General features: G+C 40.4%; 2 protein-coding genes and 3 long non-coding RNA genes across 24 annotated transcripts in view; 1 reads left to right on the top strand and 4 right to left on the bottom strand.

Annotated features, from left to right (window-relative positions):
- The window catches only part of LOC141947262 (uncharacterized), a 5,494-nt gene extending 648 nt beyond the window's left edge, over positions 1 to 4,846 (bottom strand). Inside the window, exons 1-3 of the long non-coding RNA XR_012630061.1 lie at positions 4,646 to 4,846; positions 2,746 to 2,840; positions 1 to 169 (exon numbers count right to left, since the gene is read on the bottom strand). The exon at positions 1 to 169 is cut by the window's left edge and continues 648 nt beyond it. This is a non-coding gene — a long non-coding RNA (uncharacterized LOC141947262). The remainder of the gene's footprint in view (positions 170 to 2,745; positions 2,841 to 4,645) is intronic.
- A 4,491-nt stretch (positions 4,847 to 9,337) lies between these two features.
- Positions 9,338 to 13,164, bottom strand: LOC141947264 (uncharacterized). Its single transcript, XR_012630063.1, has 3 exons — positions 12,810 to 13,164; positions 11,168 to 11,276; positions 9,338 to 9,409 (listed from the first exon to the last, which is right to left on the bottom strand). It is a non-coding gene; the product is annotated as an uncharacterized LOC141947264 (long non-coding RNA).
- A 10,959-nt stretch (positions 13,165 to 24,123) lies between these two features.
- On the bottom strand, positions 24,124 to 34,453 carry LOC141947263 (uncharacterized). The gene is made up of 3 exons (XR_012630062.1): positions 34,026 to 34,453; positions 25,873 to 26,005; positions 24,124 to 24,664 (listed from the first exon to the last, which is right to left on the bottom strand). It is a non-coding gene; the product is annotated as an uncharacterized LOC141947263 (long non-coding RNA).
- A 4,980-nt stretch (positions 34,454 to 39,433) lies between these two features.
- OPA1 (OPA1 mitochondrial dynamin like GTPase) lies at positions 39,434 to 95,958 on the bottom strand. Of its 9 annotated transcripts, none has more exons than XM_074877461.1 (32): positions 95,788 to 95,958; positions 92,145 to 92,463; positions 91,735 to 91,831; positions 90,436 to 90,543; positions 89,178 to 89,231; positions 88,497 to 88,564; positions 84,094 to 84,204; positions 79,716 to 79,769; positions 76,901 to 77,005; positions 76,321 to 76,356; positions 75,822 to 75,908; positions 74,810 to 74,923; positions 74,403 to 74,483; positions 73,933 to 74,007; positions 73,532 to 73,603; positions 73,300 to 73,399; positions 72,650 to 72,780; positions 72,053 to 72,125; positions 71,889 to 71,961; positions 71,038 to 71,153; positions 70,383 to 70,447; positions 69,712 to 69,788; positions 66,689 to 66,854; positions 66,022 to 66,174; positions 65,281 to 65,389; positions 64,581 to 64,660; positions 63,282 to 63,422; positions 61,848 to 61,964; positions 60,470 to 60,563; positions 59,702 to 59,812; positions 41,921 to 41,998; positions 39,434 to 41,406 (listed from the first exon to the last, which is right to left on the bottom strand). In XM_074877461.1, exons 1-31 carry the CDS (start codon positions 95,814 to 95,816, stop codon positions 41,934 to 41,936), a joined length of 3,081 nt encoding a protein of 1,026 aa, XP_074733562.1. In that variant the 5' UTR covers positions 95,817 to 95,958; the 3' UTR covers positions 39,434 to 41,406; positions 41,921 to 41,933. The 9 variants fall into 9 exon arrangements, with proteins under 9 accessions (XP_074733562.1, XP_074733564.1, XP_074733567.1 ...); XM_074877462.1 differs by lacking the exon at positions 39,434 to 41,406 and adding an exon at positions 41,422 to 41,804; XM_074877463.1 differs by lacking the exon at positions 76,321 to 76,356.
- Positions 95,959 to 99,309: 3,351 nt separating this feature from the next.
- On the top strand, positions 99,310 to 143,424 carry LOC141946982 (putative cation-transporting ATPase 13A4). 12 transcript variants are annotated; one of them, XM_074877457.1, is made up of 32 exons: positions 99,555 to 99,570; positions 105,926 to 105,986; positions 107,328 to 107,501; positions 110,265 to 110,402; positions 112,618 to 112,688; positions 112,797 to 112,877; positions 113,744 to 113,813; positions 114,618 to 114,752; positions 115,167 to 115,239; positions 115,890 to 116,021; positions 117,252 to 117,422; positions 117,852 to 118,009; positions 121,060 to 121,248; positions 121,560 to 121,621; positions 122,348 to 122,498; positions 124,319 to 124,405; positions 125,087 to 125,240; positions 125,841 to 125,952; positions 127,799 to 127,923; positions 128,902 to 129,065; positions 130,109 to 130,231; positions 130,881 to 130,960; positions 132,333 to 132,375; positions 133,265 to 133,374; positions 134,173 to 134,269; positions 134,985 to 135,057; positions 136,276 to 136,450; positions 136,910 to 137,124; positions 138,623 to 138,711; positions 140,808 to 140,888; positions 141,386 to 141,438; positions 142,940 to 143,424. In XM_074877457.1, exons 4-32 carry the CDS (start codon positions 110,385 to 110,387, stop codon positions 143,247 to 143,249), a joined length of 3,402 nt encoding a protein of 1,133 aa, XP_074733558.1. In that variant the 5' UTR covers positions 99,555 to 99,570; positions 105,926 to 105,986; positions 107,328 to 107,501; positions 110,265 to 110,384; the 3' UTR covers positions 143,250 to 143,424. The 12 variants fall into 12 exon arrangements, 9 of the variants coding, with proteins under 9 accessions (XP_074733554.1, XP_074733552.1, XP_074733553.1 ...); XR_012629983.1 differs by lacking the exon at positions 105,926 to 105,986 and having other exon boundaries at positions 99,310 to 99,570; positions 138,623 to 138,728; positions 142,940 to 143,020; XM_074877453.1 differs by lacking the exon at positions 105,926 to 105,986 and having other exon boundaries at positions 99,310 to 99,570; positions 136,910 to 137,049.
- Positions 143,425 to 144,179: the final 755 nt, after the last annotated feature.

The following is a 144,179-nucleotide window of genomic DNA, read 5'->3' as shown; positions in this document are numbered from 1 at the left end:
CCAGAGCGGAGTTCCCTGGGAGACTGGTGGTGAGCAGGGACCTGATCCAGAACTGTAAATCCTTCACATCCACCAGTTGAACAGCTGTTCAGGTTAGGTCTCATTTATATGCAAAGCAGTTCAGACATCAGCAAGGATCTCTAATGATGCAAATCAGTCGTGTGTCATCCTAGCAATGAAAGTCAAGGGAGCTGTTACTTGCTTGAATCCAGCACATTTCAGCAAAAGTGCCATTTAGTAAAAGGAAGGGGATTTTTACAGTGGAGTATGGCCCACCACCCTCAGTCACTTTCCAGCTGAGATCACAGCTAAATCGCTTATCTTTACATTTTCATACAAATCTGATTATCCTTGAACAGCTAATTGTTTCATAAGTGTCACTTGGAAGCTATCCATTTCCAGCACAAGTAAAGAAATTGCACTATAAAACTGTCTACCTTCGCCATGAGTCACTTTAGCACATAGGATGAATATTTGGCACTCTTCGCTTTTTCAAATTAACTTGAATATTTATTTTGGAAGAAAAAAATGGACTGCTTTAATTTCTTCCCATCAGAATTCCTCATATTTGCTTAGCTTATTGAAACTTTTTTAATAGACCTTCCAGTATGTATGTTATATAGTGACTCCTGAAGAAGGAGACATTCACATCTCCTTTAATATAAAGAAGAAGCAGAAAAGTATCTATGAGAGAGTTAGATACTTTGTTAAGACTGTCAGTAAACCCTACAGATTATGTCACCTGCCATGAAGAAAGGTTTAATCTCTTTGACTGAGACCATGGAAACATCAAGAGAGGACTTAAATTCAGTGTTTCCTCGATAGAGCATGTGTTTCTCTTCCAAATTAAAATTCTAACATGTTGCAATTAAATTTCTCAAAGATCTGTTCTTAGCTAGGTTGGGAAAATTCCTGAGAAATAAAAGAAGGTTTTGGTTTTTAGAAAGCAAGTCAGTTTTCTAAGGACAGGAGTCAGTAATGAAATTCTTATAAACTATAATCAAATGATCATTTCCATATTACTGCAAGATGTTTTTCCCTGTATAAAATAGATATTTCCTCAGCTGTTCACTCAGTCTGATGAGAAAGGAGTTATACACCTTTGCAAAATTATATCACTTAGCCTGAGGAAAATACGTCTATGTATTCTCCCAAGCATGTGACCACATAGATTAGCTAAAGTTTAAAAAACCAACAGAGTTTAGCTCAGCATCAGTTAATTACACAGTTTGTTAACATCTTTGGAGTACTATCTAAAACAACAAAATAATGTTCTTCTAGGTGGGCCTGATCAAATGTCATATCCAGGAGCTGAAACCAAGAGCTCTGATTTCACGCTTGCTTTTTGCCAACTAAAATCCTGCTGGAAGAAGAAACAACAAAAGTCGTGGGCATCTCCAAAGTGCCACTGGAGATCCAGGACGAGGAACATGCCTTTTTCCTTCACGCTGTGTATGTTCGGCCAAGTCACTTACCCCAGTCTGCAAAATGTGGCATTAATTAATGAATGGCCAGTGAAGAAGTTGAAGAGCAATATAAGCAAGTGTTATATCATTATGAGAAAGGCTTGTATAAAAATCTAACGTTTTTGTAAATGTAGGTGAAATGGATCTATCCAGTGACCTAAGTGAGGACTTCAAAGCTATAGAAAATCAGAAGTACTTCATGCAGGCAGGATCCTTCAGTGCTAAAAGACTCTACCTCTGCAAGCAGCTACATGCCCTCCATTCCTATCAACTGAAATGAGGGCTGTGGGTGCTCCTCTCTCCTAGATCGAAGCCTAAAATTGTCAATTAGGAAAACAAATGTAAGTACTAGACATCTTTTTGTGAGTGTCAGTTCAGCAATCACTTTATTACAAGCAATTTTAGTATTGAATGTAGTGCAATTTCAGTAATTTAGCAAAGTACAATGATGGATTAAAGTGCCTGGTGATAGACATTTATTTCACCTCCTGAAACACAATTATTATGCACTTTACTCAATAATAGTGTCTTGTTCCAACTAAAATACACGTTGTGTAATTCTTTAAGCCGTAGAATCACAGCAATTAGAGAGGGAAATGGCTGATTAGGTCACTGATTCCAGCCTGTTGCCAGCCCACAATTGCTCCCTGCCCTGTACTGGCTAGAGTTTCACCCAAACTCCTTGTGTTTACATGTTTCAGTGATGGTGATATCGATCAAAAAAACTTAAAAAATAATGGAGGCTTCAACCGCAGGTGAAAGATTTAGCCTTTTACTGCAGAAAATCTTGCATATTCACAGTCTGAAGGGTCTGAAGGGTTTTCACCTCCTTCTTACAGCAGATGGCTAAAATACTTTCAACCAGAATATTCTTCAACAAGCTTTTTCCATGAAAGCGGTTTTGCTGAAAAAATTTCCCAGTTCCCCTTCTAAATGAAAAATATAAGTCCTGCTTTTCAGTCTGAAATTCCTCTTGCTACTTTTGCCTAATGCCAGCTCAATATTTAGCATTTTCTAAAACAGAAATGAAAATAAAATTAAGCCTGACTGAAATTTTACTCAAGAAAAGCCACAGTTCCTAATCTGTACTGGCAGAGGGGTGGCTGGGATGTGGTTTCAAGTGCTCTTTTTAGGGAGCTCAGCTGCCCAAGCTCTCTCACTGCTCTGGAGACCAGGGCCCTGTCCGCTATCAGAGGCTGGGTGCTCCTCGTCACATCCCAGAGCAGGGGAACAGAGCAGACAACAAGAGCCTAGTATTTTATTACATGTACAGATATACCTGCCTGCATTTCCCATGGAAGCTGCACTTGTGTTGCTGGCTTTGTGCCTTCTCCATGTTTACCCTTGGGTAGTATCCTTGAGAGCAGGTGCAACCTGTGGAAACAGCACATTTTAAACAAATAAAAGAGAATGTCTGGAGAAAGCAAGCTTTCATCATGAACTCCTGCAAACAGCAGGCCGGAAGAATCCGCGCTGTGGAGTTGCACTCATCCGAACATTGAAAAGGCAGACCAGCAGGGAGCTGCACGTGCAGTTGACGCCACAACGGTCTGGCCATCCCCTACAAGTGTTGCCCAGCTGTGGATGAACCAGCGAGGCATTGCCCAGGCTTGGCAATCCCAGCAGGGTGCTCAGGGTTTGCCATGCAGCCAGCACCAGCAGAGGATGTGATGTGCAGATGTAGACTATGACAAGCTCTCCCCTCACAGATAAGCTCAGTTAATGAGTTAAAAAAGAAAAAAACGTGTGATTCTTCCAGACAACTCAAACAAGCAAGCAAAACCACAGTGTATATCATCCATCCATAAGCCCAGTCCTCACTCCATTGTCCAGCTCAGGAAGCAGCTTATTACATGCTATTGGAGTCAACAGACTGCTCCTGGTGTAAAATACTCTTCTGTGCAAGCTGGTATTGAGCTCAGCCCTATGATGTGCTTTTCACCTGTATCTCACCAGCTCCCTGAGCCTTCCTGTCTGGTTATCCTCCATTAAGGCTGTCCTGGAACTGAGTTGCACACAGAAACACAAGTACAAAGATGCACTGGTACAGCTGATCCAAAATTAATCATCAGACTACTCCTGTTCAATTTCAGAGGTTCTGAGGCTTTAGCCATAGTGTGAACGCCTGTGAATCTGGAGACTGAGGGAAAAAAAATCCCCTGGTGCAACTATCGGGTGCCATTCAGCTCCAGCCATGAAATCACAACATTTACTTTGTAGGGCCGTGCCTGTGTCTTGTCAGACGCACAGCCTCTCACAGCACAGGAACAGGCTCTGTTCCCAGCTCTACCACAGACTTCCCGCATCTGTCTGGAAAAAAATCACCAAGAAGCACATCTGAAAAAATGTTACGTGCTCAGCTCCAGACATTTGATCTAACACCTGGCCTAGCTCTCAGCGGCACTGGACACTGCAAACACTGTTGGCTTCGACTGGGGCACTTTTAAAATCCAGACCTGATGGGCAACAGGGATGGAGGGAACATCTGCTCTTCACTGCACTACACAGACTTTACACTAAGGTACCTTTTCAACGGAGCTGTGTACAAGTCAAACCAGTTAAACCAGCGAACAGTTGCTCTTTGTTCTGCACACATGCCAGAACATTAAAAACTTTCACAGTTTGGCACCAAAAAGACAGAGACCCAAAGCTAGAAACTGCTTTTGGAAACAGGAGCCATAAACTGTTTTACTTCTGTTTTCCCACGTGTAAACAGGGGATGCCAATTCCTGCCCGCTACTTCGGACTCCCAGGCATTTGCAAAGCGCTGAGGACATCCCGCAGACAACATAAAAGCAGCTTGCAGCACTTTTTGCCTCATCTGTTTTTAAAAAGTTAGTAAGGTGCTGGCTGGACACTAGTAAAGTTTGCTATGTCAAGCACAAAATAAGACACTGTTGCACATGCTATAAAATAAATTACTGTTGACCATGCTGAACACAGTGACTGCTTTTTGACATTTCATCTAGTGCATTATATTCTATCCTAGACAAGGAGTAAGTCTGCGGAAATAGTTGAACACCGGAGATAGCTTTAAAAGAAGATAAATATAAAGTTTCAGAACTGCTTCTCTGCCTTGCCAGACTTTTTTGCACATAGCTCTCCCTGTAGAAGTTTTGAGGAGGAATTTGCCTGTGATAGTATTTGCATTTGACAGGTGCCTTGTTGGAGCACCATACCTGCATTGCATGCACTGCTACACCCAGCAGAGCCGAGCGTGCTGCTCTGCAGCGATGAGCTGTAAGAAATGAGCTCGGGACCTCAGACTCCAGCCAGTATCAGTGGTCTGGATGTGTCATCTCAGCTAAGCAGGCAGAAACATGCTGGTTATTCACCGCTGATCAGTCCTGACACCGTGATCTTGCCAGCGCCCAAGAAGCTGTATCTTCCACTGCAAGAGACATGGGAACAGGCTTGATGGGCGATGTCTGCTGCCGTGGGAAGAGCGATCTCAGAGATCCTCCTGCACGGGGGTGATTACAGGCAGCAAGGATGTGGCAAGCAAGCATGACTGTTGCTCCCCACCTCCCCAGGGGCGAGTCTGGCAGCACATGTCCCTTACTGTCACACTCCACCAAGTCTGCTGGGACATGTCATGGCCAGGGATCACTCCTCACTGGGGCTTTTTCAAATAAGCAAAAAAAAGTGAAATGTCAAATAACATAGAAGAAAAGAAAAGTGGCATCTTGTGTTCCTCTGGTCTCCTTCATTCCCAGGAGTCTCTGATGCCTTAAAAGAGTGGCGACATTTCTGAAAACAAACCTTTTTGATAAATGATGCGGTTATTTATTTTGCAGAAAGCCAAGATTTGTCACGATGCTGTTTTCAAAGTAACACAGCATCTAACAAAGAGAATCATAGGCAATTTACTGCATGACACTCCATTCGTCTCACAGGAAGAAAGACCTTGTTTGACCCTCTCAGGATTTGAACCTGTAATTCCACTGAACCAAGGGCTTTGAAACCTGAAGCTCAGCAGTTTTCTCCCTGAAGATAAGACTAGGTTTTCCTGTTCCCCATGAATCACCACAACCCTGCAGACTGCTGTGGAACATGAATTCCCCACTACACAGGAAACACCAGCATCTGTACATCCCATCAGCAAAGGTGACCAATGCAACTGTGCGGCCATCCATGACACCATCCGCTCCTGCCCCTGGTGCTCCCAGGTTGGATGCTGAGGATGAGGGAATGAGATCTTGCCCGTGGGACTCATGCTGTCTTCTCAGTGCTGCACACTTGCAAGCTGCTCCACTGTTTATGTCCACTTCAGTTTCCACTGAGGCATCTGACAGGCAAACAGAGGTTATTTCCTTTCCTAAAAAAACCCATCTTTTCCCCATGCTACCTGTGATAGGGTATGCATTATTGATTCACCAGGAGCAACGTGTGTGTATCCAGAAGCAAGTGCAGGGGTCACCAGTGCCATCCCAGATTTGCATGATTTTAAACAGATGACAAACTTAGAGCTGATCTAGGAGCCCTGCTTAGCCTAAATCCCCTCTGCCCACCCCAGGACCCTGGCACTTCTCCTCCAGCTGAAAATGCAAATGCAAACAGTGTGGATCAGCACTGTGCCTCCTCTGGGGAGCAGGACTTCATTGGTCTGACTGTTGATTCTGATCTAACAGCCACGCATTGCACCAGCAAGGACCTAAGAGACAAGCCCCAGGGCTGCACTATCATTATGAGATAAACACACCAAATTGCTCAACAAATCCTATGATGATCTGAAGGGGGAAGGACCTCACTTTGGTTGGCTGCTCTGCTGAATATCACACCCACGACCAGCAAACCCATGCTGATGTGAACGGGTTGCAGCCACTTGGGGCATGGCGGCCATCCTCGGAGGGAGCGACCCTGAGCTGGGCTGTGTGCAGGCATTCCCCGTGCTGCAAGGGAGGGCTGGCTCTGGAAACTCAGCTACTCCCTCAGCTGCTGGCAGTGCTGAATTGTGGCAGCGAGCTGAGCCCAGAAAAGCACTCTGGGGTTTCCAAGGAGAGAAGCATGCAGTTGTTGACAACATTTTCACCAAGTGTTACCCAAATCTGCAACAAGTCATAACAGGCTTGTCTTAAATTTGCCCTGTCAAACCCTCCCTGGAAGAGTCTTTCCTGACACCCAGGAGGGCAGAGCTCCTGCCCTTGAGAGGAGTGCAGGAGGAGGCTGAGGTGGGTAACCAGACACTTCTTCACTGTCTCTTCCCTCAGCCGTGTGTTCAAAGCAGCCTCCCATGGGCACGTCTTCGGAGGTCGGACACCTTGGGAGGATGGCTGCTAGCCAGGCAGGCTGTGGGAGCTGGGCTCTCTGCCCGAGACAAGGCTATGGGGAAGGAGAGGCTGTCTCCTGCCCTGGGTGTTAAACACCCCACTTTTTCCCAGCTGCCTTGGCCAGCGGCTTGGCCATACAACCCGTGCTGTGGTTCGCAGGCCCCCTCTGTAGGCCCAGAGGCAGAAAACCCATTTTCCATCCCCAGGGAGAAGCGCTGCCCTCACACACAATTAGGAGAGATCCTGCCTGCAGGCTGTTTTAAAGATCACACATTCACACCAAACAGCCTTGGAAGTGGGAAGGGTGACCAGGCAGGTTGGATCAGGCTTTACTCTGTAAGAGGAGAGGGCTGCGGTTAGAGCACGGGACTGGAAATCCGACATCCAGGATAGCAACTCTGCCGACAGACCAGGCAGCTCAGCAGGCATGGTGGCAACCCATATCTGTGTGAGCCTGATCCTGCCTGGCTCAAAGCCTCTCTGGCGAGGTCTCCTGTGCTGCATTGATGCGGTCACACTGGCGTAACGTGTCCATGGGGGATCTGCAAAGCAGTTCTGAGAAAGACTTATTTTCCCCACCAACTGCCCCACTTTTTACAGCCAAGAATTAAAACATTTCTTGATGTTCTAGTGTGGGGAAATGACATTCCCCTTCCCATTTTGGTGGTCAAAAGCACTGGAAATACCAAAGAAACACAGGTAACTCCCAGGAGCTTTTCAACTGGAGGAGAAGAAGTGGCAAGGTTCTGGGATGGGGAGGGGGGGATTCAGGCCAAGCAGGGCTCCCACATCAGCCCCATATGCTCCAGAGAAGAGCATACAAACCAGACCCAAACTACAGTGTGGAAGCAATTTGCAAAATGCCATCAGACCAACTAGCTCTACTTCATCATAGAGACAGCAGAGTACCCAAGCACACAACCTGCCAGGCAGGTGCCAGCAGCATCACCCCTCCTCTCCCCCTCTGCCCCCTCTGTTAGCACCATCTCCTGCCCAAGCAGGTGAGCAAGAGCAGGGTGAATGCCTGCATCTGCCGACCCCACGAACCTGGGGTCAGAGCAAGCTGCTGTGAGATACCTGTGCCTGCCCTGCCCAAGGCATCACGTACCACTGCCCACAACAGAGCCAAACCAGGGCATGCTGGTACTGACAGGGCTTTAGCAGCAGAAGAATTAGCAGAGAAGATTTTGTGGCCTTGGATCTTAATGAGATTAATTTCCAAAAAAAGCCCAGGGTCTCATTGCAGTTTCCAAGCAGAAAGGGATCACCTGAGGACTTTGAAAGGGAAAGAAGAGGTACTTCATTAGCACTACAAGAGCAGAGCTCGGCAGGAAGGGCGAGCAGAGAGTTGAGCCCAGGCCACGCACATGGCAGGGCAGCGTTTCACTCCATCTGTGGTACGGACGTTGGAGTATGCTGGATTCCAGGTTAAAGGAATACACACTTGTGCACATTCTTCTATAAGCAAGTGAGATGCCACTTAAAGGTCACACTGAAACTGGCCCCTCTGTGATTCCCTAGGAGTAAAATAGGATTTGTGGCTATAGTAGTTAAAAAAATATCAGAATTGCTGTTTAGGCTGCACATAGCCTGGGATCTGGTTTCAGGGGCTTTGCAGGGACATTCCGTGCCACTTCCAAGGACTTGTTAAAAAATACTTCATACCAGCAGAGTTCTGTGGTGTTTTTTTCCAGCTAGTCCTGCAGGCTACCATGGGGAAATTCACTAGCAGTATTTCTGTAGGACTCTGACTCACACAGGAACTTTTATTACTGCTTTTAAATATTTGACTGCCTTTTGGCTGCTGGCAGAAAAGTTATTAAATGTTTTACCAGACGTGGCCAGAAACTCTTTATAAAAACATCTTGGCCTGGCATAAAGCATATGTCTCTACTTATCTCCATAGCATGTGCTCAAAGCTTTCTCATGTCCCCTGGCAGTGGAAGAAACTTGGGACCTTTATGTTTCTAGGCTGTGGATAAACAGAGCATCCAATGTCCTGTGCTCGTGTGAGTAAATCTTCTGGTATGCAAATAGTCCTGCTGCAATAAGCAAGATATATCAAATTTGCAGGACTGAAGAGGCTGGGGCCCCAGTACAGACTCTAGATTATGGTTCCTATGCACAGCTCTGTGGCCTGATCCTGTGAAGATCCGTCTACTCAGCCACTCAACCCTTTCTCAAGGGATTAAACTGAGTGAGAAGCTTGTACTCTTGCAAGTAGTCCTTGTTAATGTCACTAGGTTGGGTGACAGTTTTAGTAGTGCATGGCATATTGTTTCTTTGCTCAAAGCCCTTTCCCCTCCATCATTGTTTTTTTCCCTTCATCTTCCTCACACAAATTAAGATGAAACAAAGAAAAAGCATCCCACAAACCAGAGCATAGATGAACTGTGTCCTAGTGCTTCATGGAAGAAAGCAGGAATAAAATCACTGCCTGTTTCTGCTTTCACAACAGCAGTAAATCAGGATGTTCTGTTAAAGGGGCTGTTCATCAGAAGTACTTGTGCCTGCATTTTGTTGCTCTACTCCCTGATTATTTTGGCGTGTGATATAGTGATCAGAAGCAGTGGGCTATCGCTGAAAGCGCCGGCTGCTTACGTGCTGAGATAGCTGTGCTTCAGGAAAGTAACCAATACAGCTTCAACTTCTCTGCATCCCTCCACAGGCATCCTGGGTAAGTGGAAGGAGAGAAGATCTGCATGTCAGGGTCAGAGCAGGCTGGAGGCACCCTCATTGCTACTGCATGGAGCAGGGGTATGCCCGGACTGCCCTCCGCTTCTAAAAGGGGTTACTTCTAGAAGGACCAACTCTGGTACTGCTAACTACCTAACCTCAGCAGCTCCGGTTTGCTGGAGATTTCATGCTCAAGCAGCCAGCCTGCTCTGGTCTCCTTCCTATTCTGGCACCAGTGCTGGAGTGGAGCAGCTTGGAGCTAGCTCAGGGCTGTCCCTGCAGGCTTTGCTGTAGGCAAATCTCACGTGTCACACAGCTGTCAGGGGGCTGAACTCTGATGTAATGCGGGGGAGATTCAGGCCTGTTGCAGATTAACCTCAAATTCCCACATTTCAGTGGCTTCTGCTTGGGTGCAGATGGCAGGATCGGGCCCCGCTGGCCTGGAGGTGCAGAATGACCATTTGAGGATTCAAAAAGGCTCCCAGGTGCCCTCCTGGGTGCGAGGCCTCCCTGCTCCCAGCCACACGTGTGCACTGCACCCACACGCACCTTCACCAGCTGCCTCCAAACCATCCCTCTTTGCACTCGCGGGTTATCACTAACTCCCACGCCGGCCCCGTGGGAGCGAGCCCCGCCGCATCCATCCACCGAAACCCGAGGAGCAGGATGGATTTGGTTTGCAGGCTGTTTCCTCCCACAGGTCCGAAGGTGCCCTGAGGAGCCCTGCGTGTCCCGGGGAGCCCGGCAGGGCAGAGCCCGGCATTAGCAAGGGCCGCTGGTGCCCTCTGTTGTCACAAAAAAATATAGGAGCTGCTGAGAGCACGAGTGGGACATGCCACCCAGGACAGGGTGCAGGGCACCCACCTCTTTGGGCTGCAGGTGCTGGGTCAGGGCTGAGCCCGGCAGCTCCGAGAGAACAGCCCGGACTGACTGCAGTAAGAGCGCAGTGGGTGTAGCTCTGGGTTTGGGTGCCATTGGCACCACATAGGGCAGGAATGGATGCTTCTCTCTCAACTCCTTCATCTCCCAAGGGATCTGTTGCGTCAGCCAGGAGATCTCAGAGCATCCCAGGATATTGTTTCTGCCCTCTTAATTAGTTACAGGGATGCATCTGAAACAGTCCATGGAAATCACTTCCAGGGTTCCCAACTAAATAGTATCTGCAAAAGAATCCACTTTTTCTTTAAGAAAGGAGTGCAGCACTGCGGTGGGTGAGGACTGATGACTCAATACATGCAGTGGCACCGAGTAATCTCTGCTGAGAACAGGGTTCAGCCCCTGCTGCCCAGCTCAGTGAAACCATCAGCTGAAGCTGGTCCCACCATCTGCTGGGTGAGGCCGTGGCAGGGAGAGGACTGACAGACAAATTGCGTTTGAGTTAGGGGCCAAGTCTGAGTCCACCTACTCAGAGAGCAGAGCCTCTTTTTGTCAAAGGTACTGGAATCTCCAAGGCTACAAGGGGGAGAATGTGCCTAGAAAACCCTATCCTAAGTATGTGGCTTATGATTTTCTTATGGTCCTGGCCCAGAGACCCACAGGTCTACAGCCTGTGTCCCCAAAAGATACATCCGACAATCCAGTTTATAGCACAACTTCCCTCCACCCTCTCGAGGCGCAGCATGCCTCGCACCAGCCTCCAAGCAACAGCAGAGCTCCAGGCATCACTCAAGCACAAGGTTTTGGGCTCCATGAAGCTGGGTTGCATCCTCCCACCCCATTCCCAGGTATGGCAGGGAGCTTGCATTCCCTACTCACCTACTAACAGGGGCCCAGCCCTGCTGAACAGGCATCTGTGTGTCTTGGAGAGTCCTCAGGCTCAGACACATTTCAAGGCTTGCAGATGATATGATGATACAGCCATCACCTTAAAATTTAATATATGAAAACAGGGTCTTAACTGGAGTAGACAGATTTGACTCTATTCAGAGCAAAACAGACATCAGTAAGAAGTGGCTGGTTTCTGCCTCCACAGAAACGGTCAGCTGTAATTTGTGTGCACATCACAAGGCAGCACCAGCTAGTTATTATTTTAATACTGATTTATTTAGCGCCTATCACAAAAAACCCCCCTATGGTCTATAAATATTAGTATAATTAAATCTTGACATTAATTGTTAATGAAGATGAAAGAAAAAATAATACCTGGTCAACTCAGTATAAATTTTACTCTTTGTGAGTTATCTCTGGAGAGATGCAATTTCTCTGTGTTTGTTATTAAAAATAGCTGCAACAATTGCAGTCTCTGATTGCTTGTTAACTTCTTGCTAATAACACAGCTCAGGAATTTCAGATGTAGCAATTATGTGCTGTATTTCTGCAGTATGGGAATGGTATTAATGACATACAGCAAATCTCTCCTAAAAATTGCATTGCTTCCTTCAAATTTCACAAACACTCCTGCCTCCAAAGACCTCATCCTGAATATCTGTAGGAATTACAGGCTAAGGAGCAACAGACACAGCTGGGGCAACTCACCAAGCCCTGAGAACAAGTATCAATCAAACACTGGGCAGTGCTGTGCTTTGCAGAGATGACCCTCCCTAGAAGTCAGAGTCTCATCTGAGAGGGCAACTGGACTCAGTTGTTCACCAAACGCATGTTTTTCACACAGGCTGTCTTAAATTCTGCATCATTGCTCGAGCATTCAGTCACAAAGCAGAAATGCAAGGTAATACAGTGATCTGGCCTGTTCTCTGGGTTCTCACCCGACTATCCAGAACAGAGCTTACACTTGCCATGCCAGTTGCTAGACTGGACCCCAGCCTGGCGAGGTGCTCCCTGCAGACGGAGCCTCTCCATGTGGGCAGCACTGCTCGCGGCGGAGGCAAGCGCTGTCAGACTGTACAGCCTACCTTAGGAACTCCTAGATCAGCAGAGTCTTATTTATTTAACAATCCCATTTCCTTTTCCTGAATTTCTGGAGCGAGCTTTGCATGGTTCCATGTTTTTCTCTCTAAAGTACAGCCTACACATGGAAATAAAAACGTTTAGAAAGGGATTGGCCATGCTAATTGGCTGAACACCTCCAGCAGCGCTAAGATGCTCAAGGAGAGGAAAGAGGTGTGGAGCTTCACACCTTCTCCTGTAACCGCAAAGGCAGCCGCTCTCCAGTGCGAGGTATGTTTGCTTGTGTGTTGTCTCCCATGGGTGCCTCTACCAGTCTGTCGATTCCCTGCGGGGCTGCAGGCAGGGGCTGCTTCAGCTCCCAGGCCAGACAGAGCTGCACACACGCAGAGGGATAACGAGGTTCAGGAAAGATCGGTTTCATGACAAACCCCATGTAGGAGCACAGCACGAGCAGTGCTCTGCCCACTGCAGACCACACAGATAAGGCAGAACTCCATGGAGCAGCCCCAATATCATTTAGACCAAGTAAATGCTAATAAATAACAAGTACCTTAATCACATTGTGGAAATGGGGGGCTTGATCTCATATCAAAATCCTTGTGGACACCCCCACACATCTGTGTACACCAGGTAGGACCAGGCAAACTACTACAAGGTTCCTGTTGTGGTGTTACAGTAACATCTTCAGGATGTTTGTGACTTCATCTGGATCCACATCCCCTGAAAGTGCAATGGAAATGTCCCCTCCGAAGGGCTCATCCATTGCAATAATTTACAGAGGGGAGACAACAGAGGAGAGCAAAATCCAGGTTAGACCAGTGCAAAGAAGGACCCAAAGTTGCTCTTTCATGGTCAAGGTTGCTCTTTGTGGTTTGTTTGAACTTTCAGAGTCTGAGGGAGCTGGGACTGTCCAGCCTGGAAAAGAGAAGGGTCAGGGGGTATAATTATCTGATGTGCAGGTGTAAAAATGACAGAGCCAGGCTTTTCTCAGTGATGCCCAGTGAAAGGACAAGAGGCAATTGCACAAATTGAAACACAGATAATATTTAAACATAAGAAAACACATTTTTACCATGAGGGTGGCCAGACACTGGAACAGGTTGCCCAGAGAGGTTGTGGAGTCTCCATCCTTGGAGATATTCAAAACCCAACTGGACACAGTACTGGGCAACTTGCTTTGAGCAGGGGATTGGAATAGACGATCTCTAGAAGTATCTCCAACCTCAACCATCCCATGATTCTATAAGTAGAGATTCAAATTAGAATTAATAGAAAATAAAAATATCATAAAAAAATTGGATGAAGCTGTTGAACGAAACGTGCCACACGTACTTCAATGGACGCTGAAGTGAAATGTTCTTGGCTTACAGATGTTACAAAATAACTGTGCTGTGCTTTTGTGTGTCCCAAAAGGCAAACATGGACCAAAGGGAGGACAAAACCAGAAGCCAGTAGTCATCAAGGAGAGTGTTTTCACCTCTCAGGTTACTTTCCTTCTGAATGGGACAGTCAGGCCAAGCCATTGCTAAACATAGGTTTTTAGGATGATGATCCTGAAAATTATATTTTTCAAAATAAAATTTAATTTTACCAGGAATATTTATCATGTGTTTCTTTCAAAGTAATATGCTAAATATAGCTTTTGGCTAGTGCCTGTTTGACCCTGTATTTCTCATGGAAAGTAGGATTTATACCCAAACTCAACGTTTTTGTGGGCTTTTAGAATCACAGGTTAAACAGAGTAAAACCAGATATCTCCCCATTGCAGGCAGGGAAAAGCACAGAATTCTTGGCATTTTAATCACCCCATGAAGATCAATGGATGATTTTATGCTTTTTTGTGGAGAAGGACAAGAGAGGGAAAAAAATCACATATATCGATTCCCAAGCATCAGTGAAATGAATAATAGGGTGAAATGGCCTACGTAAGTTCTTTGCAGGTCTTGTGAAAGCTGCCTGCCAAGAAAATGTAGCTGTGCATGTAGGCTGTGATTATGCTAAAGAGGTACTAAATTAGTACATTACATGCCCCATTTAGCACTACTGTGCAAAATCTGAGAGTGCTAATACATTTTGTTTCTAGGGTCAAGAATCATTAAAGAATGGATTCATGGTCATTCATTAGCCAGGAAATTAAAGTTTGACAGCTGCTTTTCAATTCTGATTTCTCTTAAATGGCAGTATTATATTAGAAGGTGCTTTTTTTTTTTTAAAAAAAAAAAAAAAACCCTTCCAGGCTGTAAAATGGTGAGTGTCATCCCTAAAGCACAGTATCCCCAAGTCATGCAGCCAGACTTACTTTGTAAGAGTGCTGTATGGCTTTGGGGATTATTTGCAGGGGCTGAAAATGTTACTGTGTGCTATTGAGAGCGGTTTCTTGCTTAGCTATATGGTTGTAAATGATCCGGGATCGGACTTGTAACTCTGCTTCTGCTAGGTTTGCATTACAAAGGAATCATACATTGTGCAAGCAGAAACAAGGCCCTGCAGTCCTCTGTGGGCCATCAGTCCCAGGAGAGCAAATGGAGGTTATGCATGTGTATTTAGAGAGAATGAACTCTTTCTATTAAAGCAAAAGGAGCAAGTAAACCAACAGTGCTCTCAGCTCTCAGCAGGGCTCAAGGTAGGAGAAACCCTGCCTGCTCACTAAGGTAGGCACGTAACATGGGGCTCAGGGAAAGTCCTTAGTAACCCCAACAAAATTCCTTGGATTAGGGTCTCCACTCTGCAAAAGCCTCTGCACGTGAGAAGCCTCCCTGAGCTCAATGGTACAACTCACGTGAATACGTGCCACGTCGCAGACACAAGTGTGTGCCAAACTGCCGTCCAGCTGACAAAATGCATAGTCCAAGGGAGAGATTAGCTGACACTTGAGATGGCTTTGTTTCCCCCTCTGTATCAGCAGCCACTGCAAATACATAAGCAGAAACATTCCCCTTTTCTGTTTTCCAGTTTGCTCCTACTAAATTTGTATCAACAACCAGAAGGGTCTTGCTTGCCTCACACAACAGCCATCCGAATTAGAGCCATGTTTTACACCTCCACAGCGCTGTTTTTCCTGACACACCTCAGCCAACATCTCAGCATCCTGTGGTACAGAGCTAACCCTGATTTCCTGTGTGAACATAACTAGTTACGTGCTGATCTCTCTGAAGAACTGGTACCTCTCTCTGTAAAAAAGCAGCACTGAAATGGCAGTTTTGCATGAGAGAAGAGCTTAAAGAGGAAGGGAAAAAAAGAACAAGAAAAAAAGAGAAAACCCAGCAGCCTGGAGCCTTCTATTGATCAGAGCCCAAGGGCTGCCTTTGATTAATAATCTCTGCATCAATACCACAACTGATGTAATACCCAAATACATTGCATTAAAAATGCCAACATCCAGTTGGATTGATCTGGTTATTTGTACTACAAGAGACACTCAGTCCCAGTCAGAAGAATAGTGATATGACTCACTGTATTGCTAAATAGCGAAACATAGAAAAAAGTTATTTCACATTCCACTCACCACAAAACACTGTCCCTCCCAGGCGGGCTAGCAAACAACCCCCCAAACTTACAAAGTACATCTGAAAAACTAGGACACTTACAGAGCAGAAACAGACTAAATCCAATAATTTATTCATTAGAAATTATTTCCTCTCTTATAAATTGGTAGAATTGAAAGGCCATATTTTATAATGATAAAGCATTGCTCAGTTCTAAAGATCCTGTGCTCTTTGATAAATTTATGCTGGATGCATTTCCCTTTTGCTGTAACGCTGCTGTCCCCAGAGAGCAGAGCAGCAGACATGGAGCACTACCAGCCTGACTTTGGGTTCAAGTGCTTTGTCCAGTCCTGTCTTGGAGGTCTTCTGCACCTGAACGAGCTGCCTCTACCCTCGAGGATTATTCAGCTGCCCTAATACACCTTGCTGTGACTGTGCTCCCAGCCCCAAGGGTGACCTGATGCAGAAGCTGGGCCTCAAGCATGGCCTAGTTAGAAGGAAGCTCAGTGGGGATCCTGCCTCTGCATGATGTGATCCCAGGGTAACTTCAGTGGGCACCTCAGAGCCTTCATGGTGGGCAATGTTCTTGGACCCAATGAATATATTTCCACAAAATGCAGCTGTCTATCATAGCCAAGTGACTCCAGGAGCTGCAGCCCTCCTGAGAACACACAAGTACCCTGAAAACACACAAATACCCAGATCCTCAAACAAAACCACAGAGAGTTGCTGACATGCAGCTTTGGTGCTGGCAGCCTAGACGCTGCTTTTTCAGTCCTAGCTCAACTCCCAGTTGTACTTGCTGGTACAATCACAACTGAGCAGAGGTGTGGACCCAGACAGCCCTGCTGTGCTGGGACCAGCCCATGCAGCCCCATGGTCGGGTACAGGCATGCTGTGCCCTCTCCTGTTGCTGCTTTCTGCCGCTAGCCCCATCACAGCCATCCCACTCTGACAGCATCTCTGGGCCATGTCTCACAGCGCGGGCAATTATTCTCTTGCCAAGCTGTGAAAAGCCAACTCTAATTAATGTCTTCTGGAGGAACACCCTCCCTGCCACCCTAGAAAAGATGCTGCAGGAGGCAGATGTGCAAGCCCAAGGCAGCAGGGCGGAGAGGAGGGTGCTTGAAAACGCTGGATGAGTCTCCTGGGCCAAGCGTTATCTCCCATTTCCTTTGAGAGCCCACAAGAGACGGCCTTCCCAAAGCAACCTCTGAGGTGGCCTATTCGGCTTTTGTCTCCCTCAGCAAAAAAATTTCTGCCCCAGCGGCTCCGAACAAGGCTTCCATTAACTCCGTCCCCGCGAGGGCAGCACGTGGGACAAAAAGCCCAACACTGCGTCCCAGCCCTCAGACAAGCCTGGAAACAAACGTTGCAGGAATTTGTCAGAATAAAATCACCCGCTCGGTGTCACCGCATACATTTACCTACCTCAGCGCCTATTCAGGGCCCTTCCAAAAGGGCAATATTAACAGAGAGAGATCGGACACCATCTCTATAGCAACACCACCCTGGAAAAATTACGGTTGCCCCAGCAAAGAGAAACCCTGTTTTAGGAGCCCCATCAAGTCTAGGGGTTAGTCCTGATTTTAAAAACAATTCCCTTTCAACTTACTTTTGTTCCTTGTGATAAAAACATTTAAGCAACAAGAGAGTGGCAACCTGAGCGGAAGGAGGGTGATCGGAGGATGCCTGGCGCAGAAGGGATGTAGCAGAACTGCGGCATGCAGTGTTGCAACACGCATGCCTGTCAACAAGTAAATCACCAGCATGCTGCTGTGGGGACCTTGCAGACAAGGAGAGCTTTTCTGATGCTATTGGACTTGCAGCAAATCTCAGGGCACAAAAGTTATCTGGACGCTGCACCTGAAAACTAGGATGAAAAGCATAAGAGTTCCAGTTTTCATTGAATCAATAATCACCTCTTTCCCCTCCAAAAAAGTACTTGAAATTAAATAAAGTGCCTTTAAATTGTGGGGAAAAGAAAGGTGAGAAGAGCAAAGCTACCTGTTAGAGAGCATGAACTGCAGGAGGAAAGTGGGACTCATTGAAATGAGAGCTTGATACTGCAGAGGATATTAAAGCCAACCTAGCCAAAGATCCTTTAACTCCTTAAATCAAGGGGGCAGATCCCCCCTTGTGGGGTAAAATGAATAAGAATTTAAGTATGCCCCAAACTAGATAAGCACAGTTTGTGCATAGAGAGATGTGAACCTGAGAGCAGTGACTGGGTGACGAATGGGAACAAGGATGAGAAACAGTGCGGTTCGGGGAAATCAGCCCATGCAGCTTCCACACGGGGTTTATACATTGCAGAGCTGGCAGCAACTCCCATATGCATGCTTTCTATGTCAGTGGCATGATCCAGCCTTTAGCCTCTGGTAATGCTTTCAGCGTTGGAAAGCATTCCAGATACTTGGAAGTTTGGGTCTCAGGTGATGGATTTCTAAATTCAGTATGCAAGAAGCAGTTCTGGAAGGCAGGTGGTCCAGCAGCCTCGCAGACACTTTCACTTCATGATTCTTGAAAATTTATGACATTGATCTGCATTAAAACCAAAGGAGAAAGCTTGAAATAGCCCCATAATTATGCTGCAGAGAAGCCTTAGATGACCTTCCATTAACACCTGCTCTGCACTAAATGCCAAGCATCAATTCACAGTAGGATGAAAACTGGGCTTGTAGCTCTGTTTAATATGACAGAGTGCTCAGCACCTCACTGCTACCCTGGCTGCAGATTTGTCCACCTGCACACCAATATCCTAGTGAAGGTATCCTGAATTATGGGAAAGGCTTAACGAGCTCTGCTAGAGGGGTGTTTGGGTGGACATCTGGAGGAAAGACCCTGAAGTGCACATCTGAGCTGTGGCTTCACACAATGACTTTCTCCCATTGAAGTAGAGACTTCCAGATCTGGAACTATCATAACCTACTTGGGGCTAATCTACCTGTCCAAGTTCCAGCTGGAAAGTAAACTTGTCCAGCTGAAATACTGCTGGAAAGTTTAATGCTTAGCAAATGCGTTTAAGCCCTGGGAAAGCAGGAGCTAAGCCGGTTCAGATAAGTAAGGGGAAGTTGACTTCTAAGATACATTTGTACAGTTACATTTCAAGTATGCTTACAAACAATATGCACTGTGGGATGGCTTCAACAAGCAGAAAAGATAAATTACAAAATATTTGCACCTCTTGGTTTCACTAGGAACAGCATACAGAGGTACCTTTCTCTTCTCCGTGGTTCCTTACTCTCACAGATACACCAGATTCCTCTCTCTGCTTGCTCCTCCACCCTTCCCAGGGCTCTGGGCTCCCCCAGCTCCACAGCAGTGGGCCCAGCATCAGCAGGGTCCTTACCTGGAGCTCTGAGATTCCCCCAGGAGAGAGTAGAACAGGTAGAAAAATGCTCCAGTAGAAAACCCCATTGCATGGCTCATATGACCTCATATCAATGCACAATCACAGTTCGTAACAGCAAACAGCCCCCTTCAGATACTTGCCAAAAGTTTTTACAGACCAGTACAGTCCAAAGACATGCTCCCTTCTTGGTCTCTGTTTCTGCCCTGTCAGATTTACTGGATAACCTTCTCTGCAAAGTGATTCTCTCAGTCTCAATGGAAAGAAATATTTAGAGGCTGATGCTGCATGTGATAAACAGCACAACCCTTGGCAGCAGTAAACGAGACCCTTCCCCTCAGCCTGTGACCACAGCTTCTCCTTATTAAACTCTTTATGTCATTAAGTGGCCCCGCTGGGAACAGCAGAAAGCACAACTGGGAACATTAATGAAGATCTACAGCATTACAAGAAAAAGCTCAATGAATCAATGCCTCGTGCCTTATTCCCATGGCTGTGACCTGTCCCCATTAGTAACAGGAGAGGGTTTGAAATGGGAGAGACCTCCCCTTCTCCTCTTTCTCCCTTGAGAGGTCTGTACCACTCAGCACCGAGAGCTGCTTGCAGGCAACAAAGGTGACTCTGGCTGACTTGTTGCCCTCATGTATCCCTTGTGTCAGTCCTCACCCAAATGGTGCAGACACCAGCAGCTGGGACCAACACTGGCTCTGCCACACATCTCTTCTGTCAGCTGGCGGCAGCTATGTTCACTACAAAAGCAAACACCCACCTTCTCCTGTGACAAAAATGAGCCATCAGTGGGCACTAGGGCTCAGGAGTGCAACCAGCAGGAAATATGAGGCAGAAAGGGAGGATTAGGAGATTTTTAGGCTACTTTAGGAAAACCCAAAAAGCATGCATAAGACACCAGCTTGCACAGATGAGAAGCAGCTCTTACCTCCCGAAATGAAGATCTGAGGCACATGTTCAAAGTGTACCACAGGAACGCAGGTGCATGGCCAGGGGATTAGGAAAGGGCTTTACACCTGCCCACATTCACTCACAGCTGGGTTCATGCACCGATCAAATAGCTTATGGCAGCGGGAGGGGTTGGGTGAAGGAAGGGGTCAGGGGGATGAAGCTTCGTGACCGTTGCAAAGTGATTAAGACAGACCCACATCAGACACAGACACGAGCATTCCCGTTCTGCAACTGCCACCAGCATCTCTCATCCAGGGCCCCTGTCCTGCTGCATAGCCCTGGGGAATGAGAACTGCTTGAGAGAGGTTCCTGCACCAGTACTCTGAGGGCAAGGACTGTCTGCAGGAGCAGACCTATGCTTTTCTGACTGGGCCACACCACAGGGACATATGGGTTTCTATCTGCAGGAATAAAGACTGGTGAAAAACTTGGAAACTTGATCACATTTTGCCCATATTTCACATACATGCTTGGCAAATAAACCAGGAAGCCTCAATTGCTCAATTATGTTAAATTCTGCACTTAGGGTCATTCAGCTGCAGGGTAGGGACGTATATGCATGTACCTATCCATGGCACATGTCTGCAGTCTGCAGGGAGTTATTTTGCTACACGAGCCCTGGTTTTCCCTTGTTCTTCTTAGTACCTAGGACTATATGAAATGATTTTGCATTTTTTTGCAAGGGATTTTTCTTTTTTTTTGTAGGGATGAGTCCTCTCTCCAGCAATGGTAATGTGAGAGCTCAATGTTCGTGTAGGACGGCACCGAGCAGACACAGCAGTAATAGGGCTTATATACAGAGGGCAGGTCAAAGGGGTTGTGGACCTTTAGAGCTTTCTAGCAGGCTTGGCAGGAACCTTTATGGCACACTTGACACAGGTCTCAGGACTTTGATAAAGATGTTCACACTGGTACCAGTCAATCCCATCTACCCTTCCCCGAGATCCTGCTTTCATGCAAAAAGGATTACCAATAACAGTTGCCCATGGCAAGGAAGAAACAAAAATTATAGATTTGTCTGAGCTATCTATGAATGTATGTCAGGCAGTCACAGCCATCCCCTCCTAGGCCTGCTATGCTTTTGATAGCAAAAGAAAAAGGGGTAGTTGGGCTGTGTGGCTCCCTTGTGAGCCTGCTTCTCCCCCCCCAGCAGGGTAACAGTATACCTGGGAAAACACTTAATTCCCCACCTTGTCTTTCCTTAGGCACAAACCAGAGCTCCTGCTCTCTCCAAACCATTCCCCTTCTCACAAGTCCATCAGTGCCCCTTAGTCCTCCAGGCTTCTCCTGGCACGCATGGGTGACCAGCACCATGGAGTCAGCCTTGATATGGGCAGGATGTGCTCCTGCTGCCTGGCCCAGTGTTACTGACATGAGGGCTATGCCTGTTCCTCACAAGAGAGCTTTCCCCAGGTAACCTGTCTGGTGGCTTGCACAGCCAGTATCAGGGAGCTGCAGCTAGGGACTGTCTGGTACCATGCAAACATTTATCCAGCTGTCTGTAATGGCCTTGTCCTGGCTCTGCCACCAGGTAATTTAACCTCAGGGATTTAAAACCTTAGAGAATGTCAGGCTGACAGTACCTTCCCAGAACAAGACTGTGCAAAGCAACCCCCTTCAGCAGCCAGCAGCTCCCAGTCCAGGAGGGCCACAAATCTCCCTAGAAGGAGAGGACATAGCAGGCACTTAATCTGTTCTGGCCTCTTTGCTGAAAAGCACAATGAAAGAGCCTGTTAGCAAGAGCTCACACCAAAATCTGCCTTTAACACCACTACAGTGACCAGTGCTGTTAGCAGTGGTGCCGCTGCCCTCACCTTCATAAAAACCTCGAGAACAAAGTGCAGCCCCGGGTCCAGGAGCCCAGCTCCAGTTCATGCTGCCTCATTATCTTCTCAGCCTTGTTTAGTCTTTGTCTCTAATGTAGATGGTAAACTCTCAGGGGTAGTGACCATGACTTACTTCACTGAGTGCCAGACAACTGCTGGAGCTCAATTAATGATGAGACAACTCCCACAGGCCCATTGTCTTAAGTGGGAGTTTTGGCTAAGTGAAGACTTGAGGGATTTGCCCAATAATGTCAGTAATTCAGGATGCACTTAAAGACAGTTCAATGTGCCTTTGCAGCAACATCCTTGGGAAGTGAGCATTTGTACTCCAGAGCACAACTGTGAGGAAGTCTAATATTAATTAGGAAGCAAACTCAAGAGTCCTAAATAGGCCCTTATAACAAAAGATCTTTTATTGAATAGCTGTAAAGGAGTGCAATGCCAAAGTTTTCATGCCAAAGTAACAATAAACAAACTGCAATTAATGCCTTTAAGACCAGTCTGTAAGTTCAATCTTACCTTAACAAAACAAGGAGCTTCTAAAAACATCTTTTAAAAACTGTAACAGGAAAAAAGAATGAATATAAACTTAAATAAAATATACAGGTTGATTCAACCTGTTTCAGCTGATAAACGGCGTGGTACTTGTTCTGTGCCAAAGTGACACTTGACCTCTATATATCTTCTTAATGAAGTCAGCAGAGAAAGACACCCAGTGAGCTTTTGTAACACTGCAAGCGAGTTGCAAGCTGGGCTTCACTAATGGGAGCTGTCACTTGGTTTTTTCCAGGTCACAAACTAAGAAGAGCAATTAAATCAAATTGGAGGCTGTACAGATTGGAGCAAGCCTCAATAGACCAGGTACCTAAATCATTAAAGACATAGTTCTTTTCCATGATAAATTGTTGAGGAGAGTGAAACATGCTGCTGGTCATTAATCTAGGCTAATCAGCTTGAAAGCTGGGTTGTTTTATTTAGTAATTAACTGGTTATTTGAAAAAAATGATACATGGCCTATAGAGCTGCCATCCAGCAGATAATAATGCAGAGCAGTGGGGAATCTCTTGAGGGCAATTCATGCCTTTTCAATTATAGCCATTGGCAAACTCTGAAAAATGGCTCTAGGTTTGTATTGACACATAGTAAAGAAACACACTCCAATGAACATAGCAGGCATCTTGTTGCATGCTGGTAATTGCTCTGGCCTGCCCCTTACACAAACTGCTCTAAAGCAAACCAAACACTTTGGAGGTGTCCTCCTTCTCATCCCTTGGGTTTAGTGTTTGTCAGACCCTTTGCTGGAATTGGGGGAAAAAAGCTGCTGTGTCTCAGTGGTCAGGTCTCCAATAACAGGGGCCCTAGCATGCTCTTTCACAGGTAGGAGCTGCATCTCCCTACATCAATGCATAGTGACCAGTCTGAACTTCTCCAGAAGTGCTCTGTGGGATCCCCAACTGGCTGTGACCGAATGCAGTCTAAGTAAAGAAGCCTACTTCCTGGGGAACCTGCTGAGCAGAGACACCAGTTGATCATTCCCTGCTGTCCCACATGTCTATTGATGTCCAAAATACACAGGACTGGCTGTCTATCTGTGTGCTGCAGCAAAACCAGAGTGAGAAAGTCCCTTTGCAAGAACATACCGTAGAACAGCGTGGTAATCCTCTAACTGGGAGGAACTAGCTGGTCCTATCTGCTACGTCAGTGAAAGGCCAGTGTCTCCCAAACCCCACCACAGGGTTTTTTTCACACTCAGCCCTTCCAGTCATTTTGCACAGGGGCACCTAACTCCTTTGCTCTAGACATGGATGTATAAACAAACAGCTTTTCCTTTGGTGACTGAGACAGGTCTTTTAGCCTCACCAACAATTGCTTCCAGGTGTCCACAAAAAGCCACTCAAATGCAGGGATCACATAAATGAACCACATGTCCTCAGAATGGATTTTTGTCCTTTGTTAAATACAAAGGACAGGAGAGAGGTTAAAATTCTGCTGGAAAAAAGCCTCTGGACATAGAAGAAAACTCCATTAAGTTATATTGAATACATAGACAACAGCTCTGGCTCATAAAGCTCCCAAAGCATGAGTTGCTGGCAGACCACACCGGAGTATCACGCACACTTGTCCTGTTTTTCACTCCACCCTAGGCATGTGCTGCTGGCAAATGTTGGAGACAGGATAGCAGGCTACTCGGACCAGTGGTCTGATGCAGCATGACGGCCCTTTTGTTAGGTGTGTTTTCTCTCTTAAGATTCAGAGGAAAAGAAATGTCAGGCTGACACAGCAGCGATAGGAATCCAGGCTGGACGGAAGGGCAGTACCATTAGCAGGTAGGTAAGCACTGTGCAGAGGGATGGGCTTGTTGCTCAGTCACTGTACTTCAAAAAATATTTCCTCTTGTGAGAGCCTTTGATGGAGATTTTGAAGGCAGGAGGAGAAAAGAAAGAACCTGTTCGATGGGGCAGGAAGCAGCATCCACCATGCAGAAGCAGCATCCACCACGCACACAAAGCTTGCAAATACAGGCCATGCAGGGTTATTAAACCTGGTTGCGGGGGTCAGGAGAGCCCCAGAGCCAGCAGCATCCCACAGAGCAAGCAAAGCAAGATCCAGCCAGCTTAAAAAAGCACCCGTTAATGAAAAACTTTACCAGGAAAGCAGATCACATCAAGGCCACACAGAAGCCTCAGATCCTTTAAGCTGCACTTTGAAGACCAGTGGTGACAGACCAACAGATAAAGGCAAGGTCACAGGCCATCAAGACCCCCTCCAACATACCGTGCAGCTGAGTTGGAAAAAAGAAGAAAAATCATTGTTGCTATTTGACTAAACATTATAAACTAAAAATAGCTGAATATCTCTGATTAGGAGAATTCCAAGGGCTTACAATCCTTGCCACTTGGGGTCCAATTTTTCTCTCTTTTATTATAGGCATTAGGTTTTGGACAATACCAGGGCTACAGAGGGCATATGTTAAGTTAGTCTAAGCCTGCACCACGCAAACCTTTGCACCCTGTAGGCTACTTCATTGAATATTTCTGTCTCCAAATGAGCTGTAAAGGTTGTAGTTTTTCTGGCAGCAGCCAGCACAGCTCCCATTAACACATGTTTCACGAGTATAATTTTCAACAGTATTAATAATTGTCCTCATAAAAGTCCATGAGAGGAACTTAATGGACTAGACTGTTTTTATTTCCATGAAATTCCTGCTCTTTTAAAAGCTCTCCATGCCTGGATTTAATATTTTCTACTTTCAGACCTCGACCAACTGTTTCCAGGCGTAAACTTTCTTCCTTCAACTGTGCTAATGCTAAACGAAAAGCGAAGTGATCTAAAGTTCTGCCAGACCCCGCAAGTTGGGTTGAAAAAGTCAAAGATGAAAAGGGTGCACCTGCCAGTCACCCTCAGATGACCAGGGTGGGACTCTGGGGAATCCTTAGCTCTAAACAAGGATTTTTTGACTGCACCAAAGACCTCATCAGCCTTTGGGAATGCCCACTGCACTGTCTATCCCACAAGGGATGGCAGCCAGCCAGATATGGCCACAATAGATGTAAACCCATGATCCAGTTCCAGACCAGGATCTTGGGCCTGGGGTCAGGTAGCGGAGGGGCAGCAGCCAGGATTGCTGAGCTCTATTTGCATGTTTGGTTCATTCAGCCACTCTTAGTTTCCATCAGCAAAGCAGGGTACCATCTCTGCGGGCACAGAATACTTGATCATTGAAAAGCAACAGCACAAAGTATTCTGGCTGAAGCTGGGAGAGTGCTCAGAAACCCAGCTTCAATACCTTTGCTTAGGCAAGGAGGGAACAGAATTACTAAGCTCCAAGTCATAATTAACACTCTGGAGGAACACATCCAATTCAAGACAGCTCCTAATTCAGCAGATAAAAGGCAGAATGAGATCTCCGTGCTGGAAGCGACAGCGCAAACTTAGTCAAAGTAGGGTGGTAGTATTTATCAATGACTTTAATAAGCTCAGCAAATTTACCTGGTGACAAGATCCATCACAGAGGATTGTTAAATCAGCCCTCAATGTTTCTTTACTGCAGGTCTCTTTTAGTCCAGCCAGAAGTTAGAAGTTTGGTGCAGATGATCACAGTGACCCATTCTGATCTTACCACCTAGAAATACCAAGCAGCAGGAATTGAAACCCTTGTAACAAACTGCTTACAAGCAGGTAATGGATTTTTATTTGTTCCCTGATGTCTCTAAATTGCACAAGACAATCTGTTGTAAGAAAATAAGGAAGAAATCTAAAATAAAAAAATACTTTATGAAGTATTTACCTTGCACTGGAAAATGGCCTTGTAAAAACAAACAATCAAACAAGAAAAAGCACAAAAACTTAATGCCAAGGATCACTGAACTCCCTTGATTTCCAGTATCAGTAGAAACAAACAGCAGGAAAACTTCACTTAAGTCAGAGGACCCCCACTCAAGCAATATCGAACAACCTTGAAAATCCAAGATTAATGTTGACAGAAAAAACCATGATGATCATCAGTGTGCATTATATCTCAGAATCTCTCTAATGCTGACCAAGCCAACACCTACCTCAGGAGCATCTTAGACCTAACAGGTCTGTTTCCAGCTTATTATAAATGAAACCGATGTGTGTTACCTTGAAAATGTTTGCTTGAAAAATTCACAGCTAGCTGGCCAACCCTCTTCTCTGTATTATCACCTAAACCCCTCAGTTTTGCATGCGGGTGTTTGACTGGGACAATCTTTTCAGAGTTAATTCTGCCCTTGTTCTTTATTAGAGTAATTGCTAGCAAACTTCACAACGCTGTGGAATCCCTGTGATGACCAAGCAAAACATAACAGGAATGACATTCTGGGGGACCTGAAAACCTGAATGGTGGCAAAATTACTGAAAAGAAGAGGAATTCCACAAACACTTGGGAATTTATGCCATAGTTCTCCCAAAAGGTTTTTGACTTAGACTTCGCACACCCCCTCTGTCTTCTGTCATCTAACGTGATGTGATTCCAAGGGGATCCTTTTGTCTTTTGACTCTAAATTAAGCCTTACATACAGGAAAGCTATTTCCAGAAGGACGCAGAGAAAGGGGATTTCAGACACAGAATACTTCAATGGTGAGGCATATCCAGAGAAAAAGGCCATACCAAAGCACTGGTTTTAGAATTTGAATAAGCAAAAAAGCCAGCCTTGTATTTCTCATCAGCCACGTGGGTTTGCACAATTAAACCACAATAGTTTCTTCCAGGGCTTTGTTGAGGTCCAGAATAGCCCTATGTGAGTGTGCAGTGTGGCATACCATGCCTATTCTCTTCTCTCTGCAGGTCTGTCTGCCCGAGGCAGCTCCTCTGCTCCATACAAACCTGTTTCTCCCTGGCTGTTGGAAAGGAGTTGTGGTTTTACTTTGCTGCGCTTGAGCAGTGTTTCTGATAACGTCTAGGATCAGATGTTGGGAACCTCTAGGAAATATTTAGTTCAGGTCACACTGAAGCCTTTGTTCAGTATTTCCTTAAAGAAGGCAATTTTCACATTAGCATTTATTGTAAATTTATCAGGCCCAAGGAACCTGACAAATTCTGGAAAAACCCTCCTGCCATACATTTTGGATGTCCATGAATGAATATTTTTGATAGAGAACAGGTCTTATTCAGGGATTTCTAGCTACTTCTCATCCTAAAATCAACTGTGCAGGTAACAACCAGTACAGCCAGCAGTTCCAAGTTGAAGCTTACAAGACACTCTGAATATGGCTTAATACACATTTCCACTTTCTCTGAGGTGGAGTTGATGGAGGCTACTTAGAGTAAAGACTGCTTGGTTCTTTCCCATTATAAATTCCTGATTATCAGTGGCTGAAAAAACATTACCAACATGTACCTGTTCATAATAAAATTTCTTATGCTAGTTGTCTGATCCCAAATGATTTCATTGTTGCTATTAAATACAGAAAATGCTAAGAATCTCTAGAGCTTCTTTGCTTAGGAAGTGGACTTCAGATTTATTAGGAGAAAGCCTAGTTCTCAAAATATTTTCTTAACAAAATATTGGCTTTTTTAGGGTTAAGATACAGTTCTGGATTATTTTGAAGAACACATTTGAAGCCAACAGTTTCTGAAGGACCAAAGATAATGAACTGTTGCTCATCGATACGGGTAGTCCCAGGTTGTCATATACATGTATGCAGCGGCCGAGCAGGCCACACACCAAACATTTTAAATAAATAGACAAAATAAATGGCAATATAAAATGTTCTTGACTTTGTTTTATAACAGCATCCAGAGGTCTGTCTGTACAGGAATGGTAGTTTGTTACCATCCAAAGTCCTACTCCAAAGCCTTAACAGGGTGGAGGGCTGACGCCAGCTGTATTTGGCCTGATGAGCTCCTGCTAGCAGACAAGCTGGACGGTGCTGCCTCACACAGAGTCCAACGTGTTCCTTCAGAGGCTGCCATTCCCTTGCCCCCAGGAACTACCATCTCCTACTGAAGCACCAGGCTGTGTCCCTGCCCTGCTCCCACCTCCTTCACCCTGAATAGCCCACGAGGTCTGGCTGAGCCTTTCTGGGAACTGCTTCCTTCAGAAGGGAAGCCAGAACCTGCAAGTTTACTTGCAAGCCTCATTCCTACCACAGAGTGCATAAGGATATATATCACCCAGAAGCAAAAATCACAAGAGCTGAGCTTATTGTTGAAAAAGGGATAGTATCACCTTTGAACATGTGAAAAACCCAACCCCCTGAACTGGGTAGTGGCTGGCAAATCAGCTTCTGCTGTACACAACTTTGGCTGGCTCAGCCAGAACAACAGCCACTTCTGCCATCCACATTTGCAGGTAGATGCAAAAAAACTGAAGCTTTATGGGATGCAGAGGCACAGGGCTGATGGCTGCTAACTGTCTTTGTCCACTTCACAGCTATTGCTGGGGGCATTGAGGGGGAGCCTGGAAAAGCTTGCTTTTGCGAAACCGAGAAACAGGTCTGACTTCCTCCTGGCTGGGATTTTAGTCAAGGCCGGCACAGTGAACGCCTTGTTCTCCCTTGGAAGTTCAAGACAGTTTTGTTTAGGGGAAATAGAGGCTTCAGCAGCTGCTTTTTGGTAAAAGGAACCTTATAGACAATAGGTGAATCATCCCCAAAAGCAGTCACTTGACATCAGCCACAAAAGCTTCCAGCCTCATGATCAACGAGCCCTTCTGAACTAATATAGGAAGAATTACAGTGGTATTTTCCTGAAGTATGGAGCTTTGCCTCTCCTTTTTTGCTGGGAACACAATTATAATCCAATCTTCCACTCCCTTCAGCTTTGAATTACCCAAAACAAGGCTACAACATGGCAAAATGTGAACAGTAGATCATAGGACTTGTCCCATCTCAGCACCCGATGGTGAAATCCATGCTGGCCTCTTCCTATTTCTTTGACCTTAGACTTTTTTAGCATGTGACTGCATTAACCTCAAAGGCAAAGCTGTTTTTTTCTGAGACACAAAGGAAAAGGAAGCAAGATTAGTTCAACCTAAAAAGGCAATAAAAAGCACACGCTATACCTATTTGTGTGTCTACTGAGAGTATAAAAAGCTGTGGATTAATTTTTTAATACATCTGTCGAGGGGTCCAATCCTGCAAGGTGGTGGGCACCAGTCTAGAGAAGCAGGGCCCAACTGTTTGCAAAGGCTCTCTTTCTTGCAGATTCACCTCCTAACAGTGTTTGAGTTAATGTTTCATATGTAATATCATAACTGCAGATGTGCAGCTGGACACTTTTCAAACAGATTCATTGTGATTTAGGTTCTCTACCATTTTAGCTTGCAAACTGGCCTAAATAAAGTTTTCATGCAGTTCACACGCAAAACAAACTGTAGGTGAAATTGGAGATGTGAAGCAAAGGAATCTTCATCCTTGACCTAAATATGAAATAAATAACAAAGCTGTAGTGAACAAAGACCAAAGGTAGCATGCAAAGAGATCTTTGTTAATGACACCATTCTTCTGGGGCATGTCCCCACTGAATCGCACACAGCTGAATTACTCCAGTCTGACCCAGAGGGATGACTCACATTAGCAAACAAATGAGCCAGAGGTGCTAGTGAAGCAGAAGGGAGAGACCATGAACTGAAACTATGGAGGCTGGAACTCAGGTGACACTGGACCTTCACAGAAGTCATGGGGAGGTTGGAGAGGACAAGGAAGAGCCAAGGAGCAGTGCTCTGCTCAAGTAACAGGATGTATGCGATGGAATTTGTCAGCTGCATTTTGGCTCATAACCATTTTGCCTCTTCTAACACGCTGTCATGGAAAAGAAAGAACTGATAGTAGTGGGCTTGCAACATAGCATTTCCTTTCCAGAGGGACTAACGTTAACTGTACTAATCCACAGTGGGTTTTTTCTGCCAAGTATTCTTCACTTTCAGACTCTTGAAGCCTAGTCTGGACTCCTCAACATAGACCTGCAGCATAATAAAGGAGGGTGGTACAGACAGCTTTCCAAAAGAGAAAAGAGCTCCCTGAACAGCAGCCATGCCATTGCCCTCCAGTGTTTTCAGGAAGAAAGTGGCTTGTTTCAGCATCAGTTTGAAGTAACCATGGCAGAGACAGGATGTTTGGTTTCAGAGAGCAGGCAGTAAGTTTATATTGTCAGAGCAAACACTTGGGCCTCCAGATCACAACATCCCTTGTTGTTTACAGAGTGTGTTATGCTAGAATCGGATGCGAAGATGCACTTCATGGTAACAAAAGAGGACAATGCCATTATCCTGCAATTGTCAACAGTGTTACAGTGCTGAAGACTTTAGTTCAATATTTGCCAAGCAGTAAAATGAGCAATGCCTGTCAGTTTGTTGACCTAGATGCATCAGTTATTAGAAAAACTATATTGAGCAGACAGCAGTTCAGTTTCAATTGTTTGGGACTAAATACCAGTCACAAAACTAAGTGCTATTGAGTTACATTCAGATTAACAAGAAAACTGTTGAAATCTCGTTCAGATGCTGTCGCCAGGATACAACAAACAAGCGTCCTTATGTTGAAACACTTTCAAACCAAGTGTAACAACAGTTTTGTCAGAGCCAGGCACTACTACTCTTGCAGACTGAAATTTCAAGGGGCATTTAAAATGCTGTAAACATCCTTTCCTGGAAAGGCTGAAAACCTCAAAAAAAAAGTTACCTTCCCCTTAATGCAGAATGATGGCTGTGGCTTCATCGACAGATGTTCTGCAAGCTTTAGGCTACAGCAAATGTTGGCACGGTGTACATGTCTACCAAACCATAATTTTGTTCAGTCACCTGTGTCACAGCACAGCCAGAAAGGCTTCAGCTGGCCATCCCTGCTGGGAAGGCAGCGGGACCTGGGAAGGCACCTGCCCTTGCCTTATACCAGGGCAGATGTAGGCAGGATTAGTACTCCAGTTGCATACAATTCTGGGTAAGTGGCACAGACTCTTGACAGCAGCCTAAGTGTCCTTCCCTTGCATTCTGTGTGACACCTCCCACTGCCAAATCACTTTATTACTGATCTGCAGCTGCAATCCATGTACAGGAGAACTACAAGCCTGTAGAATGGGCTTGTGCTAGATCACAGGACAGAACAAACAGTACTGACCCTAACACTTCTGCAGAAAAAAAAGGATGCAACAACATTGAGTTAAAGCAAAAATCAAGTGTGTTCTCCTCTGTTTCTTGCAGGCACTGTTTCAGGCCTCAAAGGGCTGACAATGCTCAGCCTTCAGCTAAAGAGCTGACAATCATCCCTACCCTACCACACTGAACAGGCAACTTCATGCCTGCAGGTAAAGTCTGTCAGAATCAGGAAAGGATCAGCATTCATGAGAATCCTTTGTCCATACTACAGTGAAACAGTTTTGCAAAAGCTTGATTGGTGAAGCCTACTGTAGACTGTGCCTTTGTGGTTTACTTGGGAAAAGCTGGCAAAATACTTCTCCCCATCTTGCCCAAGGAATCTACCTTCCACAGAGATCCGCTGCCACTCACTCTCCTGTAAGTGTCCTGCATCAATCACGTACTGCAACTGCTTCTAACTGCATGGACTCTACATATTGGGTGCTTACTAACTAGTAAGGATGCCAAAACAGGCATGACAAATACCTAGTATATTAAAGGCAGAAGCTCACCAGTTGGCTTCAACCCATGTTTTCCTAAGACAATGCACATATGTCACAGAGATTCCTCTCCAGCTTATCCAAGCTCTCAGAAAGGCTTTTCTTTACATTTTAAAAGAGGCCTCGGATGCTAAGATACCATTCTGCTTTCTTAAGTAATGTCACAAGACTTCTGGTTTGGCCACACAGTTACTCTTTAGAAATGAAAAGGAGAGTCCGTGCTTCTGCTTGGGACAAGTGGCAAAAACACTGCAATCTTTTTTATAAAGAATAGAGGGGAAAAAAGAGGAGAAAAAAAAAAAAAGATCAGGAACTGAGTTCAGTCACTCTGGGAACCCAGCCTTTATGTACTGTTTACCAAAAGGATGAGCTGGGGAAAGGGGTGAGGGGCAAATGCGTGCATTAGGTCTCACCTGCTGATTCTCAGGAGTCATGAATATTCTTATAATCCCCATCTCTTGGTCCAACAGGCTACAAGCCTTTTCATCACAAAGCTTAATTTCAACGAGGATCCGGGAGTTGCTCTAAGCTTCAGCAAGTGGTATAATATTCCCTTGTTTCCACATGAAAACAGCCTCTTGCCACAAACCACTCTCCAATGTTTCTTCTCTGTTACTCACCGACTAATAGCATTTGTCTTTCAGACTAGATTAGATACTTAAATAAATTCTGTTCTGGACTATGCAGAGACCAGTCAGCAAGTCACTATTTCCGAGGTAGTCAGCACATTTTTTTCATTGCATACATATGCATACATAGTATATACGCTGAGATACAGGTATATTTATAAAATGTGCTACACACTTGTAGTTAAAACCAAGACATCAGAAACAAAACTGAAAAGGGACGTGAGCAGTAGTGTGAACTACACCGTGTATTTTTCAAGCCAGACGGCACTATTGTAAGCTTCTAATCTGACCTTCAGCACATCACAGGCCAGAGAATGTCACCTGGTGTGGGCGTAATTTACATGCCAATAGGGCAGAAGAGGACAGGGAAGGAGATTGTGCAGGCAGGAAAAGCAAACAGGGTGTGTAAAAACATGTAACAAAGCAGATAAACCTTCACGAGATAACCTATGGCTTCCACAAGTCTTGCTGAATTCTAATTTTCAGGCATCAGGCAGTGGAAAATTATTTTCTTTTACTGAGAAGGGAAGTGTTATCTCCTCCAGATGAAGGGATGGACGATGCATAAACTGACAGGAGGGAAAAGGGCCTTTTTAAACGGGAAGCTCTTATTTTCCTTATGGCAATAGTATCCAGTCGCAACCGATCTTGGGCCATGAAACAAACATTTAATAGCCTAAAAAAAGGTTCCTTGCAAAAAGATCTAATTGATCAGAGCTGCTAGATAAAAGTCATGATAAAAATCAATGTTTCGTCCACTGGTTAGAGCAGAGGTGCTATGGTAACAACAAAAGGGATAGCATTGCCTTCCTGGTAATTGGTGGAAAATGTTTTAAATTTTTAGTTATTTATATAGTTTTTAAAAGGGTCTTATACAGTTACTATTCATGCTGATCTTGCTTGTGAGAAAGTAGGCAAGGCCTCACACGAAGTGATACATCATTAGTGCTGGAACCCTGTGAAAGCATGAAGTGTTTTAGCAAGAAATCTGGAGGGTGGAGCAGGGAAGCTCTTCTATTTGGATGAAGTATTTAGTTCATAATTAGACCTAAACAACAAAATAATTTGGACATGCAAATAGCTTTCAGGTTAGGTGGGTTTGAAATTACAACTGTTAGATTAACTCATCTTCCACCTGAGATATACAAACATACCACAGAGGAATCACAAATAAGCATGAGCAGTTTGTTTTGGGGGTGCCTTGAATCTGTGCGGTTTATGGAAGCTTGCTTTTCAAGCTTAATAGTATTTACTTCATAACATGTAATTATCATCTAGTTCTGTAAGTGCATGCAGAAAATACGTTAACATGCATAGGCATCAATATGATAGAAGATATCCCTTATGTCTGTACACTCAAGTTACAGTCCACAAACGTAATATTTTTAATATATCTACATTTAAGGCAACACCCTTACCTGGGGTATGATCATCCTCTTTCATTCCCTTTATGTCTGTGTCTTTCATACCAACTCTGAGGCCTGATGTTCTTGCAGATTTGTCCCAATGTCTGCTTTGGCTTGTGGAAGTCTTCTGTAAAGCATACACGCAACACAAAGGGATGAGCCCAAATGATAAACAGGCCTCTCACTAGATTTCTACTGGGCTAAGCAGATGCAGATTGTTGTGCATCTCCCATTTTCCTCCCAGATGCATGCTGCTGTGGCAGTTCAAGTTACCCAGAACATTTCTCTTAGAACACCTTCATGAATACTGACAGTGAAATAACATAGATTGGTTCCTGTTGTGGTTTACTTATGAGGGAGCAGCATTTTTGTGTTATGTTTGATACCTTGCAGCATCTGAAATGTAAAATCATACCTTAGGGGTCCATTACTCAAGAGGTAAGAACAACCCTCCAAACATCATGGCATTGACAGCAGAGGGCAAACTTACAACTATGCAGGATAGCTATGGTGGTGTTCCCACCTCACATTTTGCTACTGGTCACATTCCTCCAGTCTTCCTTCTACAAAAGTATCTTCAAGGATGCACAGCTCTGGCAACTCTAGTATGAAAGGCCTCATTGCTCCTAAGAGTCAGTCTTGGTATGTGGGAAACCACTGATTTCCTTCCCATCAGACACATGATCCAAGATCAATCCCTAAACAAAACCACATGACTCTCTTCAAACCTAAGCCGTGCTCTGCCAATTTCAGACATAGGACTGAAATACTCCTTTGCAATCCATTGTCATTCAGTGTATGCTGTACTCAGCTTTTGCCTCAGTCTCAACTTCTTCCCAACTAAACCACCTAACACTGGGCTGTTCAAAGGTTGTTCTTTGTTTGCTTCTTGTCTGCTCTTAAAACAGATGTTTCAAGGCATGAGAGAGGATATACACACATGCACACTGGAAAAAAAAAAAAAAAAAAAGGTGTCCAGGTGTTTAAGCGATGCCAAATGTGAAAGAATTCCAGTTCACTGCTTTCTCCTTTAATCTGGCAATTCCAAGGGACCAAGCGTGTCACGACTTGTACCCAGAACACTTTCCGCTCGGGTGAGTTCAGACAAGGTCTGCATTAACTCCCCAACCTGCAAGAAAATTATTTGAAACAAAAGGTTCAGATATGTCCATTTCCCTCCAACAAGCCTGGAAACAAATGGTACAGGAATGAGGTCAGAAAGGAATCATCCGCCTACCATACCGCTGAATTCATTTACCTACCTCAGAGCCCATTCAAGGAAAGGGGTGGGATGGGGAACAAGGGATGATATAAAGCAGAATGAAGCTCTGGGGTCGCTCGCTACATTACAAGATTTGACAGGCCTTTGCCAGCCTTCAGCTTCTTTGTGTCTTTCACATAATAGAGAAACACAAACTGAGCAGCCTGTGATCTGGGGGTTGCACTATTAGACGGAGCAAACCCTTTGCAAATGCTAATAGTATTGTAGCATCCTGTCAGGCAGCAACACAAAAAAGGATGTTGATTTTCACATGAACCAGAACAGACTCATTGTAAGGAAGGTTGCAATGAATGTTCCATCTCTAAACATCAAAAGCCATAGGCAACTGGCTTGGGGAGATGAGGCAACATACTGCTACAAATGTTCTTAAATATATGGGGTACACTGTTACCTTAACGCGTATTTCATGAGGCTAGCAAAGAGAGAACAGCTGCTTGAAGTGGAAGTGAAAATGATCTTTGGTTATGATTTCTGTAGTGAAATAATTTCTAGATCTAAAGAGGCTTTTGTTGTGCAATCTACTGTATTCTAGCAGTTTGGAAGAGATGCTCCTTTATGAAACATGAATGTGCAGATTCAGACACGGGTAGAGTTTATACCATTTCCAAATGGTAAGGTTGATAGTAATAGAGCCCAAACAAAATGTGCTTGTCCTTTTTGGTTCTAAGGATGTGGCAGCTGTCAGTCTTGTCCAGTGTTGCCCAGTTCTTTTCTGAAAAAAAGTCTCTAAAATGTTCAAGAGGATACAACACTTAAACTATTTCTGTTATAAAACTTATAAAATACCCTTTTAAGTCAAACTTCACATCTTCCCCTATATTAGAAATGGTATAATCCACGGTGTTAATAAATGCACGACTACAATTAACTTTCAAAAAGTTCATTATTGTCCTTTGGGTGAAAAACTTGAAGAAAGCTCATCTTGTTGGTTGTCACTACCAAGGATAGTTCAGAAATCCATTTTAAAGTCAGAATGTGAAATCACCACACAGGTTAGGATGCACTGCTCTGGAAGCCCTCTTAGATCCTACAGACTTTCAACAGTAGCAAATAAAGAGCCTTCTATCAGTGTTCTGCAACACAAACACACAACTATTTGCAGCTATGCACAGTAAATAGCTTTCACCAGAAATGGCTAGAAATACTTCTGGAATTGGCTCTAGAACAGCACCTAGAGCCAGTTCCAGAATCAGTCCCACAGGCAGCAGCTGGCTCATTTCTGGATTCATCTCCAGAACTATGTCTAGAACCCCACTAAGTGTCAATTTGAGAAACATTACAATAAGCTGCTAGACCCAACTCTCAGCCTTATCGCCACAATCACTTCTAGAGCCACTTCTGGAAACATTTCTCACCGACAGCACCAACCCAAGAAACTTATCTAGAGTCGATTTCAGAAATGTTTCTAGAAGAGTTTCTGAGGTTGGGTCTAGATTTGTTTCACAAGCCATTCCAGAACACTTTGAGAACTATTCCCTGAATCACTTCTACAGTAAAAACTAAAATCATGCCTGTGATTTTTAGCATTTCTGACAGAACAACAGCTTGGATAATTTCACCTTCTAATGTGCTACAGCACTGAGGTGATGGCAGATGGAAGCAAGATTTGTGTACACAGAAATCTGCATGGGTTTTCCATTCCAGCACCACAGCATAAACAATCATTACAATCTCTGTATCCTTTCAGCTTCTTCCCTTTGTTTCTGCTGTATAATATTTTATACTGAAAAATTCTTAATGACAGCCTTGTTCTGTAAAAGGTCTGTGATCACAGCCACACAACATACAGCACTTTTGACCAACTATGGCTTTAAGAGTTATCTGACTACACAGGACCCATCTTGCAATGGCTTTACAATGCATTTTATTTATCTTACTGAATAAAAACTAGCAAGTGATTGATCAAGGTGTATAAAGATTTCTGCAAGGGAAGATGGATTACTTTTTTTTCTTTAAGCCAATTATTAAGCCCTATAGAAAAACATATTTATTTCCATTACGCAGCTGATCAGAGAGTGTTCATAAAACATCTCCTAGCCTGCAAATCAAACATCAAGAACCATGTCTGTACACAAGACAGCAGTATCTGGAAATACAGTAGTTCAGGCCAGCATGGTAGTTTTTAATCAGAACTGTAGTCAAACCTCTTACTTTCTCTCCAGGCTTTGGAAATGGGCAGGTTTCTACTTCTCAGTCAATGGAATTCTCTAGTCAGATGCTTCCTGAGGAAATGAAAGTAAAATGAAAATATGGGAAGCTAGTTTATTAGCTGCTGTTTCTTCAGATAGCCATATATACTAAGTTCTTGTGAGCTACCCCAATATCTGAGTAATCTTCACCACTGTACATCCCATCCGTGTGAGAAAGTATGACTGGAACATTTCCTAAAGCACCTCAAGACCTAGAAACACATTCCAAATAGTCAAAGAAAACTCATGCTGCCACTCTGCAAAAACACAGAGGGATCATCACAGTCTGAGTTCATATGGCAACACCTTCACGGACATAAAAATATCCCACAGACATCTCCAGGATCAAATCCAAGATCACCAAGAACATGGAGTTCTAACTGACTCAAGAGGCCCTGGGTCTGACTTAAAGATCCCATATTTCAACATTTATCAACTGAAGTGATGAAATCTCTTCCATCTTTTTAAATACAACTGTTAAGAGCTCACAAGTTACATTTAAGATATATGAAAGTTAAATTCTCTCAACTTTAGCTTTGGAAATACATCGTAACTCAGTTTCGGGTCAAAATACACTCACTCAAAAAATTGATTAATGTATCCTTGATGGTGAAATAGAGCATACCAGTGCATTTAATAAGTAAGAACTTCACTTGACATTTTTACCCTCTAACTTAACTATGCTTGCTTTTGACACTTTTATAAATTTCCAAGTTTTTAATCTCTCTCGTGGTCTGATAACTTAGGATGAGGTTACTAGTAACCACGCAGAAGGAAGGAATAATTCTTGACATTTGAAAAAACACCATTTGTACCTTTTTCATGAAGAAGCAACAGAAAAACCCTCATCTCATGAAAAACTGAAGCATCTTACTATATGTACATGACAGTAAAGAACATGCTTTAGAAATGAAATATCCATTTATGTAATAATTACATTCACATTTGCTGATCCCCTCCCTAATCTCAAAAAGCCACAGAAATTACAGATTAGTTTTACAATAAATTGCTTTATGCAGAATCTGAAGGTAGTATATGTAATATAGAAAAGTATCCTGAACTTGGCAAAACAGGTCGGAATAACATACTTTTCAGTATCACGTGAATTTTAGCGACAGTTCAAATAATTACTATCTAAAAATTCTTGTAATAATCCACACATCCTTCTTATGCTGCTTAACATAACTACAGCTAACTATCTAGAAGATACTCCTTAAAACGAGCAATTTTGAAGTGGCCAACTAACAGCACTTAAATCCATTTTTACTAACTTACTAGTGAGATAAGCACAACTTGCCATAACTCTTCTTTCCTCTAAGCTTAACATAAAATCCTATAAAAAACAGCATAAAATTACCTGTTGCTTATTTGTCAAGACCATTTTGGTTAGTTTAATCATGAAATCAAGTTAATGTAGAGTTATACTCCTTCACTGATCCTAACATGCCCATGTCTGCAATTTAAGCTTTGTGGAGCAAATATGCAGCAGCTACAATACCACAGTTTCACAATGATTTTTTTTTTTTTTTTAAAACAGATTTAGTAAAATTTTTCTTCATCTAGAAGAAAGAAAAAAGAAAAAGATATATTCCTGAATTCGTGGATTGCTAAACTGACTGCCCTATAATTCTCAAACCCATTGTCCCAGAAAGCATGTTTATTTTAAGTGCACCTGGAAAATAACACTCCATAACCAGTCTTCATTTATACTTTGAACATCAGTTCATTATCTAAACTTCCAGAGACACAAGCTTTCAACATGATTTTTCATAAGATATCTTTGTCTGAATGTATTACATAAATGCTAATGTAACCATTAATTTATATAGTAAAAGATACCACAATTACCACTAACCTGGTGCTGACACAGCACTTCTGAATCAGACATTTTAATATCATTAACTGTATACTTTTTCACAATTTAACAAACGAGAAAAAGAAGGCCAAAGTGACTTCTGAATTAGGTGCAATAGCACCGTGTTCAAACCCCACATTTTATTATTCCTTCAGTTACATTTTTATTCAATAAATACCTAGTTTTCATGGAATACATCATGCTAAGTCTTAGATGAGCAGCACAGAGAAGTTGGAATTAAAACTACAGGAACATCACACTAAGAGATGAACTCTGGGCCACGGGATGCGATATTTTGCAACATTTACATTACACAGAAGTTTCAAACAGTGACCTCTAGGTAAATGCAAAAGTTGGTTGTTTTTTTTTTTTTTGTTGTTTGCTTGTTTTTTACAAAGAGGGATTTAACACAAGTACAGACTTACTTCACTTGCTATACAACCTAAGGACTCTGTCTTCAGAATTGTGCAAACTTACATTTCTGAAATTATCTTCAGACAATGATGATGACACAAGCCATTTTTTCATTTTTTTGTTCTCAAACACTCATTTTCAGGAAGTAATTTTAAACAGAAAATCCCAAAACATTTAGTTAGATTACATTGAAATATTCAACCTTTCAATGCCATTTTATGAATAGCTCTACATTAACTTTTTGTCCACTTAACTAAGTATTTTATGTTTAAACATTTGGGGAACATCCCACCAAATTTTGTATTGGTTCCTCTGAGAGCAAACAGAAACAGTATCTGTTGGAAAATATTCAGATTCCTCTCTTTGAATTGCCACACATCAAAATCAACAGCCTTTTCAAAAGGGAAAAATAAACCTAGGTCAATTTTTCAACATACATAATCAGACAGCTGCAAAACAAACTATTTTCAGGTCTTACATCTTCTTCCACAGAAATATTCAGAAGTGTTTCCAGATCATCTGTGAGAAAGTGGGCAGAAATATATGGTGGTGATTAATCACCAGGCACCTATGATACAGAGCCTATATCATGCTTAAATTTGTCAGAAGCAACATTTCTATGGCAAAACTGTAAGGCAGTAAAAGAAAGACTACTTACTATTTTTACTATACTGAATGATAGAAACCAAGTGGGTGTGGAAGGACCTTGTGCATAACATTCTTATAAAAGCGATTTTGGTCTACAGTAGCTATTAGAAAAAAGAAATTAATTATATTTTTCCTTTTTTAGTTAAGGAGGTTGGACAAGTTGGAATTGTACAGAGTATCTTTCTACATTTCACATGTACTTGATCAGGTTACTCTGTACCTATGGTGAAGGGAGAAGTTAGCAAGAAAATTAGAGTCTGTGCAATCCCAGAAATGAAATGTAATTGGCTGATTCAAGAGTAACAACATATATTAGGAAAGAATGGGTAAAAGGAGCAGCTGTTGACATTATTTCCTGAGCCAAACCTTTTAAGGTATCAGTGAATAGCAGTCTGTACTTTCACTTGAAAGCACTACACGAATTGCTTAGATGATGTCTCTCAAGAGTTTAGGAGTTCAACAAAATCCACAACTTCCTCTCAAGATCTCAATACTATGCTTTCAAATCTGTACCAGCGTGATCAGAGAATGCTTCAACACAGAGCTTAACAAATACAAATGGTATTACTTAGAAGGGCATTTTAATGTACATACAAATACTAAAAATTTATGTCAAACTCCCAGGATCATTTGCAGGCAAGAAAACAGATAAAATCATTTTATGAATCTGATCCAGCTCTACCATACAAGACAGATGCCAAAAATAAAAGCTTTTTTCCTTTCATGAAAAAAACCCATTAAATGTACAACTTCAGCAAGCTCTCAAGCTATCTCACTGACACACAAGTCAGATTCTTCTGTCATGTGCATGTAGCTTCAAAAATTAAAAGAACAGGTGGATTCTAACTGAATTTCTCAATTCCACAAGACACTATTTTCTTTCTCTTCCAACATTTCAGGACGCTTCCCAAAAGATAGGAAAGAGAATGGGACACAAAAGTCCTTTCTTTTCAGTCTTCTTTGTGCAAGGTATCCTGGAAAAAGCTGCATTCTTGTGTAAAGTTGCTGTTGAAACAAAGGAGATTATTTTAAAATGTGTGCAAATATATGACAGCACTTAGGCTTATGTTTTTGAGAATTAATATAGAAGAAAGAAATTTGGAAATTACCTGCATGCAAATATTTTTACTAACAATACACAGTGCCTTTAAGGAAAAAAAAGAATCAAAATGCTTTTATAGACAAGAAAAGTGTTCCCTTAATTTTGATTCCAGCTAGTTATGCCTTCTTTCTCTTAACACAGATAAAAATAACAAAGACTAATCAAATAGCCTACAGTGTTTCACAATATGTGAATAACTAGCCAGTAACTGTATTTCTACTAAGTTTCATATCTGCTTGTAGTGTAAAAGCTGAAAGTATAGTTCTGCAGATTAGAGGCAAGAAGCAGCAGCAGCCAGGCACTGGAATAAAACAAAAAGGAATTTTCACAAAGTCTGTATCTAAAAGAGATGGATAATAATTTTATATTGAACACTGAGAAATTGTAACAATTTTTTTACAATCTAAACATGATTACCTGCTTGAACAATCTACTTTTCTTGATGGAGGGCTTCTATGAAGGCTTCAAGTTTTTCCTGGATTTCCCGAACTTTTTCTGGAGGAAAGAAAAATTACTTCTTAATTGAGGACGTGCCCAGAAAGAAAAAAACAAAACCCAAACCCAAACCTTCAAACATGAACAAAAACTAATGCTGTCATCAATATTACCCTATGCACTTGGTTCTTAACTATGTAGATTTAGAACATTTTTCTACATCAGAAGAAATGAAACCCTGTCCCATGTGAAGAACTTCTACAAACATATTTTATGATTATCATGCTAATTTAATAATTCAAAAATTTACCAAAGCAATCCAGTACTGGAAATGTAGTTCAAAACCCTGAAATTTCTTTTAGATCATGCACAGCAGAACTACTGTACACCTGTTACATGTAGGGAGTTGTTATCTTTTAAATAATGCCCACCAATCCCTTTATCTTTTAACCAGATATCCTTATTCTCTACAGCAAGTGTCACAAACACTACTAATCATTCTAGAAAGAGTTGAAAGCTAGTGCCCTTTCAGCAGGGAGAATTTCAGGGAACCAAACGTCAGTATTCCAGACACCTATTCAAAAGGGCATGCACAATGTTAAGAATGTTTAAAACTTGCACTTTATTTCCTTGCATTTCAGTAGTAACCAGATGGATATGGGCAGAATCTTATTTTATATAAATACTAAAGCTGGAAGTTTATTTCTCTACAAAAACGTGACTAAAACACAACTACAAATAGTTACTAAGAATGAAAAGGCAACATTGATTGAGAAAAATTCAGGGTTCAGGCATTTTTCCACTCTTTTCTCAATTCCATACAACACTTGTCATCATATAACCTATTTGATTTATTAAATTGCTTATGAAGCAAGATTTAGAACATAGCTGGAATCCAAAGCCTGCAAGATTTCCTGCTTCTCTCTCACCACATCCTCATTTGAGGCTCCTTCTGTGTGTGATTATAGCCATGAAAAAACACACACTTCAGAATATGAAGGAACAGGGGGAGAGCAGTAGGACAGAGAAAAATAAGTTAGATGAGCATAAACATTTTTTTTTCAAGCTAAAAATACTATTGGATTAAAGCCGTATGTTCCCTTGTATAAGATACAAGGTTTGAGCTTTTTTTTTTTAAAAAAATCTTTTATTAATGTTTTCTTCTCTTTAGCAATACCATATGTTATAAACTGAGCTGAAATAACAGCAAAACAGAAAGAAAAATAAAACAATCAGCCTTAAATGGGATACATAAGAATGAGTGGGGAAAAGAAAAAAATGACCTCCAAAGAGAATGCTCTAAGAATGTAGCTAAGGGAACTAAATGTTTCATCCAGTAACAAAGTGACAATCCCACAGACAGTTATAAAATCTATTTTAGACTAATTATAATAATGATAGCAATAATAATACCTCAACAAATCCCTGTAGTTCTGTTCTAACAGAAGTAGAGAATTTTAGTTGGCATTTGAAATAAAATATGGAAAATAGTCTGCATGAGGATGAAGAAATCTCAGACTTGTATCTTTACTATGCAATTCTTAGGTGAAAAAAGGCAAGCCACTTCTATGTTCAACACTTCAGTGTCCCCTTCCCCAATGGTGCTTATCTACAAACACGATGTACAGTGAGGCTGAAACACATTCTGAGTCCTAAAGAAAACACGAAAGAACTTTCTTGAATTTCAGCTGATTTTGTTTTTTTCAAGTACTTTGATATTAAATGAAGATTACAGCCAGTGTGAGGGCAAAAGCTGCATCTTAGAAGTTAAGAAACAGCAGTAGCAGATTTTTACCAGGAAAAAAAAATTTAAAAAGAATAAAAATCCTTGATTCAGTTCAGCAGAATCTTTGAAAGCTGCCAATGGAAAAAAAAGTAGTCCCATGATCACCTCGCCTTACTAAGCACATTCAAAATGTTTTCATTACTATCTTTTTAAATAAAAAAAGAGTAAGTATTGTTTGAATGTCAGTATATAAACCTCTTGTGTAATGAAAACAGTAATTCTATGGCATTTATTTAGGCAACTACTTAGCTAGGTTTCCAATACTAATGCTCTATGTATGTTTACAAAATTAGCCTTTGAAATAATGTCCTATTATCTTGGACAGAGTTGACATATTTTTGGAAATTATTAATCCTGGACCTCACTCTCTAAAATGAGCAGCAGTTGCCACTGATAACTGGAGATTAGATCTCATGACCCAGAAGATCTCTTCATGTTGTGCTTTCAATAGCTTTATTTTTGATGTGGATTTTTTTTTTAATTGCTACCTGCTTTCCCCAAGTACGTTCTTTATATTGATCAAGCCGTTAGACTCAGTGAAAGCAGGCAGATTTAGCAGTATTAAATGCAAATATTTTTCCCTTCTCAACCTCTTGCTAATGAAATACTCCAGTCCTGAAAATTAATAGCATCAGCAAAAATCTATAATTATTATTTCACCCTTAAAAAAAAAAAAGGTTTGTGCCAACAAAATCTATTTTAATTTTCTGATTAGGGCATATTAAAGTAACAGGATAGCAAATATGTATTCTACCAGAATATACTGAATCAGCTGTGTTTGCTCAGAGAACAGACATACTAAAATTGGCTCCATATTAAGAGCACTTTATTGGTTTTTATACTTGGACTGAACTGAAATGATTGCTTAACTGTAATAATTATGAGGTCTTGAGGTAATTTAATACTTTGAAAACACATGCTGGCTATTCTTAAAAAAAGAACAGTTACAATGACTGCCAAATAGCTGCAATTATTCATGCTATGCCCTGTATTCTTAGCAGTAGTAAAGCCTTTTGCAGCAGCAGACCCCAGCCAACCTGTAACATTTTCCCACAAGTCCATTCTGTAGCACAGAGCAGCAGTCTGCTAAATTGGTTTACTTTTTAAATAGGCTAATGGCAGAGCTATGCATTTACACAATTACTAATCTTAATAAACCAGTAAATATAAAAGCTTGGGCAGAACTCTTCTAATGACTGCAAGTGCAGGGTCTGCAATTCCGGGATAACTGCCCACGGTTTCATCAGCACCATGTGACATTGCATTTGGAACAACAATTAATTGTTATAATTGTTACAATTCAAGAGTCAGATCTTTATTTAGGGCAATTCTCTCCTCTGTGTACCCACATTTGCAGGGTTTTGATTGACACCTAGATCAAAATATTAGTGACTTACACTTGTAAATTACTTGTAAATTATAGTACATTTTGTTTTGAGGAAGGTTTGTCAACATGTCAAATCTAGAACATCATTTGGGTTTCAGGTGAGAATACTTCTATAAGTAAATTAAGGGATAGACAAAGGTGACCTGTTGCTCTTTCTAGGTTTTGTGATACTGTGTTTTCCCATGTACAAGTGAGACACAGATTAAAAGCATTTAGCTTGCTAGCAAATTATTTTTGTAACAGGTTGAACTACCCCAGCACTGGTATACAAAGCTCCGGTACACAGAAGGCTGTTGAAGTACTACACTCTTATTATGCAGTGCTGTGGAAGTTTAAATATATACTATTGCTTACACTGGGTTCTAGAAAGACAACGTGGTCTTTGGTAGTTTTAATGCAGACCTGAAGTTACAAATATGTAATTCTTCCAGCACCTGTTAAACAGTGATCAAAAATCAAATTAAATCAATGAAGAATAACTGTAACTAAATCCTTGTTTCCATCTTTAGAACAGTAAAATTCACAGGCCTAGGGGCAATGAATGGCTATTCTACTTCCCATTTACCCCGTGTTTACCTAAAAGATAAGCTGGTTCATACATCAACTCATTATGCCTCTTGATCTGGTCATGAATATTCCCATAATCCTCCCTCCATATCCCATAAAACTTCACTGACAGAATGAGGAAATTCTTTATTCAGATGTCTTGAGATCCTCATTCATGCTCAGTCTCTCCTTATCTCCATATGAAATGATATTGCTACCCGTTCATTTTCTTTTCATTAATCCTGTGATCCTAAATCTAAAAGGCTCAAAACCAGACTAATTGATCTGTAATGAGGATTTGGATACACTCTGAACACAGAAAGATGCAGCCACAGATAAAGTTTGCTTTTCCTAAAATCATAAGATGGTCAAAAGGGAAACCCCTGAAATATTCAGTCTTACCAGGAGTGCTTGCTTACTGATTGCTGCCTTAGATAGCTGAGCTTACTTACTAATTAACAGTGCAGAAACTGGGGAATCACTGCTAAAATGAAACAGCTAAAGTAAGTTATCAATCAAGTCTCCCAAGGTAAATCCAAATAATCTCAAAATAATATTAAACACAAATTACAACAGCAAAGTACTTTACTGATTTATTTCAGCCATGCTTTAAGTAACAAGAAAGTTTTCTAGATATTTTCCAACTGCATTAATTGGTTTAATCGACGTGGCCTCTGCCGACAAAACCTGTCTTGCTTATACTTCTGAAGATAAATGAATTTTTAAGCATTCAAATCATACATACTTATCTGTAAAAAACCAATGGCTTTAGTGCAGGATTTAAGATGTTCACGTCTGTGCCAGAACAGGGAGAAAACTGAATGAGTATTTTAGGCAAATCAAAAAGCTTTCCCTTCCCCTGTTTACACGTTTTTCCATAGGACATCAAATTGCAGTTGCAGCATCAAGAAAATTGTAAAGTATTTCTGGACACAGATCCATCTTTATTTTGTGCTTTGATGAAACTTATAGCATGAAACAACCACAATAAAAATGTGTTAACATCTCATTATAAATCCTCCTGCTCTACATTAAAGTGATTTCTATCTCCAACTAATGTTTACATGGCTTTGATATCTGAAAGCTCATGGCTGTTATGCTTTTGCTCTGAATTGTGCTTAGACTTTAGTCCCCTGCCCCCCCCCCCTTTTTTTTTTTTTTAATCTTCCTTCCTTTCTTAATCCCTTCCTTGCCTATAAACATTCTCACTGCTGCTGTGCTACTTCTATGTTATGGTTAATTAACCATAGAGGCAGAAATGTTGAATTTACTGCTGTGAATGCATCATCTTTCCTCTAGTAAAAAGGAAAGCCCAGTCTGTAGACAGATTTCATCAGAATGGCCAGAAGCGCACCATTAAAAACTGGAAATGTGGACATGCAGTTTCCTATTGAAAGCTGAATTTTAGCTTAGGGCTACCTAAGATACAAACCTCATAGCTGTATACAACTCCCTGTGAACAGTCAGGTGGAGGAAGGGGGGGGGGAGCGTGATCCTATCTTCTGAGTTCACTTTTGTATCAAATTCCTGGATTTTCTAAGGGCTATGCAAAAGCTTTACTTCTTGTTGAAACAGTATGAGACAGCACGCTCACAGACACTCCAGATAATGCCCCAGAAAGCAGACTTTCCACCCACAGTTACAAGACCTGCATCAACATGCTTTCTCATGTCTCACACAACCACAGCCTAACAGCTGCTATAATTTACTGATCATTGCAAGGTCATGTCCTGCTGAATTTTAGAAAATCCTTTGAAACTACCCATCACATTTTTTGCCAGTTTCCTCTTGTCCACATACCATATTTTCCTCTGGATGAGGCCGAGAGGAAAGCTAAAGTTTTAACGCGAGGCGCGGGGGGGGGGGGGGGTGTGGTGGTGGTGGTGTAAAACCACCCAGGCTGCCCTTAAAGAGACAGAACATCATTTATCAGCTGCAAAGACAGATTTATAAGTAGAGGGCCCCCTCTGTTCCTTTAAGGCTGCAAAACAGATGGGAAGTGAATGGACAGTCAAAGGGTCAAGAAAACACATGGGAGGTGCTGCTTGTCTGCTGTATGTATGTTCCCAGCATAAGAAAGAGGTCAAGATTGTAACTGCATGGCTGGGTGCTGGAAAGGCCTTTTCTTTAAGCTGTTACAAAGACAAACGCTGTTCCTCATCCTGCTGTCAAACTGTTATAAATATTGGTTTGTCAAGAGTTTCAGTGGCTAAAAGTTTTTTAAAAAAGGGTGAACATGATGATGAATCATGTGAATTATTCTTAAACAATTAGCTCATTAGTGTAATAAAAGCACAGCAGAACCCTGAAAAGTTTAAATGGAATTTATAATAGTTCATGTAATAAATCCATGAATCATTAAAAATATACAGCCTTTAAAATGCAAGCTTGCAGAAAATATCTACCATGCTCTTTAGTTACTAGTAGTTACACTGAGTGAGGATGTTAACTGATGTTAGATCGCAGTAGCTTTCCTTTGTTACAAAATATTTCTTACATGTATTGCAATTTAATAAGACTTGAATTTGCAGCCAGTTTAATTGAATTATTTCTATAAATTCTGATTTCAAAGTATGCTCACTGGAATGGGATAATTATGATGCAAAAATGTTGCAAACACATTTATAAATCAGGGTTCCCCTCTCTAGACACATAAAGCTAGACATCCACCATTATATTCACCAGAGTTACTGACAACTCTTCTACTTGCCTAAAATCCTTCTGCAATCCTGAGATAAAAGCTATTTTAATCACAGCTACATCTAGAATTCCTGTTCTCCAGTTATCAGTTCCAGAAAGACACTAAGAAGGACAGAGACATGCTCTAACCATCCAAGTGCATCAGGTGAGATGCTTTCATTATTAAATAGACAAAGGTAGTATTTTAGTGTCCTCTCAGAAATATTTATTTTAAATCCTAGAACAAGACAAGGCACTAAACATATTATTTTAATATCACTATTAAAATCTCCAAGGATCAATCAACATATCAGTTTCATGGATATGATTTCATCAACAACTGCCCCTGGCTGAAAATCTTTTGCATGGCATCAACAGGAGAAAACATCAAGGAGCCCTTTTCCTACGAAGACATATATATAGCGTACAATTTCTTTTCCCTGTTGTAGGTGAATCCACCTCTAAACCAGGAAAAGATCACCTCCAGATTGTATATTTAGCCTGCTGTAGAAACATAATAAAATCTTAAGAAGTCATTTTCAGACAGGAAAAAAAAACCCCACAGCTGCCATCATTGAAGTGACTTTTGTTGCAAGTATTAATATCATATTAATTATTAAACCCTGCATATCATATCTGAGCAAAGCTATTAGCTGTCTCTACAAAACAGTACCACCTTTATTTCAGACTAAAGATAACCAGGCAGCAGAAGAGAGCTTGTCTGAAAACACTGCAGCTATTTTTACAAGATATTGAGCACTGGACCGTTATTTTAGGATTACTAATAATGCTTTTTAAGCACCAGAAACAGGAATCGTGCATTGTGCTGATGGAACTGTAGATTACTAATCGGTCAATGTCTTGATCTACAGCTGCCCCAGGATTCACAAGTGAGACCTCTGCAGCTTAATGAAATGGCTTTGGCAACACATTCCCCCTCCTCAGTTGAACAGAACAGAAGCTGACTATTTCTTGATGCAGTCCTCGGGGCTCCTCAGGTTGGCAAGCACGAAGTCTTTCTGTCTTTGACAGAGTGTATGAGAGCTGAGGTATGGGGCTGAAGCAAAACTTACAACTATGTAGAGTACTGACTTTATCAAAGATACATTTCTGCAGGTTATTACACATAAGTCCCGCTTGTCTACAGAAAAAAACCTAAATATACCAAATCATGATGTGAGGTCATAAACTAGTATGCATTTCTATATTGTCATTAAGGTTAGCTTAATATAGATTAATAATAATTTGTACATTAAGTTGCAAATCTAAGAGAGCCATGGTGTCTGCAATAGCAAGGTAGGACCTGGGCATCTTTCAATCCTCCGCCTCTATCTACATTAGATTTTTAATTAAAACTGTTCTAATAACTCAATCTTTCAACAGAATTTAGCTGTGCTGCTTATTGGACAGCTAGAAGGAGCTTAGTAGGAGAATGACAAGGCAATCTCATAAAACAGACTTGCATCTTGAATCAGACGGACATAGAAAGATTTAGTTTCAAAATCAAACCTGTTAAGCTAGAATGACTCAGTACATGATGATACTCATTATTTTGGGTGGAAATAGTGAAAGGTATAAAGGCAAACCAGAAATATTACCCAATGACTCATCCAGTGATGTAAAAACAAAAAATTTACTTTTTCTTATGCATAAAGGCCATATACAGCTATAAAGGCAAATTACTTATGTAAAGGCTACTGTAAACTTAAGGCTATAAAACTGTAAAGAGAGTTTAACAAAAGAAATAAATGATGTATGTTGATTCTCCACCCAAAATAAAGCATACTCCATAGTTAGCCAGATAACATAATATGCTATCAGGACTATTTATGTTAAAGTCTCTCTAAAATATGGTATCGGAAAATGAAGTGGTGATGAGATAATTTTTAAAATAATAACAACAACAACATAATAAACTTCATTTTTGATAGTCAGAAACTTAAGTCATGAAGCCCTGAAGAAAAACAGGTTGTTCTATTATTTTTTTCTTAGTTCACTATCATTCCCAGCTGAAAAGATTTCCTACCCTTCTGTTTTTATACAGACTTCCAAATCAGAAGCAAAGTGGAGTCTACTACAACATTAACAACATGCAACGTACACAACACGGACTTCCCCAGCTCTTGGAAACATGAATGTTACACCCCACAGTTCCATACTAGTTCAAAACAAATACACACAGCGGTCAGTTTAGAAGTTTGCATTTATACAAGTAGTAGTCTCTCCATAATAAGTACTTATTTACATTTTGCTTAATAGGTACACTCATAAGCAAGCAGTACTAAAAAGAAAATACCATCTAATTAGATGTTTTGATCTTTACATCATTAAGAAAATTTTAGGAAAAAAATTAATTTGGCAGATAACACCAGAAGAACCCTCAAGTACAAGAGACATGGGCCTAAGTTAAGATTAACAGGCATTAAATATGTCATTCCTCACGTAGCAGTTTATCATTATTTTTCAATGTCAACTTTAAGTGATAGGCTTCGCTTAGTCAGTGACAAACGTGATGAACTTTGTAAGGATCCGTTTTAGGACCTGGACATCAGTGCCTAACTCTTCATCAATAACTTTAAGAAATCACAGCAGACAGACTTTGGTCATCCGGGATTCTTAAGTTAAGTAAACCATCACTCCATCACAGGAGGTTTACAAGTGATGTATGTTCTCCCTTGAGGGTTACTTCCCTCTCTGAGAAGATGCAGCTTTTTAAAGCACTTTCTGCCATGACACAAAGCAGGAACTACCTTATCTGCACTTTGACACAGACCGTCCTACACATTCTTCTGGTTTTAATTCATTAGTTTCATGCAGCTGCCCCAAAACTCAAAGAAGAAAAATGAACTTAAACATTCAACCAGTGTCTTTCACGTCAAAGCACGCTTGCTTGCGTTGATTTCATAAGTTATCTACATGGAATTAAAAACATGATAATCATGCAAAAACAAGTAATTTCCATTCTAACAGAGTACTAGAAAGAGAGCAAATCTAAAAATAATGGGATGCATTGTTGCTGACTTGCTCATGTTCAAAAGGTAGGGGAAATTGAAGACACGACTGCATAGACTGATGCCAAGCATGTTGCTCCCTGACTTCCTGCACCACGGAGCACCAGGGCCTCTCCAGAGCTCAAAGGGAGACAGGAGTCACCCTGCCACCAGCACACTTGTGACACCAGCACAAGCTTGAACTCATTAGACACAAACGGCCCACATGAGCACTTTGACTGATTGAGATTTGTGCAGAAATGAATGTGCTCTAAATGACAACTGGCCTCTGGTGAGATGAAGGCCACATTAACATCCTGGGGGAAGCTGCTGGCAGGGGACAGGGAAGATAGCAGCTACCCTGAACATGCTTGTCAAGTTGGAGATTTCTTCAGTGACTCACAGCTCTGCTTCTGTCTGGTTAGAAGGCCACAATATCTTCTGGTGTCACCTTCTGCCAACTTTAGTGCTCCTCACTGCTACAACCAGGTAAAGAAGCAAAGCAAGACTGCTGCCACTTCTGTCAATTGTCTCACAACTATGAAGTGATCATATTTTTACACACATAGCTTCTAAAACTCCAGTATTTAGGCATCGTGGAAGAAATTAGAGCACAAATTAACCATAATTCTGCAGATTCTAATAAAATTACCCCTCCATTTGGACTTCCTAGGATGTTTTCTTCTTTCCCATGTCTGTCTTTGAGCAGTGGGGGCAACATCTGGGCTCTATGTCCAAATATCTTCAAAATCATACCTTTTTTTTCCTGTATCTTGTAAACCCTGGAAACCATGTTCGTTCTGAACAAGCACCTTAAGGATTGATTTAAGGACTACTAACCACTGCCTTTTGAGCTGTTTTGTCTGCCTCTGGTTTCTAGGGGAAAATTACCTAAGATCTGCTTATTTGAGAGAAGATCTTTCCCCCTACAGCTGAGCTTTGGCCCCTCTGAAACACTGTGACCTTTTAAAAAAGTTGAAGCTCATAATAGAAGAGAAAAATGGAAGCAAAGGCTTTAGAAAAGCCAAGTCAAAGCATGATTTTAAGGAACACATGTAATCAACAGTGTCACACAGGACAGAGGTCAAATCAAAATAGGGTTGACAGTCATCTCAAGGGATTGAAATTTAATTAAGCTACAGCAATGATCACAATATAGGATTAGTTTCACACAACATTTTTATTCCGCAGCTAACAGCAATGAAAGAGAAAAAAAATCCACCACAGTGCAAGTCATTATCTGCAAAGTACTGCTCACAGACTATTCCCAACTTTGCATAAATGCATAACAAAAAAGAGACTTGAATGGATTTAAATCAGTTTGCTACATACAACAGACATGACAGAGCCCACTCAGCTTAGCCAAATGCATCACAGGAATTCCAGATCCTGAGTCAGCAACTTCCATATGCAAGTACCAACTTTAGCTAACATTAGCTTTCTAACTCCATTAAACCAGCAAGTTTATTATATGCATATATGATATTAAATCATTCATGCTCAAAATTTGCAAAAGGTTTAGATTCAACACTAATGGATTCAACACATGAGAAAAAGTTAAGAATTTAATGCAGTGACTTTAAAGCAATGACTTTAGATATAAAACTTGAAAGTACTTTACTGTAACACCGGTTTATTTAGTTTTTATATGTTTTAGTCTTTACAAGAAAATAATTAAGTTCTGCAAACTGTTATATTTCATACCTTACAAATGTATGACAGAATTTAAACAAGTGGCCCTAAGCTATCTTTTCTTCATGTGAGGGCTTAGTCTCTCAAAAGTTTCAAAAAGCTTTTGTGCAGAACGAAGTCTCAGCTAGCCCATGACACCTGTACAGGTGTCAATATTACTGACAAATGAACTCAGAGGCTGACCCCTTCACATTCATACCTAGTAATTTCAGGATCAAGTTTCCACAGGCATTCCGCAAGTCCCTTCCCACCTCCTGGCAGTGACTCTCTCTGTGTAAATGCACATGGTTTTACTTATAATTTGGTGAAGTTCTGGGTTTTCGTTTTTTAATTTGTGAGGAAACAGGATATTGGATGAATAGTATGCTGACCTAGGAAAGATGCTTTGCATGTACCATTCTTATATATGTTTATCCTGTGCACATAAAAGATGCTTTTGCAACATTTATAGTTTAGCTGTTTAAAATGAATAAAGAGAACATGTAAGTGAAGATAGAGTATGTGTATTTCTTTGGGGTCTGTGAAATTTCATCTCTAGTGAAGTCAATGGCAAAGCTCCTGCTGACTACCTGAAGCTAGGATTCATCTTAAGTATCCCATGTATACGTGCACCACCTAGCATGTTTTAAATGCCACTGCAATATGAATGTATGTACCTTAGGTTTAGGATAAGGCACTGGAAGATCACATTTCCTTTCCAAAACGATTAAAGCATTCAGTTCATAACAGTTTTTTAGTAACAAAGCTTACTAAACTAATACTTTACATGCAGTTGCTAATGAGAAATGTGTAACTGAGGAAAAAATGACCACCCCTTACAATCTTCATAAATTTTATGTCATACAAACAAAAAAAAGCAGAGAGTGGAAAACAAGAGGAACAAGACTAGGCAAGTGCATCTTCCTCACACAGGAAAAAACTTAACATCCAAGAAACCAATGTCCACCACCTAAGCATGCCCATGCATCAAAAAGCAAGAACACAGTCACCAGAGACTTGGCACCAGCTCTGCTGCATCTCAGCCTCCCCACTCCTCCTATAAAGGCCATTCATTGCCATCTTGTGTTGGAAAGTTGTATGGCAACTTAATTACTGTACAAAGTTCACATTATTGAGGAAGTTTGCTTTGGCCCTTTATATAAAAAGAGCAAGTCCAGCAGAGTGGAATTCTGGAAACAATTAGGTAGTTCTGGGAAGCCTTCAACTGGGAGCTAAACATTAAAAAAAAAGCCATGTTAAAAAGTAGTCTACAGAAAGTTAAAATTTATCTGCATGCTATCAATTTTGCATAGAACTATTGAGTATTTCTGCTGAAATTACCACTCTATCATTTGTGTTAAAAATAAAGCAGCAGAAAAGATATTATTTATCTTTAAATCAAATTCTTTCACCTATGTATTCTTCTAGAAAAACAAAAGCATTACCCAATACTGAAAAACATAATAAAAAAGATATAGTTCTAGGGAAGGTGAGACTTCAAAGAATTGTCTTTTATAAATAATCAGCCCACTTTAGCATTGCCATCAAAAAAATTCTGAAACTCATCAGATGCCAGCAGTTTTGCAGTATTAACAAATTTTGCAGAAAAAGAAAACCATTTAAAAATAAATTTAAATTTTAAAAACTTTCAGTAAGTTCAGAGACAGCCTGAGTAAGTGTTCAATGTCAGTCACTCTGGAAAAGTTAAACACGAATACAGGAAAACGCAGTATGACCTAGTAAACACTATAAAAGATTACTGATAGAATTAAAGGATATATACTGACTGATCCATCTTCTGAGGTATTGTAGAAACAAGGGGTAATTAATATTTAAAAAAAAAAAAAAGAGAGTGGAAAATCTTTGTATACAGCTACACACATTTGTGCATAACACAGCCATAGGCATTTGAAGAGACTGACTTGCCACCATTAAATATTAGATTTTCCTTCCAGCCACAAGCAGTGCCTTAAAGACTGCAATACAGATTGGGCAGTCCTGACAAGAGGCATTTTCCTTTTAAATATTAATGTTTTAGCTCCCTCTACCTCATTTTGCTGCTTGCAGAACCTAACACATGGTATATTTAAGATACTGATTTAACTAAGCGTAGAGTAAAATACTAAGTTACATGGAATATAAGTTTCAAATCAAAATATTTTGTCCTTCAGCAATGAGCACAATCAAGATGCATGTGCCAACTGGAAAGTAAATGTAATTCTTCCTGTTGTTGATGAGACTATCCAAGGTAGGGTGAAAGACTTAGGTATGTTCTTCAACTGACAACTTTGGTGAAGAACTTTGATATAAATAATGCACCAGAGTTGTGAGGGAGGTTGTAAACAACTGCATTAGAACAGGTTCCTACCAATTGCTGAATATGCCTGAAGTACCGAGTTAGATATTTAAGAGACAGACAACAATTTCCTCTTGTTTCTGCACCCTCAGCAAAACAGTAAACATATCTCTACTGTATCTACAGTTTAAAAACATGGCATGGAAAATGACTAGACTGATGGGCTCTGAACTGGCTGTTAATCCTGTTGGAGGGGGCAGCCATCAGCTCACTGTTTAGCAGCAGGCAAAACAGGAAATGGTCTGCAAGAAGTTACTGTAAAATGACCTGATTAAAAACCAGAAAGCATCATAATATAATGCAACTGTATAAATCCATAATGCAGACACATTTTGAATATTGTGTGCAGTTCTGCTCTTTCATCTCAAAAAGGGTTCAGTATAATTAAAAAAGGGGAAAAGAGTGGTGAGGCTGCCTGCAGCTATGAAACAATGCCCATGCAAGGAGCAACTACACAGATGAGAACTTTTCAAGCCAGGAAAAAGAAGAGCAAGTGCGGGTAGCATAAACATCTATGAAGTCATGAGTGGCACAAAAAATGAATAGAGAAAGATTACTGAATGTTTTTCACAGTGCAAGAACTAAAGAGAACCAAATGAAACTGGCAGGTGGCTCAAAAACAAACAAAAGGAAGTACTTTTTCACACAATGTGTAGTTAAACTCTGGAACTAATTGCCACAGGATGTTGCAGATGCCAAAGTTTACATGAGTTCAAAAAGCAATTAGAGAAATTCACAGGAGGAAAAAAAAAAAATGAATCCATGAATGGCTATTAATCACAAAGATATTACCTCAGGATTAGGAAGTCCTGGAACTACAGATTGTTAGATGCTGAGAGAGCATACCAGGCAAGCACTACTGTATGCTTAACCTGTTCTTGCGCTGTTCCCTAAGTACCCGTGCCTGTTTATTGACTCTTTCAATACAGGTATTCTTATGGATTGATTGCATTTTAGGACATTTTTTAAAGTCACTTTTTCCAATTCAGCTGTTCATCTTCTGCTCTGCCCCTTTTTGTATCTTACGATCCTTTCTTCCAGATGGACTCTAGTCTAGGGCTTCTTTATTTCCACAAATTTAGTAATTGTTCACTGGTACAAGTGATACTTAGGATAAGGAGTACATTTACACTACATTTAAAGCCTTTTTAAAAAGAAAAAGTAACCTTCAGTACATTATACAAGTTGTAACTTGTTAGAAACTCTTCAAAAGATCTGTTTGTACTCTTTAAAATATCTAGAATAAAACCTGAGAAGTAAACACTGAGAAGCAGCAAGACTCAAGGCCTAAAGGTCATCAAGGAACATTCATATCTAGAGTTAAAATACCATTCAAGGCTGTAGAACACAGACAACAAAACCTGCTCAAATAAGTTTTGAGTCTTACATGAGCTCTCATTATGAAACTGGGTCACCCATGTTAGAAAGAGTTTGACATTAACCAGTATCCTGAGGAAACAACAAAACACTTCCAGTGCTTCAGCATTAAAAGACTGATGTAACAGAAGTGAGACAGTGTTGCTGTATCATCAGCATCAAGAGGAAGTGTCCCAACCTCAGGTATATAAATAATTTAGATTTCCAAGTACAGTTTCCAATCCCAGCCTCATATTTACAAATTTAGACTGGAAATTAAAAGACCGTTTGTAACCATCAGAGGAATGACATCCTGGAACATGTTTTCAGTATGAATACCGAGCCCCGAAAGTTAACTGATTTAAAGATGGAGCTCAGGATATGTGAATGAGCTGGGTTACATAAACACAGCTGCCTGGAACAGAGAGAGACTGGACTTCATGATTCAGGAGATCCCTTCCATTCCTAATTAAAATACAAATACTTTATGAATCTATAGTTGTAGGAGTCAGGATTTTTTTTTCCTTTAGCAGAGTCCTGATCATCACTAAATGCTCTAAGAAGGAAATTACTTGTATAGCCATCTGAGAGTGCAGTGCTCTATGCTATCAAAGTCTGTCTCAGGAGCATAAAAAACCCCTGCACCACAGAAGAGTACTGTATTCACTAAAGAAAATACAAATAAATCCTTTTTTACTGTCATTTGCTGATAAAAAATTAGAACCATCTAGCGTGCGGAAAGTGGACGGAACTGCTGATTTGACTACAAAGCTAAGCAGTGGTAGTTTTAAAATCTTCCTATAGGTACAATAAAGCAGAACATGTTATTCAGTATAAAACAATGCATGATGACAATTATTTCCTTAGAATAATGCACGTGGGATCCGTGACCTTCTAAAACTAAAGAAATACAGCACAGTGACAGTGTTTTTGCTACACAGTAATTTATGAAACGCACACTACAAACTTGAAGCATATATGCTAATACACAGATACCTATGATTATAAATACAGACGGGTTGCTCTTACAGGTCTAGTCTTAGTTCATAAAATAACAACCCCAGCTGTTACTGCTTTGAGATGTAAGGTTATTCCTGATGCTGGTGAGAAGCAAAACAGAAAATGCAAAAATTCCAAGTCAATTTCAGTGCAAAATAAAGACAGATTAACTTAAACATTACATATTTGGTAGTGCTCCTTTACTTTGTTTTGAAACATGGAATATTTAAGGATAAACCAAAATCACCAAGTTTCACTCTATACCAGTATTTGCTTAGGGAAAAAAAAATTAACATCCAGTATCAAAGCAAGAAAGCAAGCAGCACAGCTCACTAATAAAAGGAGGTAACTTCCTCATTAAGTATCTGTGTCCCACTCATACAGGCTACCACTACTTTTACCTCAACATATATACCAGAGAGAAGAAAAAGCCTTTTTTGTAAAACACATTCCACCTACTCTAAAAAGAAAGGCTACATGAAGGCTGATACAGGGTTTCAAAAACAACACAGTATGTTTGGAGAGAATTACGAACCTATCATATAAATTATATAGACACACCAGCTGTTTCAGAGACCTGTCAAGAAAACCAGTTTGCCCTAGATTCACCAAAACCCCTACTCACAATTCCAAATTATTATAGCAACACTTTCTAAAGGACAATACCACAACTGATTGGGATTTTAATAACAATACTTCCAATAATAAGGTAACACTTCCAATGTAACCAGACCAGCACTATCAAAAATAAATCCTCAGATTTTGAGTTTATTGCAAGCAAAACATCTGCTTTATAAGAAGTTGTGGATGTAAAAAATGGAAGACATAATTCATACTTAGGAAACCAACAGCAATTGAAGGCTTCTCTGTTCCGCTGAACCCTGGATATCAGAACATATCTAAATAAAAGAATCACTGACCACAGCATTAGTTTATTCTGAATTAAATACCCAAAGTCATATTTTAAGAGAAAATGAGTTTCTACAAACACAAAATAAAGATCTAAGAAGAAAGGTCACAGTGATGTCAACATGCAGATATTTATATATCTACATGAACTTTATTTATCACAAGCTTTTTTCCTTTTCCCTTTTGCACAGCATTGTTTTCTTCCCCTACCAGTCCAGGTGTGCAGCTGTGGAAGTCTCACAGAACAATAGCAGAATATTGCCAAAAACCCAATATATGTGCGCAAGAGCAAGCCCCATCAGCTAAAAGTCAGTCTAAACCTTATTGAATCTGCAGGTAGAACAGGAGTTACCACCTCAGCCTGGACTATCCCCTTAAAAACTCTGTTTAAAATCTTACTCTATTAACCACAAAACCCCTTAACACTTTGAGTGACTCAAAGCCTTGAACTACTGTAATCCTTCTGGAAGGCTAAATCTGCTAGATATTCCTCCTTGTTAAATCTCTTAAGAATGGTCATCTCATCTTAATAGGCACAACATATCAGATCTTCATGTCTGACAGGTTTTGTTTCTGTATACATAGCCTAAAATGAGCTGCCCAGTATGTCACGGGCATTTCCAGCTAATCTGTATTAAAAGTCTGTATTACCTGTGGGAAGGCTGTGTATTTTACCCGGTAATTAAAAAAAACAGATGGGATCAAACCCTCCTTACACAGTCAAGACCCAACCACCCAGAGACTGGTCTCTGAGGTGTGGATTACCCATGTTGTACTAGAAAAATAACAACTTCCCTTTACAATATTACTGTTTTAACTACATTTTTTCAATATACTGATGCAATATATTTATATCAGTGAATTTACATCTAGTGTAAATTATGCTGTTTTATCACACTATACTACCCATGTCCACCTTTGAATAAGGAAGATCTGACCATATTTAAGAAAAATTCCATTTGTGACATTAATTACATGCTAGCACATGAACAACCCATATCACATCGAATGTTCTCAAGAGCAGTGGTCAGAATTGTGTTTCATTCCAAGCTAGTTTCAAAACACTATAGGAGTAGGTACTTACTGAGATCCTCTGCGAGCTGGACCCTTTTGCCAGTTAGGAGCTTCACCTTTTTTTCACTGTCCTCAGCAAAATCTTCAAGCACTTCTTTTACATTCTTCTCCAAGCGCCTTACTGTAAAAAAAACAAACCAACAAATCAACAAAAAAAACAAGTGAGTGTTAACACTGTTGCACATGTAATGACCTAAGGACAAAATTTTGGAAAGGTCTGTGGGAGACATAGTATATGTTATCAGACTAACCTGGTTGGAAAAAAGGCAAACTTCTGAAAACGTAAGCCTAGCTTACTAGCTGATTCTTACATAAATGATGCTTTATAAGGAAACTGCTGTTGTATAAGCTTGTCTAGATATTACATGGCATATTTTGTACAGCTTTACAAAAATCAATTAGAACAGACTTTTTATAGCAAACATTTTAAAATTAAAATCTATAGCCAGACTGACTTAAGAAAAAAGAATATAGTCACTATTAATTGAAATTGTTTCCATTTGGAAAAAGATACAGACAACTGGCATCATGTAAACCGAAAATATTTTCAACTGGAGAGTGACTTAATTATTTGACGTTGTATTTACACTAAATCCTTTAATGTAAACAGAATGTCAAATTCTCTTTACTCTACATCTTTTAATTACCTAACCAGGATACGAAAATCAGCTAGCCATGCTAAACATGAAAGGAACACATGAACACATAAGCTAGAGGAACACTAGAAAAATTTCTGAACAATTTTGTTTCAAACACCTCAACTCACTCTGAGCCTTACCTTCAGTGTTAGTAAGCTGCTGCCTCAGGGTATTTGCTGTAATTGCCAGCATTCGCTGTATTCGCCAGAAGAGGACAATATCATTACATTCGAGCTGAAATGAGAGAAGCTGTAGTGTCGGACCTCAGATGTCCAGTGAACATCCTACACTTACAAGAATCTTTTGACACTTCTAGTAGCAACTGTAAACTCATGTATACATATCCTGATCTTGCACAAAAATCCCACAGAATAACTGCTGTAACAAGGAAACACACCAAAAATACTTTAAAAAAAACGTGTCAGCCATATTTAATACACTACATCACCTTTGCATCTACTATTTTCAACAGAAAGAGCAATATCAAGGGATATCACGGAAAAACAATTTGCAGGCTGGTGAGTATAACCTAATGCTCACTGAAACACCACACTTGTTTACAGCAAACACAATTAAAGACAGCAGCTGAACTGGATGTTGTGACTCCCTGTCTGACAAATGCTTCTAAAGACAGTGTTGGGCCAAGGGCTATATTTGTTAACAACAGAAAAGACAGTTTCCACAACTGCAAGGATGGCAGGAGGGAGCACTAACTTCACATTAGGAGACCTTAAAATGACAGTAACAGGAATAGGAGGTTAAGTGTCACAGAGACGCAGCTCTCTATGATGTCATTCTCTCTTATCTCTTACAGGCAAAGGTATTTTCTACAGCAGTAAAGATTTCTAGATCCATGGGGATCATTGTTTCCCATTAAAAAGAAAAACAAAACTCCATAGGAAGTGAGGAGTTCTACCTTTCCAGTAATTTCTTTTTGATTTAAAATATAGTGGTAAGAAAACTGTGTATTCTTTTCTTTGTGAGACTTCATGCATACTGTCATTTGTTATATAAGCTTGGGTTTAAAAAACTGTAAAGTCATTTAAAATATCTGTTTGAAAGCTCCACAGTGTTTTTTTGTTTGATTGGGTTTTTTTCCTTTGATCACATGTGGTTCCAAGCATTAACTTTAAACACTTTATCATATTTATCCCATAAAAACCCCCTTACTTAATGTTCTCTGAATTTTTCATATGAGTGAAGTAAATAAATATCAATGGGAAAGTAGGAGAAAGGGATACCAACAAGATACCAATAGTGCTTTTAACAGTGTATTTTCAATACACATTTTGATAAGTAACAGCTGTTTAGGTCATGGCTGATACCTAGTGGTCATTTTATATAATTACCACTAGGACTGCAATCTATCACTTACAAGCCTCATGTAAAACATATCTAAGATCACTGGCTATCACAAGGTAAAGGATATAAAAGAAAGGTTAGGCTAGATTTTTTTTTTTTCAACTGAGATAGAAATGTTAAGGCAAAACACCAGAGTATATTTGTTCTTCAGTTTACCTCCGAGTCCACAAAATGCCTCTGATAATAATAGAAGCCTCTTCGACATAAATTGCAGTGGTTCAAAGCAGTCTTCAGGAAATATCTTCTATAAATTTGGTGCCATGTGTCTTTAATCTAGGAAAACAGTACTTAAATTTGACTAAATAAATAAATACACTCACTATCGTGCATAGTTTAATGTTTGCATTTAATTTTAAAATATAACTCCGAATTCCACTGTCACATAATATATGTTTAAATATTTCTCATCAATTTGTCTGCAACTGGGGTATGACTGTGTGAGTTACATTTGGCAAACATTACAAATGATTGTCAATTAAAAAAAATCTACTCTTCTGTGCTTGTAACATAACTGAATGCTTAAAAATATTGTCTGCAGCCAAAATACATTTAAATAATATACTACAAAACAGGACAAGTTGTTCAGCTTTTGGCATGATACAATCTTCACATTAACACTAAGAATACATTTCTGAGTGGTACCCATTAATTTATCAGTTAAACCAGATTAAAGCATACAGAAGTATTTAATGGGTCTTATATAAACAAACATTTGCAAATTTTCTTGATTAGGCTTATTTATGTTCCAGTTCTTCAAAACTAAGATATGGCTCATCAAAAAAACCCCACATACAATAAAATTAAGAAAACCAGTTGCTTAGCTGGAAAGGAAACTCAATTTGCACTCAGTCTCTCATGTAAAGGATGTGAATTGCTACTCTGACCTTTACAAAAAGGTATGGTAAGTACTGTAAAGGAAAGGGCCAGCAGGTATTTCAATAAGTACATGTAAATGTTGAAAAGGTAGCCAAAGTTACTGCACTGTTAAAGGAAATCTACATTTATTAATGTTTGAAATCTCATTTATTTAAAATCTTACATTTAATTAAATAAAAGGTCTAATGATGGTTAAGAGCCTTACACTGCAATGAGATAAATCATTTTCCAGAACATTAAGTGTACAATACATTCCCTCAAGGCACTTTAAAAACCCTGCCTTTTTCCAAGTATTTTTACAAAATTTCCCTCTCTTCAACGTACCTATGAACTTCAAACTGTACATACAACCACCCTGAAAACTTTGGAATGCACAATACGTTTTTATCATATCTCACTCACAAAGGCCTTGATTCCACTATATAATGTCTGAATAATAATTTTCAACAGCCTTGTCATAATGCAGGCGAGAAAATCTGCTCAGCAGATTCTGCTTTCAGTCTAAACTGACAGATTCTAAAGCGTTGTACTGCATTTGTCTAACAGCCAACAGAAGTGTGTGAATTGCGTGCAAGCAGTCATTTAGTAATTCACTTGGAAACATCTGGATTACAAATTTAGTATTTAGATGGAGTCTTTTGTATGCTATCTAGAAAGAACATTCAAATGTTCACAGGGGGCTTCCATATGTTTTGTTACAATTCTGCATCTTACCAGACATGGGTCCACTGTTATTCCTCTTGCTTCAAGATTCTTTCTGACAGTCGTCACTTCATCATTTGCCAGATAAGCTGCATGTTCTTCATTGCATTTGATTAACTTCTCAAGTTCATTTTTTGTTTCATTACGAATATTCTAGGATAAGAATGATTAGTTAGAATTATTACAGACTCAGAGATCATCTGCACCTCCTCAATAAATAGTCTAACTGCTTAATAAATCAGAACAGAAAATACCTGACACTATTAAGTATTACATTTAAGTGATTCAAAAGGGTATTTGTGCAAAGACATCTCAAGTATAGTATTTTAAAATGGATAATTCACTGTCAATTTTTCATATTTTTTTTTCATTATGCACAGAAATGCAGAAGAGGTAGAGAAGGGTGGTAAAAAAATAAATCATATGTGTTAGCCTCCTTTCCCCTCCATGAACATCCACTAGTGGGGTTCACATTCACGTATCACCTGTGGCACTGATGAAAACTGTAACTTTTGCCTAATAGCTAGCAAGAGCTCTCCATGGATTCCTACCTTTAAGTTGCTGTTCATTAAATTCAAGTAAGATAGGTTGAAGTCACTGCCTTTCTCCCATACCTGGCTGCGTACAGTTGACTGTAAAACTCCTTCCTCTGAAACAATTACTTTCTACTGTATTCTTTTAAACTCTACTTACTTCTTTAAAGTATGATTCAGTTTGAGAAATCTCTAGAAAAAGTAACATAAAAAGCCCATCATCTCTGGGCATTGAACAGACGGTGCTATTTAAATTCAAAAGAAATTTCCAAAAACTATGAGCAAACGGGCAGAGAGGTTATGATGAAAACAGTCAATCAGAAGATACAACTGTGACTGGAATGCTAGTGATAATGCTATCACACAGTAATTAAATCCAAATGGAGCATGACAGGAAACTGCACACAACTTCTGCTTAAAAGGCACACTTGGAAACTGTAGAATAGAATAGCCCAGTTTCCACTCTCTTTTCATCAATTTCAGGAGAACTTTAATATTCAGGTCAATGGCATCATAGTAAAGATATAATTCAGCTGAAGAACGGAAACCAGTTTACAAACCACTATGTATCTGCAATATGAGAAAAGCATATGAATTCTCTGTGGTGTAATATTTAAAACAATGAATAGTAAAAGTAATTGTAAAGTATTTAAAAGTAGGTGGGGTCTTTTTGCAATAGTGTGAAGAGGGTTGGTATTTTTGAAAATTTACAGAGTAATAACCAAAGTTTTATAAATGTAGTGAACTACAAATCCTTTATATTTGTTTCCCCTTTTACCTGTTCTTTGGTGCGGCCTATCCAGTATAACCATCTTTTCTTCCAGTCTGGACCCACCATATCTTCAATAACAGACTCAGCTGAAAAATAGGATATTAAGTCTCACTCAAAAATACATGTAATCAGCCATATTTATAGTTCTAAAATTAGGTACAACATCAAGAATGGACATTTTATGTCCAAGAACGTAAGATACGGCATACTGAGTCAAGTCAGATGTCTTTTACTTAAAGCAACAGTTGATGTCTCTTAGTAAAACTTAAAAATGACTGCCAACCAGTAGATACTTCCAAGGAAATATATAAAACCCATAATATCCCTCCACTGAGACAGCCCTCCAGGTTCCAAGTCAGGTGTTCAAAAAAATTTTACCTTGTTGCAACTTGCATCAAAATTATGCTTGATAACCATAAATGGACCAAATACTTTCCCTAAATTTATTCTATTCTTCTACATGTGTGTTCGTACTATTTTTTGACTCTACAGATCTCTTACTTATCTTTCAGTTGCCTCATTGCAAGAACACCAGCTTTTGAGGCCATATTTTGCTAAACATTTCTATCAGTATTGGTACCATTTTAAAGTGTCACCACTATCTCAGCTGTGCTGATGTAAAAGCTTGCACTACAGTGTAGTGAACCAGATCCGCCAATTGGCCCAGATCAAAGAGCACACAAGAGTGGAATACATCACAACTCACTGTCTTTGAGACGACTTTGGAGCGTTTCTTCCATAAAATGAATAGCAGCATCCCACTGCTGTTTATCAGATATTGACCGATCTTCTAAGGCATTGTGCTGGATTACTCGCTGCAATAAAGAACATCATTTTAGCATACAATAAATCATTTAATTAGGATTTAGTAAAAAAAGATTTCTGACATTCTCTTTTTTCATGTCTATATTTTTTCATGTCTATAAAAACATCATGTATTGGGCACACAAGATTTATTCAAGAGGAACCTTTTCAAAGCACTACCAAAAAATATTTTCTTGTGCCTTTAATCTGACGCTCTTCTACAGCCTACCATAAATAATGTAAAAAATACAGCAAACAATGTGAAATCCCTCCACATTACAGGATCTATAAAGATGGTAATGAAATGCTGTTATTTTATGTGGCTATACTTAACAAATGAGCTGATGCTAAGCAGTTCTCACAAGACTGTCCTTGGGCAGCCAGTGGATTAGGGAGGACTTTTTCCTGAACCAGCCAAAACAACTTTATTAGAGATTATTCAGGGCAATAATTAACAAAAGGTAATAATAAAATTAATTGAGAACCACTGAAATAAATATATTATATAGAAAAGGAGAGATGGACATATCTCCCTATTATTTTATGCTTACATTAAAAATGCAAAAATACTGCATATGCAACTTTAGTAAAAAGATTTCAACAGCACTTAGTCAACAGTTCAAAAAACCCCACTACATTATACCAGACTATCCTCCGCTCTCTCATTCCATTTATGTCGTTTAATACTTTCTTCTTTGACTGCTTGTTTCAGTTTATCAAAGATATCATCATGTTCTTTTCCTTTTTGTTCTGTCATGAAACGTGAAAATTCTTCTTGCAAAGTCTCCCATGCCACCTAGAAAGCCAGCAAACAATACCTACTGAAATGGACCATTATACCATGCACCAGCTGGTAAAGGAACATTTATGACAATTCTTGCAAGTATGAAAATTTGCATTCTTTCTGAAAGCAACATACAAGCCTTGACTTCTTTGTTGCCTTAGCTATTACTAAAAGTCAACACTAAACTTTGCTTCGCTATGTTGTAGCAAGTGGAATTCTGTTAAACTTGCATAAATCTATTAAATATGAACATACCTAGCTTGAAGGGTTTGTTTAACCTTTTAAAAGAAGGGGGGTTTTGGCCTTTAACAAGGAAAATTCACCAGGAGAGCAAAATACAATGTTCCTGCTGTATATGCTTCTCAACAGCAAGACCTTGCTAGCCTTTTCTGACATGTAAGCTGTTCACAAGAACTGCAGTCAGCCCTTCAAATCATCACCTTACTTCTCCGGAGCTATGCTTTCATTTCAACAGGCTTTGCACAATTTTATTTTTAAAAATTTTTTTAAATAACTAAATTCTCACCTCTACTGCTTTATTGGGCAGTTGCTTGTCAGTCCACTGCTTCAGTTTGATGTCCACAGTGGTGTTAAATGTCCCTGAGTTCATAGTCTGTGCTGCTGGAAGGTATATATTCTCAATCACATGAGTAGATACCCTTTCCCATAAAGTTTTCTGAAGAATCTCCTCCCTAAAATGGAAGTTGTAATGCATATGATGGCTTCCAATACAAAAGTGAAAACAATACAAATTTCCAATACAAAAATGAAACACGTATGCATTCAATTTGTTAGAAACACTGAGAAAACAAGACTACAGAACACAGGAAATCCTCTTTAAGTAATCAGAGCACAACTTCAACCAAATCTGCTTGGAACTAAGGATACAAATACACAATGTTTTCAGCAAAGAAGCTGCTTCAGCTTCAGAAGTTGGCCTCTATGACTCTTACAGCTGCCACAGCACTGCACAACAGTTCATTGCAGCCTTTAATTATACCAGCATAACCAGACAGAGCTGTGCGTGCATATGCATGGCACGTGAGGTAATGACAAGGGGGCAGGCTGTAAAGTGTTAAAATGATTTGACTAAAAAGTCCATACTCCCAAAAAAACATGTGGGTTTTGTTTCTGTAGTATTCTGATTTGTTTGTTGAAACATGCTGTAGCTTTCCATCTGGGATTTTCATTGATTGTTCCCAGACTGCATAAACAATGAAGCAAGTTGAGAAGTCCAACCTTTAACCAAAATGTATATTGACATTCATTTACAAATGTGCCTCACGTCACTATAAAACTAAGCACCACTTTCCTATTTATGATGCGTTTCAAGAAATAACAATGGAAACAATCTAACTTTAACCTTTTTAAATGACAATAAACTTACTCAGGAAACTTTGCAGCTGCAGTGACACAACTCAGCTGAGCCAGTATAACATGCGGTCAGTACCCACAGAGGCAGTCGCACTCCCTCCTGCTCCCACCAGTCTCCAGTACAGGTTGTGGGTTTCTTGAAGGTTAATTTTATGCTAGCTCAGCATGCTAAATCAGCTTACCAACAGGTCATATGAATGCCAGATTTGATAGAATGGTGAGAGCTAAGAGCCAAAGAATAAAATCTACCTTGTTTTGGTGGTACAAGTCTATCAGATTCACCCAAGCCCTTTTCTTCCAAATGGGCTGAAGATCAGGACACAAGCCTCATCCCTGATAATGCCCCTACTCTAACTGGGCCATCTGTGGACAAAGACCGAAGAACTTCTCATAAATATCACTCCTCCCCCATTTCAACAACAGCATAATTGAAAATTTCTCTTTTGTGTTTAAACTGTCCTTGAGATTTAAAAATTTTGAAGCTGTCCTTCTCACATACCAGTATAAATGGGGACCAAAGCCACTAGTTTTTTACTGTTGGAACAGATCTTTTGCATATTTAGGGTAGAAGTACTTCTACAAAATCAAAAGGAACTCGAGCATTTAAATCTTGAAAGAATTCACTATAAGAATATTGCCACCAACAAAAAATGTTTTCCTTAAAACACTTTGTTCAAAATGGGATGGATTTGCATAGTGTTCAAACAAAGATCAATTATCGATCATTCTTGATCACCCTTAAAAGAACTGGGGACATGGCAAATTAATGTCACTTACAGGGTGTACTGGAAACCGTCTGTTATGGATTTTACCAGTTACAAATGCATTGCAAGAAAGGGCAGTCCTTCGATTAAGAACAAATGCAGTCTCATTCCTTCTTTACTGACATGGCAATAAAAATACATGTTTGCTTTGCCTAATCCAATCAAACTTAACTGGAAAGAATGGGAATTTTAACAGGATAGAAACATTTGCATTCCTCAAATGCACTGATGTTTTTAGGCTGCATATAATGGCTAACACAAGCATTTTTTTCATGACTTAGGTTTCTAGTTCTACTTTATAGCTCATTGTATTATAAAACTAGAATCACCACTACCTTTTAACTTTCAAAAGAAATGCCCAGAAACATTCATGTTATGCAGCCACCTGATCCACAACATAAAATGAAACAGACTAGACATGGGCCGGGTACTTCAGCATCTATTACACAGTGAACAGCAGCAAACACCAAAATGGCAAACCTGTATTACATTTGGACTAGAACATAACTTCAGACTAATACACTACCTACAACACTTTCTCTGAACACAGCCACACGCCCAGAATTATTGTAATGTCATTAAGAGTCTGACATTTTACCTTGGTTTTTAATCTATGACCAAGTAACAGTTCAATTCAGGTTGCTGAAGGCAAAGGCATTAAAGCAATCTTTTTTCTTGTGGTTCTCAGTTGTGGTACAGTCTGTCAAAGTAACCCTTTACATTGCCTATTCTCCTCTCAGTCTGCATCTACAGTGGCTTTACTATGAAGTGACACTACACTTAAAATACTTAGGTGAAGCTCACCCTCTCTCACATCTATGCCTGCCTCATGAAGAAGTAGGGCAGCATAGCATGGTGCTACTTCGTTGAGTCTACCAAGGAGATCCACATAGAGGATGAAATTCTCAAACATACAGATCAGCTCTTTTTACAACCAGGAATTACATAATCGTTCAACTTCCAAATCTCTGATTCACAGAGATACAAAACTTCTTTTTTCCAAGGTCATACATATTATTTTGATATGCACAATTATAATCCCAAAACATCAAGTTAAGAGGAATTACCGATTCATACTTCAAATGAACATCTGAATACATCTTTATTATGACTGTTTCTTTTCATTTTTGAGGAATATCTATTGTTCATTATCCTGTATAAAACCAGAACAAAACGCAAACTGACATCCTAAAATTTTTGTCAAGGGATTATACAAGTATTTGCTGATTCAGAATAATAAACAAACATAGACTACTTCTGCAGGGACAAAGGACATAATAATACATTGTCCTAAGAAAAACAGTTCCTTATTTATATTTGAGAATTTTGTTTACTAAAGCTCTGTATTTTAAAGGCAAACTTCTGCTAGTTAATGAAAAAAAAGAAAGGAAAAAAGAAAAAATTACCATACCAATGCTTTGGTGTGACCTGAGTCAAACTTATGACTTCATCAAGAATCTCATTCTTTGCTTTTTCAAACAGTTCATTCTATGCAAAAGGAAAAATATGAAATAAAAAGATTTTAAGTATAGTTTGATCATGTTTCCATACAGAAAGTAAACAAAACCATTTTCTTACGGCCTTTAAGCCTAAAATGACATCTTCTGGTCATGTTCTGGACAATGCATGTGCTTGTCATAAGCTACCCTGGTTTAACATGTATCTTCCCACCCATCTCTTGCATGCCTCTGGCCAGGCACGGCATTTGAATATTCAGGATCTCTATATAAGAATTAGAGAATGGGATCGTAATTGTTTTGTTACTCTGTCTGTCTGAAAGACCAGGGAATGTCATTTCTCTTTGCCAGTTCTGTCATGATCAGAAAGAAACACTGACCTATTCCTGTAGGCAAGTTAGGTGAGTTAACTGTGTACTAGAAGAGTGAAGGACTTGTTAACGTGTTCATAAAACAGAGCTCAGTATTTCCTTCCCCTAGAATAATTTACATTGTCCTCATATTTTAAAGTGTCAGTACTTTATTAACTTTAAAAAACCTTTACAAATGAGATTAAATGGCATAAATTTTAGTCTGCATCTTCAACATTTTCGAGCACACAAATTAAAGCAGTAGTGTAATTTACCCTGTCAAGCTCTCGCAAGCGGGGGTAATTGTTCTTCCATTCAGTCTCAAGATTGAAACGTGTGGCTGCAAAAATCAGAAACAAGGTCTTAATTTTTTTTGTCTATAAGCACTTCATGACCATCTTAAAAGTTTAGCCACAAATCTTACTTATGATAAACCCTCCGAGAACTTTAAGTGCCTCTGCAAATGAGCAAAGTTTTTTCTGTCTATGCTCAGATATTCTGTCTGCAAATTGCAGGATTCATGCACTGAAAAAAAATGTAGCGGAAAGAGAGCCAGTCAACTGCCAGCTCTGTACAAGTCAGTCCTGCCCTGGCTGATCAGATGGTATCTTTATACAGGAAGCCATCTTAAACATCTGAATCCAGTGGAAGAACTGGTTTTGCCCACAAAAAACCCTGAATTTTTTTCTTCATACTTATTTACTCCTTTGGCTTTTAGAGCAAGTGGGTCCTTCATACCATGTTTTTTTTTTTTTAATGTGTTTTTGTAAAGATTAACTGGGGCAATTACCAATTAATGAGAAATGGTGACCATATAAAACACGTAAAACACAACTGCCCAAGCATGCTGGCAAAACAGCATTATAAGTATGTGGAAGAACTGTTTAACTGCAAGTTGCTATTTCATTTGGGTTTTGTAAAGATTTTTACCTTTAAAAGCATCTGCTTGCTGCTCCACAGACTCTCTCACCATTTTCCAAAAGCAATCTGACACAGCAAGACTTAAGTTCTTTGTTGTTACCTGGTGTGCCTTCAGCATACATGTCCTGTAGAGAAAGGCAGCTAAAAGAAATTCTTCTATGCATACCCATGCTTCCTGGCCCCCATTTTCTCCTCTTAAGAATAAAGCTTTGCTTTTTATAGCAGAGAATAACATGTCAATGTGCACCTAACCCAAATTCCAGTCTCCCCCTCCAAAATACTCAATGCAGATAATCACCAAAGTGAGGGAAAAAACCAAACCAGACCAAAGCTACCACAAACTTTTATTCCAGAGGTTGCAGTGCAGGTACTGCAGTCCCAAAGACCATGCAGCTTACTTTCCTGAGAAATACAAGCCTGTGAAATCAAATCTCTGCCCAATGAACTTCCAGCAGAACACACAAGCTGAATACAACATTGTTGTGACACCAAGACGACTGATATTTAGAGGCACTGGTATTTGGTCTGGATTCACTCCTCCCAGCTGTATCAAGTGCCTAGACAAAGGCTGGGAACTTAGTAGTTTTAGAGCCAATGGAGAGACACAGAAAACTCTGGAGGGGCTCAGAACTGCAGTGGAATCAATTGCTGCTTGAAGATGCCTGTCTCTCTCCATTGACTTAGAGCAAGCATTAGGAAACCAGGCTAACTTGGGTCACCTCAGCAAGATACTTAAACAGATTAAATCTCAAATAGCGTTTCCATGTTGCCAATCCATTTTTGAAGTTCAACAAGAAAAACTGATGCTAGCATTTACCAACACAGGCTCATTTTAGGAAAAGGAATAAATAGCAACATACTTTAACAGCTTTGAATTTTGAAAAAATTCCTCTTCATATTCTTTAATAGAGTCAATGCTTTCACTGCTGTTTCCTGGAGAAAGAAGAGAGTGCTGCAACAGTTCCATTTAGACAGTTTTCTCTGCTAACAAGGACAAAATAAGCAGAGTCAGAGCTCTCTTTACCTTTTCCAGTAACAACTGCAAAATAACCCAAAGCTTTCATTGGGAAGAGTTTGCCTTCAATTATTTGCTGGATCTATGAAAAGAAAGGATTAAAAAAATACATGGTTAACTTTGCACAGAGACATTCTTCCCTTCAGCGCAGTTTTAAAGCCAGACCTAGTTGTATCCATGCATAGACTACTGTAAGTATTTTGTCATGAGACTATGAGTTCTACTGATATTTAAAAGAAAAAAAAGGCATAAAACAAATAAGGCATAACATATCAAAACACAAAATGAAGTGAAAAAGCCTATCCCAGAATATCCTAAAGCCTTCTCAGGAAATGGAACTTGCTCAGGTCACCTGCATGAGAGGAACCAGTATTACAGCAAGCTGTAGCCAAGCTGTGACTGCAGCCATGTAGCTGATCACTAAAAGCAAAGCCTGAAAGATTAAAACAACCACCCCACCCCCCAAAAAAGTCATACTGAATACAGAAATAAGGACTCAAAACCATCTAGAACAGGTAGGTGAGGTCCAGTATTTCTGACAGCATCAAGTATTTTTCCAAGTGTGACTTTAGCCATCACAGTATGAGAAAAATAGTTTCAACCCACCCTGCTTGGGCTAGCCACGTTTTTCTCAGCAAGATCAACTTTAGTCAACACAAAAATTGTCCTTTTTCCTTGGGGATCCATTTGGCTGACTAAGTCTGTGACAATACTGCGTTCTGCATCCACTGATCCATCTAAAATAAACAAAACCAAAAATTTATGTTTTAGGGACTATATAACCTGGCATGCAATACTGAAGATGCAGCAGGCATCAAATAACAACTTAAAACCAGTAAAATTACACTTATATTCAAATTTTGGGTACACACAGTGAATGTTTGCTTTGTTTCCAGTATCATAAAAAAATTAGTTTGTTGTAGTGTATAAGTTTTGAACAAGTATCCGCTTGCTCAAAATATTAAGCTCTATTATTGTCTGTTGTCTCCAAAAACACTTTTGAAGAAATCTGGAATTTTACTATCACCATTCTTTTTTAATACAAAACTCTTATCAAAAAGTTGCTTTTTGCCACAAATACAAAAGGTGCTTTAATTTATAAATAGACATTCCACAGCATGCTGTTTTGTACACTACACAAGTTATCACAAATGGAAAAAAAAATATAATCAGGAGAGTCTCCAGCGTAACATAAGAATCATAATTAAAAAATTAAAAAATCCTGTCAGTTGGATAACCATCTAGACTCTTATTACCTTGAATACAAAGGATGATGGCATTAGGATTCTGCATGTAGGCCTTGCTGATGCTAAAGATAGTCTCCTTCGTATCTGGAGCCATACCTGATGTCACAGTCTTTAATATGTATATGGATATATATATTTAAAGGAAAAAAGAAAACAGAAAGATGTAAAAAAAGAAAATCACTACCAATAACACCACTTCATGTCTTAAAAGATTTTTTTAAATTATTTATTGCATACTTACACTAATGACTCCAGGTAAATCAACCAATACCATTCTTTGCAAACCAGGACCTTTCACGCTTAAGGAGATGGTCTGTGAAGTAAAATTGAAATTAAAGGTTTATACACACATCTACTTTGTATGTAATTACATACATAAACACACATATATAAAATTATATAAACACATATTTACACATACATACGCTTTAAACCAGCAACAGCCTGTAATTTTAAACAGGAAGTCCAATTTTATATGCATGTAATTGTGATATAAAACTGATTTTATCAGTCCAAATACACTTTTTATAGCACAAAATATTAAGTATACACAAACTGGATTCACCAGCCTCTTAGCTGAAGAATACTTACAAAAGATATACATGTACAGATATTTGCCACCAAATATTTGACAAGTCTTACCTCAGTGCTAACAGTGCACCCTTCCTTCACGCTATTTCTCATTCTGATTTCTATTTCATTTCTCAAAGCTGCAAGCTGTTTTGAGAAAAGCAAAATATCAAAAACTCCTTATAATTGTGATAGAAGAAAAATCACCAACATAAGTAAAAGAGTTTACTTTGGGATTAAGATCTCCATTTATAAATACTATCTCAAATGCATGTTGAATAACTAAATCTGGTAAATGGGGTGCTAAATGACAGATTACCAGCAGACCCCTGCATACTCCCAAAAAATGTCTTGGCACAAGAGCTCCTCCTACATTTCATCCACTGCAGTCTCACATTAAGAGATAATAACTAATATAATACCTTGCGCCACTAAACTTATTTCACTCTAATTAAACAGGGGCTAACAGCTTATAAAGACACAAGTTTTTTCAGAGAATTAATATAAGTCATATTAACTTCCAGTCACTTTTTTATACTTACATCCTCTTCCTTGGTCAGATCAAACTCCCGAGAGCTGTCTTTGAATAAAGCCACATGGTGGGGACCTTCACTAAGGGTTACCTAGATGGTAAAAGCCTTGTATGAGAAAGCATGGTAAATCTAACAGAGAAACATGAGAAGTACGTAGCATATGAATGCTTCCCACTGCAGGCATACAACTATATGTAATGCTTATTTAGCACAGGACCACTTATAGTAAGAACTACTACTCCACTAATAGTACATATGGATCATATATAGGCCTGCAGAAGTTCTCATTGACTGCCACAACCCACTTGCTTAGAGGCCATTTTATAAACAAGTGTTCACGTATACTTCAACTAATGGCGTAATCAGAGAGAGAACAATACAGCAAATGCTGATTCAGAAATTATGATGTTTCTTACCTTAACAGGGGAACGCGTCATCATCTCCCCAGACCCTCGAGGGAATATGCGGGCTTGGGCGATCATTTCTAACACGCTGGTTTTTCCTGCACTTTGATCTCCAACCACCACCACCTTAAGTGAAAGTTTAAACAGCCATTGGCTTTCAGCAGGACATTTTGGAAGCTTAGACAAAAGCTGACCAAAAAGATGCTAATCTGTATCAACACTGGCTATATGATGTTTGACAATAAATGCATTGGTTTAAATATGGAATCCTTGAAGAAATACTAACTTTTAGTAATGCAAAAAATTGACTTGTGCTTAAGACAGCACAGCCCACAAAGTACTCTATGGGCCTAACCCCACCTAATGAAGAGAGGTAGGGCTTTTTTGTTCTCATGGCAGTTAGTTGTTCTCTCCTTGTACAAAATCCTTCAGAAGGCAAAACACTGAAGACTACTCCTCTGGTGGATGGTGCTTCTGCCTGGAGAAGGCTGAATTCTGATGTAGTTGCTGTCATCTCCCCATCATACTGGCTTCCTACAGAAGCCACTAGTGCTAGAGGTGGTTGTGCAAGCAGGAAGCATTCCTGGCTCTTCCCTACACCAGCAGTCAGGCTAGCCAAACCCCTTCTCATGCTCCCCCCTCCAACAGCAGCACTACTGTGGGGAGTTAGCCGGAGCATCTTACCTTCTCAGCTCCACTGGTACACACTGGGAAACAACAGTCATTTTACACTGCTGAGAAGGCTGGGGTGCTCTGACTGAAACAATTTAAAATGAAAGGCTGAGCACAGCAGCAGTATCTGTATCTAGATTGGGTTTTAACTATGAGCCAAGACAGACTTAACATAGTTACATTAGTTATTCTCAAAATGCTGTTGTTGCATTTAAAATGGAGAACATGTCTTAAGCAAAAACCCTGGAGTTACAAGAAAACAGCCTAGCACTAACTCTGGATTATTTTGCAATATAATTAAATTATAAGACTGGTGTTTCAGTAAAAAACCTTGAATTTTTAATCTACTTACCCGAGGTAGGTGATCTTGAGTGTTATAACTGGCATCATAATCAGACAGGATGTCGAGTACTTCAGAATACATATCAATCAAGGATTTCTACAAAAAAGTACACAGAAAAAACACAGCCAATCAACAGAACAACGATTGGGTTACAGATGAACTACTTAATGTGTATATTCTGTAAACTCATCTGTAAAAATGTGTTTATTCTCTCCTGATGGTTTGAAACCTAAACTGTCTATACTGGAGCACAGATCTCTGTTTTATGAAATAAAATACCAAATCAAGTCATCCTTTGCTTTCTGTGAAAACAGAAACTACAGCTGCAAAGGCATCTTGCTGAAGGAGCAAAATGAGAGCTCTTACTTAAAACGTAAGAGAACAACAGCACTCAGACTTCAGAGTTTCCAGGTTAAGAAGCTGAACTGAGTTTCTTCCATTAAACATCTAGACTTACATTTTGAGCTTGATGAACAGTAAGCATTAACAAAGGTATAGAGCTACCAACCTCACTCTGTACAAATAGGAACTCCTTATCTTCCAGCTCCCAGAGCAAAGAGGAAGATCCATGTTGGTCAGCAAGTGACACAGAGGCAGGCACAAAATGTCTGGTTTTAGAACGCTCAGGATGTTGGCAGACAAAAGCAAAAGCATACTTAGCTCAATCTCCCTGGATTTATACAGGGCTGTTAAAAGATGTTTCCTGACACCGTAACTATATTCCTACCAAACTCAGTAAGACCCATGACAAAGCACAAAGGTATCAGACTGTGTGTATAAGAAGAGTTGGAAGCATATTTATTAGTAAATACAGTGAAGCTACATCAAAAAACCCAGTCCACATTTCCCACTTAAATAGGTAAATTATTTAGTTAGAGCTGGTAATCCCTTTGTGCTCTTCAGCTGAAACCACTTCCAAAAGTTATATAGTTAAAAAAAAGCATGTATAAAAACCTTAAATGTCAAAAAATTAGCACAGATAACAAATGTTAAAAGTTCATATATGAATTAACAAATACAATTTAGAATAGCATCATGGAAAAAATGGCATAATTGTATTTCTATGCTGGTTTGTTACACATAAGTACCTTTAACTTCCTCTGATGAATGCCCTTGTCATCCCTTTGCAGTACCAATTTTCTTAATTCTTTGTTCTCCTTCTCTAATCGCTCAAGCATTCTTTGGTATTTGAGCTAAAAAACAGTGGCACAAATATACTGTTGTAATTATGGAAATAGTAGACTCATGTGAGCAAAGTTTTACCTATGAAAAATATACTATCTTTTAGGCAAGTCTTTCAAAAATAAAGAAACCTTTGTGATCACTACAGTTTATTAAAGATACAAGGCCATCAAGAGAAGACCGTTAGATTTTTTTTTTCAGCAACACACCACTTTTGTTACAAAAGTTTTAATAAAACCACAGTGTTCAAACCTGGGAATATATAAATCAATCTTTAAGCATCTTACACAAGAATCATTTTCAAAGGAGCTACACACATTCAGTCAGACAGAAATTAAGCGTCAGTGGGAGCTGGCTGTTCAATCACAAAGTGAAAAGCTTAAATGTGAGTTTGCAAGCCTAGTTTAGACCGTTTCTTCAGTATAGCATCTCAGTTCAAGAAACAACTGTACCAGCTCAGTCCTGTTTAGAAGGAGATTATGATAGTCCTCTACAGATGAGACATGACTATAATTTTGATACCTACTCTCAAAACTGTTTACTATGATGTGGAAATGTATTTGGCCTGTGTACTTTTAAGAACAAGCCAAATTTCAAGCTCTTATAAAAAAACCCCATAAGTAATAAATGCTTTCAAAACTAGCAAATACATAGAGGTTACAAAATGGCATATCAAAATATTGTGGTTGAGCCAAAGAGCTAATCAATTTAGAAGCCTACAGATACAACAAAAGATTAACTGTACATTGACTTAAGTAAGCAAGCAAACCAAAGTAATGACTAATATGACTAATATGCATCAACCCAGCAAAAAGTCTGTCTTAAAAATAACTAGTTCTGCCTTGCTAATGAAGGAGATTAAAACTTTGTTGGAAGGAGATTTGGTGAAGTTCAAGTCAATTAATGAGACAGGAAGGAGTCTCACCTTATACCACATTTGCACTGAAAAGCCCCATTAACATATAATATATGAAACCCTTTTAAGTTTGTTGTAAGGCAACACACCTAGGAGGAAAAAGTGATGCTGTCTAAACAAGAACTGTAAATCTTGCAGTTGAGGAATTATGGTTCATGCTCTGTAAGGACTGTCTAAGGGATGAAATACTTCTTTGTAAACCAGATCTACAGCCGCAAACTGTATTGCCTAGTACTATGAAAGACAAGCCCCAGAAGGGCTGGAAATGCTCCTCAGTTGAGCTGATACAGGGAATTCTTAAATTAGCTACTGAATGCAAGACCAAATTTCAGAGAACATGAAAACAAATTTATTTTTGTGACTTTGTTCTTAAGTAATATATGCTCATATATACTTGCATCCTTGATAGGAGATACTAGATTTATTACTGTTTCAACTTTAACAGGTTATAAGTGCAAGCTTCAAGTAAGGGGAACAAAGTAGCATGTACGTATTCACTATATACAGAAATTCATATTAAAAAACAGGCTTTCCAAACGTCTACTGTTGATCTCCTAGGTCCTCTGAAGTTGGGCCATGCACTTTTTAAAAGGTCAGTTTGAAAAGCAGTGATCCTAAAGCTGATCTTTGCAGATCTTTTCCTTTTCTGCCAGCTAATAAAGCAGGCTTCTCTTTTAACAGGAGTAACAAAGAAATACTGAAAACAGCATTTCACTTGCAAAAGCACATCTTCTCTCAGACTATATTAAATTACAACTGAACTAGATGGAAGACATTCAGAAATTGAAAATGGCTTGGGTTTTGTGAAGCAACGTTTTTTTAGAAACATTAAAAATCCTACTAGTACCTGTCATTACTATCCAAATTTTCACTTTTTAACGTTTTTAAAGGACATCTGAACAGCACCATCCTCTTCAGCTTCTTAAAGGGATTAAATGTTCTCTTAAATCCCAGAGGACAGAGAAAAAGCTTTTAATCTGCCCATAACAATTTTCATACCAAACAGTACAATCATAGAAACAATTTTAATTGAAAGAACTGCTTACTACTTCACAAAACAGATTTTGATTAACACTGCATGGCTTATACACAACTCTAGCATTGTAACTGCAATTATTTTTCCTAACGGAAGAAAACAGAAAAGATATTTTGGTTCTCCTTAATGCCACTGTGATATAATCTGAATGCCTCACCCCGCATATCCCATATGATGTCTATTTTTCCTCTTCGACCTGTGATGCTGGTCAGCAAATGCACTTAAAAGCTTCTTTACTAGAAATGATGTTTCCTAGATTAAGGGATTAAAGTGTAACTCCTTAATAAGTAAACTCCTTTCCTTTCTGCAACAAACGTGCCATTTAAACATACAAGATACAACAGATATTTTTAGTAGCGTTGAAGTTATAGAGAACTGTAGAATGTTAGGAATAAAGTTAGCATGCATAACAAGTTAAAAACTGGAACATCACCATTGTATTTATGCAACACTCCTGGGCTAACTTTACATTTCAGGAACATATAGCATTGAAGGCAAGGGAAGTATTTTGGGAAAGTATGATTACGCATCTACTGTATTCTTATATTTCCCTCTTGCGTTCTGTCAGTCACTGTCAGAGAAAGAACAGACTAGACTGATCTTTGGTCTGTGCCAACAGAGTCAACTCTGTATTGATAAACTCAAAGATTGAAAAAAAGCACTGCATTTTTTCCAAGTATCTTATACTTCAGGTGTGCCTTCATCTAGTAAATCTGAGTCTGCTGCACATAAGTCTCTACGTAAGACATCAGTAACTCAGAAAATTTACCTGAGTGCGTAAAAGTTCTTCTTGAAGTTGATCAATCTTCTCTTTGTCAGAAACCTACAAAGAAAAATAATCATGGCTACTAACACATTGCTGAGTTTCTCCACTGCAACTAACCAAACCACAAACTGAAAGCTTCATTCCATGAAAGAAAATTTACTTTACATGCATTTTAAAGCAAATAAAATCCTTCAATTAGCATCTGAGATTGACACTGATGGCAAGTTCCATCTGAAACAGGAGGCTCACATAAAAAAATATGTCTGAATTCCAGTACATGCAAATGCAAAAATTAACCCTTCAAGACTTAATACTAGGAAAGCGGGCTTAGGAAAAAGCAATCTCTCTATGGTGCTTAGAGTTTTCTGGCCACTGCCCTAAATGTAATTTTAGTGGTCACTCTCAGGATCTCATATGTTCATTTCCTGAATTAGCACAATCTTAATGTGATACAATCACTAAAACACCTGCTTGCTACAGAAACTACTTTCAGGTGAGTATTCACTATTTCTGAATCTTCAAGGGGATTCTTATTTCATATTTGTTTTTCAGAATTATAATCCTAAACATGCATGCATAACTTCATAAACTGTAGTTAGTTAGGACAGTCTTGGAGGGTTATTTTTTAAATTATTTAAATTACATTAAAAATGAGAATAATTAGGGTATTATAATAAAAAATATTTTGAAGTTCAAGGCATAAATGTAGTAAGATCAGGCAATTAGAGCCATTCTTAGTCAAATATTCTTAAAACAGGTTCATCAAGATGTAATAAAGAGTTGTTCACAACAATCCTTTTTTAATAACACAGACAAAAGCATAAATGATACAACACAAATTCATATGATGCAAATCTTTACAAACAAAATCTAATGGTTGACTGATGAAATACTAGATTTAGAAAAAATTATAATTGAAACAATTATTGAAAGAATAATATAGGTAAAAGCTTCAATATTTAAATAAAGGTCATGTAATAAAGCTCATGTGACATTTACAACTCAGCTTCATATCAGAAAGAGCATATTATCTAACACAAATCAATTTAGTTACTATAATTTCACACCAGTTGTTACAGATCAAACAAGAAAAAAAGCCACAGTTATTCATAGTGATTGATATTATTTAGCTATTAAACCTGCAATATACAGGATTGTGCCTGCATTTTATAGAAAGCAATCCAAGCTGACACTTTCATCTATATCCAATTATTTTATTATTCATAAACAGCAAAGAGGAAGTGCTGTAAATTGACATCCTTTTCATGTCTGTTAATTAGTTCAGTGATAGTAAAAGTGCATCAGAAACAGCGTTAGTTTAGCACACAGACCACTTGATGTGTGCAGCCACAAGGTGGGGTATGTAACAAAGCATTTACATATACACATACTTTAAGCACCTCAGGGACATAAGGGGAAAATAAAAAAGGAAGGGCAAAGAGAATGGTGTGGAGAGTCATAAGAAGCAAGAAATTAAAGGAAAGAAAAGGAAAACAAAGTGTTTCAATGTGCTGCAGATTTTCAAAGGAGTTAATGTTTGAGCATTTGATTCAGGTGTACTTTGTTAGTACACACAGTACTTTGAACATGTAATTCATAATATTGCTATAAATTTAAGTTGCCAATAAAAGCTAAAACTGTCATAACAGTCTGAAGTACTAACAGTCACATATGACTAATTTATGATCTATGATTTCTACTCACAAAAAAATAAACTAAAAAATGAACTATTAAAATATCTCTATATAGGCACATCTATTTGTTTAATACAGTTCAGTATGCTTTGTATGTCAAGATTCCTCCTTCTTTCCCCACTGCCACCATAAAGAGTTATAAGAGAAGAAAACTGTAGGGCCCTTTTTAATCAAGGGTTCCTGCACACAGAGATCCAGACAACTGTTTATTAAGATTACCAGAAGCTTCTTATAGTTACTCACTTTGTACAACAGTTGCTTTCTGTCCACCTTTGTCACACATTGTATAGAATACGTATGTGTCTCTGAAAATTCAGTACCTTTGAAACTACAGATACTGGTTTTGTATATTCTCTAACCAGACTACAAATAATTCTGAACTGGTAATCTACAGAAGAACTACAATGATTTCCAGCAATATAAATGAAAATATCAAGGCCCAGACAAAATGCATATAAGAAGCAGACATGCACAGTGCAGCTGTACAAGGCTAATCAATATACTGCTAAATATTTATCAAAAGGCTGACAAAAACAATCAACAGGAAACAATTACATTTTTGTTTTTAATACCCTCTCCTGATTGTGAGATGCTTCTCACTATTATTCAATTTACAACTGAAGTAGATTTAATATTGAGTAATTAAATGAAATTGAAAAACGTACAAGTAAATCGGGCATCAGAACTTCCAAGAATGGAAATGAAATGATCATGTTTTCTAGTAGACAGGCAAGCAAGCAACTCAGTTACAAAATAAACAAGGTTAGTTTCTGCCCTGTCAAAAGGGTACGCAATGACTTACTTCAATGACAGTAACAATTTCTTCTTCCAAAGAAGAATTTGGATCAATGATTGGAATCTTTAAGTTATATCCGCATACCAAGATATTAAAGAAAATAGTTTACCATCTCTTTCAATTTGTTTCAAGCAAAAAGATTAGTGTGACAAACAAGACACATTCCTTGTCATTAGGCATATATGCCAAAAGGCACACTTAAATGCTAAATTAAAAATTTTTATATGCACATGCAGTTAGACTTTCAACACTCAGAAAGCACAGAGTACCTGCCTTGAAGGACAGAATAACATTTACAAAGATAGCCCCTACAGCTATTTCACAGCTTGGGAACTATAGAATTAGTTGCAAGAAAGTACTAACAAGGTAGAATTTCAATCAGAAACAAATGTAATAACAAGCTCATTTTTTTCCTGATTGCATTTATAAGGCTGATACATTTTTTATATATCAAATACTGTATTGTCTTTCCAGTTATTTTTACATCTTCATACATTTTATTACAAACTTCAAGCTACTATTCCATACTCCAGCTCTCTCAACTGTATACAATCTGACAGAAGCTGAAGGAGTTACCTTTATTAAAAAAAGAGTAATTGAACAAATAGAGAATATTTAGACCACTGAAGGCATCTTTACTCTTCTACTTAAATACACACCTGAAAGGGAATGAATGCAAGGACATTTGTAGGACACCTACTGAGATAAATAATTGGGTTTCCATTTTATTTTGTTACACAATGCCTAGATTCATACCTGAGGACAGAATATATCAGCGTTATTTTAAAACCAGACAGAATATTAACTAAATAAATTTGAAGAATGAAATATGAGGAAAAATTGCCTTTCACAATCTTTTTTTTTTAATTAAAGGAAGATTAACAGTTTAGAGTGGCCAAGGGATGTAACTCAAACGCATAAAAAATATGGCAAGAAAGGAAAATATTTAAGTTTAAAATGCTACTATAGTTTCAGAGAACTGTGATGTCCTCTGTTGATGGACTAAAAAGCATGACAATTGCAGCGATGCAACTATGTCTAAAAGTTTAATTCACAATTACTGTGTTCCTCTTTCTGTGGGGGTTATCTTCAGATGTACAGAAGATTAAGTTCTGTATCCAGTGCTCAATTCCAAAGCTGTTGAAAAATAGCAGTAATCAGAAAGATTTTTTTGGGGCAGAGAAGCAGCCAACAAAGCAATGTGGTTAAGAATTATGGGTTGTAACTGATTAGACAACTAAAATATCCCAATTTAGGAAGCATTTCCAATTTATCTCAGCCATATAATAATGAATAAAATGATCAGAGCTTAAATTAAGTGATGTGCAGATGTTCAACAACCACAGCATAAACAGTGTAACCACAGTATAAACTGTGCTTTAAGAGGGAAAACAAAGGAATACCTTTGATGAATATACAGTAGACTGTTATTAACTGTCTGTGCAAGATTGTTTCTAAGGAGCTGCTGTCATTTTCATATTGGTAACAGTATAAAGCAGGAAAAAATGTTCCCAGAGATATACTGCCTGTGAATAGCTATATTCCTACAAGACAGAGCTACTGTAAGCAAGCAACAGTAGAAAAAACAGACGACATTTATTCACATACATTTAAAATGCATTTAAGGAAAGTATGAACTTTAAGTAACAGTTTTTATATAGGTAGAGAATACACAATTTCAAAGTGACACAAAGTACCTATTCTGCTTTTAACATCAGGCTTTAAATGCAACTTGGTTAAACTGAAACAGGAATATACATCTGTAGTGAAGTTGACTATAGTAATTATTTGGGCCCATGATTTAATTAGTTACATTTTTCTAGCTCAAATACAGAAGGCTGAAGGATTTGGTTAGTGTGAATACAGTACTTATTGTCCCTTAAGCCATCACCTTTCGCTTCTGCTGAGAAGAGCCCATGTTATATTGGCCAGCGGCTCTGCGTGCTTCCTCTTCGTGCTGCTGGATTTGTTGTTGTAACAGAATGAGTTCACCAAGCAGACCCTGCCGTGAGTTTATAATAAAAAGGAGAGGAAAAATTTGGGGTGTAAGGAGAACAAAGTTAAACCAAAGGGCATGACAAAGACAGATGAAAAACAGGTATGAATGGGTCAATTCAAACAAAAGTGAAATTTCATTAGCAAGATCTCTTGCTAGCTAACTGGGAGTGGATACAGCCAGCAAAACCATGCATTTTGCAAATCCAGGTAGAACAAAACAATAAACATTTAGATACAGTGTCTATTCAACTTTAAGCATCTAAATCTTAAAAAAATCCCAACAAAACAAAAACTATCCTGGCTTTAAAATATTCTCAAAGGTTTCAGGATGTAAGTTCAATTATTCATACCAGAAGTTCTTAAGTATCAGCAATTTTTCACAACTTAACCATGCATATATTTAAAGAGGGTGTTTTGGATATTCTAGACAAAATTGTGCACAACAGCTAATAGGCTCAACTTTGTCAGTAATGTAAAAGTTCTCAGTTTGTTCTTATTCCCAGCAATGCAGACAGTTTATAGAAAGATGATTTTGCCTGCTACCTAACTTTCTCAAACTAGGAGAAGCAAAATAGTTTCTAGAGCATAAAGAAACAAAAAGCACCCTCTCCATTTCTGTAACACACTGCAGTTTAAATTCATGGTGTCATAATCCTTCCTGATCACTTCAAAAATCCCTGCAACTCAATGCTTATTCCTTTACTTATTCAGCATTTCCATGAAGTTTAGTTCTCTTCTCCCTCCACACCAAATATTCTTGTAATGGTAAGGTGTCTTTCAAAATTAGTTTAGAGATACTATGGCCAGTAGCTACTGGAACTTCATGTACGATTTATTTCAGAGAATGTAGACAGAAGTATTAATGAACTATTTAAATAAAGCTCTTTAAAAAATACTACATCTTCTTCTAAGAAAATATTCAGTGAAATGAAAGGTTTCAAAAATGCACTTAGGAATCAAAACAAACTCTGAAATAGAACTTTGGTGTAAGAATTCAAGACATCTACCATCAGGTTATACATTTGTTGCATGAAATACACACACAGGCATGTACACATAAGGATAAACAACACAGGAGAGAATGGATAAAAGAAGAGAGACAATCAAACGACCAAATATAAATGTTTGTTAAATAGTGATTTGTACAACATTTCAAAAATAGAAAAATCTTCACATTTGTATTTTCCTGAAGCACTTTAAGATTTAATATATTTCTATATTGCCAGACTACCAAATGCATTAGAGTGGTGCCAAGAATTCAGTCAAAACAAAAGATTTCATTTCTATACAGCAGCAAGGAGAGATAGCCTCACAGCTACACTTAGTATTAGAAGAACAATAATAATATCTTGTCATTTTGCAAACAAGGAGACTGTCAATACAACCTGACACAGTCCCCTTAAACATTATGCTATGGGTCAAGAAAATACAAGAAAAAACACTGAAGAAACCCTGCCATGAAGGCCTTTTAGTATTTAAACAGGAACTGTAACAAATGTTTGAAGTCACCAAGTCTAGCTATTTAATGTGCAATTACTTTCTAAGACACCTGGACCATGTGACTCTTACTCCATAGTAAAGTATGGAAAGCAAGTCCTTGCAGGAAAAATAATGTAATCCTGGGGGATGTAAAGGGGTGAAAATGATGAGGAAGGTAAAGAGATCATTTTCTAAGAATTTGAATAAATGTCACAATTTTATACAGAGTACCTATAACATGAAACTGGGAATTAAGTTCGGAATATAACGGCGCTATGACTAGAAAAGAGAAAATTATGGAAACTTTATTGTATAACTTGCAAGAAAGAACAAAACAAATGAGAATGTTTAAAAAAGAAAAAGAGATCCAAGTCAAGTGGTATTTCTTACTAAAGCCTCTATTTCACTCTCCAGCAGTAGCTGTGGTGAAAAGCTGTAGAATTACTGTGCTGCTACTTACATCGACTAAAGGTGACCTGTGCTGGCTGAGCGAGGCAGTCTACACACTGCCAAATCCTCAACAGTGCATCAGGTTCTTCAAGGCATGAGGTTTTATCAAAGTACGAAAGGCAGGGAAAGGACTGTGTGGTTGGTTTTGTATTATTTACTTATCTGGCTTTTAAGCCCCAAATCAATACTTGAGTCACATTTTTCACACCCACTTCATCACAGCTGTAACCACTATAAATTTGCTTTAAAAGTTGGGCTAAGCTTTGGAATTTGTTTGTTTCAGCTTCCTAATAGGAAATTTTTTTGGAGACAGACAATAGTACAAGATAATTTTCTAAGAAGGTAACACTGCCATTTCAAGTGAAATAGTCCCACATGTACAATACAGCAAAATATTTTACTACACTATTGCTTTTGTAAGTATCTTCCCTCCTCCTTCTCCAAGAACAAAATTTCTTATTTAATCCAAGTAAACCAGATTTAAACTCCATTTAATCTCCAGTAATTTTAATTTAATTCTCTTTTAAAAAAATTGTACCTTTGTATTAAATGAGAGATTACGAGATAAACACATTAGCTGGCAAGAAGCAATACAGCCTGATTCAGTGTTCGGGACAATGTTCATTCTCTCAGTTATCTTGTAAACTAACTGGTTTCTCATTCATTCTACAGGAATTTTTTAGAGACCCGTCTGAGGACCATGCCCCTTAACAGTTCCACAGAACATTCCTCCAGATGAGGAATTCCTAGATTCCTTTACCAGTTACTCATCTTTTCACAATGAAACAAAGAAAACCAGCTCAGAAACATTTAATACCATGCTACAGCACTTTATGCATCCATACAATCACAATTCTTAAATCAGTATTGGTTGGCAGTGGAAAGCACTGAATGAAAAAAGGCCATCTAACCCATTGCCTTGAGAACAATAATTTTGCTTGCCAATAAACTAAGTGATTATGCTTTGTTCAGTATTCATATGTGCCCTGTTTGAAATTTTACAACCAAAATTTATCATATTAATTAGCAAACTAACAGTTTCTAAGTGTAACATATCAGATATAATGAGTAACAAAAATTAGTACACCAGCCTAAATTTTCTAAATCATACTGATTTAATATGGGCTGATATTTTCCATACCACAGCCAAAGTCTTGCTGGCAACATTAAAATGCAGTTCTCACTGCATCCGAAAACAGAATAATAACTATTAGTAATATTACTGGTATTCAGTAAAACTCTGTTAATTTAGTTATCAAGGACAATAAACTAAGATGGCCACTTCTTCACAAATCAATAGTATTCTTTATGTTTTTAAACAGTGAAACCTGTGCTCAGCAGTCACTCAAGAGAAAGTAAAACAATATATATAAACAGTTTACTGACAAACAAAACAAAATGCTAACTTAATTCTCATGTAGAAATCCATCACTCTTCTAAAGGGAAAAAACCAGTTATAAAAAGTGAGCTTTGTACAGGTTTCACTGCATAGTGCCATGCAGAATTAATGTAGAATAAATGTATACATGCCTGCATATACAGAAATGTCTTTTATGTAAAAGCCGCAGTTATAGTTCAGACACTTTTGGTTGCAAAAATAAACATATAATCATTTACAAATTCTCCAATATATATTGTTTTCCTTCCATTTTTTAAAAGAATTTTTTAAAATATACACAGGAAAAATGAAAAGCCTTTAAAGAATGAGCAACGTTACGATTTAGAAATTTAATAGAAATAAGGTCTACTATTCATGAAAACAAAAAAATTAAACTTCACCTTCTTTACTTCAATGAAAAAATGCTAAAACTTTTAGGTATCAAAATACAGTAACATTTTTTTCCAGAAGACAGTTAACAAAAATGTGATGTACGCTTTATCTAAATAAAGTAAAAAGACAGACTACTTTAAGAAATAGAAATTCTTTATTAAGGCAGAAATTCTTAAGTAAGAATCACAACTGTGACAATGTCAGTAGGAATGACATTGCAAGCAGAAATGCTTGAAAATAACTATAAGAGCCTAAACCAACTTCAGCAGTAAAAGCTATAAGCAAGTGTCATTGAGAATATGCCCTGAAAAACTGCAAATGTACGCAAAATACCTAAAATTACATTCTTATTACAAACCAATTTTCTTAAGAAATCCTAAAGATTTTATAAACTGCCTTATATTTTCTTTAGGCCAAAATGTTTATTATCATTGCACTGTTTGTATATTAAAAACAGCAATGCATACTCAAGTCATTTTCAATGATAAATTCTATTCAAGTTGCTTCAAATAAACATCTGCAACTATCTACAGAAGCACTTTAAAAAAAACCCACTTGTTGTCAAGACCTTTTTAGTTTTGCAAGAGAGAAATTACCTTCTTGTACTGCTTGTCATTGTCATACCCCTGGTCAGTAGCTCTGAATGCTGTTTCTCCTGGAGAACCTAGGACATAATTACAGTAACTCACTATAACACACAACAAGCACTTAAAAATTCTCAAATTACACCTACTATAAAATTAAAGTTTCAACCCCTATGAATTATTAATTCAATAATCTTTGAAGTTCCTATTTAAAAAAGTTCACCTTAAGAAACTGAAATTCAGTTTATAACTCATCTGAAAATTTTATATCTAGTTTGTGACTCAGATTAGTTACATCACAAGGGATGCTGCTTCAGTTAGACTATTAAAGCTCTGAAAATATTGTAAAATTAATTATTTCTGGTAAATATGAAAAGATAACACAAAACATTGGTATTATTGCAACAAGAAAAAAATATTCTTTCCTATTGTAATGACATAGGTTTTCAAAACAAGCTTCTGGAAAATGCATCTGCTAAGGACTGTGGCAGAGAAATAATAACTATTCATCTATTCATTCTCACAGGGGAGGATCTAAGTATTTTTAAAATAGTTGGAAGGTATTTATAGTTCAATATTAAATTGCTGTAAATAGTTGTGTTTACAACGATATTCACTCCTCTTGGTATATAGTGTTTTAACAGTTTGGTTTAAAGAGGCAGGTTAAGGGCAGTAAAAAGGGCTTTTACACACCTAACAACAGAAGTAGATCAGAAGCTCCTATGACTTCACTAACCAAATTGTAACCTGTGAAGAATCAGCAGAAGAGGGGAAATAAAAATTATAAATACAAAACAAAATGCAAAACAAAGATAAGGGATCTTTGTCTCATTTGGAGGACCACACAATCAGAAATGGCAACTATGCCCATGTGAGTATGATAACAAGTAATCAGTGACACCTCACAATACCAGTCACTAACACCACTATTTTAAATAGCCAAAATACATAGGAGATTGTAATCTACTTGTCACTCTGTTGATCATCCCTACTTATGTGCTCACTGTGTTTTTAAGATTAATAAACTAGTTCCACCATTGACAGTATTTTAAGAAAACAAAAATACACTTCCTATGCACAGATACAGAAATATTTTCAAACACACTTAGAGCAATGACTGTAACACCTCACAAATATAATCTTTCATGAATACAAATTTACGTGGTTTTACAATTATGAAGATATATAATAGGAATAATCTTGCACTTTATTACAAGAATGACTGGGCGAAATTTTAAACTGTGCTCATTAGCAAGTCAGATGTGATGATCAAATCAATCATTTTTAGTTTTAAAAAGCCCACTGATCAGAAACGTCTAAGTCTCCCAAAACCTGAAAACCATTAAGCCTAGTACTACCTGCACACTCTGAATCGACAAACCACCTCCTTGTTTTTTGTGAAGGATTTAGAACTCCTACCTACGCCTTTGAAACGCAGCCCCCACCTAAGCTGAATCTTCAAGCAAGTCCTTCTGGAGCTGTGGCCAGATGAAAAATATCCTTCAACCCAAAAGAACACCTTTGTTACAAATATCTTATTTCACACGCTTACAACATTAAGAACCACCATTCTTAATAAGCCAACTCTTTTCTCCTGTAACAGCTGTGGTATTGTTACTGCCCAATACCATTCTGACCTTCTCCAAATTCCAGCTGGACACATCCAGCTTCTACAACTCACTGAAGCAATCTACCTTTCAAGCTGTTGTTTAGAGTTCTACAAGGAGTCTAGCTTTCTATTCAATTTCACATTTTGGTTCTCTGTACTTGCTAATAGAATTCTTGCTTTTAAAAGTACATTACACTTACCTGTGTCCATAACACTTTCAGATGAGATATTCAATGAAATGGCATGCATTTTCAGGATCCACTTTCTTTTAGTGTCTAAGGACATATCTGTAACCTCATCTTGTAATAGCTTATTAAAACTAAGTGGAAAAATTGTTCTCACCAGGAGAAAAAAATCCTTTCAGTGAAGTGAAGCTCTCTCCAATCTTGTCAAAGTCAGGCAGAAGTTTGGCAAGGTCATCTGCATCAGGAAGGGCTTTCATAAGTTTTTCTAGGAAAACAGTACAACAGCTAATGAGTAGGTTTTTTCCCTATTATTTTTTGTGAACAAAAATGGCTTAGGCTGTAAAACCTAGCAACTGCTTCAGGACATGGCTTTTTTCATTTTTTTTTTAAAAATAAGAAATTAAAAAGTTTCTTTCCACATGCACCTCCCCCCATTAGTGTTGAGAAATATTATCAGATCTGAAAAACCAATTGCTTTTTTAGACTTTGAACCTCCTGATAAGTTGGTTGCCTCAGGTACTTTAAAACTGTCTAAAACTATTGCTGCATTTCACCACATTTCATACATTATTCTCTCGCATACTTCATAGAAGATGTTTTGAAATTACACAACACTAACTACGCTCATCTCTTGTAGATTTTAAGAAAATCTTATTTTTCAACTTCGTAAATAAGCCACTTCTGTGATCCTTTAAAAAAGCCGCACTTATTAGCTTTAAAGTACTACAAAAATGTAGCGTCCATTAGCAATAAAAATATTTGTCTCAATTATTCAATCTCTGCATTTATGAAGTGCTCATACATGTAGTAAAATCCTCATAAACTTTGTTTTAAAAAAAGAACACCACCCTATTACCCTGCACATATAAGAAGCAATTCAGTGCTTGTTTTTAGGATTTATCTTTCATCTGAAAATATGCAAAAAGCATACTGTAACAAGAAGGTTCAGGAAAACAATCTATATTTTTCATTTTCTTTTCTTCTGTATCTTCAAGATAATTTTGTCGATAGGTAGGTTAACTATGCTGCATTTTCAATCAGTCTTTTACTCATACATACATTACTTACCTATTTATACTTTTTACTTGTAAGTGTCATTCATATAGAAAGAACAAACTTTGCACATAATATTACCAAAACCCATGTAAGTCCCCTTGATCACGCTGCAACTCTCCTTTCAATAATGGGATTATATGGCCATATGAAAGGACCAAAAACATTCTCAAATGAAAGGATGAATTATGGATTATCAATGCTAAACAAAGCTTAATTTCTTCCTGCAAACACACTGATACAAATACCTTGGTAAAACACACACCAAACTAACAATACAAGTTCACTCAAATTACAGTTGTAAAGATACTACTGGAGAGAGGCACTGAGGACCTACACCCTTATGTTTATGTTTTACATATGCTAGTCTTTAGATAGAGCAACATTTTAGCTTTTGTGATACCGAAGTCAATATGTTCATCAAGCTCCCAAACGAAGTCAGGAACAATCCACTTATATTCATCGAGATCTGGCATCATGTCCTTCCACTGATCATATGTCTAATACAAAAAGGAAAAAAAAAATAGTAGAAATAGAAAAAGAAACATATGTAGAGAGGCATATGAGCAATCTATTGAAAAGTAATACCTACATATAAAACATACTAACCCACCATCTTTGATATGAATAACACTACTCGGCTCTTAAAATCTATACTAGTTCTCTAAACAATCCGTTTTCCATATTCATCTTTATTGTCATTAGTTAATCAAACAATGACATCTTGTATTTTTGTGGATATAACAAGAACTATTGTTCTGAAGTATATAATAACAACAAAGACAAAATGCATAAAATAGCTTCCATAAATACCTTCTTAGCTGTATAACCACCACCTACAGCAGATCCTAATATAAGATAGCGAAGTTTGAGAAGCCTCGATGCTAGTCTAGCTAGCCAAAAGTTCCTGTGGAACTGGTATCCATATTTTACATTTAAAAGTTTTGTTTTGTGTAAGGGGAGACGATTAAGAGAAGAGAACAGCTGAATGGATATCCTTAATGGAGGTCTTTGAAATTTTGAACTTGGATAGTAGGGATGATGTATACTTCGGGAAACAAGATGCAAGTTTTGAAGTGGTGATTTTCTTTTTATTCCATAGCTGCTATTTGCTAGACTCCGGCAGATGACACTAAAAGAAATAAATAAAAACTCTAAGTAACATATTTCCTCAACAGACCATTAACTCTATAACTTCTTTACAAGCAATTCACATTACATTTGAGCTAGTTACAGGAGCATCATTCTGAATGTACAATTTCCAGCTATCACTGGCATGCTACCAGGAAAATAAAAAGCTGAAAACATTGTTAATGGGTATAGCATTTCTAGTGATTACAGAAATAAAACCTTAAATACCACATATGAAGCCTGTTATGAATTAAATTTAACTTTCACATCAGATTAAGGCAAGTAACATGTCTGTGGTAAAACACAGTTTGGGCAAGCAGGAGCTACGAGTCCACAGAAGACTATGATCAACTTGCAACATAAAACTTGTCAGTTCGGCTATCTTGTTATTCAAAATTAACTTTTAGAGAACATTAAGCTTGTAGAAGATTTTCAAACTTCAAAAAAGCAATACATTTGTCCTTTTTTGGCAAAGCAGACCCTCCTTTGGAGTTCAAGCATGTACTTAATGACATCTTTCAGTACCTTTCACTCTTAATATTCTGCAGTTCTAGGATTACAGCATTATTGTTTTGTCTTAGGTCATGCATAGACAAGATTATTTCTGGAGATGGCTGCACCATGTTTGCTGAAGACTTCAGTGCAGTAATTCAGATTTATGCAAGAGGGAAAACTTCAGTCTGAAAGACTGACTCTGAAAAGCATATGTTAAAACACAGGAACCTTATCAGTCTTGCCTATGTTAAAACAAATGCATAGGTTGAAATAAAGCTCCTGGTATACTTTCAATTACACAGAATAAAGCTCCTTGTATACTTTCAATTACACTATCTGCATTCTTCAACATTTTGAGGTAGCTTTGCTAGTTTAGGGAAAAGACAACTGCTCTGGAAAAAGCAATTTCTTCTGTAACTTTTTAGTCTCACCATCGTATCAGAATGGTTAATATTAAATAATTTACTGGATACAAAATATGAGTGAAGTTACAGTTCTTGAACATAATGCTTGTCCCTTGATGCTTTTTTCAGAGTTTTCAATATTCTCAAGCACATTTGCCAAAGTGGACAAATACAAAAGAAAGTGCTTTACAACATTGAGAAGGCAAATTATTCATCCCATTATCCTAAATCATTTAAAATTAACAGATCTTAAAGAGAGTAAGTGAATAATGTAAAATGGAAAATATTACAGCATTTTCTAATAACATGCTCTATAATCTATATAGTTCTTCGCCTTGAAATTTTGCACGTACTAGAGATGACATTGTCTATGACAGGCGTATTCTTAATGTCCAAAGTGTAAGATTTTGTTATAAAAGCACTTTTGACCCAGAAAATTGAGCTTTTGGAAGATAAGTTAAAAATTAGAATTATGTGAATTGATACATTTTCCTCTCTTAAAAGACCAATTCTCCCGATGATCTATGCTTAGAAATTTCCTTTAGTGTAATGGAAAGCTTAAAAAAAGGGAACTCCGCTGACTGTTATGAAAGTCCTTGTTCACAAAAGTCACTGTGATTTTGCAGGGTATCCTCTTGCTGCTATACTAAACTGTCTAGAAGGCTGTACCTTTGCAGTAACAAACTTCGTGTCTAGAAAGATGATAATAATAATATAATAGGATAATAAGCAGGAGCAGAATAATCCCTAAAGTAGCAATAAGTTTCTCCTCTTTGACATAGAATCACAAGAGGCTCAGAAATTAACCACAGATAGTACCAACACAAAAGCAGCTACATAACAATAAAACATTTCCAGTGTGGAGGCACTTTCACTTTTTTTAAAAAAAAATTTCTTCCTTTTGAAGACAGTTTTTTTAAAATCAGGGTGTGGTAAACCTATAAGAAGCAAGCCGATGACTGGACCATTATTTCTTTTGTTTTGCAGTCACTACCACTACACAGATATTTAATATTTTCAGCAGAAACCAGGGGGTAGTATATACTATGGCAGCCACATCTCATTATTAGTCTTCATCTACATTAAAGGCATTTTGTAATGTTACATAATTTTCTTCCCTGTGATTGTTCTTACTGTTTTACAACATTCTATATGTTTAAACTGAAGGACAAATTGAGTTCCATCACAAATTATTATGGCAACAACTTGACCATCAATCACCTTTTGAGTGCTATCACAAATTTCAAACCCTACCTGCTTTAATTGCACATATAGAAGTCTTATAACTCACTAAAAAAACCCCACTCTTCCATGATTATACTAAAACTTCCATTTACTTCTTTCTTCTCTCCTCCTGCTGCTAAAAACTCCTGATGAATGCTGACAAAAAAAATCACCTTAAGTTCTTCACTGAAAAGTGCGGTTAGACTGAAAAGGATGCTGAAACAATGCTGTTAAATGAAGAATTTCATGAGTTCCAAATTTAAACCCTCTGGAAAGCTGTTTTTAACAACAATAACAAAAATTGGCCTTCCAGACATGGGTAGCTCTGCCATTAGAATCTGCCTGATTACAAGCCTGCAACCTGACTACTTTTGCATTGAACTGAGATTATAAATACCTTGTAAAACAAGAAAAAGTGGCCTGTTACTGTTGATAGCCAAGCATTCCACCTGGTAGTCACACCTAACATTTTACACACATTGCTCCAGTTTATCCCCACCTCAGCTGGGACAAGTTTTCTGTAAAGATAGGTTATATCCACTTTTAATAGCTACGACTGCAAAGCAGTCCTTCAAATGTAACCCAGCAAAAAGCACTGTAGTATTCTCTTTCTCATTCAGCACGAGATCACACTTATTCTCCTACTGCTGCTCCTAAATCTGACAAGGAATATTGAGGGGTTACTGGCCATTCAGTTTCACCGCTCCTGTCTGAAATCCTGTAGAAGAACGGTGAAAAAGAGGAACGTGGGGGAGCTGCTGGGGAGGGCCAACGTCTGGACAGGAAGGCGGCCTGAACTCCCTAGGGCGGGAATGCGGGAGACGCAGCTCCTTTCCACGTCCCATCCCCAGGTCCCAGGGGAGCTGAAGGATGGGGTGGGGGATTTCCCCACCTGGGAGCAGCAGCCCCACCCCGGGAGGCCTCAGGCTCACCCCTGCGCCGTTCACACACACAGCCCCCCGCCTCGCACCCCGACCCGCTGTGCGGCTCCGGCCTCCCCCGCGGGCAACCCCGTTCCCACGGGTGCCCAGGGCCTGCTCCGCCGGGACGGGTGTTACAGCCGACACCGCGCCCGGGGCAGGGGCCCCGAGGTCAGAAGAGGGTGGCGGCTCCGGCGGCCCCTCACTCCGCACAGCCGCCGCGCCCCAGGGGCCAGGCCCGCAGCGCCCGCCCTGCCCCCTGCCACGGCCCGCCGCGCTCACCAAGCCGCCGCCGCCCGCGTCCGCCACATTCTAACGGCCGGGAAGGGCCCGGAGGAGCCGCACGCACCGCGGCCGCCGGCCGGGGCTGCGCCGCCGCGCCTGGCGCCACGGGCTGCCGCCGGCAAGGGCAGATGGAGCCGCCGCGGGCTGACAGCGCTGCCGTCGCTTCCGGGCACCACGGTCCGTGCGGCCGGCCCGGCTGGCAACCGCGCCTCGCCGCGCAAAGGTTCCGGGGGCGGCGGCCGCGAGGGAAGGTTTTGTGGGAGCACCGCGGCGGGGGGTGCCCGGCCGGGAGGAGCGGGGAGGCGGGAGGGACATGGCTCCTCCACAGCCGGGCCTTGAGTTCCCCTCGTACCCCAGCGGTGCCAAGCCTCAGCGCCTCGGCCCGGGGCACCCCCGAGGCGGCCTGGGCTCAGGTGGTGAGGCCCAGCCCCGGGTGGAGGCCTATGGTTGTACCAGGGTCTTCCCCAGCGCTTAAATAAGTTTCCCAGATGAGTTCTCAGCTGTTGTTGCGCTGAAGAAGTGCGTGAAAGGGGTGTCAGTGCTGCCTTGAAAGCTGGACAACACAAGGTGCGTCCAAATGGGCTTCTGGGAGTTCTTGGGGGCTTTTTGCCGGCAGGACCCCGTGGAAGCGAAAGGCAGAGAAGGAGCCAGGAGGGTTCAGCAGATCTGCCCGTCTGCCCTCAGGCAGGATCACCTCTAGTTATGGCATTTCTGAGAGGTGCATGCCTCACCTGTCCATAAAGGCCACAGGCATTGGAGTGTTCACCTGGCAGTGCCAGTGCTTGCTCACATTAAAAGTTTTCCCTCATGCCTACTTTGAATCTTTCTTGCAGCAAGTTAACTGTATCCACACTGGACACAGAGAATATTATTTTCTCCATTTATGTGTTGGAAAACTGTTGTCATGACTACTCTCAGTCTTCTTTTCTTTAGATTAAACAACTCGAAGTCCTTCTTCCATGTTTCCTGACTGTCATTCTTCTCTGTGCCGTCCTGTGGACTGTCACCAGTTGGTTCACAGCTTCCGTTCTGTAATATGCCCCGAACTGGGTATTGTGCTGAGCTAAAGAGATTTGGGGTGTTTTTTAGGTCAGGCTTCTGTTTATACAGTGGGATTTTTCAAAGCAAAATAAGTTGCACAAGGATCACATAATACATACATGTATTTTCAGGACTGAGAAGTTGCAGGGCTGAGGTGAGGCACATTTTGTCTCTTGCTTGCTTGCTTTTAGATTTATTTCCAATTTTAAGGGACTATCTTTATTTTAAATCTTGCCTTTGCTATTGTATTTTAACTTTGCCAGTTATTTTTGTGATTTGTATATTTTTAGGCAAATTTCAATTTAAAAGTAAGAATTATGATAATCCATAGGACATGATACAAGTAACTTTTTATTTATAAACTAATATGTAATTCTTACTTTGAACAGTAGAGGGCATCATATAACTAAAGCTTCCACGTTAGGACGCTTCAGAGGTGTTTTCTCCAGGAGAAAGTGAACGTGCTTGAGAAAATGAACAAATTCCACCATCCTCATGGCTTCTGGATTAGCAGATTTTGCTGGAATATTATGACAGGTTGCCAAACTATGGAAATGATGAATGTTTTACACCTTTAATCTGTTTTTTTTTTTTGTTGTTTTCAGTTGTGAAGATACAAATCTCCCTAATAAGGGTGTTCTGTAGGAGCAGAAATTGTCAATGGGAGCTGGACTAAGCCTGTGAATAGTGAATAGATTGAAAGAACTTTGATTCTTCCCTGGAGACCCAGGTTTGGTGGGATACTCTGTATGCAGCTCATCTCTCTTCTCTGTGAAAGGGCAGCCAAGGACCTACTGCACGCTAGTCTTCTACAGACACTAGAAAGAGCAAGGCTGACATTTGGGGAAGCAGCAAAAGCTGACCAGGCAGAAAATGCATGTGTGGCACTCCTGTTTTCCACCCCTGGCACCTTCCAAAATAATGAGTCATTTCCCAAAATCATCAGCCTGCTTTGGAAAAGGTAACTTTGCAGCTGTTTCCTGTCTTTTATAGCTTCTAGATAGCAATGCTCAGTTTTTCCAATTAATCAAGTTTATCAGAAATGGACTTTGCTGCATTCTTTCTTTTTAATTTTTAATTGAAAATTGTGATTCTTGTGTAATAACTGGAGTTCCTGTTGCTGGGTCTCAGAAGAACAACATAAAAAGTTGAGAGGCTCAAAGCTAGCCTCAGAGTTGCAGGGGGGGGAAGGAAGGAGTAACACTGAAGCTGGGGTATGGAGAGCACCTTGTTCTCCCTTGATCTGGTCACAACAAATCACCCTTAACACAACTTAGTACAGTTACATCCTTTTCTGCCCAGCCTCTGTTATGGGTTCCTTTGAAAGTGTGCTAGGTGTCAAGACCAAACAACTTGGCTCCAATGCAATCTGCTTGTCACCAGCATTTTACAAATGTACCTGTCCCTGTGCTGTGCATATGTGCACACCTGGTTTGCAGGTCTGTGCCTGGCTCACATTATTAGCAATGGGCAACTTGTATTAATTGACCTAGCTACCTCATTTTCTCTTCTTTGTTCCCCGCATCTCTCCCATTTCAGTTTCTCTGAGCCTGTTCACTGCAGGATAGGCAGTGATCTTTCCTGGTGCTTGAGATGTCTAGGATTTGTACAAGTCCATGCCACATGAAAGTAATTGAATAGGAACTAACTTGTCACCTCTTGATTTGTTTCAGTCACCCTAGAAATTATTTTTTAGTTTCCTTAACATATTTGCTGGAAGAACAGGTTTGCCTTTCCTGACCTCATTCCTGAAATATTTGGTGTGTTAACTTAAAAAGTAGCAAAGGACAAGGAAATAGTAATGAGAATGAAAATGAATCACAAGACTAATAAACAAATCCATCCTGACAGTATCAAAAAAAAGGTGATAAAACCCTCAGTGCTGTTTTTATGCCAGCTTCCTTTTGGCCCCAATTTGAAGGTCAGAGACATTTGCATCCAGCTCACTGACATCAGTGAGGAACTCCAGTTTCCCCCAGGAGTGAGTAAATAACCTCAGTGATGTTTCCCAAAGCTGTATGGTGAGGTCAGAAGACATTCTGTGATGATATTCTTAATAATGAATAAAAATACTGGTCACACATCCTACATGGCTGGATCCTGACATGCAGTCTGTGCATAAATCCACCAGCACAAATTGGGGCCCCTGTTTACAATGCCAGAGCTTGAATTTTTCTCCAAGGCATATGTGGGGATCACAGCTGGACACTTAGTTCAGGCCGGTTGCTAAGAGTGTTAACAACAGCAATGCCTATTTTCCTTCTTATTTGGACACACTCCTGGTCTCCAGTGATTCTGTAATCTCTTGACGAAAAATATTCCCCTCTTTCCCTCCCCTGAAAGTTACATGCCAACAGCACTTGCTTGCACCTATCAGAGTGATGACCCGGAATCATATTGTGTCAAACACTTGTGAGATCTAACTTTTTCTTTCTTGCAATGTCTTTGAGTGGATTTTGCATGTACCCTTGCAGTCGCAAAACTCACAGAATGAAGGGAGGAGGGATGAATGTTACCTGCTAACCCCACAGAGAGGGAGGAGCTCCATTCTTCAAACATCAGCAGAGTTATAAGGAAGGTGTGTACTTAGAGCACTTCCTCAATGTGGAAGTTCAGGCACACAACGCTGAAGACCTGTCCTCAGGGTGCTCTAGAACGTCTCCAGAGGATCATTTCATGGGGGAAAATCCTGCCAAGAACCATTATGCACAGCTTAACCAGGGAGAAGAGAATGAGATGGTGAGTCGTATCTCTGTCTAGGTCTTTCTCAACTAGAAGCAGCAGATGGCACATATTCTGCAATAAAATGCTACAGTCTGTAATTTAGTTATGGATGGTGGGGGTGTTCCAATAGCAGGAACATACAGTTAGAAAGGAATATAATTTTTTTTAGGAGAAAGACAATAAAGCTGTATGTGTCCACTGGATTTAATTGGTTATCCCCTCCAACAAGGGATGGCTCAACAGATTATTGATGTGGCATTATAAATCTAGGTGGAGGTGGTCTTGAGGGATGGGCCAGAGTGGTGTTCCTAACCATTTGACAGCTGAATGTCTAGGGTCACCTCCAGTTAGATGAGGATTGGGAACCTTGGCTTTCTCTGGAACATAAAACCATGTGTTATGTTTGCATAAATTATTAGCAAATGCAGTCTGTTGAACTGGCAACCCTATTCCAGCCTGAGCGCCTGTATAAAGCTGGATTTTTAAATACAGAACTACCATATTTCTTTCCAGAGTTTTCCAGGGAGGAGTATGCATTCTGTAACATATGGAAATAAGTCCTACGTTTACATGAAATATCTGATCTGCATGGTACTTCTCTTAAATAGTAAGCACGATTGTAGTAACTTCAGTGCTTCTTAGCTTCTTTGGCATTACTGCGTGTTATGGATCAGCTATTCGTCACATATGCATTCTGTCCGTCTTAACAGATTCTGCTGGAGATGTCAGACCCATGATGCAGCTGTGCAGCAACAATTGTCATGCATGTCTGGTAAATGAAGTGCTTCTCAAAATTCCTGTGCTGCAGAGGCACTGTAGCTCTGCTATGAGTGTGTGTAGGATTTCTGGGTGTACAACAGCCTCAGCAAAGCTCATGAGACACAGTCATTTACAAGCTGACATGACTGTTCACTTCCAGGAATCTTGGAGGAATCTTCAAAATCTACTCACTGAGAATTCTGGTTTAGTGAAAAAGATACCAGATTGTGGAAAAACATGGACATTTGTTATCCTGAGATACAAATGTAGATTTTCAGTTAGCTCTCTGCTGTCCAGGGTAGGGGAGATGTCATATTTTGCATAACGTAAACCTGGGTAATCTGGGATGTGCTGGAGAATGCAGCACAGAGTCATCTGGCAGCATGAACTGAGCACTGCAGAAGTGCAAGGCACTGGCTCTGAGGGTGGGGACTAATTAGCTCAGTGCAATGCAGAACCCAACTGGCTCTGCCGCCGAGTTACTAAACCTGCTCGGAGCACCCCGCTCCTGGCTCTAGCCCTGGTGCTGATGTGCCACTGCTCCCCAGCTCCAAACGGCTGCTGGGTTTGTGTCTGTGCTCCACCCTGCCGCTGTCCTTCTAGGACCATAAACACCCTGTCATTCTCACCCACTGCTGGCACTGTCACTAGCAATGCCAGAATTGAGCCTGAGTTAATTAGGTTTAAGTGGACTGTCTGATGCTGTGTAGAGCCATGCTATTGCACCCTGCAGGTCCAGTTCCAGCTGTGCACTACTGGGACACCCAAGCTGTGCTCACATGGAGCCAGCTATCCCAGTAATGTTGTTGTTTCTCACCAGTATCATTCTAAGCACATGTGCTGTCAGTCCAGTGCTTGGGGATCTGCACTGTGAATCTGAGGTTTTCCATGCACGGTTGGTGTGTGTGCACAGTGTTGAGTCAATCCGCGCTGTGAATCCAGGGTGTCTAGCAGTTGCCATGCTCTCTGTGCCTGAAACGAGCATGAGCAGTGCTCATTCACCTGGGGTTCCCAAATGAAAATCACAGAAAAAAGTTTGATAGTTGAGCAGTAGGTGCAATTAAAACCATAATCAAATTGTGTTAGATTTGGCAGGTATGTGTCTTTGTTACATACGTGTAAGAGAGAGAGAGAAAAAAGTGCAGTATGAGAGAAAGGAAGATATCTGTGAAGGTGTCTGAGGTACTGTAAGAGGACGAGTTAAAAATGTGTATAGAAAGAGAGAACAGCTAGTGTGCATATTTATGTGAAAGAGAAAACGAAAGTAATATGTACATGAGATAAGTTGTGAAGAAAGAGACAAAGGTTGTGTTTAAGCAGAGGAGAGAAGGAAAGTACATGGGGTAAAAGAGAATTATGTGCAGACATTCTTTCTTTGTTAAAATTGTATATTTTAAATTATTGGCAGCCACAGCAAATGGAACCGGCACACAATGTCTCAGTGACCCTGCAACAATTTTTTAAATTTCTAACCTATGAAAAATATTTTTTGACATTATTTTTAACAGTCAGTTTAATCCACCTGACAAAATTATTAACAAGCAGTTCTTGACTCCTCAAATGAGATCATAGCACTTGGTGTAATAATCTAACAGCTGATATTGTGCAGGTGCCTGTTCTTCCAGAGTGAAATAGTTCAAGTAGTTTTGAGAGCATGCGAGTAGTTCATTTGGACTCTGGACATGCAATGCTTTCCTGTGTTGAACAAGCTGTACATTTTGCTGAGGAAAGTTGGGGAGCTCTATCGAGAAGAAATACTTCTAAGTTTTCTTCAGTGTTTCCGTTTCTTGGTACAGCTGAGATGCTAGATAGTCCTGTATTTGAGAGTAATCACTCTGACTTAGGAAATCTACCCTATATATCCTTGTGTACATCTTTGGGATTACTTTACGTGTCTGGAGCACATTTGCTTGAACGAGACTTCACTCTGCTGGTACCCAGCTAAAACTTAGCAATGGGTATTCGGAGCATGAGATACTACCTCTCTCTCTTCATAACCATTGGTAGTACTGGAAAGATCTCAGTAGTGTGAGAGTCCTCTGGAGAGAGCAGCTTGCCTCAGAGAGGGCTAATAGGTGTGGTGACAGGAAAGGATTTATTTTTGGAATTAGCTGCTTGTTATTTTTTTTTTCCTTCCCTTCAGAAAGATCTACTTGAAGGTGTTTTTAAGAAGAAGTAATTGTTGGTGGAATAGGAAGAGGGAGGAAAAATGCAGCCTTATACCCTCTGCCAATTTGATGCTCCTCTCTGTACAGCTTGGGACTAATCATTCCCTTTGCACATACCCTAAAGTGCACAGCGTAAGTCTTGCGGTGCAAAAGATAGTGATGGACTTTGACAGGCTGCTACTTCAGGAGGGATTTACCAGAAGCCTGTCTTAAGCAGGTGTTCCCTAGTTGCGTACGTCTAAAGGAAGGGGACAGCTGCAGTCAGCTGGTGAACCCCAGTTTGCTGCTGCATATTGGCAGCTGTCTGCCTCCTTTGGGATGCCTAAATTCTGAAGGGAATCTTATCCAGGAATTTTATATACTCTGAGTTTGAAAAATTTAACTCTTAAAATTAAGATAGAATCTGAAAGGCATAACCTTGTTCCTAATGGAACGATAGTGAATGTTGCTACTGGCTTGAGAGGGAACAGAAACAAACCTCTGATGAAACAGGTTCTGGTTGGTAAGAATGAGATTCAGTTATTAAATTCCTTGTGAATCTTAACCAGTCTTTCAAGTCTAATCCTATTATCTGTTGTTATAGCAACAGATTGTTTGTAATAGGGTACTTGGTGATTGGGTTCCCAGAAATATGATAGTTCACAACCACTGTTTAGGCTCCTTGCTGGTAGCTACAGACCTTGTTTTCACCAAAGAAAAGGGTGGCTGAGCTTGTTTGACTTTCGCATTTAAATTCTGCTGTGCAGATGACCTGGCAGTTACAAGCAATTTTTCGTTTAAACATAAGTAACAAAGACTTGCTGAACACTAAAGTGGTAAGCCCTTGAATGCTGGCTTTGTATGATTGTAAAAGCAACTAAGAATCTTTCTTGGAATAAGCACATTTTCTGCCAACTGAGCAGGTCTGGCAGCTTTTTCTGTCCAATAATCCATAGCCCCTCCCCAGACCCTTCACTCACAAATTAAACCATTTTGTTTTAGTCACTCTTCTGACTGTTGGGAGTCTCAAGAGAAAGGGAATGTTAACAGATAAGGAAACAAAGTTTTACAATACAGTACAATTTATTAAAAATTATCTACAGAGATTAGATGAGCCCTGCATACCAGCCTCTTTTGTAGATAGCACTACCTCCTGTGAGATAAAGAAAAGCCCTTTGGAGTCTTACAGATAGCTAATCTTAGCTTTGTTTTCCACCATCTCTTAGTCTGGTGCCCTCAAGAACCCAGGTTATTTGGCTGTGTGATGTTATATATGCCAGATGCACACACTGAGCCCTAAAAACCTGTTCTCACAATAGAAAAGTTGTCAAGGTGCAAATCTGTATTCGTCAGACCCATCTTCAAGGAAACATGTCTGCATCAGCACAGCCTCTTTGTGCAATGAAATACAGTCCAGCAAAAGTTGTTCTCTTTTCTTTAACAACATAAAACCAACCTGACAGACATGTTCTTACTGGTGACATCAACACCAGGATTTCTGCCAGCCCTGAAAGTATTGTTTGCTATAGTGGACATGCATTTGCTTGGAGATCTTTGTAGTATAGGCCTAGGGAATCCTGAATAAGATTGAAGAATTTCCAAACCCTAATTACTGTAAGGCATTCACGTGGCTAGATAAACCTGCTGAGAAACCTGCATCATGTGTGTGCCTGTTTCCCCCTTCTTCATGCACTTGTGGTTACCTCTGTTGTGGGTCTAATAATCACCTTTGTTTTTTGAGAAGATAATGGTTTTGAGAATTCTTCTAAAGAATTCCACTGTTAACTTATTTGACAAGTGAGAAGTGTTTGTACTAATACCTTTTCTGTTTCAACAAGGAGTTATTTACATACTAAATATTTTTTTATGGATGCAGCATTCATTGCTATAGTCCTTCCAGCTGAAGGCTCAGGGTCAGGAAAAACACTTCAACCCAACAGAACATTTTATTCTGAAGTTAAGTATTGAAAGGTTCCAGCCCAGGGAATTTTGGCACAAGCTACGTTTGGAGCTCAGCCTGTTTCCCTGCCTAGCTTTACTTCTGAATTATGTGGCCCAGATAACCTGCTCCAGACATTTCCAAACCATGGGAAATGCTTTGCTTTGGCTTTACATTCCTGCAGGGACATCCAGATTCAAAAGAGCTGTTAACATCTGATGTTTATTCTTTCCCAGCTTACTCCTTGTAGAGCTCCTGAACACCTACATTCTGAAATGTCACATTCATCAAGACACAAACCAACGAACCTGAACCAACACCTGTGTTCATAGGGCAGAATGTGCTCTGGGTCAGAACAGCTCAAGGGTGTCTATCTCAGGAAAGTCCCTTGTGAGAAGCAGCAAGATCCAGCAGACAGCACAGTGGATGTCTTAAGAGCATGCTTTTTTTTTCCAATTTGAGCTGTTTTCCTTGTCTTCCTCTCTCCTAGTTTTCAAGGTGAGGAATACTGATGCATGCTTGGTTTTGGAAAGCAGTCTTGAGATCTAAGGAATCAAACCATTCTTTGAGAGGAAACTATTCTGGAAAACAAAGGCCTAGAAACATATGCAGGCATAGGAAGACTCAGGTACATATTTTGATCTACAGGTCCATGGTTTCCTAGGCAGAGAAAGACAGAGTTTGCTCTGTGGTTATGTTGTCGTATCAGGCTTGGGGAATCATTCAGCATTTCAGCAGAGAAGAACACTGCCAACAGAAGATGATCCCAAATGACTGCCAATCACATGCCAAGTGCCCACCCTCTCCCTTCTTAATTGCATTAACTACAGTCTTATTGACTTCTCAGACTTTGGGTGTAAGGCACAAAAGCTGGAAATTAAAGGAATGATTCACGGGCAGAGGCAAGATGCACACGGTAGCAATCTCATTCTTTCCCACCCTGATATTCACACCCATCCCAATTTGAAAATATTATTCCAGTTATTCCAGGTCCAGCCATTTACTGGAGGAAGTCTGAAGGCACGTTCTTTTAACAGTTCTTCCCTTAGGCATCTCTGTCTCCTTGGGAGTTCCTTTGCCTTGCTGACAAGCTGTAATGTCTGGATCCAAACATCTGGATCATGCTAGTAAGCCATTGCTGTGAACAGTAAGTTCACATCGTTCTATGTACTATTCTGTTGGTGCTGACACTAATTTTGTAATCTTTTTGTTAAGGATGCAACTGGACAGAGGTGAATGGAGAGCCCTCTACCTGTTTATAGGAGCATGTGAATATTAATAGCACATGACTGCTAACACCAACTACCTTCTAGCAACCTTCCCTATCTGCTGTCCTCCATGAGCTTCCTTCTATCTGCTGCAGAGTTGCCTTATTCGCTTGGGCTGCTCAGAGATTATAGAAGCCTTTGGAAATGCTGAGTGTGTGCAGCTCAAGGTGGTATAACCAGGTCCTGTGCAATGCAGGCCACTTCCCTGTGTAGTTTATCATACTTTTTCCCCACAGTTGCCAATTTCTTCCCTTTAGAAACCCCATGGAGATTACCTAGGAAGATAGAGTCTGTCTTCTGGAGAATGACATAGAGCAGGTAGGCTGAGGCAGCATGTGGAACCACTGGGTAGGGCCTGCGTTTCACATAACAAGCAAAGACACCAGCACAGAACCAGGAATTATGCATTACTCATCCTTCCAATTACATTGTCTTTTCTTCTCACCTTATGAATGGATCTTGCAATATCTGTGGCTGCGGATATCTGATCTTCAGAAGCAGATTGCACAAATGCTGCAGATATACTAGGAAGAAAGAGATTGAGGAATCTTAACCCTTATGTTAGCAAATTCTCCTGGGCATCCAATGTAATTGCAGCCATGCAATCTCCCATCTTAGATCAAGGCTGGGTCTCCTCTATAAATTCACTGTATACATTTCATTTCACCTTTACCAAGTCCCTGCTAGCACTACCGAGGGGGAATTTGGCTGTGGTACCAAGACCTGGCAGCTTTTAAACTGTAATGCTGAAAGTCATCCCTTTGAAGTTTTGGGCAAGTCACCTTGCCTCACTGTAACAATTTCCCCAGCTTTAAAAATGGAATAATAATACCTACTCATACAGCTACAGTGAGTAGCTTCCTTTGGCCCTCTGAACATCTAAAGCATTCTGCACTTGTTAGTTGTTCTTACTAACAGTTATTATTATTTTGGGATGTTAGGACAATGGCACATTGGCAAGGTCCAAAATCCCATACTGGAGCTATGAAGGAAGATGGTGACAGCCCTGCAAAGGCTGTGTGTGTGCTGAGTTGTGCAAGGCAGCTCCAGCTGGTGCAGCCACACGGTGTCATTTGGCACCATGCAGAGACACTAGCTGAGTCTCTAAAGTGTAGGTGCATTAATGCAGACTCACTGCTATGGCAGGACAGCAGTAGTGCCTCTGGTTCTGAAGGAGGCACTGTCCCAGCTGCTGCAGTGTGTCTGCACCACTCTCCATCCCCTAGCGCAGGTGTACACAAGTTCTTCAGCTGCCTCACCCAGAGACCTTAAAAAGCTGACCAGGCAAATCTGTGTTCCTGACCTGGGGCCTAAAGGTTAGGGTCTCTGTATTTTGATACCATTCCAGCCCACGCACATGCATAACAGTGTCTCATGCTGAGTTTCACAACTACATAAATCTATTTTAAAGGTTTGGTCGGACTACAGCAATCCAGATTTTGTGAAGGTGGATGAAAACTGCTGTGGAACATGCAAAATTTTTTTCTGGTCATGTTTAGGACACGTAAAGAAGCCAAATACAAGTTCTATGACATGTTTTTTCACAGTCCCATACCAAAAAGTACCTATGGGAGGGCAGTGGATGATAAGACAGTGTAGTATTTCAGGTGTTTCTTTAAGAGAAATAGTAATGATTTTTCCCTTGTATTTGCTGTACAGGAGATTTTTGGCTACAAAACCCACAGCTGCCGAAAGGCCTTGTGCATTGCTGGATACATCTTGTCCTGTGGGGCTCTGCTGCTGCTGTTTTACTGGAAGCCAGAGTGGGATGTGTGGGCAAACTGCATCCGCTGCAGCTTGGAAGAAGCAGATGTTGTTCTGCTTAGAACAACAGTAGGTGCCTACTTTAATCTTTAAATTAGTCCCTAGTATGTAGTTAATTGAAAGATGAGTTAATTGGAAAGAATCTAGTTAGCTGAAATGTCTCACACAGCTGATTTCCTGTAATAATCTTATGCTTAACATCATTGATCTGAAGAACTCTCAAATATTCCACAAATTATGTGTAAGATGATGATTGGAATGGAGGGTAACTGCTGATCAGACAACAAGCTGAAAGAAATTGGGGTGAAAAACCCAGTAATATCTGTGGTTTCAAGACTGTGTTATTTGCTCTCAATCCTTTCTCCTCCCTTCCATAATCCCTGTGCTTTTTACATTGCAAATCTGTGCTCCATATTCTAAAGCATCTGTTTGATTGGCAGTGTCCAGCACATCCTTTTTCCCTCACTTTGCTGTCCTGAGGAAGCTGCCCCTCTCTGCCAAAATTTAGCCAGTGGGCCAAAGCAAAGATTTGTCTAGATCCATCCCCAGCAGTGTCCAACAGTGCATGGTGAGGGATCAGTATAAGCAAGAAGACAAGCTTAGACTGCTTTCTTCTTTGTATGTTTCTATTTTCCATCAGCCCTTCCCCATGTCCAGTAAGCCTGCAATCCTGCAGTTAATGCTTTCACGGCTGTTAAGTTTTGCTAGTAGTTTCCTAGTACAGATTTCCAATTGTTGAGGACTGTACTGAACCTCTGCAACATACACAAATCCTGATTTTTGGATTTCATGGAAGCTACTGCAACACTAAAAGAAGCAAACTGAGACTTGGCTCTGAATCCCAGCTGAGCCTGAATACTTCAGGAGCTGGCAGGGTTGGTTTACTTCCAGAAGTTTGATTTGTTCTGCTTCAAAGATTCCTGAACAATGGCGTTTGCAAAACGTGCAATTGCAAAATGGATCACTCACTACTACTGTATTTGAGCTGCCTTCTTAAATGAGCAGAGCGGCATGCAGTTAAAATCTTGGGTTTTGAAAATCACAGATCTGCCTATTGAATATTCTATATTGAAACAATCTGCATCCTAATAGGCTGGGGATATGTTGTTTTGAGTTTTTTTAATAAAGAAGCATATTAGGTTTAATCTCCCTTTTTAGTCTTTAGTTCAGTTTGCATTTTTAATTACCTATTCTTGTGTTTCATTTTAAATGGATTTGCCATGCCAAACACTTTTCAGATAAACAAGTTTTTAAATGATCTTTTATGTAATTAAACAAGAATTGAATCATATTGTACATTCTTGTTATCAGGAAGCTCTCTCAAAGAATGCTCTGGGCATTTGACTATTTCAGATTTCCTTTGTGGTTCTTTGTATTAAAATGGCAGTTTTGTTTTTTCCCTACATTCTGATTATGTCAGTTCTCAAATGTGATGGCTGTTGCTAATGAGGATACAAGTAATCCCATCAGCTTGATCCTTGGAATTCTCTTTTTGCTTCACATAAAACCTTCATTCATAATTCATCATCATCTCTGCAATTGCAATATAAGAGTCTGTTAACTCACTTTTTTTATTGAATTTTGACTCACTTTAGTTCAAATAATGAGCACCTGTGTTATTCACTGCTTCCCATCTCAATCTGCATCCCAACATCTACTAATTCTGAAATTTAAATTAAAGATAAATACCAGAAAATAAATGTTACTCTACTCAAAATACCCATTTAAGAAGAAAAGTGCAGAAATAAATAATCATAGAATCATAGAATGGTTTGGGTTGGAAGGGACGTTAAAGATCATCTAGTTCCAGCCCCCCTGCCATGGGGCAGGGACACCTTCCACTAGATCAGATTGCTCAAAGCCCCGTCCAAACTGGCCTTGAACACTGCCAGGGAGGGGACAGCCACAACTTCTCTGGGCAACCTGTTCCAAATATAAGATATTAAATATATATATATAAATAATATATATATAGATATAATATATGTAACAAATATAAACATTATTAAAGTTCTTTTTTGAACCCTTGAATTATTCAAAATGACTCATATTTGGTACAGAATCTTTTTTTTCTGTTGTCATTTCCAAATGAAGTTTAATAACTGTGCTTTCAGAACCTGGCTGGCTGAGGTAATCAACTTTTTCCATCTGCCAAACTGCTCGCACATTGAATATGATATATAAGTCAGTCTCATAGTTGGCTTTAATGCATGTGGTTCAGTGTTCGGGACTGAAACTTGACATGTGGGTACTTATTACAGAGGTTGCTCTAATCTCTAAGACTGTACTACCAACACTAGTTATTAGGCAGTTCCGATGTTGAACTTATTTTATAAAAAACAGCAAGATCATGAACTCAGTTTGTGGGTCTAAGGTACCATAAGAGAGTCATGGTGCTAACACACTTGTTCCAATGCAGTGTTAACACAGGAATGACTGTGAAAAGGTATTGGCACTAAACATGCATTTTGCAATACAGAGCTATGTTCCTTTTGATCTTCCCTTTACAGTATGGTCACTGCATCTCAGATTGTCCTGTACTGTTTGCCTATCCTAGATCATGACCTGGGTGTTCACATTCCATTCCTTATCAGCCAATCATCAGACCTGTGGTCAGTGAATTATTTACATTTTGACAGGACCATGGTTCTGCTCCCATTCTGCTGATTTATCTATCAGTCACAGGTGCTGGGAGGCCCCTGTTGGTTAGTTCTTTAAAAAAGCTGGAACAATGCTCTGGAAAGGTCTACTGTAATCATTCACTCCAAGTTGATAGTGGGTTTGGTCTGATTCTGAGGGAAATTGTGACAGTGCTCTTTTATATTAATTTAGGATGAATTTCGGATTTATTCTCGTAAGAATGTGTCATGGATCTCTGTGTCTGCACTTATCAAAAGTAGATCGGATTATCCAGCCACTGCTGAGGAAGACTCAGTCTTCAGCAAAGCCATAATGAAGCCAAGTTTGCAAGTAAGTAAAGTATTCCGTGCTGCAAATCTCAGCCATGCTTCATGGACTGGAAGCGAGCTGTGAAACATATCCAGCTAAGAAACTTGCAGCTTGATGAACACAGTGAGCTGTGGAAAAACAAGCTAGAGATTTTGGAGAACTGTACTCACCTCTGTAAAAATCCTCTCTTACTCCGAGGTGAGTTATGAAAAAAGAATCCTCATTACTCCTGAGAGAAGACCTATATTATAAGTAGGAGAGCTTCAAGACACTGGAGTTGGCAGTGAAGAATCAGAATTCAAAATCAAAACCTCATTCCTGCCATAGAAATCAAGGAATTTAGGGGTGGCTGTGTGGCTGAAGGGAAGCCATGAGGAACCAAACATCACAGCTCCCACAAGTAACATGAAAACATGGATGAGCGCAGCTTGAGGGGGAATAGAACAGAAAAGTGCCTAGGCAGAGCTGCATCAGTATTTCCAGAAATGTTTCATCAAGGAGGGTCTGAAACACATTTTGCTTTCTTGCCTTTGTATGCACTAACTTGTGCTTTAAAGTACATTTGCTGGAATCAGGTCTTGCACTGTTGACTATTCCTGCAGAAATGTATCCTGGTCTCTTCTCGTTCCATAGCTTTGAGATCCCAGTGAGACACTGGGGAGAAGGTAGAAAATGAATTGATCCAAGCAGGTCCCTTATGAGTTGAGTAAATATAATTGCCTCCATTTTAGAACAAGTACCAGACAGTTCAGTTATATGTCTTGCTTAGCATGACACGTTAAATTGGTGTGAGCAATAGGAATGCAATGGTACATTTGCTAATATATGGCTCTTGATTATAGATACTAGATCACTGCACTGGGGAACCCATAAAAGAGCTATTTTCCCTTCCAGGAAATAGATTTCTAACTTGTTAGCATCTATTTTTATACCTACAGCAATTTTTAGTAGATATTTTCATTATAAACCTACCTGTAGCTGAGCAAAGCTGTTGCTATTACTGCTGTTTTGTGTGGGCATATATTAATGTACATAAGAAAGTTTACTGCCAGCTAGTTTAATCAACTGGCACAGTATGAAAGTGAAGACTGGTTTGTAACATTCTTCAGAGGATCGAATTAGTAACATGAAAAAAGCCCAATATATCCTCAAATAATAGGCCCTTTGAACACCACTTTCGTATCAGTCAAAACATCTAGATAGAAAAGAACAGATTTCAAAGCAGCAAAGAGCAAACAGTTTAATCCTTCACTAGCAATTCAAAAGCCCCTACTTATAAGCCAATTATAAAACCTTTTTGCCATTTAAGCTACCTAAGTCCACAGATAATGTGTTGTGCCCAAGAGCTGTCCAAAGACCTGTTCTGGCAGCAAGTTGAGTCACTCATCTCCCACTCCAGTTTTTAGCATTGCAAATATTGCAGCTCCTATTGCATGAAATCCTAACTACAGACCTCTTGTTAGGTTAATGACTGGTTATAGCTCCGTTTTGAGTCAGTGTGTGAGTTGAGTATAGATTTCATTGGCCTATAACAATGCTTATTGCAGTCGGTAGGGAGAGTCCTCTAGAGCTGATTTCTTTATTACTTACGTGTATAGGTGTATAGCCTTGCCTTCTTCCAGCTGATATGAAGCACCATTATCTCTAATAGGCTTCGTTATTGTTGCGCAGGACAGGACAGACTCCTTTTGCAAGTTATAAATGGCAGCGTGTGTTCCTAATGGATAACTGCTCTGCAAGGGCTTAGCATTAGCAGTGACTCAGGAAGTGTCCTGGGGTGGCCTTTCTTGTCTGTTAGCATATCTGTTCAGCTGAAGGTTTGCACCAGGCCTGCAGACTGCTCAAAGTCAGACAGAAGGTAAGGGAATTGTTGACTGAATACAGGCTTTAACAACTGCCTGCGTACCCACCACTGCATCCGTGATCTCTTCCCTTCGTTCTGTGAAATGAAAGTGAGGACTGTATTCCTTACTTCACAAAATGGGGAGAGAAGAATGCTGCTTTGTACTTGCTTGACCTAAAGATATGTTAAGCTTACTGAAACCTGCACTGAGGTGGGGATTTCACTCTATAACATAACTAGAGAGTTAGTATATGCAATCCTATCTTCTCTCACTCCCTGCCCCGCATATAATTTGCTTTATTTATGCTTGACCCCTAGCTGAGATCTGTGAGCAGACCTGGGAGTATTTTTTTTTGCTGTGTTGCATATAGTTGTCCCTGTTTTGTTTTGCAGGTAAAAAGTATCCAAGTACAAAAAATCCGCTATGTCTGGAATATCTATGCAAAACAGTTCCAGAAAGTTGGGTGAGTTCAATGTGTGAGTTCAATGTGAGACTGGTTGCACAAGTCTCTGAGGAAGTCAAGCTTCTTTGTGAATAATGCCCTAAGGAAAACACTCCCTTTATATTTTAGAGCCCTAGAAGACCACCACACTTGCTCAGCTATACATGCCAAATTTGGTTCTGGTCTCACCTGCAATGAACAGAACGTCAGGTACACATTTTAAAACACAAGTACTCAACATATGGGTTTCAGAGAGATGTAAATTCACTGCTGTTAGTGCACTTTCCTTGAGGTTCTTGTGTATCCAGTAATACGCACATAATTTTAGATAAAATGGCCATGCATGAAAAGTTGAATGAAAAGGGCTAGAGAATGTTGTGTATTCCTTGTAAAAGTTTTTGAAATGTCTCGGTATTCATCACTGTTATTGCTCTCAATCAGGAAATAGCTATGTTCTGTAACTATCTCTAAGCAGTTCTTATTTAAGACAAAGTCTCCATGAGATGGTGCAGATAAGTTGTGTGTGTGTTTCTTCAGTGGAGCTCCATGTAGTTGTATTGAACTTCTAAATCAATTAGTGCTGGTCTTTGAATTTATTCTCACAAACTACTGTATCATTTGACAATTTACAGAATAGGTATTCCTGAAACTGCTAAATAAAGAAATGATCTTCAGTTGACTGAATACTGAAAATCCAGCTCCTAACCTTAGATCATGTTGACTCTTACATTCAAATCACCCTTAAATTTATGCAAAATTATTTGTGTTTAGATCATTTAATTTTAGGTGCAAGATTCCTTTGTTTATGGTGCTTCGAAGGAATTTTCGTGTGATGGAAATGTTTGTCTAAAAGGCTGTGTTACACCTCTTGTCTAAGTAGATTTTACTGGTAGTCATCTTTTCTGACATAAGCACTGTAGGGGCATTTAATTTTTTATGTTTTCTTGGAGAAAGATCCTCACAGCCTTTAAACTGGGATTGATAAAAGCTCTTAGGACTATAGAAAGCTTCAGCTTCCTGAGTGAGCTACATTGTCACTGTTTTAGCTGTAAGTGATGTATCTTTATCCCATACAGGAGAGTCATATGTGGGCCAAACACTATTGATGTTCCAGTGATTCCTATATGGAAACTACTCATCAAAGAGGTTAAGCATTTCTATTGCTTTTATTCTAGGCTACCTGGGGAGACAGAATGTGCATATAGATTATAATGGATTTTGTGTCTTAATTAGCTACCCAGTACTCACTCATCAAGCACAGTCCTTTTTCAAATCCTGTTTAAAGCTGTTCCGTGAAATCTCCATAAATTCATTTATTCTCCATCCCTGTGCCTGTATGGCTGGTTGGTATTTGTATGTATCAGTGTCCTGGGAGCTCATTCAATTGGCCTTACAAGGGACAGTGTATGTTTACAAGCTGCACTGGAAATCAAACCTTCCCAGCAAAGGCTGTGTTTTAATCAGTAGAGATTAAGTGAACAGCAGTAGCTGGTTTATGCCTACAGATGCAGAGAGATCCAGCGAGCTCATGACTCTGGGCACAGCACCATGTAAAGCACCAGTATCTTTTTCAGACAGGAACTGGCTGTATGTGGCCTAAACAGAGTGTTTGTGAAGATAACACCTATGGTATGTGAGCTCCATCCTCACGGCACAACCTCTCACCTTTGTTACATTTCTTGTAAAGAAGCAAGCAAAACAAGGCTTGGGCTGAGCCATTCACATCCCAAATAACATCCTATTGGTCCAGATTATTTAGCCCTTCTGTCAGATGGAGATGGCCCAATCTGATTAGACTGAAGCCACTGCTAACAAAATTAGAAAGGGGGTTGGGAGGCACAACACTTAATAGCTTTTATTCCAGCCCATTTCTAACAGGGTGGACTGGCTGGGTATACTGGAGCCATTTAAATGTGGCCAGCTCTTGAGTATTGCTCTCTCTCCAAACAGGTCTTAAATCCATTTTACGTGTTCCAGCTGTTCAGTGTGTGTCTGTGGTTTGCTGAAGATTACATGGAATATGCCACTGCCATCATAGTCATGTCTCTCCTCTCAATTTTTTTGACTGTATATGATCTTAGACAGGTGAGACACCTCACCTTTTTCCACAAGGAGGATTTATTTCTAATGTCTGGGAGAGGCCAGGATGTTACAACATGCACATGTATAGTGCTGTGAGAGTTACTCAGAGGTTTAGTCTCGTGACATTGTGTAGTAGCAGGTGCTGTCCTCCTAGTCATTATAATCTCTGTGTGGTTCTCTACCCACATCCTCCTTCCCCATTCCAGTGCTTCGCTTTGTAACCTTTTGTTACACCTTCTCCATAATTAGGGTGGGGAATTTCTTTCTCTGTATGATTGTATAGTTCCTGGCAGGGCCAGACCCCAGTTCATGAGGGCTCTCATAACCGCAAATAACAAAAGGGAATAATTGTTAGTGGATGAATTGCATCATGTAAGTAAGATGTAACACTTTTGTGTGTTCTCCTTTAATTTATAGCAATCGGTTAAACTGCACAGACTGGTTGAGTCTCATAACAACATCATGGTCACTGTCTGCAGAAATAAGGAAGGTGACTCCTGTACACTTCTTTCTTCAATGTGTTTAATTTCTATAGCAATTTGTATCAAACCCAAGAATGTATGGTATCAAATTCCTTCTAGAGCAGTTTTGTCTTCTGTCTCTCAGCTTGATTAACTGGCTTCTGCAAATTGGGTTAATTTGACCTAGAATTACGTTGTGGCACATCAGTCATATTCATAACTCTTTGAGCACAGCCTTAGTAAAAATTTATCAGGAAAACTATGTCATTTTTCTTAAAGCAGTGCTGACAGCCAATCACATAGTCATGAAATGGCTGTGAGTCTACCTAATTGCTCCATGCAAAGTCTGTTCATTGCCATGGTATTTCAAGCACAATCCAAAAAGACAGAGTCAAACTAAGAAATGTAGATGCAAGCTTCTTCAGTTAGGTCAGTGTATTGGAACAATAACCATTGGTTGGGCTCCTGGGGAGATAAGAAGGAATTCTGCAGTTTGAACTGATGCCTAGGCTTTTCTAAATATTGGAGGTTGTATTGTTAGGTCCTACTTATGGTCCTTTGTTTATCAGTCATTATAAAGAAGTAACAATATATATTCAGAAGGTAGTTCCTTGTATTTTTTCCTCTTACCACAGGGAAATATATGTAGCACAAAGTTTGCGTTACATGTCACCTACAGGTTTCCAAGAGCTGGAATCACACCATCTTGTTCCTGGTGATATGCTGGTTTTGAAAGAGGGCAAAACCCTTTTGCCTTGTGATGCCATCCTGATCAGCGGGCAGTGCATTGTAAATGAAAGCATGCTGACAGGTACAGCTTATCCCTCCCAGATTTACCATCAAAACATCATGATAGCCCTGTGGCTTCAGCCAGTGACAGAATATAGTGTTATCATTTATCACCCTTATTATGAGATAGTCCATAGCTAGCCTAGAAGGGCATTCTTTCAGGTGTTTGTTGTATTAAAGGCTGAACTGTAGTTAGCTCCAGCTTATCTAAATAGACAAGATGGACTTTAGGAAGAGCAGTTCATTCTTTTCTTCCTTTCTGGGGTGTAGAATTTAGGAAGGGATCCTCTGATTAGAAAGGAAAGAATTGACAGTGAAGAGGAGTGAGCAGGACAGAAGAAACAGTAGATATGGAGCAAAGCTGTTCCCACAGAGGGCCCACAGCCAGCTCAGGCTGTAGGGGTTTCTCTCAGTCACTCTGAATGTCTCATCACTCTGAATGTCTCATCACTCATCGCTGCAACATCTCCAGCCTGCTGGAGTGTCTGTCTAGCCCTCCAGACACTTAGCTCCATGTTCCTGTGATAGCAGTGGAGGACACACCAGGTGGGAGAGTTCACTGCAAAGCAGGATTTTTGGTGCAGGAGATGTTCGTAGTTCTATTTCTTGTCTTTAAATTTGGTCTCGATCTGAATTGAACTGAAACCCAGTTCTAAAACTTCATGTAAATGAGAAATTCCAGAAACCCCTTTAAGTTAGAAAGCTTCACCTGTCAGAAAATATTTCTTCTGCTTCACCTTAGTGTCTGCTCTGACATAAATAGGATATTTGTCGGCTGTCAAGCATTGAGCTAAAGTCTCTCCTTTTTACTAGGAAGAGGAAATGGGGAATGTCATGTTTAATCTGCCCAAGGGAATAGTATAGTGACCTGCACGTGAAGTTCAAACTAGGTAGTCAACTTGTGGCCATCAAGTGGAGTCATGCAACACCAGTTCAGGTCTCTTTTCAAGTCTGTATATCTACAGCCAGAGTTTGGAGCCCTTGGACTGCTTTCAGTTCTCAGAGTTAAACGAAGCTGTTGTACTGATGCAAAGGAGAGCTCTTCTCTTGCAGAGAGTCTGCTTGCGAGGCTTCAAACTCTTATTCACTCTGAAGATTTCACAATATAAAAGTAGCATTTCTCTAAACTGGTTTCTCTAGTAAATACCTTTAATTTATCATCTAGATGTGTAGATACTGTACTTATTTGAAAGTCAGCAGGCTGATTTTAAGGTGTACTGGAGTTTACCTCATCTGAGCTAATCTTCCCTAGGGGAAAGTATTCCAGTAACAAAGACTCACTTACCCCAAGCTGATAACTTCAAGCCCTGGAGAATGCACTGTGCAGAGGATTACAAAAAACACATCCTATTCTGTGGAACGGAGGTCATGCAGACCAAGGCAGATGACAGAGGAGTAGTGAAAGCTGTGGTGCTGCGGACTGGTCAGTCAACACTTCAGTTTGCTTTTCATTTCATGCTTTTTCTTACTGGAACAGTCTGATTTAATGTGCCTAGTCACATTAAGTTGAAGGCGTTAACCCAAATTCACAACAGTCTGATGAAGAATCGATATCCTGGACTGGGCTAAGCTATTATGCATTGTTTCTGTTTGCTTGGCATAACTTTTACAAAAAGCACTAGCATATGATTACAAAGAGGAATTTTGCTTTGCTTCTGAGACATTGAAAAAATCCTCCTCCTTAAGACAAAAATAACTTCTGTATTCCACATAGTAGGTCGCATACACTGAAATGAAAGGTCTGGGCCTTCTTAAGTTACAGAAATTATGAGTAATTTTAAAGCCCTCCATTCTTTTAAGAGAACTTCTGTAAACGTTTTCCCCTTGGAATGATTTTAGTTTGTCTTTCCAGGTTTCAGTACAGCCAAAGGGGATCTGGTGAGGTCCATTCTCTACCCTAAACCCATGAACTTCAAGCTGTACAGAGATGCCCTCCGGTTCTTGATGTGCCTCATAGCATTTGCAGCCATTGGAATGATCTACACAGTGTGTGTGTTTGCAATTAATGGGGTGAGTTAGTAAATGCAGGAGAAATGGTCACACCTAGTTTCAACAGACTTGACACTTGAGTGGCTTCATATACATTTATATATAAAAATATGGTCCTTGACACTCTCCTTTTTGCCTTATTATATGAGGCCATTTTACAGTGTAATTGAATTTGTGACAGTACACAAGCTCTCATACATTCAATTCCAAGGTGCTAAAACCCACTGTTTCCCAGCAGTCATTTCTTCTGAGGTCTTAGCAAATCCTGTGCAAGCACTACATAGCTTATCAGCAGCCTTCTGTATGCTGACTGCCCCTGTTTGTATGTTGCCTGTGCTGTGCTTGTTGATACATGTAATTACCGATGCATATAATTAGCATAATGCTTTCTAGAGCTCTGAAAATGGGAGATTCCAAGTGTTTAGCACTCTGCAAGTAGTTTTTCCAGAGTTTTTGTGGCACTTTTTGTACATTCCTAGAAAAATCACAAGTGAGTCGTGGGTTAAATGGGACATGGACTGATGTGTCATTGTGAAAAGGCAGCTTTCCAAAAACTTCAGTTTAGGTCAAAGACCCATCTATCCCTGTCCATTGTCTCTGAGAGTAACTGGCATCAAATGCTTACGGAAACTGGTTAGGAAGTAGTGCAAGTGTAGAACAATTTTTCCCTGGTATAGTCTTCTAACTTCTTGACGAGAAAGGTTTAACTGTTCAGTAAGCTGTCTTGTGTATCTAGGTCATCTGTAATAGCCACTGAAAATCTCCCAGAGTGTGGTTTAATGTATCTCTGAATTCATTTATTCCTTGGACTTGACAGCATCTGTGGCAATGATTCCCACAGTTTCATTATGTACTGCATAAAAATGTTCTTAAAGCTGCTGTCTAAATCAGTGAAGGCACTGCAGGCTTTTGTTTTAGAGAAGTAACAAAGAGCTGCTTTCTGTTGGATGTTTCCTGTACTATTCATGATTTAGAGATCATTTGCCACCCTTTCAGCCACCTTTCTTTCATGTTACAAAGCCCTGAACAGTACAGGTGTAAACACAGATCCCTGAAATTTACTGATGTTACAAAGAACTCCCTGTTTTCTTCTGCCTTTTTTTCATATATTTGTAGTCATTTGGTGGCAGGGGTGGGGGTGGAAGGGAGATAACCTTCACTTAGTTATCACTCAGTTTAATATCCTTGAGAGCTCTTGGGAAATAACTTTTGCAAAGCCAACTATCCTGTATCAGTTGAGTCACCCACATCTCCACTGGTTTTTTTCCAGAGTTCTCCAGGAAGTTTATGGGGTATTAATTCCCTCTGTGAAGATTGTATTAGCTCTTCTCTAATGTGCCATATACATCAAGGGTCAATGAATTCTGTATTATAATTTTAATCAAGTTTCTCAATGTAGAACTAAGACTTACTGTGTCAGGAAGCAGTAAGTGCCAGCTGTTCACTAGGGGAAGGCAAGCCAGGAGTTGAGGGTGACAAGAGCACAGGTAGTGCCCTCACTGACCAGGGCACAGTCACACGGTATCTGAACATGACGGGGAGAGCTGGGTGCTGGAAACAGCCAATCAGTAGTCCCAGGCAAGACAAAGTAGTAAATAATCCGGGCAGACCAGTCAGAAGCAGAAGGAGATGAGGACAAGAGACAAGGCTGCAACACATGTCTAAAGGTATCCATCCAGGAGGCAATGCTGGGGGCAGGTACACCTACAACATGGCTCAGACAGGGACTGAAGGCTCAGGCCTGAGCCTAAATGGAGCTCCTGAACCCATGAGCAGAGGGTGTGGGTGGACCCTGATTGCTTTAGAACTTCTTCAGAAACTTTGAAGAAATCATTTCATGCCTTTGTAATTATCTGCCAATGTAAGTCCAAGTCCTGAATTGCAGGGCTGACTCTGCAATTCTCCTTTTGAATCATTTTTCTCCTTTGGGATAATCTACAATCAGTTGGCTCAGAAAATTAATTCCCCTCAAGATATCAAAGAAAGTGTGTTTAAGAACATATCCTGGTGTCTGCTTTGCAATTTTTCCTTTTTTTTTTGTTTAACTTCCCCCTTGTAATATGTAAAATACACGCTGATGTTATCACAGCAGCTGAAACTGTCTTGTCAGACCGGTGTAAGATTCAGTCACATGATATACTAAATGCTTTCTCTTCTGTGAGTGTGTTTATCTCATGGTGGTAAGTGCTTTATTCTATCATAGATACAAAATATTATCAAATTGTTGCCTTCTGTGGTCTGAAACAATATCAATGAAGGGAGAATTAGAACATCAAATGCAACATGATTTATGGTCAAAGTCCCTAGCTCAGAAGCAGTAATAATAGAACTCTATGATGGTTTGTAGATCCTTCTGAACTGCAAATTGACTTTAATTTGCAGCGTCTCAGTTCTGGGACCCCAATTTGAAATGCATTCAATCCTTTAGCAGTGATATCAACTGCCAAGAATAACAGTGCCAACATTCAGCATACTGGCAGTCAGTTCTACAGCAACTTCTAAGCTCCCAAATTAGAGACTGCTTTTAGAAATGTAACTTTTACTTCCATGTCCCTTCCTGCAGGTAAAAGCAATTTCCTTTCACAACTCCTAGAACATAAGGTCAGAAGAAATCATTAGCTCATGCATTCTGCCCTCCTTTCCAGCACCATCCCATGTCTCACTTGTCACCCTAACGTGGAGTCCAGAGCTATGCCTGTAGGCAGTTGGGTGAATGCCCATATAAATGGCAGATTCTTGTGTGCTGTGTCATGGGAAACTGGGCTTGACTGAGGGTGTAATAACCTATCTGGCATGTTTGAACTCATGTGCTTTGGAGGAGACTGTGAGCTCTACCTGGCAGGTTTGTGGCATAGAGAATGAAGAAAGGCCTGGAGGCTGCTCATTAGCAGTGGTGTAGCCTTAAAGCCTTTGGTTAAATAAAAGCAATTAATTTATTAGGGAGATGAATACGGACTGTGGGCAGAAAACAGCAGTGGAGGGGAGGAGGGATGAAGAGCTCTACACTCAGACGATCCAAGCAGCACTCCTTGCCATCCTCTTGCTGATAACTGCCTTTGTTTTTATGTCAGGAGGAGGCAGGAGAAGTGGTGAAGAAGGCTTTGGATGTTATCACTATTGCTGTCCCCCCAGCTCTGCCAGCTGCCTTGACAACAGGGATCATTTATACCCAGCGGAGGCTGAAGAAAAAGGGCATCTTCTGCATCAGCCCACAGAGGATCAACATGTGTGGACAGCTAAACCTCATCTGCTTTGACAAAGTAACTCCTATGTGGTGGTTACTCTCTTACTAGTCATGGGAACCATGCTGGGGGTGGGAGAGTGGGTTTTGATCAAGCATTTCCGTTGTATTTTAGAAACACACTGACCAGCCTTGCATACTTTTGTGTTGTCTGAACAGACACTGTTGTGAATTGTTGTTTTTCTTGGAATCTAGGAATTGACTGGTAGCGCTTTTGCTCTGTACTGTGCTGGCATTTTCTGGACAGTAACCTCTTAAAATAAGTCTTGCTTTTTATTCCTCTTGGAGCTCTCATGTGGGAAGTTAATTTAAATGTACATTTTAACTTAGACTGGCACCTTAACAGAAGATGGCCTGGATCTTTGGGGCTTGCTGCCCTCTGAAAGAAACTGGTAAGGCTCCTTGACACACCAGTGGCATTTAAATTTGGTGGGATAGTGACTGGAGTCTCCTCCTAGACGTACGAACAAATTTGAAAGACAATGTCAAACAGCAGTTTGATTTTCTCCATGTTTAGATTTCCAATATTATTTCTATAGTCTCTGGAAAATGAGTTGTTTGCCTCATCCCAGGGGTCCTGCTCCACATGAAAAGATGCAGCCACTGTTGTCAGCGTTTGGCACAGCATGCCCAGGCAGGGTAGTCTGCAGCAGACATGCTAGGTTAGATCTCAAAGCTGCAGCAGTGCCCCGACCCTTTATTACAGGAAGTCACTGTTACCCATGAGATTGTCACTCATTTCCTTCAGTGCCCATGTTTTTACCCATTTACATTTCCAGAAATGTGCATGCACAAAGATGCTCAAACTTATATAAGCCTCACAGCTCAAGAGTCCTTGCACAAACCTCAAGGAATGTATTTTATAATAATGTGTTCCTCTGTCCATCCCAGTGGACTCCTTAACTATTCAGAATACACCTGTTCCGAGCGTGTGTATCCCAGCCTTTAACAGGTGCATGAGAAATAGCTCATGGGAGAGGACAAGTCCTGAGAAACATGCTTGTGGTCTGACCACGGGATAGGATTTTAACAGCCCCCGACTTAGGATTTTTTTTTCTGTTAGTCATACGTTGTTTGGAGTTTTCTGATGGTAATTTTTATGTTCTCTTTTGTGTTAGCTTCCAGGACATTCACAGCTTCCCTTCGGACCGCAGCCTCCCTTGGGGCCCAGTGTTCAGAGCAATGGTGGTTTGTCATTCACTAATTGTTTGGGAGGGCAAGATCCAAGGAGACCCACTGGATGTGAAAATGTTTGAGGCCACTAACTGGGTAAAGCTGTGCTTTGTTGTTATGGAAATAGTGATAGGGAGTTTTGGTGTTCTTGCAAAGGAGGAATGTCCCAAGCCCTCCCATACAAATAGCCACTTCCCACATAGAAGTAAAACAGCTAAAACCCAGAAGAGTTACCACACAATCAGGCTTTTGGAGAAATGTTCCTGGTTTTGCCTTGAGCTTTCACCTAGAGGCACTTTGAGTACTTAGCTCATTTGACTGGAAGTCAAATCAAACAAACCCCACTGGGGTATCAACTCTGACTGTGGCTGCTGCCAGATAACAGGAAGTCCCGGATGTGATTTATACACAGATTAAGAATTACAGAGCATGTAAAAGACTTCTGCCAGCTTTGAACTAGATACAAGATTTTGACATTTGTCAGAGCTCTGTCAGTGTGGAGATATTTCTACCATCTTCAGGTTTGAAATCCCATGCCCCTGTGAAAGCACTCTGCTTGCAGTCTCTGTTCCACTACCCACAAATAGCCATCAGTGTTGCTGTTTACTCTCTGATGAGTTGAGGAGGGAAATGAGCATTTATGAAAATGAAAAGGCTGCAAATCTGAGGTGGATAAGAGGAAAACAGCCCATAATTACCTGGTGGAAGGTATAGCTACAAGACATTGCTGATGCAGGATAAGAGATTCAGGGCAGTGGGTGACAGCATCTGTACTTAACTGTTTTGTATCTGCAAAATATGTAAACCAGCCAAGTTTCAAGGAATAAACTGTCCAGTAATGACAGGAGTTAGAGGGTGTTTTTCCCCAGGGGGACCACCTTGCCATCTCAGCCTGAGTCAGACACCCATCAAAGTTGTAAATTAAACAGGAATAATCCTGTTAAATAATTTGTGCGAAACAGGAATAACCGTATGCCCTTTGACACCATAAAATATTTTTGTTCCTCACAGTCATGTTGTGATGATTAAAAAGTCCAGCTGATCTGTGGAATACATCAAGAACAAAAAGCGATGCTTTCTACATTAATACAAACTCTTATTTATTATTTTCCCATTGGATTTATGTTATATCTAAATATTTTTGCATATTTAAGTGGGTTGTAATTAATAAAGGATTTATTGTCAGTGAGAGGACATAATCTATTTGCTGTGTAAGAGTACAGCAGTATCTTAGTGAAGCTGGTGAAGCTCTGGATTTGATTGCCAAAGGAGGCAGTGAGTTTTCCATTACTGGAGCTTTTTAGTGTGAGATCAGGCAGACCCCCCATCAAGAATGAGTAAGCTGCCTTGTGTGTGAGCCGGCACAAGCAGGACACAGGAACAACCACAAAACCATGGGTGAAATGCAAAGAGTAAATTTATTCTCGTTACCTCATGACCTGGGGGATCTCCACAGCAGCACCCAGGCAGAGGCACGCAAGTGGGGATGCAGGCACCGCGGAGCTTGGTCCTTGCTAGCCAGAAAGAGGAGAAGAAAGAAAAGATCTTGAACCTGTATATATCAGGGATTTTCACAGGCGTAGTTTTCCACTGTGCTTTGATCTTTCCCACAGCAGGGAAGAAATCTCAAGGATGTTCGACAGGATGACTCTGAGTCTCCCACAGGCCTGTGTTATCTAAGCACAGACATTCTACCCATAAAGCACACAAAGCTAAACAACAATTAATGAGATATATGTGATTTTTGGCACCCCAGCTGCAAGTCACTTGAGTGTGTTTACAGTCCTCCTTGCCAATCTTACATTGTATTCCCACACCTTGTTTTGAGGGAAGGAAAAGCTCTAAATGATTCCTTGAAGTTCCTTTCAGCTCTACTGGTGCTGTGATCTGAAAGATTTTTCTCTTTGAATATACAGGTGATAGATGATTCCAGTGGACACCAGATTGAAGGTCAAGGATCCACACATGCCACAGTTGTTAGACCTGGGCCTAAGGCCAGCAGGGTAAGCCATCTGCAAGATCCACATTCATGATCAAGTTAAACTGTCAGTGTAAGAGTTACCTTTCAGTAGAGAAATGCTTGGTTGTCCTAGCCCAAGATGGCTCTTCCACACTTTGTCTTTCTTGTGCTGCCTGCACAGAGAGTGCCTTGCTCTTTCTGATTAATAAGAGATGCTTGAGGGAGCTTTCTGCTCACACCAGAAGCAGGGGATGACAGATTGTCTAGCTCAGGAATTTGCCTGTTCTGGTGGTTCGAGAATCAATCCAAACTCAGCTGAGTGGTGAAGATCTCTAAAAGCATTTGGGACTTCAGTGGAGTCTGGTAGCTGATGTCAGACATCACTGGTGACATACACCAAAGAGGGCACTGGCATACATTTTCCCTTTGCAAGACCAGTGTAAGACCTAGCAGAGTCTTGTTAAAGAAGCAGGACTAGCAAGTTCCTTTCAGTAAATTACATCTAATAATCTGCTAAAACTGTCAGTGAACTTTGCTTACTGCTTAAGCTAAATATTTTTGTACAAATTTCACCTCCCCTTTATATACCAGTCCTTTCTGTTCCACTGTGACAAATCAGCCCATTATACATGTTCTTACCATGGCACAAAGAACAGACCTAGAGTCCTTTGGCCTGTGTTTAAAATCCTTGCTGCAGTATCTAATCCACTTGCTCTTCTCCTAGGCCCCAGTGAAAGGAGTTATCATTATACATCAGTTTCCATTTTCTTCAGCCTTGCAAAGAATGTCTGTCATTGCTCAGGAAATTGATGGGGAACAACAGGTCTTCACAAAAGGGGCTCCAGAAATTATAGCCATGCTATGTAGACCAGAAACAGGTAACTAACATTTATAAATGCTTCCTAAAAACACATACATGTAAGTGACTTTCGATGGTGCAGTGAAGTGGAAGGTCCAAATGAGATTTCTGGGTCTAAGACCTTTTACTTCAGCCTGAAAAGTTAGAGTCTCTCTGTTGTGCTCCAAGTCTAAGGCTAAGCTCTCATACAGCCCTTCTCAGCAAAGACAGACTGCTAAGAGATAAAAGCAAGTACCAACTCTTGTACAAGGTGTACAGTCTCTGCCAGAATAGATATTTGGAAAAGTTGTCTACTGGTCCAGTATACACCAAAAAAAGTTCTTTTTTCTCCAAGCCTTGGGAGGGCTGATAGAAGAGCGCAGCTCCTTCATGACTCACTGGAAGAAGGTAAGTCTTTGCCAGCATAGTTTAGGATCCTAAGTGCAAAGTGACAGAGGAGAGGCAATGATTTTCTTATTGAGCAAAGTTCAGTTCAGAAGCTTTCCTTGATGTCCTTGGCCTATTAGTAGACTCTAGGTGTGCCTGCCCTCTGGGATGGGAACCTTCCCTGCTCCAAGGCTTCCTTGTATTAGAAGGCAGTCAAATGCCCTGATGAACTGTCTTTTCCTCTTTTGCACAGTCCCATCGAACTTTGAAAGCAAGCTTCTGCTCTACACAGCGAAGGGCTTTAGGGTCATCGGACTGGCATGTAAATCTCTACAGCCTGGGAAGCAATCTACTAATCTAACAAGGTAAGCCATAGACTGCTGCTTATCAGCCACATTCAGCCATGGGCTAGTGGTGCCTCACGTAGTTGTACCAGTATCACAACACCCCTGCCAAGAGCAGTGCTGTAGTAGAGTTTTGTTAGATTCAGGCCAGAGAGAATCTGATTTACTATCTGGATATAGGTCTGTCTGAGAATGTGTAGAGGGCACTTCACTACCCCATGCTTATAGCATATGCCCAGAATCCTTACACATTTCTTAACTTTGGACCAACATAGAAAATATAACTCTAGTACACTCTGAAGTCTAGTACACCCCTCACTCAGTGCATCATTTCTACTAATCTCCTTGCAAATTTATCCATGCTTTCAGCTGAAGAGAAGTCTTTTGTTGTTGTTGTTGTTATCCTGGCTCCTTGATTAAGCAAAGGCAGCAGATGACCCCATTACACCACCTGTTCTCCAGTCAAAGTCAGCAGACTATCTTCTGCTGCTATCTTGGTCCAATCCTTTAGCTTTCTAGCTTTAGCTCTCTTTAGATTCTAGAGAAGCCAGCAAACCCTTCTGCTGCGTTCATGGTATTAGTCTTCCACAAGCCTCACACAAGAACACCTACATGTGAATCCATATGCTTTTACCCAAATCCCTCTAGCTTTTGCCTGTGATACTCCAGAAACATCCCTTATGAAACATTTGTGGTTACTTAGCATCTGCTGTCCTCTCTGTTTACTAGCTGCAGGTCCTAATCCAAATGGGGCTCACTTGTTCTTTCATAGGCCTTTTTGCTTTGCTGAAAGGGCCAGTGACACTGAGGCAAAGTGCAAGTGGTTTGTTTAGTTCTTGTGACAGGTGTCGTGACAGACCTATTCAACCCAGTGGGCAAACGTGAGTGATATGGCCCAGAGTTTGCAGTTGTGTGTGCAGTTATAGCATGCATGATATGTATACTGCCAGGAGAAAAAAGAAAATTGGAGATTGAACACAACATCTGCTGTGAAAGCAGTAACTATTCAGGCACCACCTGACTCAGCTACTCTGCCTGCCATGCAGGTGTTTGGCATCACCTCCTCCTTCCTTCTTACAGTGGCTAAAATAAATGTTTGAAAGCTTTTCTTTTTTTCAGACTCTTCAGAGTCAACATGTCTCCCCAAGAGACCTCTAGTTTATGACTCAGGGATGGCATCGCTTACCAAACTCTGTTCTCTACTGCATGTGTTCAACTGTAAAAGCAGCAATAGCACAGGTGTAAAGAAAAGAGTAGGAGACAACACAACTGGAGTTCCCACATGCTGTTTGCTCAGGCCCTACTGTCAAGAGTAGCAGATACATTTACTAAGGTGTGTTTCTTTGTTGTACAGTCCTCAAATGAGAAGGACTAGTGTGCATGAACTTTCCAAATCAGACCACCACAGTTTGGGAATCCTGCAGGAAATTCAGGGTGAGTTTTCATGCTGGCTAAGGGTGGTGCATGAATGGAAAACAGTCCAACTTACCCATCAGGCTTCATGTTGCTATGTGGAGCAGGTAGGTCGAAATTGGCTCTTTTTTGATTTGGTAATTAAGCAAACACAAGCTGGAAGCTGGCTGTGTACTGCACTCATTCTTTAGAATAAGGAAAGAAGAGAACAGAAGGATGAAATATCAAGTGAAGATCCTCCATACTGCTGCCAGTGGGAAGCCAACCCTGCTGGTGTTGAAACAGCATCACAAAAGACAGACGGCCTGGGACTGCTGAAAACTAACAAGTTATTTTAATTCTTTTGAGTTAGGTGGGATGGTTAACAGTTATAACTGGCTATCAGCAAATTCAATGCAAAAACAAGCCAAAGGCAAAAAGAAGAATTATATCTGTTTGTGTTCTTCACTGTTAGGGAAGAGGTAGAATCTGATCTGACATTCCTGGGTCTGCTGATAATGGAGAATCGATTAAAGAGGGAGACAAGACCTGTCCTGGAAGAGCTCAGTGCTGCTCGCATCAGAAGTGTTATGGTCACAGGTATGTAAAAAAGGGGGGATTATTTATGTGGCCACTGGCCAGCCAGGGAGTTCAACGATGTCCGAGTGAACAGTCTGCTGCTTTGTTACCACCACTGGTAGGAAGGCACAGACATTTGTATCTTTCAGAAAATTATAGTCCAAGATGCATCTGTGTTGTTATAATGACATAAGCTGAATCATGCAGGCTTATGTCCCTGACAACTTCATCAGCTTGTGTCAGATACCTAACTCTTGGTCTGTCCCTGTTTCACCACAGATCAGAGCCTTCCTGTTCCTCTGATGCTTTCCAGTGAGTCCATTTGTTCTCCCTGGTAAGGTTATCAGATGACATGCACAATGACATGTCATGCAAGATCCTTTCTTTATAGGGCCTCATGAAATCCTTTTGTCATGAATGAGCAGAGATGGAGCATGGATGCCAGGACAAATCACTGAACCTTATGACATATGGTAACTCATGGCTACCAGTCCCTATTTATCCCATTTTTTTTCTTGAAGGGCTGGTTTGGATTTGGGTAGGATAACCCCCAGTTTTTCCATGGTCCAGAGACATTTTTCCAGGAGTCACACAGATCTAGTCTTCTTGGGCTTCACCCCTTTCAGTACACATCCTACACCAAAGCCACCTAAGACCCATTGTTGAGAATCAGTGATAATAACAGCAACATAGCAGTGAATCCCTTACTGTTTTTTATCTAAAACACATAATCTAGGAACACATTCCCCATCTGTATTTCTTCAAGCTGAATATGAAAATACTTAATCTCCTGATGAAAATACGTTAAATTATTGAGACAGACCTCATCTGCAAAGTTTTGATCTTTATCAAAAACTTTGTTAGGCACATACACTGAAATCTTACCGATTCTTGCAGATATATTTGAAAACTTGGAAATCAGGAAAAGGCTAATGTTTCCTCCATAAACAACTGCTCATTACAGAAATTTTTAGATAACACTCCTCTTGATTTTTCTAGGTGACAACATTCAGACAGCTGTAACTGTTGCCAAAAATGCTGGGATGATTTCTCCAACAAACAGAGTGATTCTTGTGGAAGCAAACAAAATACCTGGATCTTTTTCAGCATCTGTAACCTGGAAACCACTAGAAGAAAACAAAACTGAAGATTACGGAAGCTTGGTGAGCATATAAGAAGCAGGAAAACAAACTAAACTAGAATGCTTTAAATAATGCAGTGGGATTATGCTAGTATAACAGAGACCCATCTTTCACCATCGTCTGCATGTCAGAATGTTATGTGCTAGAAAAGTGTTTAAAAAGAAGGGATCTTTATAAAAATGTACTCCCCTGGAGCTTTCTTCCTAGGATAGGATCTTGTGAATACATTTTTTCTAACTGCCTAGCTAGGTTTGAGAACAGCTTTGCAGAAACCCAGGAAAGATTTGTCTCTAGCCCTTATGCTTAGCTGATGCCAGTTTAAAGGATGTTTTCTTTCCATGCGAGGTAAATTTGATAGCGTAGATGTGGACTTAAAATCTGTGGAACTGCACTAAATGAACCAGCTCTGTTCAAGCAGGTAGAGAATTAGCACTTCCCCATACCTACAGAATTAAAACACAGATTAACTGTTGAGAAATTGCATGTACACAGTAAAACATAGGCTAGCTATGCTAAGGAATTATATTTCAGCAAACATCTTCACAAAGAAACAGAGACAAAGACCAGTTACTCCCTCCCTAAAGAGTATGTCTGAAGGTGCTGACTCTTCTCTGAGAAAAATTAGAGTCAAGCAGATGGTAGGACACCTCTGCAGGGGCTGTTGAGGGGCTCCTTTCTACCAAAGCTCAACCTGAACAGCATCTTCACTGTCTTTCACTGCAAAAAAGCATGCCTAGCTATCGTGCCCGTATTCTCTCTCTAGCCCCTCTCACTCACAGTGCAGCCCACCAGATTGGCACTGTTACGTAAATTGTGTCAAATGTGGCAATGCCGAGGGCCAGCTTTTAAGACATATGAAGCACCCAGTTCACACTGAAATGAATGGCATTATAGGTCTAAATCCCTTTACAAATCCAGGCAAAGGCAATGGGCCTTGAACCCAGATCTTCACAAGTGCCCTCCCCATGGTATGTCCTTTTCTTTGTCTGTAGTAGTGCTTGTGTAAATGCATGTAGTAGCTTTTGAGGGCCGGGGAGCAGCACTCATTCTGTCTTATTTTATAGGAGGATGACTGTCAGACTGAACGAAGAATCAGGCTGGCACTGGGATCAGGCCAGTATCATTTTGCCATGTGTGGAAAATCTTACCAAATTGTAGCGCAGCATTTCAGGCCCTTACTTCCAAAGGTAAAATCTGGATTATTTAACTGGAGTAGGCTTGTTGTTCAGTAGATTCAGATTGTCTTGATATAATTTGCTGAAGAGATCTGTACCAGGACATATTTTGGGAACAATTCTAATACTGAAATACTTAACGGGCTGGATGAATCTCTGATATTAATGTATGGGGAAGGGTCTGAAAACCTCTGGATTTTTTTCTGTGTGTGAGAGAAGCAGACCTGCTTCATGGTGTGAGGATATGACTTAAAACATTTGTGCCCATATGCCTGGCCCTTGCACAGCACTGATTCTGTCATGTTTTGAAGAACAGGAGAAAACTTGGTATTACACAGCGTGCAATTCAGCATGACTTGTCTGTTTTATGGAAACAATAGTCTCATGAATTGTCTGCTAGTAAATCCCTGCCTGGTAATCTTTGTTCATCAGGTAACTCAAATAACACACCAGGCCTCTTGTCCTTACTGTAACTGTTATGTTTTCAAAATATTAATTAAGGTACCTTTCATCTTTGATCATCAGCCTTTCCTGCTTTGGAATCTAGCATCAGTTGTTTGGAAATGTGAATTTTTGGTGGTTTCTATTCCAGATTATCACTGAAATCACTGTGACTCTTACCTCAAGTTCTTAAAAATCACTTCCTTTTTTCTCCTTACAGCTCCTGCTGAATGGAACAGTTTTTGCTAGAATGTCTCCTGGACAGAAATCCAGCCTTGTAGAAGAGTTTCAAAAGCTGGAGTAAGTTCATAATGAGCACTAAGAGTTACGAAGTGTTTGATTAATTTCCAGGCTTGAAAAGAGCCTAGTAAAAGCTTGTCTAACATAGCTTTTCCTAGCAAAAAAAAAAAAGCTTTTTCTAGTAAAATCTTTTGTCTAACATAGCATTTCCTTCTGGAAGTGCACAAACCTGAAACTTCCACAGACATACAGATTGGCAATTAAATTCCAAAAGCCTGTTGAAGAAGAGACACTGAAGTCCATGTTGGTTTGGCAACCCATCAAGGATCTGACACTCCTATGATTCTGGGTTTCATTTGTTCACATCATCCATCATTCTTACTTATCTTTCTGGGCCTGAAGGAGGGGCACTTGTCTACCCAAGGTTTTTAGGAATATGTCCCAGCACTGCAGCTTTTCTGATGTCAGTAGTCTTTTTACTGCACTATTGCTGACTCAGTGTGATGGGTTAGAAAACATGGCAGGTCAGTCTGGATTGGTGTGCCCTGTGCTGCTCACAGTCACAGAGGTGTATATATATTCCTGAGTCTCAGGTATCTGGTTCCCTGTTATTCAGTTGTTTCCCAAGTATTTTGAAGACCCCCACTGGACTATCTAGCCCCTGGGCTTGCCCTGTAGCAGGGTAAATTTTACGTTGTTTCAGATTATCAGCCTGGTGTGAGCAGCTGTGAGCACCCCAACCACTGTCTGGCCTCCCTGGACCACCATCAATGCCTCCCAGTGAGAACTTCCCCTGCACTGAACTTCCTTCAGGCCTCAGCAGTAAAAGACACAAATGAGTCAGCTCCTGAAGCACTAGGCTGATTTTACTTGGATGCTGCAGATATAAGGGTTTACTTTTAGGACTCATCATTTCACAAGGTTATTTCAGCCTCAGGGTGGGGAGCTGCATCCAGATATTATGTTCAGCCCATGTTCTCCTTCTCTCTCTACTCCAGCTGCTTCTGCCACAGGACTGGTCCCCAAAGCACAGTCCCCATTCATGTCTGTTCCCAGTGAATGTGAGGTACCAGTGCCTGCAGTACTTCCTTTCTGAGCAGGGCTGTCACCATTAGTCCTTTCCTCTGTTATGGCTGACCTTAAACCAAGTGAGGGTGGGAAACTGAGTTCACTGTAGTGAACATAAAACTTCATGCTAATATATTCTTCAGTCCATCACAGCAGAAACTTTTTACTGTAGGCACATCTGAGGTGCGAGCATGCACAGTCCAGAGTCCTGGGCTTGTATTTCAGTCTTTCAGCTTTCCAGAAGGGCTTTAAAAAATACTCACACAACTTGCATAAATGATTTGCATGGATGAGGCTCTGATTCCCTCCTGTTTATAGGTCTCACTTTCCCCAGAACTGAACTGTAGGTCACTTTATTTTTTAGTTACTTTGTGGGCATGTGTGGAGATGGAGCCAATGACTGCGGGGTAAGTGAAAATTCTTTACAATATATTTATTTAAAAAATGAATGCAATGCCAGTAGAATATCCCAAACTGAGCACATGCTGGCAATGGGAGTGCACTGCTTATTCAGAGAGCAGCTGTACTGGCACCAGTACTGATTCAGGCCTGATCCCACAGTGTGGTCTTTACCATGCAAGAGCTGTCGTAGGCAGAGATTTTTGCAGTTTCTGGTCTTAAGGACTGTTAATTTCCTTTGCAAAAACTCCAGAGGATTCTCCAGATCCTCCACTGGGGTTTCTGTCATCTTCAGTGTCTGGAGGTGGAGAAGACTAGGGTGAGGAGTTTCTATAGGGAACAGCTGTACCCCTACAAGGTTTTTGTAAATGCACATTTTAGAAGTGCAAGAAGGTTTTTTTCCCAAAAGGAAGGGTCCATGTTCAGGAGGGACCCATAACTCCCTTCTGGGCAGGTTCAGTTCACTCCATGACTTCACACATCGTTGTGGCAGTGAGACAAATGCCACCTAGGCAGTGAAGCACTCACTTCCCTAACATAAAATCCCAAGGATTCTCCCAAGGGAAGCAAACAGAGGACCTAGTCTGTCTTCATAAGGTGTGACTGTAAATAAGTGCTGACAAAGGAGGCAGAGCCAAACCTGTCTTCTGCAGCTGGTAGTGGATGGCTTTGGGGTCTGTGGAAAATGGACTTTACCATGCTGTCACCCCATTCTTCTGGACCCGATGCCTCAACCACATCCCATTGGAGGAACCTTTCGGGTGGAGCACACCCAGGGAGTGAAGAGGGACTGCTGTTCACAGAACGCATCCTGTAATAAGGGGTAACTTCTTGGCTGACATGTCAGTGGCTGTGTCTTCCTGGTTTGTAAGTGCTGAAGAAGAATGTGACTTTCAGGCTTTGAAAGTGGCGCATGCAGGGATATCACTGTCGGAGCAGGAAGCGTCTGTGGCCTCACCTTTCACATCGCGAACCTCCAGCATAGCATGTGTGCCAGAGCTAATCAGGTAAGCATGGATTTTTGTTCCCTATTTCATAAAGGAGATAGTTCCCACTCCTCTCAAATATTAGTGTTGGGTATTCCCACCAGGCCAGAATGTACGTATCTTTGACCTTGAAATTACCATTTGCTTAGTTGCCTTCTGAAATTCCTTTAAGATATATTAATTCCCTCAGAACTACAGGAGGAGGGTTATCTACAGCTGAGCTTTATGTCAGTATTGTGGCAGTATTTTAAATGCAAAAGAAATAGCAAAATGAACAATGCTCCATAAAGCTGAATCAAATGTTCGCAAATCAACCTGTACGCTACTGTTAGGCCCTGCCTCTGATACCCTATGCAAGCAAAATCTTAGCATCTGTTATGCCAGGATCCTGATTTTGCTTACTGGGGCAGATGAATAACCAGGGAGAGTGTGTGGCCCTCATTGGATACTCTTATGTTCACTGCAGGAGGAGAGGTCTTGTTAGTTTGAACTCACTGAGCAGCTGCTTGGCTTTGTACTTCCTCATATGGAGTTGTTACTTGCACTATTAATGTCAGCAGGAAATCTCGCTGGGGTAAATTGTAGCGTTGGGAAGATAGATGACTGGAATCAAGCCCTTTTGCTTGCAGCAAATTTTTGCAAGTGAAGATTTTACTTTAATTCAGGACAGATTTTATTTATTTCACCTCCTAGCAAGATACTGGCAGAGACTTCTCTACTTGTGACACCTGCCTAGTTTTTCAACAGTGTTTTAAGAGGACTGGCGACAGGAGCAGATCCATCACCTGATTGCTGCCTTTTATTCATGTCTTCACACAGGGAAGGCCGTGCTGCCCTCGTCACTTCCTTCTGCATGTTCAAGTACATGGCACTGTACAGCACCATTCAGTACCTTGGCGTTCTCCTACTGTACTGGGTATGTCTTGGGAACATGTTGAACTGGATGAGCTACTACTCCCCTGTAGGACAAACGTGGCATAAAAGCCATAATAAAAGTAGGGTATGGAGCTTTACCTTTACCTGAGCTGCAAACTTCTGTGGCGTGATCATATGGTCCTCCTGTACCCTCAGCTGAAAACTGGAAGGATTCTTCCTATTAACTTGAGCCAGTGGGCTCAAGATCCAAGCTAGGCAAAAAGAAGGCTGAGATACTGAAAAATGTTCTGGATGAGGGCATATGTCTGTGGAAAGGGAGAATCTGGTGTAAGCATATGCTGTTGCAATTTATTCAGCATTTAAAGCATGAATTAACTTGACAGTAAGCAAAATCCCCTGCAGTGTCTTAAATCACTTTTGCATGGCTTCTTCTCAAATAGAGAGGAGGGCTTTGCATTCAGAAGTCACCCAGCACTGAGAGAGCACATCTCTTCAAATGGCCTTCTTTTTTATTGCATTTAGTGAACTGCAAGTGTTGTTATTCTGAACAGTGTACAAAATGAGGGTATTCACTAAAGGCCCAGTGATGATGAATCTATTGGCAGGGTGGTGGATTGTGTGGTCCCCTTATCTGCTGAGTAGCATTTCAGAACAAACAGCAGAGCATTAAATAATATGGCTTTCTGGAGACAATATAAACAAGCCCACGGCAAATGTCTGATTTGTGATTTTTTTCTCTGTGTTCCTTTTTTCAGCAACTAAACTCCTTTGGGAATTACCAGTTTTTGTTCCAAGATCTGGCTATTACCACTGTAATTGGTGTGACAAGTAAGCCCCTTAGTCATCCTATCTATTAATGAGAGAAATGATCTCAAATATTTTTCACCTCCTTAGAAATGTACAGAAAGGAAGAGAGACTACATAGAGTACAGGATGTTTGGATTAAGGAGGTGTCTTGTTTGAGAAAAGCTCTGAAATAAAATGGGCAATTCTTAGTGGTGCATTTGCTGAGCTTGTAGGTTGTTGATAACTGGGATGTTATCTCTAGAAGGAGTAAAAACAGTCCTAATGCAGTGAAAAGTCTATTCAGGCTTTTCCCTGTTGGTTTAGGAAGGCAGATTAAGAAGATACCTAAGGATAGATGCCCAAATGAAAAAGTGTAGGGATCGACTGTTTGGAGTCCAACTCATAGTTGAAGCTGTGTAGGCAGGAGGCACGAAAGGAAAGAAAATGGAAAAGAAAGAAATGACATGTGTCAGATACTACAGGGCAGGAAGTTGTAAGCCAAGAATAAGAGAGGAAACCAGTGCTGGAGGGGAAGAGAGAGACAGGGTTGTTGAGATAGAGTAAATGCAGGGAGAGGTTTAGAAGCGGGAATGGCAAGGGCAGGGGCCTGAGAAGCATAGAGCAAAACCACAGCTGTCTTCCATCCCTGCTGGAACACAGACAACTGGAAAAGGCCTTGATTAAATCAAGCCTAAAAGGGGCAGCCACAATACCAGGTGCCAAAAGCTACCTTGCTGTAAGTAGCCCATTTGGAACACTGCATCAAGGCTTTCTGTATAGCTCTTTTACTCAAAGTCTGGATAATTTTGTTAAACCTAAGAACAGAGGAAAACCTGCTGTGTCAGCTAATGCAGGCCTCTCCCAGCTCAAATAACCAGGCAGTAGCTGCTTAGTCTAGGAGAATCCACAGAACATGGGCAACAGAAAATCCCAAGCCACAGTTGACAAGTGACAGAAAGAGAACAGGAGAGCTTGATCATATCTTTGTAATCCTTGGGCCTGACAGTAGTCAAATAAAATCCAACATTTTATTTTCCAAAAATGCCTCATGATAGTCAGATGCCATTAATTAACCTCTTCTGTGATCAATAAGATTTTGTAAGAAGACAGCTCTGTATTTTGTACTTGAGATAATATTCGTATGTATTATAAAGAACGTTATAGACTTTAAATGTGCTGGCTGTTGATAACAGTCAGTAATATACAGCAGCACTGCTTGTATCTTGGACACACTAGTAAACATGTCTGTGCATGTTTCAGTGAGTTTCACAGGTGCCTATCCAAAGCTGGTTCCCTACAGGCCTCCTAGCCAACTCATCTCACCCCCGTTGCTGCTCTCTGTTGTACTTAACATCCTCTTCAGCCTCAGCATGCAGATTTTTGGGTTTGTGGTGGTCCAGGAGCAGCCCTGGTATTCCAAGAGTGATATACACAGGTACGCCCCCTCTTGGGACTCTGGGTGACACAGAACAGTCCTAGTGGGACAGGTCTGAATCATACTATTGATCAGCTTAACTACAGGGCTGATCAGCAGCTGCAGGCTGTGCTTCCCCACAGGGTGCAAACACATTAACCAGTGTTGTCTGCAGGTCCCTAAGCTCTCCAGCAAGTCTGCTGTGCAGCACAGTGCATGTGGTGAGAATGCTGCTGAGCACAAAGAGTATTTGACTGCAGGGAAGACCAGGGTATCCAAGCAGGTTTGAGCCCAGGCTCTGCCAAGTTCAGAAAGCTCAACCCAGTGGGTAAGACTGAGGACATTGCCAGTAACCTACATCCTTGTGACATTAGGAGCAAATCATGACTGTGAGGGAGGATTCCTGGTAGTGGTAGTGGAAGCTGGTGGAAATAACCAGGACAGTGATCATTCACTAACCAGTGTGACACTCTTTTTCAGCGCCTGCCCCTCAGTGAACAACCACATGGAGAATTCTTCCTCTGTTTCCAGCCTGGGGCTCCATGGGATGAGAGATGGAGCTGACGGGCAAACGGACAATGGCTACAAGAGCTATGAAAACACCACAGTGTGGCTGCTAAGTACCATCAACTGCCTCATCGTAGCACTAGTATTTTCTAAGGGAAAGCCTTTCAGGCAACCCATCTACACAAACTGTTAAGTATGGGGAGAGAGGAAGGGATCTGTGAGTACCGGAGGTCAGTTAACTAGGGAAAAATTAAAACTTGTCCAAAGTGATGCCAGCCAACAAAGCAGGAGCCCAACATTACATTTCTCAATGACTAAAGGACACCTTTTCAGAAGTTCAGTGCCAGTGGCATCCTGTGACCAGCAGCTCTCTGAGCTGGGCCCACACTTTGTGCATCTGTACTGCTAAAAACCTGGCATTTGGATTTCTGAAACAGAAAAATGGAGTTTGATAAAAACTTTCAAGGAGTAGCAGGAAGGTGGTGTTGGCTGGCAGAAGCATCGTGTTGCTTAAGGCAGCCTGAATAAGGCATCTCAAGAAGAGATAGGTGGTCTCACTTTGCTTTAGTCTTTAGAATAATTCTGGAAAAGCCCTATGCTTGTCTCCTCAAAGCATGCTGGTTGAGCAGTATTTGAGAGAAGTCGTGTTCAGGGCATTCTTTTGGGCTCATCTCAGAAGAAAACATACAATGAAGTGTGTGCATTTGCAGAGGCCCTGTTTCCTATTCTAGAACCAGAGATGTTTCGCATTTGCTAACTCCACAACCAGTAACTTCTTTAAAGAGGAAACATCAAAGGAGGCAATAACTTGAAGGGGCTGTAGTGAAGTGTGGTAGGTCTGTTCTGTCTCTGAAAGACTGTCATCTGAAGGGAAGATGAGCACATGTGATTGTGGCAGTTCTGGAATTTGCAGTGAGGCACAGGAGAGCTGTTCTTTTTCTCTGTGGGACAAATCCTGCAGCTGTCTCTCAGGCAAAGCTCTGTTCAGTTCTTTTTTTGCTGAAGAGTTAAATGCAGGTTTCATGGCTTTGCTGTTTTTGTATAGTTATAGGGAGGAGGGGACATTCGTCCCAGATAGCAGAAGTGTGGGTCATCAGTCTCCCAGAATCAGGCAAAACCAGAGTGAGTGGCTGAGGGATGAAGTTTGGTGCATGCCAGCTGAAGAGAAAATTAATTTACTCATCAGTGGAACATTTGCCTACAGGTAGGGAGGGCAATAGATTCTCCATTACTTAGACTTTTTAGATCTTGATATCACTGAAAATCTTGATCAAAATCTTGATATCACTGTAATTGAGAACAGAGTTCCTAATCATATCAACAAGAGCAAGACTACATCCTGGACATTTTTCTAAATGACAGGAGACACTGAGCTCAGAGTGAGACTCACTGGTAGATTCTAAGGCTTCTGAGATGTGAGAGGTCAGATCAAATGTTCAAAATAGTCATTTGGCATTTTAAATCTGTGGCTACAAGGGTTGTACCAGCCTCACATATATCTACTTGACTGAGTAAAGCTGGGATTTTAGTCTGTTCATTTTTATTTTGCTAAAAGTTCCTTCCTATCCCGTGTTTATTTTTTTGACTGTTTGACACTGAAAATGATTACAATTTTCTGTAGTAAAGGCAAGCAGCTGAGGTTGCTCATAAACCTGTGGTTTTATTTGCTTGTTCTTGTCCCTTCAGATATGTTCATACTGGTGCTCATAGGGCAGCTGGGCATTTGCCTCTTCTTGGTGTTTGCTGATATTGATGACCTCTACTCTAAGATGGATGTGAGTATTGTTCCCAGGTGGGTTTTCTTCCTATTGCCAGTCCCATTATAAGTGCACTGGGATTGTTTTTAACAGAAGGCACAGACTTCTGTAGGGGTACATAGTACCTCTAAAACCAAATCAAATTCAGAGATGGATTTTAGATGATGGGATTGAAGAACCTTCTGGAGATACGGTAGCTCCAAACTAAGACCTGTGCATTCTGATGCCTGGACAGCTACACATGCAGCTTTGTCATTTTTCAGTGCATTGTCCATGCAACAGAAGATGACATGACTAGGCTTACCTTGCTTGGTATGTTGGTGGCTTGATAGTTGTGAAGCCAGGAGAATAAAGGGGCTAGGCCCTGCAAGTTTAAAGCCCCATGCTTGTGTTTCTCAGGCTGTGCTACTCTGCACACAGATCCTCTTGCAAAGATCTGCCAGTCGGCACTCACAGCAGCTCTCAGTTCTCAGTCCCCAATATTTTCAGGCTCCCTGTTTAAATTTCAGAGAGCCTGCATTTTTCTAAAGCAGCATTTGGGTTTAGAACAATTGTAGAGAAAGACTAGTTGGGGCTGTCACGGCAATAAATGATCTATCTTGATTCTTGATTAATAAATACAATAGGGCTTGGCTTATTTAGTCTGGCAGAATGCAAGTTGGGAGTTGCCTTGTGCAAATCCATCCTAGGGAAAATGCAAGGGAAGGATAAGATCTACAGCGGCTGTAGGACAGGGTTGTGGACCTGGCAATTAGTATGTTGAGGCTGGGAGATGTTAACCTCCTCCACTGTGACACTCTCACAGCCCTGTAGGAGTCACAGGAACAAACACAGCTGTTTTTTTTTAGTACATTTGTAATCAGAATGATGAAGTGTGGTGGCTTTGAATAACAAGTACTGAGCATGATGGTGCTTCCAGTCCTGTATGTTTGCGTGACAGTTAGCAAGTGGATTTAGAACTGGAAATAATGAAACATGGAAAGAGAAACATAGACAAGGGTTATGGGCCTGGATTTTGAATGCCAAGCAGCCTAGCTAAAGCTGCCTCACCGTGTAACTGTTTCCAGAGCAGCGGCTCATGGGCAGACCCAGTTAAAGAATCTGCCACGAGATGGCACTTTAAAGCAAGTCTTAGTCCTGTTGTGGACTGTGGTGACACAGGGCATTGTCAGCACTGCAGCTGTGAGGGGCTAAAATGCCTTTGGGGAGAACTGCAAAACTCCCAGGCTGTCTGGAGGCAATACACTGGTTTTGCTGAGAAGAGAAAAGCAGGGAGTGGCAATAAGAAACTCTGCAATAGCCTTGCCCTGGAGAAACTGCTGATCCAAATTTTGGATTTGAGCTGCATCTCCAAAATAAGTTGAGCGACAGCCAGAAAGCTGGTGCTGCCAGCTGTGGGAAGCTGGAGCTGAAATATTCAGATTTCGAACTATTTTCCTGTATTAGAAAGAAACTAAGCATTTAGATTTCCTGTTGCAGTTCTGGAGTACAGTTCTCTCTGCTGCATCATAGGTTTAAAAGCATCTATCAATAATTCCTCAAGACAAGTAGCACTATTGGCTTATCAGCAGTGTACAGCCAGTGTGGGATTCTGGCTTCTGATGACGTGAAGCTGGTGAAGGGTCTAGAGAACAAGTCCTGTGAAAAGTGACTGAGGGAACTGGGGTTGTTTAGCCTGTAGAAAAGGAGGCTGAGGGGAGACCTTATTGCTCTCTACAACTACCTGAAAGGAGGTTGTAGCGAGGTGGGTGCCCTTCTCTTTTTCCCAGGTAACAAATGATAGGACAAGAGGAAATGGCCTCAAGTTGCGCCAGGGGAGGTTTAGATTGGATATTAGGAAAAAATTCTTCACCAAAAGGGTTGTCAAGCATTGGAACAGGCTGCTGAGGGAAGTGGTTGAGTCACCACCCCTGGAAGTATTTAAAAGACATGTAGATGTGGCACTTGGGGACGTGGTTTAGTGGTGGACTTGGCTGTGTTAGGTTTACAGTTGGACTTAGTGATCTTAAGGGTCTTTTCCAACCTAAATGATTCTATGATTCTATGACACAAGCTCCCACCAGTGTCTAGTGCATACACATATTGTTGAACAGCTTCTCCTGCTTTTTTCATAGCTTGTTTGCACCCCTACCACATGGCGGATCTCCATGGTGATAATGCTTGCAGTCACACTTGCTGTGTCCTTCCTTGTTGAGGTGAGCATCCTTCACTGAATGTACCTGTCAGCACTAATTGGAGAGACGAAAGGGTCAGGTCTCACTCCTTCTCCCTCCTCGTCAACCCAGCTTGGGAATATCTAGTAAAACAGGAGCCATTGCTGCTACTTCACCTGTACTGTTTTTCCTCAAAGCCCAACATCTAAATGATCAGATATAAGTCAATGCAAGGCCCAACCACCTTTTCTTTCCTCTGGTGAGTGGAATGTATCAGGCCCTGCCCCAGGCTAGAGCAATATGGGCAGTCTGGTGTTTTCTACTCAGATCCTGAAGAGTGTCAGGAGGAGCTGGTCCTGGTTTTCTAGTGGAGCTGGTATGAGAAGTGGTCAGTAAAAGACTATTTAAGGGTTGTGGATGAGCAGGACAGGGTGGGAGATCTGGGTCTCCACTCCTTGCCCCGTGTGTGTCCTGTGGATGAAGAGGGAAAACTGCTGTCCATGTCCTCCAGAATCTTCCTTTTGCTTTTGCTTTTACAGGAGGCTGTCATCGAGAACAGACCCTTATGGCTGCTTCTGAAAAAGACCTTCCGGTACCACTCAAAGAGCCATTACAAGAGGCTGCAGCGGGTGTTAGAGCAGGACTCAGCCTGGCCACCTCTGAATGAAACCTTCTTCTCAGATTCTGTGGCAATATCAGTAGAGGGAAATATGGGAGGCCATAGCAATCCGACATTTGACAGCAGTGAGGATGCACTCTGAAGGAAACTGCAGAGGACGCATGTCCAGGACAGCTGTAGTTGGCTGTAGAAAGAGTCTCTCAGAGATATAAGGAAAGAGGAAGGACCCAGTGCCCCACCACCCCACCCCACCACCATTCTGAGACTAACCACTCTGGCTTATTTTTAAATTAACTGGAAGCAGAAAAGCTGGCTGCAGTAGCATAAAGCCACAGCAGTGTTTCTCCTGTCTCCTTGCCCATGTATGAATGTCTGCCAGCTGTAAATGGAACAGCATGCTGAATATTGGCAAAGCATTCATAGTTGAAACACCCCATTGCTGAATCCCTCTCTTGAACTGCATTATGCAGTCCATAAAGGTGGGGGCTCCTCCAGATGAGAAGTAGCTAATTCAGATACCAGCACTCCTCTGGGGAGATCCCCTTTGAGAAAACAAGTAGAACTTACTCCCAATAGAGGCTGCTGAACATAGGCAGGTTCTGGGATTCCTGTAGCTCTTGGGGTTTCAGATACTGCTACCTGGTGTCTGACATTTGTTGGGGTTTTTTCCCTTTCTGGCAATCTGGCAATCCTTGGCTTTCCAGAGCTGGAAGGAGCTGCAAACAGCCAAAGCATCCACTCCCAGCACCATTATGCTCTTCCCGTGATGGGAACAATGCAGAGCTCTATTGCTAGCTCACTGCTACCAGGCAACCTGTTTGCTCTCTTCTCAGTTTAAAACCTGTGGTACTTGCATTTTCGAGGTGCAAAATCTACTGACCTACAGAGCAGATTTCATTGTTTAACAGTGCTTTTTTTGAGACAGGTGTTTGTCTGGGATATCCACTTTAAAAAAGTAGAATGAAACACATGATAATTGCAAATTGTGATCTCATCCTGTGGGTCTACAAGGACATGCTGTTCCTTGTGGTGTGGGCTTGGTCTACTAGAACTGATGCTGCACAGCTGGGCTGCCACCTGGCATCAGCTCCTGGTTTACCAGTGCCAAAAGAAGCAGATATTGAAGGGGTTACTACCCCCAAGGGAATGAAAAGATAGGGAGCCAGTTAGGTCTCAGAATAATTTTATTGAATTCCATGGCATGCTCTTAAATTGAACCATCTGAGGTTTTGGCTCTGGTTTCCAACCATAATCGCACATGTTACGTACTGCGTGTCATTCGTCAGCTCATATCCCTCACCTGTTAACCTTTGGTCGTGACTTTTAATCACTCTGCTGTGCTGCTTCTGTCATACATAAATGCAACAGCACTGCACATTTCTGCAGATTTTACTCAAAAAAAGCAGCTTCTACCAACGCAGATTCTCTTAGCCCTTTGACTCTAGGCTGACTTCCTGCTCACTGTGTTTTGCAGTCTCAGTCCCCAGCTGGGTAAAACAACAAGGTATCCTGGAGGCTTCGGACCAAGAGGAACACTTCCTTCTTTGGATAAGGTCTGCAGGGGAGTTGTCCCCTCTGAACTGACTGCACAATTTGGTTTTCACAGCTGGAGCTTGCCTGTGCTTTTCCTGGGTGGGGCTGAGGAGAACTTTGGGAGCATTTCAGTGCTGGGGACTGTATGTTCCCCCCGTCTGATGCTAAAGCACTCTTGCATTGCCACAGAAACCCAGAGAATCGGGCAAGTTGGGAGCCACAGTAAAGATTCCTTTCATCTTTTAGAGTAAAAAGTAGCTCTAGAAAACCAAGTGCAAATCAGAAGAGATCATGGATTGTTTTGATTCGACATGTCTGTACCAGAACAGTGTTTGAAAAGAATTTAGTTTCAATCAAAAAATAACTATTTTTCTAAAAAGAAAAGGAAAAAGTTTCAACTTGAATAAAACATTTATTTGACTCAAAGCAATTTTTTCCCCATTTTAGATAAATCTGACAAGCAAATGGAGTAAATACCTTCCTACCTACTGCAGTTTACCTAACAGTAAATACTTGCCACAAAGGCACACAACTTGACACAAACCAGAAATGGTTCACATTTATTCATAGAAGTGTCTCCAAAGCTAGCATGAGTTCCCAGTTTGCAGCAAAATCCATTGGAAAGTGAAGGCTAGATGCTCCATGCACTCCTTGCAGCTTAAGGAGACCCCAAAGAGCAGGTTGGTGGAGTTACTCCTGCCATCCTCCATTTGAGATAGTAACATTTTCCTTGGAGACAAAATTAACTGTCCTATTTATGAACTCCTGCACACAAGAAATATGTCGCTGCATGTGATAAACTGGCAGCTGCAGTAGCATTGCAGACTAAGCATGTAATTTAGGTTTATGTCACAACCAACAGTATAAAAGTCAACTTGTGGCAAACCCCTGGCACTTGCAGGGTCAACAAGATAAAGACCTGCTTGCCTGCTGCTGAAATACAGCCTTACCTGCAAGAGAACGGAATTCAGATGCTAGGTGACATTTAACCTCTGCCAGTCTTTAAGAGGTCATGTGTTCCATCTTCCTATGCAAGGCCAATGTCTCCAGCCATACTGGGACACGTTTTATTACCTTCCCTCAATGGCATTACCCACAGTTCGGTCAGCAGAGCTACGCAGTGCGTCCCAACTGCACGGAACTGCTTATACAGCGTAACTCGGTGGCCATCAGGAGACAAG

Source organism: Strix uralensis, chromosome 9, assembly GCF_047716275.1.
Source record: "Strix uralensis isolate ZFMK-TIS-50842 chromosome 9, bStrUra1, whole genome shotgun sequence".
In the NCBI taxonomy this organism is placed as follows: Eukaryota; Metazoa; Chordata; class Aves; order Strigiformes; family Strigidae; genus Strix; species Strix uralensis.
Note: the sequence above shows the minus strand (reverse complement) of the source record. Positions and strands in the feature narration are given on the sequence as shown.

What these genes read in the sequence shown, in the direction of transcription:
- OPA1 (XM_074877461.1), bottom strand. Translation starts at nt 95,816, where the DNA reads ATGTGGCGGACGCGGGCGGCGGCGGCTTG. An exon ending in CTTCTCAGCAGAAGCGAAAG is followed by an intron (nt 79,770 to 84,093) that starts GTGATGGCTTAA and finishes TTTTCTTTGTAG; the next exon opens with GTTTCTGACAAAGAGAAGAT. An exon ending in GCAAGCAGATGCTTTTAAAG is followed by an intron (nt 70,448 to 71,037) that starts GTAAAAATCTTT and finishes TGATTTTTGCAG; the next exon opens with CCACACGTTTCAATCTTGAG.
- LOC141946982 (XM_074877451.1), top strand. Translation starts at nt 99,508, where the DNA reads ATGGGGGAAAATCCTGCCAAGAACCATTATGCACAGCTTAACCAGGGA. An exon ending in ACCTCATCTGCTTTGACAAA is followed by an intron (nt 121,249 to 121,559) that starts GTAACTCCTATG and finishes ATTTTAACTTAG; the next exon opens with ACTGGCACCTTAACAGAAGA. An exon ending in CTGCCCTCTGAAAGAAACTG is followed by an intron (nt 121,622 to 122,347) that starts GTAAGGCTCCTT and finishes CTTTTGTGTTAG; the next exon opens with CTTCCAGGACATTCACAGCT.